The sequence below is a fragment of the Delphinapterus leucas genome, chromosome 1 (assembly GCF_059928025.1).
Source record: "Delphinapterus leucas isolate spDelLeu-1000000601 "Yukka" chromosome 1, BTC_Dleu_Yukka2, whole genome shotgun sequence".
Classification (NCBI taxonomy): Eukaryota; Metazoa; Chordata; class Mammalia; order Artiodactyla; family Monodontidae; genus Delphinapterus; species Delphinapterus leucas.
Genome location: NC_143129.1, coordinates 26879748 through 26995081, shown reverse-complemented (window position 1 = coordinate 26995081; position 115334 = coordinate 26879748). Strand labels below are relative to the sequence as shown.

General features: G+C 46.0%; 1 protein-coding gene across 5 annotated transcripts; it reads left to right on the top strand.

Annotated features, from left to right (window-relative positions):
- The first annotated feature begins 30978 nt into the window (after nt 1-30978).
- Nucleotides 30979-91343, top strand: TLR5 (toll like receptor 5). 5 transcript variants are annotated; one of them, XR_002645358.2, is made up of 6 exons: nt 31120-31570; nt 40928-41097; nt 79257-79334; nt 85049-85226; nt 85512-85734; nt 86517-91343. XR_002645358.2 is itself a non-coding variant. In XM_022579283.2 (4 exons), the coding sequence occupies exon 4, from the start codon at nt 52642-52644 to the stop codon at nt 55216-55218; it is 2577 nt and encodes an 858-aa protein (XP_022434991.2). In that variant the 5' UTR covers nt 30979-31073; nt 31423-31570; nt 40928-41097; nt 52638-52641; the 3' UTR covers nt 55219-64046. The 5 variants fall into 5 exon arrangements, 3 of the variants coding, with proteins under 3 accessions (XP_022434991.2, XP_022434993.2, XP_089763255.1); XR_002645357.2 differs by lacking the exon at nt 85512-85734 and having other exon boundaries at nt 31129-31570; XM_022579283.2 differs by lacking the exons at nt 79257-79334; nt 85049-85226; nt 85512-85734; nt 86517-91343 and adding exons at nt 30979-31073; nt 52638-64046 and having other exon boundaries at nt 31423-31570.
- The last annotated feature ends 23991 nt before the right edge of the window (nt 91344-115334 follow it).

Here is a 115334-nt window from a genome sequence, read left to right as displayed (position 1 = left end):
TCTAATATTTTATCTTCCTCTGTCTTTTCTCTGTCTCCTCCATTCTACTCGACCATCCACTGAGCTTTTCATTTTGATTATGGTGTTTTTCAGTTCCAACATTTCAACTTATTTCTCTATATTTTCTATTTCTTTGCTGAAATTTTCTATTTTTTCATTCATTTCAAGTGTGTTCCTAATCGTTCACTGAAGCATTTTTATTATTGCTGCTTAAAATCTTTGCCAGATAATTGTAACATCTCTATCATCTTGGTTTTGACACCTCTTGTCTTTTTTCATTCGTTTTGACATCTTCCTGGTTCTTGATATGACAAGTGATTTTTGATTGAAAGCTGGACATTTCTGTATTATGTTATGAAACTCTGAATCTTATTTAAACCTCCTGTTTTAACTTGCTTTCTGTACCACCAATCTGGAAAGGGAGATGAAAGGCACTGCCTTCTTACTGCCAGGTGGGGTAGAAGTCAAGGTTCTTCACTCAGCCCCCACTGACACCAGAGGGAAGGGCCCCTCATTATTGCTGGGTGAAGGTTAGAGTTCCAGATTTTCATGTGATTTCTACTAACACTTCAGTCAGGGGTCAGGGAGTCCTTGTAACCAGCTGTCAGAGGTGATCTCCTGGCTCTCTACTTGACTTTTTCTGACACCACTCTGGCAGGGGTGTTGGGGTAACTGATTATAGTCTCATGAGGGTAGAAGTCTATGCTCCCCACTAGGCTTTTGTTGGCAGGTTTTTTTTTTGTCTGAAGTGTTTGGAGTAAAATGGTTATTGTCTAAAAGTTTTGTGTTTTGCAAGTCTGCCTTTTTCCTCATTCCTTAGCTAGAGAGAGCAGGCTTTTCTTGTTTTTATTTGTTTCTTTGTTTTGTCTGCACCTGTTGCTGGCTTCTTCAGCTCCTGGTCTGGGATATGTGAGCCAAAAAGACTCCCAGGAATCCCACTACTGTGTCATTCTTTAGATCCCACAGTCCCTAACTCATCTACTTTTTTCTCTCTACATTTCAGAGTCTTCTCATGTTCATTTTATGTAAATTGTCCAGAGTTTCTAGTTGTTCTTAGCAGGAGGAAAAGGAAAAAGTATGTCTATTACATCTTCCCAGAAACAGAAGTAAACACACACACACGCACACACATGCCTACACACACAGACACACACTGCAGTCATTTTAATATTGTCTCTGAGACCATAATTTTCATTTATCCCCCACTTTATCCTCCTTTGCATTCTTCTATCCTTGTCTCATTCTTCTCTCCTTCTCCTGCTCTGTATTCTTCTTTTTTCTATGCTATCTTTCCTATCCCACCACCACCTTTCTTTTTTTCATTTTAAGACTGAGGAGGAGTTGATCAAATTTAGCAGAACCACTAGGCAACGATTTAAAACCCAACCATCTTTCTACCTTACTTCATTCATTTTCACCTCTCAGACACATGGGGCCAGGCTGGGCTTGCTGAGAACTGCATGAATCCACCTGCACCTTAGGGCCCACAGACATCCCATGGCCTCTCTAGGCATCCTCAGCTCATATTATCCTACAATTGTACCTTCCTAATGATCAATTTCTGTAACTAATTTTTCCTCTTATCTGCTGGTGTGTGGTACTTTATGCCTTCCACATTGCATCCTTTGATGTTCTGATTGACTTCTTATACTTCCTCCTCAACCGTGTGGATTCTCTGATTGTTGTAAAACCTTGATTGCAAAGTCTTGATGATAAAATCTCCAGCACAAGCTTAGCATCTTCCAGACTACCTGATTGACTGCACCCTTTTTCTGTCTTGCTTTAACCTATTCATTCATGCTCAAAGTGATGCTCTAAGTAACCTGATGTTTAAACACTCCACATCTAACGCTATCATGCCTGCTGGGTATATGAAGGGAAACCAAGTGGCTCATGGTCTTTATTTTTCTTTATTTTTCTAACAGTCTCAGGAAACAAATTCATGCAGGGCATAGATTCTGCATAAAAGAAGTAGTAGCTACTTTGCCCTAGCTAAAAGGTAAAGCCACATTGGTAGGCACTGTGCAAAAATAGAGGCAGGCTTTAAGCCATAATTTGCATGTTCTCCTTGCAGAGCTATTTACCTGAGGATGTTAAAGTTCTCTATGTGTGGAGAACTCTCAGCATTGTGTAAATGGACTCTGACTGAATCTGGGTAGCTCAGGCAGATTTCTGGGAGTGGGTAGCATGTGTTCTGGAATAGTTTTCCATAAGTCTGCAACAACTATCCCCTCATATGAAGGAAAAGCTGAACTTAACATGAAGCCTCTCTCTGTCAGAGAGTCCTAGATGAGATGGCGAAAACCTCAATCCCAGGGCTTTGGAGGAGATTCCCATCTCTAGAAGGGACTGTGGAGGACAATCTCATTCAAGGATTATCCTTAAGCTAACAAGACTCTGCCCCCAGTCAGAGTAGGAAAAAATATACGGCAAATATTTGAACAAACCAAAAAAGGCTGTGAGCAAGAAGATAAAAGCATCCAAAGAAAGAGGCTGGGCTCAATCTGAACCAAATTGATAGAAAGGTCCATGGCCAGGCATGTCTTTTCCATGCGGCTATGGTGGCCAGTGGGGCAGGAGCCACTGGTTTAGTTTGTGAGCTTAACTCACAGGATGCCATTTGTCAAGGTCACACTGAGAGCTCTTGGAGAAACCTACTCAGGCTGCAGACTTCTCTTAACTTCGTCCCATGTGGTCACACAGCTTAGTTACCAAGGATTTGAGGGAAAAAAGTGTGTTTGTATGGGTGAGAGTGTGTATATTTGGTAATGGTTGTCCTTGAGCCAGGTATGCTCAGACTACGCTGATCGACACTGAGCTGCTTCTGCTCAGAGACCTTATTATATATGTCTGTTTGCCTCGTGGTGAGTCTTGTATTATCAAACAGACCACAAGTCCCTGCAAACTGGACAGCCTCTCAGACTTCAATTTTTTCTAGTACCAGGGTCAATAAGTGCTATATAAACTTGAAAGGGCTTGAGAATTATTTGTAGTATGCATTAGTCTGCTTGTTCTGCTATAACAAAATACGAGAGACTAAGTAGCTTAAACATCAGACACTATTTCTCACAGTTCTGGAGGCTGGGAAGTCCAAGATCAAGGTGCTGGCCCATTCAGTTCTTGGTAAGGGCTCTCTTCTTAGCTTTCAGGTGGCCACCTTCTCATTGTGTCCTAACATGGTAGAGAAACAACAAACTCTCTCTCTTCCTTTTCTTATAGAGCCACTAACCGTATTATGAGGACCCCACCCTCATGACCTTACCTAATCCCAGTTATCTCCCAAAGGCCTTACTACCAGATTCCATCAAATTGGAGGTTAGGGCTTCAGCATGTGAATTTCAGGGACACAATGCAATCTATAGCATAGTAGTCCCTAGGGTCAGCCTCAGACCAGAGAGGCTCCTGGGAGTAAGAGGGGCCAGGGGAGAGGGACCATGAAGGCCTGAGATGCTTCAGCAAGGAAGCAGACTTTCAAGGAAGTGGAAATGTAAGAAACAGCCACTGAGTAAATCTGGGGAAGGAAATGCTTAACCTCACTGAGAGAAAGGGCACCCATCCCTCAAACAATATTCTGTACTCCAGGCCTTTGGGAAGTGGGCTCCCTGCCTCAGGGGTACAACTCAGGGAGCAGATTTGAGGCACATCTTCCCAACTTCCTGATGCAGGTCAGTGAGAGGCGACTGGGGTCTGTGGCAGGGGGATGTCCCTCTTTCTGGAAGACCTAGTTTAGTCATTTCTGGTATCCCTTCTTTGGGACCAGGTTGCCTAATCACCCCTCCACTCCTTGTCAGTGGGGTACAGGGTGTTAAATTTTAAAGATACCTTCACTGCAAAGTAGTTTATAGTGACCTTTGGGGATGAGGGTAGAGATGGACTGGCAGGGACAATGTGGGGGTCCACACAGACCTCCATGTAGGGGAGGAGGATCCTTTTAATTAGGTTAAAAGGGAGGGAGGGCTGAAATACAAATGGATTTCATGGGCTTCTCTCTCTCTCTCTCTCTCTCCCCCTCCCTCCTTGTGTGTGTGTATGTATCTTTCTCACACACAAGTACACACACACAGATGAGTGCACAACCCAGGGCTTTTTGACTCCTCTCACGGGCCACCTGTTTACCTGTGTTATCATTAACCTGCCTCTCTAGCTTATCACCCTCCTGCACCCTCTCTCCTCACTGATGCTTTAGCTTCTCCAGGGCCCTGCCTGCTCTTCATTTAATTTCACAACCTGTCACGGTGCTGTGATTTCAAGGCGGAGGGAGGACAGAGTTATTTATAAAGCCTCTCCCTTCTCTCCAGCCACTCGCCCTTTTCTCCGATCCCCTCCCCTGGCTTGCAGGTTCCCAGCGACCCCGCCAAGCACGTGAGACAGGGGGGCTGGAGAGTCTTTCCTGGTTCACTAAGCTGTCAGAGCCCCTGAGAATAATTTTATTTTCATCTAGATCAAAAACAAAGTCTTTATGAAAAATCCACCTGCCTGGGTGAGAGTCCACAGCAAGGCCTGGTTCTGGTGGTTGTGCTGGGTGGCGGCTCTGAGGAACTGCAATTCCGAGGGAGCAGCAAGGGTTGGCCTTTCCGTTCCTTGTCTGCAGGAGCCATTTTAAACGTGTGGTCATTTTGAAAATAGAACACTTTTGGGGGGGAATCTTGGTTGCGTTGTACATTCTGGCTTGGTCGGTGCCGGGCTCTATTAGTCTATGCTTCTCTTCCTTTATTCTTGGCCTTCCTTGACAGCATTCAGGATATCCTCAGAATTGAGCGCCAGCCTTCTCTCTTCCTTCCCATTTTCTTCTTCCTTAAATCCCCAAAACACAGTGGTTGACATCATTGGAGGTTTGGGGGTCAAGTTGTGTTCAAGTCCCAGCTCTGCTACTTGCTAGCTGTATGACCTTGGGCAAGCGACGTCACCCCGCCCACCTTTTGTAAAACAGGCAATGACAGTGGGGATCGAGGTACTGAACATATAAAGCTGAGCCGCAAGCCCTGAGTGTTAGAAGTTGCCATTATCATAATTTTGGAAAACCAGATTCTAAAGGCAGAGAGATGTCTGTATACACGAGAGCTCTCTGGAGCACTGTGGGACAACTCAGACCTGCAATGTGCACCGCAGGGATGTCTGCAGCCAACACGTCCCTAAATGTCCTGGGCCTGGCCTTTGGAGTCCAAGGGCTGCGCTGTGGGTTCAGGGTGGGCAGGGGGAGCAGGACTGATGAGCAGACAATCTGGGCTTTGAAATCTGTCTCGGGCAACTTCCTCCTCTCTCTGAGCTTCTGTTTCCTCACCCATAAGATGAGGATACTAATTTCCAGCTAAGAATATTTTGGAGAGGTTTACAGATCATGCATCTAAAATGTGTAGCCCCCAACTGGCTTGGAGTGGATGCTGAGTCTTTTAAAATTACCTATGTTTTCACACCCATGTGCTTACCTTGTAATAAGTATCACTTGCAGTGGTGGCCACATGTCTGTGGGAAGGCATTGAGGGAGAGTTGCAAAAACAAGGACAAGATCTCTTTCTCTCAAATAGCTCATGGCAGCTCCAAGATGCTTTCAAGTAGGTGATCTCACCGCCCAAAACCACTCCGAGGCAGGGCAGGGGTGGTCAGTCCCTCTGAGGAGTGGGCAAGGCGGGGGTCAAAGGTAATGAGATGTGCCTGAGGCCACATAACGTGAGAGGCAGAGCCACTCCTCATACCTGCTCTGCCACCGCACAAGCCCAGGCTCACTGTCATACCCCATACCCATGCTGCAGCCCATCCCTGGGGATCTGCAGAAATGCCACACCTTACAAGATGAATCCTAATTCCCATTGGCCCCTAGCCTGCCATCTTTCCTGCCACATCTCCTTCAAGTCCTCAGTGTCTGTGTTCCTGCCAGGCTTGTCCTCAAGGGTACCTTTCATCTGGGTAGGACGGAAGTGCCCTCTCGGCTTCCACACCTCTCTATCCTCCAGCCCTGCCCACGTTTCACTTCCCACTAAAGCTCTCCACACCCACAGGCCATAGCATTTAGCCTTCCTGTGAAAGCACGGCATTTCTTGTGCAATGAGCCCGGGGGAGTGGTGCCTGGTCATGTGTTGTCTGAGTCAGTTGCTGAATTGCTGCATTAAAATTCACACTCCCTCAGCACAATGCTTTTGAGATTTATCTCTCTGTCCTATGCATCAATAGCTTGTTCCTTTTTTTAACCACTGAGTACTCTTCCATGGTACCTACCACAGTTTTTTTTATCCATTTGCAATGAGTTTGCCAAACTGCAAAGTCTGAGGGAAGCATCCCCATAAGATGCCCTCAGGTCAGGCACCAGCCACAAGTTTGACGGTCCCTAGGGCTACCCTCACTTCAGATAAGCTGGCTACAAATTTGGGAGTCTCCATGACCACACACAGTTTCACTAATTTGCTAGAACAACTCACAGAACTCAAGGAAAGTGCCATATTAGAATTACATTTTTATTATAGTAAAGCGTTACAAATTAGAACCAATGAAATGTTCCACCACATAGGCCCAAATCTGGGAGGGTTTCCAACATGAGGTTTCCATGTCCTCAGGGATGTATCACACACACACACACACACACACACACACACATGTCCCGGCACCCACGTGTGGCAAACTGCAGAGTATTGCCGATTCAGTAAGGTCATCCATGCTTTGGTGTCCAGAGTTTTTTTGGAGCTTGATCACATATTGCCACACGGCTGACCTTTAGTCTCCAGCCCCTCCCAGAGGTCAGAACTGATATAGTGTGTTCCAAAGACCCATCCATCATAAATCACTTTGTTAGGTTGATGGGTGGCCAAGTCCCCAGACAGTCCTATGAAGCGGGATATTCCAGGGGCCTAAAAATCACCTCCCAGTAGCCGAAGACAAAAGCCAGATTATCTTTGGATAATTCTTCACTGCATATCATTCATCTGCTGATGGACATTTGAAGTGTTGTCAGTTTGGGGCTGTTAGGAATTAAACTAATGATACATGCAACAACACAACTGAATCTCAAAAATATTAGGCCAGGGACTTCCCCGGTGGTCCAGTGGTCAAGAATCTGCCTTCCAGTGCAGGGGATGCAGGTTCAATCCTTGGTCGGGGAACTAAGATCCCTACATGCCACGGGGCAATAAGCCTGCGCACCACAACTACTGAGCTCGCGCACCTCAACTAGAGAGCCTGCGTGCTGCAAACTACAGAGCCCACGTGCCCTGGAGCCCACGCGCCGCAACTAGAGAGAGAAAACCCACACACCACAACTAGAGAGAAGCCCGCGCACTGCAATGAAGATCCCACGTGCCGCAGTTAAGACCCGACGTGGCCCCCCCACCCAAAAATGATAATAAATAAATAAAAATTAAAAAAAATATTAGGCCAAGTGAAAGAAGCACGTACTTATGAGTTCATTTATATGAAACTATACAAAGGGCAAGTCTAATCTATGGTGATGGTAGGATAGGCTACAGCTACATAATCTGTGGGGCTCAGTGCATTTTATTGTGCGCACATTATACCTCAACAAAGTTGATATTAAAAAAAAAACACTCCCATTTTCTTTGCCCTTGCTATATGCCAGTCATTTCGATAAGCACTTTCTGATATTACCACTTTTATGGTCAGATAACACTGTAAGGTGGGATTATGAACCCTACTTTAAAGATGAAGAAAATGAGACTTGGAGCAGTAAAGTCACTTGCCCAGGGTCTCATCTGGTAAGTGACAGAATCTGAATTTGAACCCAGGCCTACCAGGCACCAAAAGCAGTGGCATGAATCACTGCCGACCAGCACCACTGTCCTCTGCTCAGCTCTTCCCTAGGCCGTGTTTGCCTTTTCATTTGTGTGTTTCTGGTCTTCCTGTCCTCTGTAAGTCCCCAAGAATGGAGATGGCACCGACAATGAAAGGAGGGGTACATTGTGGGGTACACTTGTGCATTCCTTTTCAGACTTTTGTATGTGCATATATCTTCAGACCCAGGTGTACAGTGTTCTGTTATTTTTATAAGATTGGGATCTTCTATACAAACTGGATCATGATTTTTTTTCATTTAATAGTGTTTAATGAGTTAGTATTTCCTCAACGTTTAGATAGTGTTCATGTTTGGTTCTTTCAGAGCAAGGAGAGAGAGAAAGTTTTAGTTTTCTGAGGTGTCAATGACATGCTGCTTACTATAGATGACGGTGCTGCAGACACAAGGCTTTCCTATTGCAATTTAGATGGTTGCATCCTCTACATGCAGACACTAAGGAAGGTCAATAACTTACAGAAAAAAATCCTTTCATCAAGAACATTCAGCTCTGTTTTCAGAGTAGTTATATTTTCTTAAGGACAACTCTAAAGGGTAAAATATGAAGTGTTTCACACTAATTTTATGTACAATACACATTAATTTCTTTCTTTCTTTCTTCCTTCCTTCTTCACTCCCTCCCTCCCTTTCTTTCTTTCTATCGTCATCATCATCAACTTAAATATCCCCAAGAGCATCTTTAAGGCTGCGCGTGTCCCAGGTTGTAGATGCGCCAGCACTAACCAAAATTAGTGTGAAATTTGTCAGAAAAAGACTCAGAATTTAAAAGTTCCTGGGAGGGAGCTTGGGGGAAGTGGTCTCGGGTAGCATCTGGGCTCTTTGAGAACACAAACGTCTCGAGCTCATGCGCCGACGTGACAAGGGAACGCAGTAGTGTTTCTGCCCTAAGCCGAGGTCCAAGTTGGTATTTTGCACCTTATAGTCCCACAGGCAGATGGGGGTCTCACCATGATGCCGTTGGCCTGAGAAAGATGGAAAAGCTGCTGCGACAAACAGATCAGAGTTGCATCAAATTTCACGGTTCTGTTTTCATTTTCCTTCAGGCCACAGTTTGCAATATTGTCTGTGTGACAATAAGCGGAATAAATGGGGGACTTCCAAATTCTCTCTGTGATCAGACTTTGGTGAGCAAGGATCTGAGTGTAACCCAGACCACAAGGGTAAACTGTACAAAGGGGTCCTTGCCACCCTCAGAGCCTGTGGGTGACGGGGCAGGTGGGAGCACAGAGCTGCCAGGCCACCTGTGTGTAGCAGGCACTGTGAGTGCTCAGTCTGGATTCCCTCTGGTTTCCTGACATAGGTGTGCCTGTGCTTCTAACAGCTCGCTCCTGTGACCCTTCCATCAGGACAGTTTCTGAGACATCACTTACCCTCAAGAGCTCTTCTGCACCATCTGGTTGAGATTTTGCCTCAAGGTGCTTGTCTTAGCTTGGGCTGACATAACAAAATAGCACAGACTGGGTGGCTCAAAGAACAATTATTCCTCCCAGCTCTGGAGGCTGGAAGTCCAGGATCAAGGTGTCAGCATAGTAGGTTTCTGGTGAGAACCTGCTTCTGGGCTTATAGATGGCCACTTTCTTGCTGTGCCCTCATATGATGGAGAGAGAGAGAAACAAACTCTCTGGTCCCTTCCTATAAGTGCACTAATACCATCATGACGGCCCCATCCTCATGACCTCATCTAATCCAAGTTACCTCCCAAAGGCCCCACCACCAAATACCATCACATTGGAGATTAGGACCTCGTCATATGAATTTTGAGGGAGGTTGGAAGACACAATTAATATATAGCAGTGCTCCTGCTGGGCATTTTCTCCTTTCTGGCCTTTCTTCCCCCACCACTTACTCATTTCTCCAGGGAACACTTTCTTTTTTTCTTTTTTTTTTAAAATATTTATTTATTTATTTTTGGCTGTGTCAGGTCTTAGTTGAGGCATGCAGTCTCTTGGTTGTGGCGCACAGGCTCTTCGTTGTGGCATTCAGGCTTCTCTCTAGTTGTGGCACACAGGCTCCAGAGTGTGTGGGTTCAGTAGTTGCAGCTCACAGGCTCTCTAGTTGTGGTGCATGGACTCCAGAGCACGTGGGCTCAGTAGTTGCGGCACGTGGGCTTAGTTGCCCCATGGCACGTGGGATCTTAGTTCCCCAACCAGGGATCAAACCTGCATCCCCTGCATTGGAAGGCAGATTCTTAACCACTGAACAACCAGGGAAGTCCCTCCAGGGAGCACTTTCTTAATAAATCACTTACACACAAGTCCTTGTCTCAGAGTCAGCTTCTGGAGAACCCGACTTAAGGCACTGTGGGTGTGAAAAGTGAACTAGAAAAGGTGCCTAAAGAGCTTCACAAGACTTAAACGGGTGGCCACAGGAGGATGGAGTGTGGTCAGGGGAGAGAAACAGCTCAGAGCAGCGTGTACTGGTTGGAAGGCAACTAGGATTGCACAAGAAGTTCTAGAGATGCATCATTTGTTCCCAAGAAGGGAATAAATTGAAATCTTTACCTCATGTCCCACCTCCCATCCACCTTATCACTCTAGTGCTTTTTAAATGGGTTGCTCCCCTTCCTCCAACTCCAGGGATGTGTGAGGGTGTGTTGGGAGTGCAAGAAACAATGGGATCAATAGGAGACATCTTCCTGGAGTATGAATTTACTTAAAACTTTCTGGGGTAAACAGTTAAGTACTTTAACCAATAAGTAATTTATACACTGACTTTTGTAATCAAGCAGATATGGAAGTGAATGTAAAATTTAAATGGATTTTTAAAATTAAAAATCCAACTTTTATGGACCAGATATCCAAGGGTAAAAGTTCTTTCTCCTTTCCTATCAAGGGGATTTCAGTACTTTTGAGTTATCTAATATTGGTACTCCCTTTCTTCTTTACTAACACAACTCCAATTTTGTTGGAGGATTCAATTTAAAAAAAGAACCCAAAAAACTTACATTTCCTTGAAGATAGGGTGGACAAGTGCCAGTTCTGACCAATGAGATGTAAGTAGAAATCACCAGGTGGGACTTTACAGAGGGCTCCCATCTTTCTAAAGGCAGGTAGATTCAGTGAGTGAGTCTCCTTTTGACCTTGACTTTTCTCCTTGTTACTGCCTGGAGATGACCACAGGGCAACCATGGAGAAAATGCCAAGAAGTGGCTGAGACTTTGACTCTGATTACCTTGAGCCTTTGAATCACACCCTGCCTACCTGTGAACTTCTTGTATCAAGAGAAAAATAAAACTCATAATTCATTAAACCAGTTTTTCAAGTTTTTATTACACTTGATTGCAGCTTGTTAATGATACAATATCCAATGCTGGGAAAGTTTTCACTATTTCTCCTTCCTTTATGAACCTCTACTTTCTACATTTCACCTTTTCCAAAATGGTCATTGTCAAATCTTGAGTCTTTTAGTCTCATCTGATCGTGCTCCCTAGGGACTCCCTGGATCAGGATGCTGGAAGATGGAGAAAAAGCTGAAGGCGTCCGATGCCTGGGCAGGAGAAGGAGCCCATCCAGATGGAGCTGAGGACAAAGACCTAGGGCCCCCTGCCCAGGAGCATGGGTGAAGCCCATATGACTTCCCTTGACCCATCTTCTTACCTCCTACAACTGCCCCTCTGAAGTCAGTAGAAGGTATGGGATGACATAAACCCAAGTTCTGTTCTTGCCCCCCTTTATAGCCATGGGTCCCCTAGTTTCTCATCCTTAATCACACCTACTTCACAGGGTCATTGGGCTGATGACACATAATAATGTACATACAGTGCCTGGTACAACATCCACTGCACTTACATCCCACCACCATCACCACATGTATGTATACAGCGTTATTCTGTACAATTTCCAACTTTTATTTAAGTGGTATCACACTCTGTGTCTCCGTTGGAAACTTTCCTGTTATTCATTCAACATTTTTTATGCATATTGATAAATGTAGCTGTGTGGCTCTCCGTTGTACAAATATACCGTGACCTGTTTCTTCATTTTGCCAATTGATGACCATCTAGGTGAGTCCCAACTTTTCATTTCTACCAGCTTTGCTGAATGGATACTCATGTTCATGTGGGTGAGAGTCTCTACCTAAAAGAAGAACTGCTGGGCCTTAGGGAATCAATATTTTCAAGTTTAGTAGTGCTCAATTTTTCTCTAAAAAAATTGCTTCCGTTTATTCTCTCATCAGCAGCACACAGAGGCCCTGCTGCTCTGCTTTCTTGAGAGCACTTGGTATTGTTATTTTGCTTTTGTTTTTGTTTTGTTTTTCATTTCTGCCAATTGATGGAGAGGCTTTGGGGCAGCCCAACCAATAAAACTACTCTTTCTTGCCCAAGCTCTTGGCCAACTGAGAAATAAGACAAAGGACCCAGCAGATGGAGAATCAAACAGCAATAAATTGCGGTCAGCACGAGAGCAGAAAAGAACTTGCTGAGCCTGGAACAGCCCACTCATGGCAGGATAGAATCTGCAGTGTAATTACGCTTACCCAGACTGCTGGATCATTCTAGGCCAGGTGAAGAGGGAAGGAGAAAGAAACAAAACTCCTTGCACTGAAGATCTTTTTTAGATAAGTTGCATTCAGGAGGAAAATGTGGGTCACAGCACCCCCCCCCAACCCGGTAACTCATTCCATCTCCATGGGGAGGGGAAAGGGTAGGACTAGAGGTGATGGATATATGGTGGGGGGAATCTTCCTTCTTAAAGGAAACATCAGGATTGGAGAAGAAGCCTTTTTTCTTCCAGCCAGTATAAAATGGCATCTCGTTTTTAGTTGTATTTCTTATTATGACTGAGGTTGAGCAAATTTTCATGAACTTATTGGCCATTGAAGCTTTCTCTCCTAGGAATTGCATCTTCCTATCCTTTGTGCATTTTCCATGGTGCTGTCTGTCTTTATCTTATAGGTTTGTAGGCATTTATTTATATATTTTGAATTCTAAACTTTGTCAGCCATGCACATTGCTAATATATTATCTCAGTCTTTGAGTTGTGTTTTCACTTACTTATAATGAAGTAGAAGTACATGAAAACTGAAGTTTTTTGTTTTAATGTGCTCAAATCCCTTATCAATTCCTCCTTTTAAGCTTTTTGGGTTTTGTATCTTGCTTAAGAAATCCCTTGCTTCCTTTTACTGGCTAGGAGTAGCAAGAGTTTCAGGATACATATGTGTTAAGCTGTTTTGGCCACATCTCAAGGATGTGAGGTGAAAGTGTGTAGTCCTAAGGGCCAACCTGATGAAGAGGAAAGGCATGGAGGGGAGGAAGAGAGTGAGCGGGAAGATTGTCAGCTTCCCCGCACTGAGCTAGTCCTGAACAGCACAATTTTCTAGATTTCCACCGGGCTCCAGTGCCCAGGGTAATGGAGCTCCTCTGGCCATAGCAACTAACATGCCAAGAAAGACTTCTGCCCCTGGGCAATGGGGAGCCTCCCAAGACAGAAAACTCAAGGTTCACGTGGAGCACAGTGAGGACCACCCGCAGGTCTGGACATGATGAAGGCATCTCTGAATCTTTGTTCAGGATGGATCTTTTCTTTTAAGCATAGAGCTTATCCCACCCACATTGGGGATTGTCTTCCCATGGTCTGCCTTGGAGAGGTCTGGGGAAGGGGGCAGCTGAGCATTGACAGGCCTTGTGTCCATCCAGGTAAGCAGAGGCCCCAGGGAACCTGAGTGGGCTAGTGAATCCAGAGCTGATGAGCTGGGATGGCTGCAAGAATGAGCCAGCTCCTGGAACGAGATGCAGTAAGGAACACAGAGCTGAGTTTACATCTGGAGGGCTATTTTCTCCAGATTGTCACCTCTGCTCACATACTTCCTGAGGTGCCTCTAGTGAAATATTTCCTCTCTCCTCTGCAGTTTCTGTGTCCTGAAGTCACCTGGCACCAGCACCTCCTGGGCTGTGTCACCACCTCTCCCTTTCCACGACCAGGTCAGCCTAACCAGTGGCCGAGCTGACTCAAAACTTCGGGCTCCAAGAGGTGTCCCTTGAGGGTCCTCTTCACCCAGCATGGACTAGCCATCCCTCACAGTTCTCCAGTGTTTTATAATCTCTCCTAACAGCCTCGTCCTCTGTCCTTAAACCATCACAGCTTAATAGTTTTTCTCTTCCCAGCTTCTCTCCCTCACCAAACCCTCTCTAATTTACATCACAGCCCAATGGTTTTTTGCTGCAGTTAGCAGATCGTTGGCATAATTACTTTTCAGGGAAACAGCAAGCTTACCTCTCATTTGCTCCCAGCTCCCACCTGCCTGTGGCCCATCTTCCCCAGAGTCCTGGTTCCTGTTCAGTGAACCCAACTGAACTGAGACACGCAGGGGATATTAATGTTCTGTGAATTATGGGGAGTTTCCCAAAGGTTATAGAGTTGAATGGGAATTTCCCTAACATGATGAAAAGGAATTCTGAACACATTTTACTGTAACAGAAACATATGTTTGTAGTGTGTTATCGTGTCTGTTACTTGCACTTAGCAGTGCCTGGCTGAGCTCTGCCTTCTCTTCCTAGTCCTCTTTCTCCTGTAATCTGTCATGGTAACCAGTAGGTGGCTGCAATTACGCACACAGGCACATGCGTGCACGTGTACACTCATATGCACGCACGCATGCATGCACACGTGCTCCAAGCTCTTCATTTTCATCTACAAAGTCGCCACAAGTAAATAAATGAGTGTTTGGATGGATGAGTGAATGACCAAATGAATGAATAAGTGAGTGAATGAATGAGGACAGAGGAGAGGGCTGTTGACAGAAGACACTCAGTAGCAGTGACTATTAGAGACTGGATTATTTTTATATACCCCAACTGTTCAGAACGTCGAGGAAACGGACCATGGAAGCCAGAAAAATATACCATTTCAGTGCAGCCGCAGACAGTGTATGAAATAACAAACAAAAAGGAAGAAAGTAAAAGAATGTGGGAAGCACAAAGGTGAAAAAGAGAAGACAGGATAAAGGAAGAGGGAAAGAAGTGAGTAGTTTATATAGCGATTTCCAGGACAGGATGTACATGAATAGGTAGTAATGTAGACTTAGATTCAAATATTTCCGAGTGCCCAGTACATTCCAGGCACTGAGCAAAAAACACGTCCGCACGTGAATTCATTGAATAGTCACACCAGCCCTGGGAGGAGGCACTGTTTTTTCACCTGACAGATAATGAAATCAGAGCTGTAAAAAACTGAGACTCTGGGGCTTCCCTGGTGGCGCAGTGGTTGAGAGTCCGTCTGCCGATGCAGGGGACACGGGTTCGTGCCCCGGTCCGGGAAGATCCCACATGCCGCGGAGCGGCTGGGCCCGTGAGCCATGGCCGCTGAGCCTGCGCGTCCGGAGCCTGTGCTCCGCAACGGGAGAGGCCACAACAGTGAGAGGCCCGCGTACCGCAAAAAAGAAAAAAGAAAAAGAAAAAAAAAACCTGAGACTCGCCTGGTCTCACAGCCCTGTGCCTGAGGAGGGTGGGTTTCAGTGCCTCCAGAGATGCCGGGGTGGGGGGCAGGGGCATAAAGAGAAGCTCCTAGTCCCCGCCCTCAGAGAGCTTCAGGCTAGTTCAGCAGACAAAGCTGACAGCCATGAAGCAAAAAGACAGAGTAGGGCTTCCCTGGTGGCGCAGTGGTTAAGAATCCACCTGCCAATGTAGGGAACATGGGTTCGAGCCCTGGCCCGGGAAGATCCTACGTGCCGTGGAGCAACTAAGCCCGCGAGCCACAACTACTGAGCCCGCGTGCCACAACTACTGAAGCCTGTGCGCCTGGAGCCCATGCTTCGCAACAAGAGAAGCCACCGCAGTGAGAAGTCCGTGCACCACAATGAAGAGTAGCCCCCGCTCGCCGCAACTAGAGAAAGCCCGTGCGCAGCAACGAAGACCCAACGCAGCCAAAAATAAATAAATTAAAAAAAAAAAAAAGACAGAGTAGACAGAAAAGAGAATCGGGGCTGAAAGAGTTGATTCAGACACAGCATGCTCCATGAATTCAGAGAGAGATGGACCCGTGAGGGGCTGACCCCTCAAGAAAACATTCTTGGAGGAGGTAAAGGGTACCTTAAGGGTTAGATGGTGGAGGAAAGCAGTCCCAGATGAGAGGTACCAACTAGATGAAGGCAAGGATGAGCCTGGTGTTCCAAATACAACAGAGATGTTATCCCACCTGGAATGGAAAGGGCCTGGGTGGAGTGGAAATAAATTGGGTAAGAAATAGAGCTGGACTCCGAAGGGTCGTGACAGTCCGACAGAGAGTTTCCATGGTCACCTGGATGTCAGCTACCAACATAACTTTCCCAACTTCCCATTGAAATTTTGAAGATGCGGCGTGAGTACTCACTAAAAATTAGGTCTAACAGTTAATCTATCCCCGGTTAGTAACTACAAAGTTTATAAAACTGGGTTGAGAAGCCTAATCGAAGGGAGATATGAGGCTGTCGGTCTCAACATAGAGAGAGGGCCCCTCATCTCTTCCCCCATTGCCTAACCTTGAGTCCAAAACACAAAATCTGTACAAACCAGGACACTGGGCAGTCAGACCACAGAGCAGCTCCTTTTAGAAGTAGGCAAAGAACTGTGTTCCTTCTCCCCCCAGCCCCTCATTAGCCCCTCTCTCTTTATGTATCTGTTTATAGACTTCTACTTCCAAAGCCAATGATGCAGGCAGTGAGAAGTGAGGGGGGAAAGGGGGACGCATGTCAAGAAGAGCCCCCGTAGCAGTGACCTCTGGAGACTGTACTTCCATTTTGCACTGTCCACAGGCAGGAGGGGCTGAGAGGAGGCATTTCCATCCAGTGAAGTGGAGGTGACGGCAGCCCCATAGACATAGGAATTGGGCTGAGAGCTCTGCCCCTTGACCTGTTGCCCAGAGATGAAGCCGGAAAGGAAATTTGACAGGAAGGTAAGTGAACAAGTAGATGCTACAATGAGCTATACATGCCTCTGTGGACATACACCGGGTCTGGGTGGGTCCCTGCTGCTTTGAGAAGTAAACCAAAACCCAAGACGGGACCTATGAAAATGTACCGTGGACCATGGGAAAGCATCTGTCATCCTGAAGACTTAGAGAATGCCCAGATCTCTGGAAGTGGTTTTCTGCAGACACCAAAAGGAAAATTGAGAAATAGTGCTTGGCATTCTCTAAAGAATAGGAAAAGATATGGTCTTCATAATGCAGAGCAAAGAGAAAACAATCTGAAATGAAAAGACGGCAGATATTATTATACAAAAAGGAAGATAAGAAAATATTACAGGGAAATTAAGCATGCGGTGGAGGAATTAAAATTCATATTTCTGCCAAATATCACCCCACATACCACTTGCTAATCTCAAAGGGGAAACACGTCTTTGCAATAGATTATTCTTACCTTAACAACGTGATCAAACTTAGAATCATGAATAATGGAACATCGGGCAATATATAGAGTATAGTGTCACTATGAATTTTCTTGCCAAAAATATTTAGGCAGAATCAAGCACACATTTAAACCAAGTTTCCACTTTATAACAAATACAGAGATAGAGAGACATGCTCAATACACCAAAAGGAAACAATGAGACAATCCAGAATATAGGAGAGTGTACAAGTTAGTATCAGGAAAAAGTGTGCTAAGGGGAGGGGGAACTGTTCTAAATTAAGAGGCTAAAGAGGTAAAGCAACAAAAAGCAATGTATTAATTTTGAATATGTACTGACTTGGAAAAAGGGCACTTGGAGGACAATTGAGGAAATCTGAGTATGGACTGGATATTAGATATGAGGGAATTATTGCTAAGTTTTAAAAATGTGATACAATATTGAGATTATAGAGGAGAATGTCCTTACTTTTTAAAAAAATTCAATTTATTGAAGTATAGTTGATTTATAAGCTTGTGTTAATTTCTGCTATACAGCAAAGTGATTCAGTTATACATACATATACATTCTTTTTCATATTCCTTTCCATTGTGCTTTATCACAGGAGATTGGATATAATAATTCCCTGTGCTATACAGTAAGACCTTGTTGTTTATCCATCCTATATATAATAGCTTGCCTCTGCTAACCCCATACTCCCAATCCTTCCCTCCTGCACGTCCCCCTTGACAACCACAAGTCTGTTCTCTATGTCTGTGAGTCTGTTTCTGTTTTGCAGATAAGTTCATTTGTGTCATATTTTAGATTCAACATATAAGTGATATCATGTGGTATTCGTCTTTCTAACTTACTTCACTTAGTATGATAATCTCTAGGTCCATCCATGTTGCTAGAATGTCCTTATTTTTAAAAAATATTTATTTATTTTATTTTTGGCTGCACCAGGTCTTAGTTGTGGCATGAGGACCCTTAGTTGCAGCATGCAGGCAGGATTTAGTTCCCCGAGCAGGGATCGAACCTGGGCCCCCTGCACTGGGAGCATGGAGTCTTACCCACTGGACCACCATGGAAGTCCCTAGAATGTCCTTATTTTTAAGAGTTCCATGCTGAAGTACTTAAAGGATACATGTTATAATAGCTGCAATTTATTTTCAGATGGGTCAGCATTTTAAATATGCATATATTACAAATAAACAAAATATTAACAATGAACCTATGTGATGATCATTATGTGTTATTCTTTCAACTTTTTTGTCTGATCGTTTTTCAAAATAAAAAGTTGACGGAAAGTTGCAATGTGTCAGTAGAGAGCAGAGCTCACTATGATCTGCTAAATCAGTCATGTGAAGACAACCTTGAGAAGCACATCCAGAAAGCAGAAGAAAAGACAAAGGCATGAAAACTATGAGAAAGAAGATAACAGGTGTGTAGACAGAGAGAGAGAGAGAGCACTTGAGGGGGTGTGAGTGAGAAAATAAGACAGAAATGAATCTTATTTTCCGAGCAGCAGAAATGAAAGAGAATGGGGATTCGACATAGGAATAATAAATATTCCTAAAAAGACATCAGAACAAATAGAAGACATAATCAAAGACATAATTTTAAAACATGTTACAGAATTGACAAGTTGCCTGAAAGTACAAAAGCATCGTCTGGATTCCAGGCACAATTAATTACTTGACCCATTTCTAGAAATCACTATCACCATCCAGAAAAGGGAAATATTTTTTTAACATCTTTATTGGAGTATAATTGCTTTACAATGGTGTGTTAGTTTCTGCTGTATAACAGAGTGAATCAGCTATGCATATACATATGTTCCCATATCTTCTCCCTCTGTGTCTCCCTCCTCCCACCCTCCCTATCCCACTCCTCTAGGTGGTCACAGAGCACGGAGCTGATCTCCCTGCGCTATGCAGCTGCTTGCCATAGCATTTGGTAATGTATATATGTCCATGCCACTCTCTAAGTCAGAAAGAGAAAAACAGAAAAGAGAAATTTTTTATTTGCATTATAAGCAAAGGAATGGATTTTATGTTATAGACTTCTCAACAATGCTAAATATTTTTTTAAGTTATATCCAGAGTGTTTTGAGTGAAGAAAGTAAGGATTCAAGAATTTTACTCCCATCCAAATTGTCTGTAATATATGGAAGCAGCAGAAAAATATTCTTATACAGAGGCATGGAAAACATAACTTTTATGAAAAAAAATTACATGAACATATGTTCCACTTGACCGAGAGCTAAATTTAGAACAAGACTGGTAAAATCACATATAAGAGTATTTGTGGGTCCTTTCTTACTGGATTTGAATCCCAATCTTAGTAATCCAATCCGATTATGTGTCTACCTAGAGCAAAGCTTGACCATTCAGAATCCCCTCATTTCCTATCCCTTCTGCTTCTGTATCTTTTCTAGCACCAGGAGGTGTGGTTTGAGCCATATGCCTCCCTCCATACTTGAGAAGGTATTTCCTGCCAGGCTTGACAGGCAACAAAACAGTAACTGTTGCTGTTCTGTTCCAGCAGTTATGAACAATAGTAAATAATTAACATGGTAGAAGGCTGTGCCAGGAGAATTACTAAATGAAGAATCTCTTTTTGTCTTCCATTTAAAATTTTTTTAATATGGCCACCTAATAATAAGGAACTTTAATAGTGATTTTTCTACATCTTGAGTGGTACAAAATTTTTGGTTTTATTCTTGATGTTTAAAAAGTAGTACACATTGTAAACCAATGATACTCCAATAAAGATGTTAAAAAAAAGTAGTACAACACAAAGAAGCAAATATTACGTCATTAACCTCTATTCATATCATCTTCTATCTAAGATATGTGAATGTTCTTATGTTAATTACTCTTTAGAGAAATATATGTAGTGTGATCTCTACTGGGTCGTTTATACATACACATACAAATCCATATATATAAAGAGAGCTTGGAAGAGCATGAATGAGAAAGCGAGACAAAAATGAATCCTATTTCCCAAACTGCAGAAATCCTCTCTAGGGAAATATTTGCTTATGTTAGAAGTTTACTTTAGTGAGCCTTAGGGTGGATGGTGATGTGTACATTCATATACACACATGCATGGGGGAGACGATGAGGAAGGATTTCTGTGTTAGACAAGCTGGGCAGGGAAGGACTCAGGGTCTCAAGGTTGGGCTGAGGCCTGAAGGGTGAGAAGGGGCTGGCCCTGGGGAAGGCATTCCAGGCAGGGGGTACTGCAGGGACAGAGGCTGGAAGAGGAACACAAAGGACAGCAGTGCGAGAGGCAGAGGGACAGCAGCTGAGCTTGAAGGAGGCACGGCCCGTCACACTGGGCCTTGCCGGCCATACAAAGGAGTTTTAATTGGACTCCAAGTGCAAGGAGAAGCCATTGGAAGGCTTTAAGTGATGGAATGCCCATGAATTATGTTTCAAAAAATCACTCTGACTGCTCATGGAGGGTGACTTGAAGGGGAGCAGGAGATATACAGCTGAGAGCAGTCAGGAGGTCAGGGCCACCGCTGGTGGGAGATGCTGGGCTTGACATGGTGGAGTCTGGCCATCACGACGCAGCTGGTGGTCTTTCAAGAATCAACCCACCTGTAATGTAAATTGATACAGCCACTATGGAGAACAGTACGGAGTTTCCTTAAAAAACTAAAAATAGAACTACCATATGACCCAGCAATCCCACTCCTGGGCATATACCCTGAGAAAACCATCATTCAAAAAGACACATGAACCCCAATGTTCACTGCAGCACTATTCACAATAGCCGGATCATGGAAGCAACCTAAGTGTCCATCAACAGATGAATGGATAAAGAAGATGTGGTACATATACACAATGGAATATTACTCAGCCATAAAAAGGAACAAAATTGGGTCATTTGTAGAGATGTGGATGGACCTAGAGACTGTCATACAGAGTGAAGTAACTCAGAAAGAGAAAAACAAATATTGTATATTAACCCATACATGTGGAATCTAGAAAAATGGTACAGATGAACCGGCTTGCAAGGTAGAAATAGAGACACAGGTGTAGAGAACAAACGTATGAACACCAAGGGGGGAAAGCAGGGGGTGGTAGTGGGATGAATTGGGAGATTGGGATTGACATATATACACTAATATGTATAAAATAGATAACTAACAAGCGCCTGCTACATAAAAAATAAAATAAAATTAAAAAAAAAAAAAAAGAATCAGGCCACCTGTTTTTCCCATTTGAGGCTTTTCCTGATCCTTCCCAGGTGGGCTCATGACCCCACATATCCCCTACAGATGTCTCTTGCTGCAACTGTAGCCATTGATTGACTAGCTGTGTGCATGTCCATCTCATTCTTGTAAATGGTCAGGCTCCTTCCCTCCTAACTGGTGCTCCCACAGCAGCTGGCATGTAGCAATAGGAACAACTAAAGTACTGAACACCTATAACCCTCCAGCCTTCTGCTAAGCGATGTACAGGACATGTATTATTTTAATCCTGACAATAGCCTGATAAGGAAGGTATTACTCTTTCCATTTTACAGATAAGAAACTGAGGTTTAGAGAGATTGAAAAATGCATCCGAGGTCATAGAGCTGGGAAATAGGGTAGCTGGGCTTTGAATGCTGGGTTAGGAGGCTCTCCAGCCCGTGTCACTATTGAGTAGAGGTTTAATAAATACGTGTCGAATGAATGAACAAAGAGATGAGGTCCTGGACTAGGGCCGTGCTCATGAGACTAGAGGTAAAGAACTGGTTGCAAGAGAAATCTCAAAAGGAAAATCTGGATGGATATTTGTGTCTATTAAGTGTGGGAGGAAGCAGTTATGCGAGACAGCCTCATCATGGCCCAGCTAGGTGACTGGAAGCACACAGGGACGGCCAGGTCATGGAAGTGGCCAGGAGTGGAGAGCTGAGCTATGAGAGATGGCATTTCTCATCTAACATGAGGAGCTGTGATAAGAAAGATCAGGGGTGACGCTGATGTGTCACAGAAACAAAGGGAGAAGGCAGCTTGGGGGAGATGGCTATCAACAAGATCAAACTGTTTCTTCAAGGTCAAATGGGTTAAAAACAAAACTTTTTACCACAGAGTGTTTTGTTTTTTTAAATTTATTTATTTGTTGGCTGCGTTGGGTCTTCATTGTTGCATGCAGGCTTTCTCTAGTTGTGGCGAGCGGGGGCTACTCTTTGTTGCGGTGCGTGGGTTTATCATCGTGGTGGCTTCTCTTGTTGCAGAGCACGGGCTCAGTAGTTGTGGCTCGCGGGCTCTAGAGCGCAGGCTCGGTGGTTGTGGCGCACGGGCTTAGTTGCTCCCCGGCACGTGGGATCTTCCCAGACCATTGGCTCGAACCCACGTCCCCAGAACTGGCAGGCGGATTCTTAACCACTCCACCACCAGGAAAGTCCCCACAAAATTTTTTTAAGGAAACAAAATTGCAATACCATCTAAGAATATTTTGCAACCGGATTATGGAGAATCAAGTTTGGGTGAAGTGAGGTCATGAAGTTCATTTCCACCAACACCCATCCCCCGCCCCAGATGCTCACCAGCCATGAGAGAGGAAGACAGGACACAACCCTGAATCTTCTGGTCACAGTGGGCAGATTTCCCCCCAGACCCAGATAATGGAAGACTCCTGAGTCTGATGGCAACTCATCCAAAAGGAGAGGCTCCCTCCAACCCACAGCGGGGACATAACACTCTGATTATACTTTTTCCTTTGCCCTGCAGGGAGTCACATTTCAACCATATGACTGCTCCTTGGGAGTTGGTAGGAGCGCGTGATGTAGGGTCTCACCAGGCCCTCCTCGAGATTCTCAGAGACATGTTCTTTGATAGAGATGCAGCAAGGAGGTCACAGATAATAAAGATGGAGAGAAAGAAAATAATTCATGCTCTTGGCAAAAACAGAAGAGGATGGCAAGGAGGGGAATATCTCCCTTTCTTACGATTGGTGTTGCCAGGCAGCAGAATGAAACATGGCTAGAAGTGCCTGCACCCCTGCCAACACACACCTCCCTCTGACCCACCACCTTTTGCCGACCAACTGGGAAATCTTCAGAAGGCACAACCCAGCAAAGCCATCTTAGCAGCCCTGCAGCTATGCTTGAACCTGTGATCTCAGACATGCAAGTGTGGATCCCAGGAGGGCGAGCTGCTCACTCTAATTGCATTCACTAACTAACAGCGCAAAAGGCATTCCACCTTGACTGGGACTGGGAGGAGGAAGGGGTAGGGAGAGTAGAAACAGGAGGATCCAGGAAGAAGTAGCCAGATTCTACCTAGAATCAAAGGGAGCGGGATTGCTTATAGTCTAAAGGAGAGAGGTGTACTTGCATAAGCATTCTGAAAATAAAAAACTTTGTTTTGGCAAAAGGAGGAAAGAGGTGAAGAAAGGGGGGAAAAGGAGGGGAAGAAGGAAGCAATTAAAATCCAGTGAGGGACATTTCCAAAAGAACAGAAAGCTAAAACCCAGCACTAGACCAGATGGATAATGTCAACTCACATTAGCAGAGCGTGACAAGCAGCTCTTTCCTTTCCTAACCTAGAGCATTGGCCATATTGGACTCTTATGAAGTTCAGTTATAAAACCGAGATTACACAGCCTTTGTCGTATTCCTGAGCCCTCCAACTGTTTCAGGCCCTCAAATAATTGGCCGTCCTGAAGAGCTATTAAATGCCCTCGCCAAGGGGCTTTTAGAAACATTTTACAGCTCAGATCTCTGAGACCATCGGTAGACGGGGCCATCCCAGCTGCCCTCTCCGTGAGCTCCTTTTCAGCGGCACATGGGCAACTGGCCCTAGAGAGGGGACAACCACGGTCACCCATAAGGGCCTTTCCAGGGCTTGCATGGTGGTGAAATGGTGGTGGCCCCATAGAACTCCAGAGCCCAAAGCTGCCACAGAAAGTCAGCTTTGTACATTCCCAAAGCCTGGCTCCCGACAAGCATAATGAAGCAAGCATGGGTTTTCACCATTCATTGCTTCACCCCTTTGGCCAGCATTTATTGAGCACTCACCATGTGTCATAACCAGATCAAGGAGCCAGGGACATAAAGGTGAAGATAAGGAAACTCTACAAAGAGACCCGCTTTCTTGAAGCTCACAGCCTGGCAGAGTGATGGACAGGAGTAAATTGCCTTCAAGGGGAGAACGGTGGCACCGATAACAGGGATGGCATACGATGGCAGCACATGGTAGAAGGAATGATCTATTCCAGCCAAATTTGTCAGGTGAGGGAGAGTTTGTTGAATTCAAGCAAAGGGACCACAGGGGCATGGGAGTCATGGCATCATCCTATTTTAAAGACCTGCACAGACTTCTCTCCATGACCAGCTTTATGCTGAGGTCCTCAATGATCTGCTGGGTTTGTTTTCTATTGTCGCATAACCCAGGGGCCTAAAATAACACACATGTATTATCTCACAGTTTCTGTGGGTCAGAAGTCCAAGCATGGTGTAGTCCAGTCTCATGGGTCACTAGTCCAGTGATGTAGCTGGATTCTTTACTCAGGATCTAACAAGGCTGAAATTAAGGCATTAACTGGGCTATGTTCTTTTCTGGAGCTTGGGGTTGTGGCTATAGGATGGAAACCCCTGTTTTCTTGCTGACTGGTGGCCAGCGACCACTCTCAGCTACTAGAGGCTGCCCTCAGGCCCTAAACATATGGTCCCCTCCATAAGGTTGTTCACAACAGGCTGTTTGCTTCTTCAAGGCCAACAGGTGACTCTCTCAACAGTCTGCTAAGATGGAGGCTTACATAACCTAATCAAAGACGGAAACACCCCATCATAGTCACGGGTCTCACCCACACTCAAGGGGAGAGGAGTACATAGGGTGGGTGCACCAGGGTGTGGACACCTTGGAGACCATCTCAGAATTCTGCCACACACATTCCCAATTTGTCACATCCAATGGGAAGACGTATTTTTGGTATTTGATTTCTAGAACAGTTGACCATTTCCGCCTGCTTGAAATTCATACAACAACCTCCTTGGTTCCTCTCTTTCTCGATTTTCCTCCTATTTTTCTTTCCACTTTCTTTGTTTCTTCCTTTATCTCTTCTACAGTTGTTCAACGTGAAAGATAACACACGTACATAAAAGTGGATAAAGCATAGCAGCACAATGAAATGAACCATCATAAAGCAAACCCTCTGTGACCAGCACCCAGGTCAAGAAACGGAACACTGTCCCCACCCTAGAAGAACACTGGGGCTCCTTCCCAGTGGTGCTTCCTCCCTATGGTCACCTTGACTTCCACCATCATCATTTTCTTGATCTTTTAAGATAATTTATCACCTATTTATGTATATCTAAACAGGATAGTTTAGCTTTGCCTGTTTTGAATTTTACATAAATGGAATAACATTTTTCTTTTCTCTTAGGTCTTGATTCTTTCACTCAACATGTGTTTTTATGTTTTGTCCATATTGGTGGATATAGTTATAGTTTACTTGTTTTCAATGCTGTTTAATGTTCCATTGTATGACCATAATTGTTCTGCAGTTTGTTTATCCATTCTACTTTTGATGGATGTTTGGGTGATTTTCCAGTTTGGTGATTGCGTTAGTTATCTATTTCTGTATAACAGATCAGCCCCAAAACTTAGTGTTTTAAAACAACAACATGTATTATGTCACAGTGTCTGGAAGCCAGGACATTAGACATGGCCTAACTGGCTCTGGTCTCTCACAAGCCTGCAGTCAAGAGGCTGACCGGGGCTCTGGCCTCATCTTAAGGCTCGACTGGGGGTGGATTCACTTCTAAATTCACTCAAGTGGTGGTTGGCAAGAGTTATTTCTCACAGGCTGTTGGACTAATGGTTTCAGATCCTCACTGGCTGTTGGCAAGAGGCCTCCCTCAATTCCTTGCCATGTGGACTTCTTTATAGGGCAGCTGGCAACATGGTAGCAACATGGTGGAGGGCCAAGGAGAAGGTATAATCAAGGTAGAAATCACATTATTTTATAACCTAGTCTCAAAACTGGCTTCCCATCTCCTTTGCCATATTCTCTTTGTTAGAAGCAAGTTACTAGATACAGCCCACACTCAAGAGGAGGGGATTACAAAAAGGCGAGAATGCCAGGAGGCAGGAATCATTGGGAGCAATTATAGAAACTGTCTACTGCAGGGATATTACAACAATGATGCCTTAAACATTTTCATGTATATATTCTGCTATGGAGAATACCAGGTTACATACTTTGTAGGCATGGAATTTCTGGGTCTTAGTGCATGTGGATCTTCAACTTTCCAAGTTAATACCAAACTTTTCCCAAATGCTTGTACCAATTCTCATTCCCACTAGCAATGTTTGAGAATTTTTGTTGTTTCATATCATCACCAACACCTGTTATTACCGGACTTTTTATTTGGGGTCCATATGATGTATGTGTAATATGTGACATATTATAGCTTCCATTTGCATTTAGCATACTACTAATGCGACTTGGCACATTTTCATTTGTTGATTTACTGGTTATCTTGGGTTTCCTCTTTCGTGAGGTATCTGCCCGTATCTTTCGTCCATTTTTCTTTTGTCTTTCCTGACTGATTTGTATGACTTCTTTATATGACCCGAATACTCGTTCTTTGGCAATTACATGTGTTGCAAACATCTCCTCCCGTTTTATTTCTGTTTTTTTCACGCACTCTGTTAATAATGTCTTTTGATGAACAGAGGTCTTATTTTAATGTAGTTAAATTTATCAATCTTTTCTTTAATGAACTTATTCTCCTTCTTGGGCCTTGACTTTGCCTATCTTCTAGACGGTTTTTCACCTATGTACTTCAACTGTTACCTCTATCTTGATGCCTCCCAACTCTGTCTCCATATAAAAGTTTCTCCTGTTCTTCGGATATAAGACTTCAACTGCCTGCTAGATGCTCCACCTACAGATCCCATAGACAACCCAACACCGATTTACCCCAAACTGAACTCAACCTGTCCCTCCAAGTCCACCTTCTACCATACTACCACCCCAAACCTGTATTTCCTAGCTCTGTGACTGGTACAACTGTAACCAATCACAAAGTCAGGATCCTGTGAAATTATGCTGACATCACTTTCTTTTGCAGGGACCATGTTTTGCTGATTCCATAATCTAAACCTTGTTCTAATCTGTCTTCTCTACATCTCCAGGGCCAGAATGTCAGTTCTATAAGAACAGGGACCTTGTCTAGCTTGTTCATTACCATGTTATCAGTATAGGATAACGGTTAAGAGCATAGATTCTGAAGCCCAACTACCTGAGTTCAGATCCTGGTTCTGTCATTTACTAGCTGTGTAAGCAAGTGTTAATTACACAACTTCTTCTCCTTCAGTTTCCCCATTTGTAAAATGGGGATGATAATTGTCCTGATTCATAGGGCTGTGGTGAGGATGAAATCAGTTAATGCCTGTATATTGCTCAGAACAGGGTAGGGCACCTAGTAAGCACCCAGTAAACACTGGCTATTAATATCCTATCCTACCACCAGCATGGTGCTTGGTTCATAAATGCATAAAAAATTTATCGGTTGACATGAATGAATGCCACTGCTCTAATGTATGCTCTTATTATCTCTGCTTGGACAATAGCAGTAGCCTCCTAGCTGGGTTTATTGCCGATAGACCCGCCCCCCTCCACATCCCTTACCCCATCCATTGTACACACTGATGTCAGGGTTATAAGTTTAGTAGACAAATATGAAGGTGTGGTGTCACTCCATTGCTTAACACCATCCAATGGATCCCCAGTCCCCACAGGCAGCAAGAGAAAAATCCAAACTCCTTAGCAGAGCCTACGTGATGGACTCCTGTGATCTGGCCTCCACCCCCTCACTCCATTTACACCAAACCAGTGACAGTTCCCCGAGGGAGCCACCTCCCTTCTCCCCTCAGTTCCTCTTCAAGCGGTTCCCCCGGCCTGGAACGCCCTCTCTCTGCTCCGTCCGCGCGTGACAAAATTGCCATTATCTTTTCAGTTGCGGCAATGAGCTCAGCTCCTGGATGCAGGGGCTTCCAGGCAGAGTTAGGTACACATGTTACTGTAGCATTTATCAAATTATATTGTAACCATTTGTTTACATGTCCACCCTCTCCACTGGGCAGTGAGCTCCTTGATGCTGAGAGCCAGATCTTATTCAGATTTGTATTCCTGGCCAGAAGCATAGGGTCTATAGTAGAAGCTTAATATATGGTTGTTGAATGGACAGTTAGTTTTAAGAAGTACCTAATCAACCTTGGAATTTGTATTTCCCTGAATCTTGTTTTGGTTATTACCTTTTTAATAGAAATAGTCACTAATGCCTATGTTTGCAAGTTTATTGAGTTCTAATTTTGTCCTTTAAAATGAAGAGTGCTAATATCATTCATTCTTTCATTCATTCTTTTACCAACAAATATTTATTGGGAGACATTTCTCAGATACTGGATTCAAAGTGATACAGATCAGACTCGGCTCTTCCCATCATGAGGCTTACTGTCTATTAAGTATTAAGGGGAGACTGACCTTGAACCAGTAAACAAAATAAACACAATGTACAAGATTACAGATTGAGGTGAGAGTTGTGAAGAAAAAGAACAGGATTCTAGGAGAAAGAATTACAGGAGGAGCATCATTTACATAGAGGGGATAAGGAACTTCTTGAAGAGGTGCCATTTGAGGGAATTCCCTGGGCGTTCAGTGGTTAGGACTCGGTGCTTTCACTGCCGGGCTGGGCTCAATCCCTGTTCAGGGAGCTAGGATACCACAAACTGCGCAGCCTGGCCAAAAAGAAAAAAGAGGTGCCATTTTGAGGGGAGACTGAAGGATGGGTGGGAGCGAGCCATACAGAGTCGTGGGGAAGGGTTATCCCAGGCAGAAGGAGCAGTGTAAGGACCCTAAGCGAGTGACAGGCAGCTGGTGAGGCTGGAGCCTGAGAGGTGAGGGTTAGGGAGACAAGTCTGGAGAAGTTGCCAGGGCCTTGGTCTGCAATCTGGTTGTTCATCTCAGTGAATAGGGAAGTAACTGAAAGTTTAAACAGGGGAGTGATTCGAACCTCTAAGCGGGCTTTGCCTGTGAGCACCTTGTGGTACCCTGAGAGTGTGAGCCATTCTGGATTTTAATGCACGAAAAGCAAGCAACAGGCTTCGGCCCTAAACAGCAGAAGCTTTGATCACCAGCGCATTCCCTGCCACACTGGAGAAAGATGATGGAAGCTCACTTCAAGGGCCACAGGTGAGAGCAGCCTAAGCTGTCCTGGCGAATCAGGCGTAAGTTGTCATCTCTCTCAATGACCTCAGGATCTAAGAGTCATTCCAGGCCTGACATGAGTCCCTGCAGCCAGGTGAATGGAAATGGTATCCAAGCCAGGTGCCTGGCCTGGGGAGAGGGCTTTGGTGGTCCCTGGGGAGACCTTCCAGACTGGGATGTTCCTTCCTCCCCTACCTGTTCCCAGCACTCTTGCTACTGCGGGTTGCAAGGCCCCTGCTGGCCTTTCAGTTCCAGCAGGACAAAGCAGGGTAAACGTGCCATGAACCAAGATCTCCCACGCGGTGCCCCTGATACCACAAGTCAAAAAAGGGAAGCCTGGGCCTGCCGCAGCAAGGCGCTGTTTCCGGTCAGTTTTTGGCCGCTGGGGCTCCCAGATCTCAGCACTCCCTGGGTGCCCTTGCAGACCACCCCCCTCCACTCCTGGCAGCCAGAGTGTGAGCACCCCTCCATCTCCGCAGCCCCCCGACAGTGGGGTTAGGGTTGAGCGGGAAGGCGGCTCTACCCCTCTGCACGCGGCCCTTCAGACCTACTTGAGGCAATTTGTCGCTCACACTTCAGGCTGCCAGCCAAGGACGGAAGCCGGAAAGACTCTGTGATGAAATCCTTGCGCTGTAATTAAGTCCCACGTTTTACACGGATCTTTCCCGCCCTGCCCATCCTATCACCCAGTTCCACCGGCCAGCGGGTGGGAGAGTCAGCCGTCCTGTGATTACACCCGAGCTCCCACTGTTAGCGGGGTTGAGGGTCTCACCCACCCGAGCAGTCTGTGCGCCCGCCCTCACGCTCCCCCCACCTCAGTCCTACTCAGGACAGTGCCGTATCCGTCCCCGAACTGAAATGGGTTTCACCCCAGCGAGCCGCTCCGCCACTTTCTGACGGTCACCTCTCTTTAACCCTCTGGTTGCACAGGCCTCTGGGGAGCCGGTTTTTTACTTTTGACAGGGCCCTTTACCTGCAAACTCTAGCAGTGGAGGAGTTGGGAAATAAAGAAAAGAGAAGGCAGGACAGAAAGGTTCTGTCTTCTCCTGGGTTCTCCAGACAAACCCGGGGCTTCCTTCCTCAAATCGCGCCAGCTCCCAGCTGGCCCTCGCTGGCTGGAATGTATCAGAATGCTCCACTTTTAGCTTGCGGTTTGGCGTAGTGTTAGGAGCACTGCGCTGGGAGTCAAGAGAGCATGGGGTCGAGTTCCTCTTTCGCCAGCTTCTGGCTGTGCCTTTGGACCACTACTCCAGGTCCTCGGGCCTGGGCTTCCTCCTCCGTACAATGGAAAGAGGAAGGGAACGGAATGCTGGCCTGGATGATCTCGAGGGACATTTCGGGAGTCTACAAAGGTTGCAGCTCGGTCCCCCTGTCCCGGACCCGGACGCCCGCAGCCCTTATAGGCGGCCCCTCCCCCTGGGATCCAGGGCGCCCCACGCACCCAGCACCAGCGTCCCTCCCTCCCGACTCCCAAATCCATGGGTCCCTTATGTTATTCCTCGTCAAACGGACACTTGCGACGGTCCCCGCAGCCGCAGGGTCTCCGGGGTGCATCCGAGGAGCCTCAGGGCTGGAGTAGGAGGTCCCACTTGCCGGAGAGAACGCAGAGGTTACCAGGCCTGCGGGGCGGGGCTGGGACGAGGGCGGGGCCTGTCCAGGGGCGGGGCCGGCGGCGTCTTCTGGAGGCCTGCCTGGGGCGCCGCTTCTGCGACTGGGAGGAACGGGAAGCGGCGCGCGGCGCCGGGAGACTTCGCCGGAGGTGAGCGCTCTGCCGCGCAGGAGTGGAGGGGCGGGGCGGGGACCCGGAGTCCCCAGGGGGGGCGGGGACCGGGCCACTGGTGGCCATCGGGCGCCTGTTCCCCTCCAGGGGAGTCCTGGGCTGTTTCCAGCTCTCCTCCGGCGCCCCGAGCGCCCATTCCCTGGACCCATTCCCAGCACCGCGCTCTTCGCTCCTCGGGGCCCCGGGGGGCGGGGGCAGAGGGGGAGCACGTAGATACCTTGCCGGCGGGGCTCGGGAAAGCTTGGCTGTGAATAAGTCACTTGCATCTCCACCGTGGGACAGCGCTATCAGACTTTCTCATCTTCACTTCCGTTTCCACCCCGGGAAGGGGCAGGTGGCTTCACTGTCCTCCCTGGAAAAGGGAGACAGCCACCCTCAGCAGAGCCAAGGAAACCCCAGACAGTTACTGAGCCGCTCAACAAAAGGCCTTGAACCTCCGTCTCTCCGCCCTCATGACACCAGGTAGAGACTCCAAGGTAAATATTGTTGACTTTTCTGTTTAAAACAAAAAATCTGCCTATGAAAATAAGAGCATAGTGGCCATGCTCCTGGAAAACCACAGTTGGAACATTTTTTAGGGGGTAAGGAAGGGGGTTGGTTGATTGTCTTGGGGGTGAGGGGTGCTATCCCAGGAAGTCTGCTGAGGCCATGTTGGGTGGGAACTGGTGGCGGAGGCTTTCCCTTGCAGTGGATTAGCTAGGTAGTCACTTAGTGTCTGGAACACCTATCCAGCACTGGGACCCACAAACAAGCAACTAACCCCAGTGTCCTTCAGATAGGCAGTCTTGTGGAGCAGTGACCCAATCAATACCATGCCCTGTTTGGCTGTCAGGTGCATCTGGGATGTGTCCTCTTGCTGGGTGCCTGGAAGAGGGCGATCGTGATCACACACTGATGCTGGAGAGCTGCCCTGGGCAGCAGCCAGGCCTCTGCCAAATGTCTGTTGTTCGATCACTTTTCCCTGCATTTACTCAGCCAGGCTGAGCACTGACAAATCTGTCCAAATCTCCTGGACCCTCTGACTCACTTCAGCCTTGTTCTTGTGGACAGAAGACAGTGGCCAGCAACTTCCTGTTGTGCCGGGCACAGCCAGTCTGAAAGGGAACCCTGGGACAGGGCCCTGGAAGAAGGTCTGTGGGGCTCTGAGTTGCCGGATTGTGGAGACATTCCAGGGGGCTCCCAGAGGAGGGGCCCAGGCCAAAGCTAACTGCCCAGCGTATTTTAACAATCCCTATGCCCACACCATGCATATCAACCCGACCGGTACTTCCATCCTAAATGACATCTCAGGATCATCCCCTTGGGTATTATAGCTCTGAGCAGAGCAAGAGGCCTTTAGATTCTGTTGTCTGAATGTGGAGCCATCCCTGCCAGCTTTTTGGGTTTCTTTCTGGGGAGGCAAGACTTCTGAGGAAGTTGTGTCCCAGAGCCTCCTTTGTTGATTTCTCTGGATCCGGAAGTTTGGCGTTGCTGAGTGTTGAAATCAAAATAGGCCTGTTGTCTATTCATGCTCATAGACTCAGAGAGCAAGAAAACACTGGAATGTACAGTTCCTGAATCCACATGTGTTTGCTTCCCTTTTTGTTTCGTGGAGAAGAATACAGAAAGCAGATTCAAATCTTCAGTCAGGTCTCAAGCTTCAGGAATTCCCAGCACTGGTTTTGCAGCGCCCTCCCCCGTTTGGGGGCCACGACCCACAGTGTGCTCAGCTTTATGGGACCAACTCAGGTTTGAGGCATTGTTCCTGCCCTTCAGAAGCTTCCAGGTTCAGGGGAGGAGAGAAAACCAGCACCTGCGTAACAATTAGAGAGCAAGTAAGTGAAATTAGGTGGCGTCTTCTGCTGGTTCAAAGAAGACGGCCCATGTGGGCTGGAAAAGGCAGCGAGGGCTTCGGGAGCTACTTGGTCTTCAGCTGCATTTGTTATAGAAACAACAGTCAGGCACCAGGCAAGGCAGAGGGCAGAAAGCCCAAGGATAATATGAGGCTCAGACGAAGCAAAGGCGCTCGCTGCCCCTCCCCCATGCAGTCCAAATTCCCTGCCTTCCTTCCCAGCCCCGCCTCCTGCCACTGTCAGTCCACCCCTGGCCCATGATACCACAGTGACTGCCCATGGCGCTCTGACTAGGCCTCTTCTGCATGCCTCTCTCTCCCTACACTTGCTCTCCTGTGCCCAGAATTCTCTCTGTTGGGGAATCCTCTGAGTTTGTTTTTTTTTTGTTCTTGTTTTTTGGGGTTTTTTTGGCCATGTGGCATGTGGGATCTTAGCTCCCCGACCAGGGATCAAACCCGTGTCCTCTGCATTAGAAGCGCGGAGTCTTAACCACTGGGCCACCAGGGAAGTCCCGGGAATCCTCTGTTTTTTAGAAAGCACCTCAAATAGCACCTTCTCCAGGGAAGACTTCCGTGGCTGGCCCCTCCCCCAGCCTTCAGGCAGAGTTGGGGGCGTTCCTCCTTTGCCCTCCGCTGCTCCTTGCCTGCACCTTGCCTGCACCTCTACTGAAGCGCGTGCACCCTGTACTGCCCAGTTGGGTTGAGGGGTCTTTGCCCCGCCTACAGAGGCGGGGCTGTGTCTCACTCACCTCGCGGTCCGCTGAGCCAGCGTTGGTGTCTGGCACATAGCAGGCAGCATTTGGTAAATGATTCTTGACCGAAATTCAGCCAGATTTGGGCACTGTGAAGCACCTCACCTACTTGTGGGTTAAGCACCATTATTGGGAATTTAAAGATTGGATAAGTTTGGTGGAGGAATTCGCGTTTAATGTGGTAGCAGTACTCAAAGCACTTAGCAGGGGCCTCAGAACAGACTTCGAGGTCCTTCTCGATCCAGCCCCAGGGTAACTTCTCCAGCCTCACCTCCCGCCAGCTCCCACCTTGAACCCACAGCGGACTCCCGTGCCTGGGCTCCCCCTCTCCCTTGACGGTGTTGTTTGACAGCCTCTGCCGGGAACGCCCACTGCTGTCCCAAGCTTACGCTTCCCCATGCACAGGACTCAGTGATCAGTGTCTATATCCCCTGGGAGTAGAGGTCCCTCGGGCTGGGTTTGCACGTCCTCCTTTGTGCCCTGCTACCCTGCCAGCACACCCTCTCACAGCGTCACTCCCTCTTGTGGCTGCACCCCACCCCACCCCAGTCCTGACTATTAGCGCCCTGATCTCTGGGACTGGGTTTATCCTTGATGGAGCCCTATCAGCTTACAGCCTTCCTGGGAGAGAGTGCCCAATAAACGTACATTGGATGGAAGTCTGAACCTGGGTGATGAAAATGTAAAAGAAAAGATAACACGAGGGTCATCTGAAAGGAAAACAAGTAAGATTTGGTGATGAGTAATATAGAGTAAAGGAGAAGGTTGGCTCATAACCTGTGAGGCAGGGGGAAATTGATTCACACGAGAGTTGGGTCCCTGGCCCAGGGAGAGGTCCATTCACATCCTTCTGAGCGCCGTGCAAAAATATTTCTGTTTTCTGGAGGATTTTCAAAGACCAAAATATTGTTAAGTCACTTTGGGGCATTATTGCATCTGAAGTTATTGCAGGACACCCAAGTGGGGATGTCCTTTAATCAGCACTTTGAATACAGTTCAGGTCAGGGTTAGGGGGAGATGGTGGGAGTGTAGTGGGGATTGCCCAGCATGTGAAAGCAAATGTGATCACTGCCAGAAGAAGCTAAGCTGAGAACAAGGTCTAGGGGGAAAACCTACATTCTAGGGGCAGGGTGTGGGAGAGAGGAACTGGTGGAAAAGAGAATGGCAGAAAGAGAGAAGAAAATCAAGGAAGCCAAGGGAGGAGATAGTTCAAGAAGAGATGGGTGGCCAAAGCTGTGTGTGCCAAAAAGAAGAACAGAGAGATTCAGGCAAGAATAGATGAGGAGGCCAACTTTGAGAGGGGTGCTCGCACAAGAAAGCCAGGTCTCATGGGGTCAGAAGATGCTAGGTTATTGGGCAGTAGGATCATTGGGTGGAGTCTTCAGACCTCGAGTCTGAGGAATTTGACCACAGAAGGATAGATTTTCTCTCAGCAGGGCAGGAGGAGTGGTCATGGCAAGAGAAGATAGTTTTGTTTGTTTTGTAAGAGATACAACCACAGTTGAATGCAGGAGGGAAGGAGCCCATTTATGGTAAGGAAAATGGATAAATTCCCCTCTTCACATTGATTGTATTTCGTTGAACCTTCCTCCCCTCCCTTCCCCTCAGTTGTCCCAGAGAACTCTCGTTTGGGGTAATCTCCAAAGTCATGGTATTGTGGCACCCAACAAGAGGATATTGCAACCTGGAAACAGCTGGTTCTCACCTCCCTGGCATGCGGTAAACTCGTCTCAAGTGCCCCAAACATGACTTTGCTTCATAACGGTGGGGGCCGGATGTTTTCTCCTTGACTGTGCACAAATGCATGACACCAGCAATAACAGCAAATGCAAAAACAGCATTTACGCTGAGCCAGACACTGTTCTGAGTCCCTGTGAGGTGGGTGTTGTTATTATTCTCATTTTTCCAATGACAAAAATGAGGCCCAGGGAGCCCACCCAATGACACAGCAGTGAATGGAGAGCCAGGGTTCCAACTGGATGTGTCTGGCTTCAGGGTCCATGTGCTTAAACCGCCATACTAATTCAAGATGAGCAGCTCACGCTTTGCTCTAGATGAATGTTTATGGCCCCAACACTACTGCAGGATTCTTAGTCCTTGCGCTGCTGACAGCATGACTTATCCAAGGTCACCAAACCAGTTACTAATCTATCTATCTGTCTATTCATTGTAGGTTAGACTAGCTTTAATAATCAATAAATGATTTACGGGCTTCCCTGGTGGCACAGTGGTTGAGAGTCCACCTGCCAATGCAGGGGACACGGGTTCGTGCCCCGGTCCGGGAGGACCCCGCATGCCGTGGAGCAGCTGGGCCCGTGAGCCATGGCCACTGAGCCCGCGCGTCCGGAGCCTGTGCTCCGCAACGGGAGAGGCCACAACAGTGAGAGGCCCGCGTACTGCAAAAAAACAAAAACAAAACAAAAAAAATAAATGATTTACTAGTCAATAAATAATTTAATAGTCAACAAATAACCTACCACGTGCAAGACACTGCAAGGGACCCAGAAATACGAGCTACATGTATCATCTCATTTAATCCTCATAACCACTCCATTTTGTAGACAGGACAACTGAGCCAGCATTTGAACTTGGCCCTAATGAAGGCAAGATTGAAAACCACTTTCAGCCCTGAGTTTCTGTGTTCTGAGGTTCCGCCTCATCATGGTCCGAGACTTAACTGGTTCTAGAAAGCCCCAAGGCTAACTTTACTTTCTTTCTCAACACACAAAAGGATTGCAAGTATGAATCAATAAGACGCTGAGGTGTGTAAGAAATACTGCCTCTCCTTTTATTTTCTAGAGATCAACTTAATATCCATTTGCACCCTTTGTCTCACCAGGCTGGCAAGAATAGAAACTACCCCAGGGCGGTGTCATAATTTCTGGATCTTATGCAGTGCCGAGACCTCAGGGCAGGGCTGAGGGTGATCCCGCACCAGTCTGGTCCACTCAGGTTACCACTGAGCACGCTCCTGACCCTGCCTCCCTGGCAGTGTCTGCTGCTTCTAGACCACACGGCCAAACTCTGGGGACTTGCCGACGTCCTGTCCTCCTGGGACCCCCAGACCTCTCTTCCTTTCCTGTTTCTTCCAAACCTCACTGTTTTTGCCACCAGCTTCACTCCTCTCGCGACCTCCTGGGAGAGCCTCTGTGTCCTGGACATAAGTCCCTTTTGGGAAATGAAAGCCTGCAAACTGGAATCAGTCCTGTTACATACCTGGCCTGGGGAGACTTCAGGAGACTTCTAGAGGGTGGAGGTGGGCAGCGGAAGGTGGAAATACAAAGAGGGGGAAAAGTTTTCTACTCTCAAAAGATTATCTAGCCGAAGAAGCAGTTCCCTCTGAGGGTAAATTCCTAGGCGGGAAAAAGTTGCTACTCGAGGCTAGGATATATGTGGATCCATTATATTTATCCATTTTATTGGTACATCAATACCATTATTTTCCATAGATATTTTCAAGAATATCTATAACAGATTTGCAAATCTGATGAAAGTGGGGGACGGGTTGTGATTGTGTCCTGGTCTGTGATTGCTGTCACGATACTCAGCAAGTTTCATTAGATAACTTTAGGGTTTATAGGCTGTGAAAATGCCTCCAGTTCAAACCTGCCATCATACACGTACAGAAACAGGACAAGGGAAGTTAAACTTGTCAAGGATGCCCAGGTGATGGCCGAAGGAGGGCTAGAACCCAGGTTTCCCCTCTCCCAGCCCAGAGCTTTTGCCATATCTCATGCATCTTGGAAGGGACCACCCACAGCGCCAAGGAGCCAAGTTTCTTGCTGACCCCTTCCCCATTCAGAATGGAGCACAGCCACCCCGGGCAGCCTGCCCAGGGCAAATTCCACATTCCACACACGTCCCTGGGGGCCCTGGACGCTGGGCATGTAGCAGGAATGTGTGTTTCCAGCAGGGGCGTGTTTCCCAGCCCTGTCTGCCCTGCTTACAGTCCCTGGGGCACTGCCAGTGAAATCATCTTTCCTCCTCTGCACCAGGCAGGCCTGGAGATGCAGGACCCCCTCCTCCTGGCCTGACTCCCTCCCTCTCCCTTCCCTCACCTCTCACCAGGGGGTGTCTCCCTCTGCCGCGAGCGGACTTGATTTTACCAGCCTAGGGAGGTTTCTCTTTTTTTTTTTTTTAACATCTTTATTGGGGTATAGTTGCAATGGTGTGTTAGTTTCTGCTTTATAACAAAGTGAATCAGTTATATGTATATATACATATGCTCCCATATCTCTTCCCTCTTGCATCTTCCTCCCTCCCACCCTCCCTATCCCACCCCTCCAGGCGGTCGTAAAGCACCGAGCTAATGTCCCTGTGCTATGCGGCTGCTTCCCACTAGCTATCTACCTTAAGCTCAGTTGGGAGGTTTCTCTTGATGCTCTTGTTAACCCAGCACAGACTGCAGATCCCTCCCAGGACAGTTCTCAAGTGTTTTGTAATCTCTCTTCACATGTCCGTTTTCCGTGTCTAACGGATCATAGTTTAATAAGGTTTCTCTTGCCCATGCCTCCCCCCAGCTGCTTCCAATTTACATCACAATCCAAATGATTTTTGCCACTCTTAGCGGATTGTTTTGTGTCATTACTTTCAGGGGATGCAATATCAGACTTCCCAGCTCTCCGTCTGCTCGGGCTTCTGACCTCGCAGCTGCCCATCTTTCCTGGCAATTTACTTTACCCCTGAACACGCGGGGTTTAGCTGAGTTGCATTCGGGGGGGCTGTCAGAGTCTCAGATGTTAATTTTCTAATTGAGGATATTGGTGCTGCCTGAAGCAGAAGACGGAGATGTTCAGTTCCTTGGTGAGCTATCTTTTCCCAAGGATTTTTAGATGCGTCACGCTAGTCGTTAGTTTTTAATAACCGTTCGGATGGAATTATTTCTTTCAATCAGATGCTTTAAAACTGTGTGCTAAAGAGTTTGTAATGAGCAGACAGAAGAGAAGCCATTTTTGTACCTGAACCATTTGGGTTTTCAACATCTTTCCTTCAGACTGTCACGCCTCTGTTTGATGGTGCTGTTTTTGTTTTGGTTTGGGGGGACTGCCACCTGAAGATATTAAAGACAATAGGGGAAACTTTTACATAATTTCCCATGAGTGCAGAAAAAAGAAACACCAAATCTCCCCAGCGTACTGAGAAATAATTCCGTTTCCTTCTCTCACTGTTCCCCTTCAGTGGTTTCCAAAAGGAATACATTTCTGGTGAGGTGCAGTTGGATAAATGATGTCTGTCTACTTAAGCAAGCAAGAAATATTAGAGGATTACACATCAATAACTGGGCTCTTCATTCGGTAACTGGAGGGTCCTCAAAAGCCTCTGTGGATGCTTCCCCAGGGTAGTAGAAACTATTATTGTTGCGATCGTATAGGTGATTAAGCTGGCGCTCAGAGAGGTTAAGCACTTCCTCAAGGTCACACATCTATTAAATTGTGGGGCTATGATTTGAATCCAGCTACAAACTTAGTTGTCATTTTGACCTTTCCTAAAAATCAAAATTGTGTACACTGCCCAACAGATTCAGAGCCTCAAAGGGATTGGGGGAGGGGGTGGGTAATTCCTTCTAAGGTGCATGCCAAGGAAGAAAAGACATCACAGTCCTGTTTTGAAATTTGGTCGTGATCTCCTCTCCCTGTGCCAGCCTGCCAGGAGCACTTGCGTGCTCTCTAAACGTAAGCAAGCAATAGGAACTTCTCAGCGGGGCTCAGTCCAGAGCCCCTGGTGGCTTCCACACCCCTCAGCCCAGACTTTCCGGAGGCCCTCGGAGGGCTCTTGCCTTGGTCTTCGCCCTTTGTGCGCCCCCTGCTGGTCTCCAGGAGAGGCGCCTGTCCTGGAGCCTGAGAAGTGGTACCCAAGCCTCTCTTTTTCCTTAGCTCCAAGTAAAACGATGTGACCTGCCCAGCTCCCCTGCTTCAGAAGCCTCAAATAACCCTCCTCGAGCACCATCCAATGCTTCAGTCTTCAGGACTAAGAAGAATTGGGGGCGAATGTATGGCCCCCTTCTCAAAAGTGATCATGCAACATCCTGGTCATACTTTATTCCTGGGAGATGAGGCAACCTGAGTAGTGAGCAGTGAGGCCCATAACAGCTCCCTTAAGTCCCTACCTCACAAATCATGATCACTGAGCCAGCAGCATCAGTATTACCTGGAGGCTTGTTAGAAATGCAGAATCTTTGGTCTTTCCCAGACCCGCTGAGTCAGAATCTGCATTTCAGCAAGATCTCTGGGTGATTCATATGCAAATCATCCTTGGAGGCTCTGTATCTATTCTGCAGTGTCCACAATTTTGATTTTTTTTTTCTTTTGAAGATCAAAATGAAAACTAAGTTCACGGCTGGATTCAAATCCTAGCTCCACAACGTGATGGATATGTGACAGGCACATACTTACCCTCTGAGCCACAGTTCAATAAGATGGTGAAAAGCACTATATGTCATCCTTTTTTTTTTTTTTTTTTGCGGTACGTGGGCCTCTCACTGTTGTGGCCTCTCCCGTCGTGGAGCACAGGCTCCGGACGCGCAGGCTCAGCGGCCACAGCTCACGGGCCCAGCCGCTCCGCGGCATGTGGGATCTTCCCGGACCTGGGCACGAACCCGTGTCCCCCGCATCGGCAGGCGGACTCTCAACCACTGCGCCACCAGGGAAGCCCCCACTATATGTCATTCTTAACTTTCAGGGCTCATCTCATCCTAAATCTGAGACCCAATAATTATCCAGTGTCTCCTAGCTCAACCATAGTTTACTTAATCATACTGCTTAGAAATGGCAAACTCTGATGGCAAACCTAGCTTTTTCCCTAGAAACCCACAAGCTCTCTGCTCCTTGTGGAGAAGACAGTGGATTGTCTTCATCCTGTGTGTGGGTCCCCAGTAACTAAATGACCACAGAAACGTCATGAAAGGGACATCTGGTTCCAAGGGAGGTGCTTCCTCACCACCACTGTGACAATAAAGATGGAGTGGATTATGGAGTTCCCTCCCTGGAGGGACAAGGAAGAAAGCCCCCGTGACTAATTGGCCCAGAGGCTGGGCATGAGATTTCTCCAGGTCTCTTCAGCTCTGATGTTCCATATGCCTCGATTTACAAAAGGGTAAATCCTTGATCTTTTTCAATTAAAGTTCCACTTAATCAGAGACACACCTAAAGTTTTAAATACCCCTAAAGAGAAAATCACTGTGTGGCATAGAAAAACATCTATGTAATATTTTCTGTTTCTCCCTCCTAATTAGCTTTCCTGTTCTCCCTTAGGAAAACAAAAGCCCTTTCTCTCGATTCACCAGGAAAACACTGACGACCATCCTCCCATCATCGCTGCGAGGAGGTCCCCATTGTCTCAGAAACGGAAGCCTTTAAACAATCAGGGACCCAGTGCTTCTAGAATAAGAACATACTAGAAGCCCCTTCTGTTAGGACTGGAGGTAAGTACTCCTGATGAAAATCACTCTCCTTCAAAATGTTAATGGGGAACATATCACCGGGCACTTCAGTTGTGCTGTGTGCCTCAGGGGTACCGCACGAGCAAAACTGGGTCCTTGCCCTCAGGAGATGGACAATCTGGAGGAGACAAGATGTGATGAAAATGCCACCATGAAAATGTACACAGAACAAGGGAGGGAGATAAAGTGCCTGTAGGAATATGAGAACCGTGTCACGAAAGAGTTGGCTTCTGGGGTAGCCTGTGAGGGATGAATTGGGGTTGGGTAAGCAGACGAGATGGGAACAATCATTCCAGCCCAGGATCAGCATAAGCAGAGAAATTGGGATCCAGTCTCACTCTGGGAGAAGGTGAGTTATCCCTGGAGCCCAGGCAAGACTAGATAAGCCAGAAGGTAGATTGGATGGAGTTTCCCCTCTGTCCAATGGGAGGGTTCAGGCGCTAAGGGACCTCTCTAATCAGCCATTCCAGGAATAGATTATAGTCCACAGTGGAGTTTTATGCCCTGAAGAGTTGGGCCATTGCGGGCAGGGGGAGCTAGTGAAGGTTTCTGGTCAGAGCCATGCTCTACAACCCCCTCATTTAGCTGAGCGAGAGATGCAGGTGTCGGAGTCAGGCTGGCTGTGGGCGGTCAGCTGGAGGGGTGGGCACTGCAGCAGCCCAGACAGGAGGCAGGGGCTGTGGGGCTGAACGGCACAGACAATTGGAAGTGAGGGGAATCGATGCTGGTGGTGGTGTCCTGAGATGAGCTTCACAGAATTAACCACCATCTGCATTGATGTACCTGAGGCTTCTTCCAGTGGGGGATTAAGGAAGCTGGTCTGACTTCACCCACGTTGTTAGAGTTTCATATGTACCGAAGATGGAGATAAGGGTCCACAACCAGAGATGAATATGGTGCAGTGTTTGATCAGAAAGGCTATAGCCCCAAATGCTCTGAATGTGGAGGAAATGCTACAGAGGCCCAAGAGGATATTTCAAGGTATGTCCAGATGAGGAAGAAGCAAGAAGGGGCAAGCTCCCTCTCAGAAGCTGATGGGATCATAAGCACAGATAAGCACCCCCAGGTAGGAGGGGAGAGAGCGGGCGAGCTGCGGCTGCTCTGAAGAGCTCCAGGCTTTCCCCGCCCCCCGCTGAAGAGCAGCCCATCCGAGGGATACAGAGCGCAGATAAGCCCTCAGCACCCTGGCAGCTGGCCCTGCGGGCCGTGAAGAGGGAGGAGGACCCAGAGGCAGGATGTGGCAATTTCATTCATTCAACAGGTATTTACAAAATAACTACAAACCAGGGAGCTTGACGGCAGCTGTGGACCAATTCCTAGAAGAGATCTGGCCCAGGGTCTGCAGCTCTGAGGAAAGGTGGCGGGAACCCCGGCAGGTCAGCATAGGTTCTGGAACAGCAAGTCATATCAGACTCAGCTCATTTCCATCCTGACAGGGCCACCAGCTTCCAGCAGCCCTGGGAACTCAGCAAGGCATTTGACTGAGTTTCTTGTTGTATCCCCTTCCACCCCGACACAGGAAAGGGAAGTTTCTCGCTGGGCTAGACTTACTAGACAAGCTTTGTATCGAAGCATCATGCACACGGAGAGATACAAACAAACCCTAACGAGACCCCCGGGCACCAGCAAATCAGTAAACCGTTCTCCTGAGGTCGCACCAGTGCAGGGAGACGCAGTGCGCTAATTGCCTGCTTCCTCGTTGGAGAGCCGTCGTCAGGTCGGGCTTTGCCCTGCTGTGTGAATCTGCGATGCTCAGGGAAGCCGCTGATGACTGTCTCCCCTCGGGCGTGTGATGGGTCTGAGGAGAAGGGTGGGTGGAGAGCACGCTTTCTTTTTTTTTTTTTTTGGCATGAACGGACTGCCACGTCTGGCCATGGAGCGCTTTTGCACCCAGGTGTGCACGAAGAAGCCGCCCTCTCTGGTCGGACCAGCCTGAGCTGCCTCAGTCTCACCACACACTCTTGACCCCAGAGCTCACCTCCCAGTGGCTCCGCAGGGCACTGCCCCCAGGACAGGCCATAAGCCCTCCTGTGGGCCTTGCTGGCAGACACAGAGAGTCAACTGGATGGCTGCGGCATGTGTCACGTAAAGAACCAGACCTTCCTTCTCTCCTAGAAGTAGGAAGCAAGGTCAACATCTTCTGAGAGGGCCAAGGCCAGGCGGGATGGGTGAGGGAAAGCCGGTGAAGGTTTGGAATCACTCCTTAGGGGTAGGAGAGAGGGTGACAGCACGACTGGATTCTGCATATTAGTGTAGGCACCAAGGTGGTTTTTCCTGACAGAGCTAAAGCCACCAGGTGTAGGCACGCAGAGGGCAGGTGGCTGGTATAGACAGATGGGATAGCAGAGCAGGGAGACATCCGAGCTGGAGGTGTTGAAAGAGGGTTTGAAGAGAAGGTCTGTGGAGTCTAGAACCATGGGAGGCGTAAAGAAGCGGATGCATTTAAAGGTCACGGAAGGTTCAAGGGGAGTTACGAGGCCATCAGAGAGTCAGTGTAGTGGAAGGAAGGGCCCAAGAGACCCGGAAGGAGGAAGGTCGTGCTGAGAGAGTGGGAGAGAACTCAGCATTTCGAAGGGACCATCCTGGGGTAGGGTGGGCCTTCCCGCGGAGCTGAAAGGGGCGAGGGGCTGAGAGGCTCACCTTCCTCTGGGAGCCAGGGCTCATACCCTTTGTGACCCAGGGGAAGTGACCACAGATCAGCAGATGACGACCAAGAGGTGGGCTCCAGCCGTACCCCTGTACTGACCCACTTGTGCAGCCACACCAGAGACGCTAGGCTTAGAGGGTGGACAGAGCTGTGTGGTCTTAAGTAAGTTACTTAACTGCTCTGGGCCTTAGTTTTCTCATGTGTATAAATGGGGAAACAATGATACCTCCCAAAGACTGGGAGGATGAGGGAAGGGAGGAAGCTCAGAGCTCTGTGGGGACGAGCATGTAGGCGAAGATGCCCACTCTGTGGTATTGTAGTTATCAGGATATGTTTCTTTCCTCCCTCCAGAATTGAACCCAGTGGTTCTCAGATGCGAGTGTGCATCAGAATCACCCAGAGCGCTTGAGAAAACAGCCTGCCAGGCCCCAGCACCAGAGCTTCTCTTTCAGGAGGACTGGGGTGGGGCCCCAAGTGGTGCTGATCCTGCTTGTCTGGGGACATCACTTGGGGCATCCCTGCTCTAGAGTCTTTCTAGAAACCTTGAGACCCTTGCAGGCAGGGACTCCCCAGCGTCCAGCAGTGACCAGTACAGAGTGGGAGGCTCGGCCTGGGAAGAGTTACTCTAGGACAAGCACAAGTTCTCAGTACAGCAGATGGTCACCACGAAAAGAGGTGGTGTTGAATGAAAAAGAGGACGCCCAGAAGAGCCTCAAAGTCATGGTGGTTTGGGGAGGAAGCTGGACTTGTATCTGGGGAGCAAACGATTAGGTTCGAGGCACTGCAGTCACCCATGGGTTTTATTGGAACTGTTGTCAGAGGCGGAACGCTGGGCTGGAAGGACCATGGCCCCGGCGACATTGCAGCCTTCAAGAGTGCTTGTTTGCTGGCTTGTCCCTATGGGATGCTGTATTCTGCATCTGGAGAACATGTTTGCCCTGGGAGGGTCACCGTGTCCACTGGCCTTGAGCCTTTTTCCGAGGCTGACCTTGAACGTATTCACATGTGGACTCAGTCCAGGATTTTTTTTTTTTTACCATCTTTATTGGAGTATAATTGCTTTACAATGGTGTGTTAGTTTCTGCTTTATAACAAAGTGAATCAGCTATACATATACATATATCCCCATATCTCCTCCCTCTTGTGTCTCCCTCCCACCCTCCCTATCCCACCCCTCTAGGTGGTCACAAAGCACCGAGCTGATCTCCCTATGCTATGCAGCTGCTTCCCACTAGCTATCTCTTTTACATTTGGTAGTGTATATGTGTCCATGCCACTCTCTCACTTCATCCCAGCTTACCCTTCCCCCTCCCCTTGTCCTCAAGTCCATTCTCTACGTCTGCATCTTTATTCCTGTCCTGCCCCTAGGTTCATCAGAACCACTTTTCTTTTTTTAGATTCCATATATATGTGTTAGCATACAGTATTTATTTTTCTCTTTTTGACTTACTTCCCTTTGTATGACAGTCTCTAGGTCCACCCACCTCACTACAAATAACTCAGTTTCGTTCCTTTTTATGGCTAATATTCCGTTGTATATATGTGCCACATCTTCTTTATCCATTCTCTGTCGATGGACACTTAGGTTGCTTCCATGTCCTGGCTATTGTAAATAGTGCTACAGTGAACATTGTGGTACATGACTCTTTTTGAATTATGGTTTTCTCAGGGTATATGCCCAGTAGTGGGATTGCTGGGTCATACGGTAGTTCTATTTTTAGATTTTAAGGAACCTCCATACTGTTCTCCATAGTGGCTGTATCAATTTACATTCCCACCAACAGTGCAAGAGGGTTCCCTTTTCTTCACACCCTCTCCAGCATTTATTGTTTGTAGATATTTTTGTGATGGCTATTCTGACCGGTGTGAGGTGACACCTCATTGTAGTTTTGATTTGCATTTCTCTAATGATTAATGATGTTGAGCATTCTTTCATGTGTCTGCTGGCAGTCTGCATATCTTCTTTGGAGAAATGTCTACTTAGGTCTTCTGCCCATTTTTGGATTGGGTTGATAGTTTTTTGATATTGAGCTGCATGAGCTGCTTGTAAATTTTGGAGATTAATCCTTTGTCAGTTGCTTCATTTGCAAATATTTTCTCCCATTCTGAGGGTTATCTTTTAGTCTTGTTTATGGTTTCCTCTGCTGTGCAAAAGTTTTTTAAGTTTGATTAGGTCCCATTTGTTTATTTTTGTTTTTATTTCCATTTCTCTAGGAGGTGGGTCAAAAAGGATCTTGCTGTGTATCTGCCTATGTTTTCCTCTAAGAGTTTTATAGTGTCTGGCCTTACGGTTCGCTCTTTAATCCATTTTGAGTTTATTTTTGTATATGGTGTTAGGGAGTGTTCTAATTTCATTCTTTTACATGTAGCTGTCTGGTTTTCCCAGCACCACTTATTGAAGAGGCTGTCTTTTCTCCATTGTGTATTCTTGTCTCCTTTATCAAAAATAAGGTGTCAGTCCAGGATTTTTTTTTTTTTTTTTTTTTTTTTTGTGGTACGCGGGCCTCTCACTGCTGTGGCCTCTCCCGTTGTGGAGCACAGGCTCCGGACGCGCAGGCTCAGCGGCCATGGCTCACGGGCCCAGCCGCTCCGCGGCATGTGGGATCTTCCCGGACCGGGTCATGAACCCGTGTCCCCTGCATTGGCAGGTGGACTCTCAACCACTGTGCCAGCAGGGAAGCCCAGTCCAGGATTTTTATTACTATGTGAACCTTGGAGAAACCCTCTCCATTTGGAAATGAATGAACTGTTTTGCTCAGACAGCGGTCCTCCATGCCCAGCCCTCCGACCGCCTGCCAGATGTGAGCCACCACCTGCCAGGAGAAACATTCTCTCTCCAGCCTTGCGGCCAAGCTCAGAATCCCGGATCCTGTCAAAGAGCCCATTATGAGTATTATTTGTTAAGGATCAAGCATTTAACTTAGCCCAGGAGCAAGCCCTGGCCCCAGCCAGCGGGATTTGCAGGCTAACTGTGTTGTCCAGGGAGCAGAGGTGCCCCTGCGTGCAGGCTTCCGCATTGCCCGTGGAGACCCAACGTGAGGCCCGCGGCTCTGCTGAGCAGGCAACTACTAAGTCAAGAAAGGGAACCCACTCTACTGACGGCTGGGGTTAAAGCTAAATGAATTCCACTCAAAGGAGAGGCTGCCGACCCTTCTCCCTCTGGTCTCATTATCTTAATTAACAGCGCTTGGCAGGAGTATTGAGGCCCGCATTGACTGTGCTCTTCCTGTCACCCCTCAGAGCCCTCGACACAAGTTAGCCTCAATAATCAAAACCCAGCTCTCCACAGCCCTCTGAATTTCCTACCAGCCCTCTTCCTCTAAGAGAATCACGGGGCTTCTGAGTTGGAGGGAATCCTTTAGACCGGCGTCTCTCAAAGCATGGCCTGAGGACCACTCGCTTCAAAGTACCTGGGCCAGGGCTTCCCTGGTGGCGCAGTGGTTGAGAGTCCGCCTGCCGATGCAGGGGACACGGGTTCGTGCCCCGGTCCGGGAAGATCCCACATGCCGCGGAGAGGCTGGACCCGTGAGCCATGGCCACTGAGCCTGCGCATCCGGAGCCTGTGCTCCGCAACGGGAGAGGCTACAACAGTGAGAGGCCCGCGTACCGCAAAAAAAAAAAAAAAAAAAAAAAAGTACCTGGGCCATAAAATGCACTTCCCCGGCTCCACCTGACCTACCGAACTGAATTTCCAGGAGTTAGGCTCAGGTAGCAGCGGTGTTGGTTTTTTCTCTTTAATTTTATTTTCTGATTGTGGTAAAATATACAGGGCATAAAATTCACCATTTTAACCATTTTAAGTTTAGTGAGCATTAAGGACATTCACATTGCTGTGTTACCCTCACGATCAGCCATCTCCAGAAAGTTCTCATCATCCCAAATAGAAATTCTGAACCTACAGGACCGTAGCTCTCCCTCCTTCCTCCTCCAGCCCGTGGCAACCTCTATTCCACTTTCTGTCTCTCCGAATGTGGCTACTCTAAGGACCTCATCTCTGGAATCACACAGTACATGTGCTTTTGTGACTGACTCATTTCACTTAGCATAACGTCTTTAAGGTTCACATATGATGAAGCATGTGCCAGGATTTCCTTCCTTTTTAAGACTTTATAGTATTCCGTCGTATGTGTACCACATTTTATCTCATTCGTCATCTGTCAGTGGGCATTGGGATCGTTTTTACCTGTTGGCTATTGTGAATAATGCTGCTATGAACGTGGTGTGCAAATATCTGTTTGAGTTCCTGCTTTCAATTCTTTGGGGTATATATATGCCCAGAAGTGGAATTGCAGGGTCCTGTGGTAGTTCTATGTCTGATTTGTGGAGTCAGCAGTTTTTTTAATTTATTTTGCGGTACGTGGGCCTCTCACTTCTGCGGCCTCAGACCCCAGAACAACCTCACCTCTCAGATGGGACCCAGGTACCTGTATTGTTTTTAAAGTCCCCCAGTGATTCCAATGTGTGGCCAAGTTAGAGAACCATTGGTTTATACCAGTGATTCTAAAATGTGGGTGTGTACAAAATTTGCATACTTGTTAAGAGTACAGACCCCTGAGGCCCACCCCTAGGAGTCTCATTTAACTGGTCTATTGGAAGCCTGGGCTTCAGCGGGCTCGAGGCTCCCCAGTGGTTAATGTGTCGCCAGGATTGAGAACTTCCTCCTCCCGTTCAGTCTCTTGTTGTAACAGGAACCAGCTGAAGCTGCTGGAGGTGACACTAACCACTCAAGTCTCTGAGACCTTTGGGACCTGAGTCCGCACTGGTCCCCAGAGATGATTCCCAAGCCAGTCCCATGGGTTCTCCAAACTCTATCACACAGGCACAGAGGGTAGACTCATATATAGAACCTCCTTTTTTTCTACTCTTAATTGGAACTGTTAGCCTTGAATGAGAGTTCAGTCAGTTCTGCTATAATGCTTGTTCTGAAATAATGAATCTGTTCCAACACGATTGACATATTAAGGAACAATATTGATATATTAGGGAACAACATTAACATATTAGTGAACATGAAATTTGCATATGCTTCTGTGCCATATCTTAAGTTTAAATGAAGAAAACTGTACCCAGCTGAACCGACCTACATATGAGGAAGGAAAAGACCTCAAAAATCTGCCAGTGACCTCCTTGCTCCACCTGTGATTTGAGCCAACACCAATCCCCAACTGGTGTACAACTTCCCCTGATACCTAATAACCCCCTCCGTCCAGCACCTCACAGTAGCTCCCGAGGCAGCAACCCTCAGGTCTTTTACAAGGTAAAGGAATATTTATTGTAGTGTGTATGTATTTCTTAACCACCTAACACGTATAAGATGGTGCTACCATTTTTATGAGGTTTTCTGGTGCCGCTGAAGAAGGTTTTGAGTGCTATACGTCGTCTTCTTTTTTCCCAGAAGCCCTGTGTGATTCTAAGTAGCTGAGTGATTTTTAGGAAGGAATGCCTATGTCGCCTGATGGCAGAACTAACAGTGTAAGTACCTGTCGCTACTCACCATCATTTCAGTAATGGTTTAGGAGCGCGCTGTCGGGTTCCTCTACCTGCTGCCTCAGAGAACTCACTCCAGCCACCACTAGATGGCGCCCTCCTCCGCAGGGTCAGAAGCTGCGGTCAGCGACCTGCATTCAGGGGTTTGGGGTTTTAGGTCATTTCATCTCTCTTGGGTTCCCAAAGTCCATAGCTGCTGCCCACCTGGTCTGTCTCACTGCCTACACTTCACTCTGGCTCACTCATCTTTCTGAGGTCTGGTCGGGTCTGAAACAACTTCATCGCCTGGTTCTCATCTTTGAATTAGATTTGCCCTATATCAGTGCTCATTCATATTTATTTCAACGTGTTTTAGCTCCTGGCTCTCATTCCAGGACACCCCTGCGTGGGTGGTCCCTCCTCCCAGCTTCTGTCTTCATGAATAACCCCTCCACACTCCTGTCAGCTCAGCTCACCTGGCCCCTCTGCTCGCCTGTCCTGGCACCTGACCCAAAGAAGTCTGCTTCAGAGATGAAGATGTAGCTGTTTCACACCTTGCTGTATTTCATAAGAAAATAGGTCTGCACGATATCTTTGTAATATGACATAAGCCCAAATAATTTTCTTTAAAATCTGTTTGTTCAGCTGGCCTTATCTACCTTACGATTTAATTTTATTTTTATTTTATTTTATTTTTTATTTTGCGGTACACGGGCCTCTCACTGCTGTGGCCTCTCCCGTTGCGGACGCGCAGGCTCAGCGGCCATGGCTCACGGGCCCAGGCGCTCCGCGGCATGTGGGGTCTTCCTGGACCGGGGCACGAACCCGTGTCCCCTGCATCGGCAGGCAGACTCTCAACCACTGCGCCACCAGGGAAGCCCTAATTTTAGCTTCCCTATTATGGACTTGAAAATTCAGTATCTTGAATATGTATTGTTTGGGGCTTTCTTTCACCTGATATTACTACAAATTCAGGGTCAAGCCACCCAGTACAGTGTAGGCATTTGGAGGCCAGCCCTGAGTGGTCTGTAAAAAGACAGAATTGAAACTAGACGTCTTAACTCTGTTATTCTGAGCTGGTGCTCTCACTTCCATGTCTCTGCAGGGATTTTCCTGTCAGGTTACATAAGATGAGAATTCATTCTGATGTTTGGATAAAACAACAGCTGCAAAACTGTCAGCAGCTTGGGGGCCAAGCTAGTTCTTTCCTGAAAATATGAGTTCAATATCAGAACACATTTATCTTGCAGTCACTTAAAATCCTCATTTGTGAAATCAGAGTCTCTAGTCTCTCTTCTTCTAGAACAGAGGTTGGCAAAGTACAGTATTTGGACTGCAAAGCCTAAAATATTTACCATCTGGCCCTTTACAGAAAAAGTTTCCCAAGCCCCGTTCTAGAACATAAAACGTGGTGGTTGTTATATGTAGACTAAGGGTTCTCATCATGAGGTTGAAAGGGGTAGCCTTCAGGAGGTCAGTAAACCCTCTGAAATTGGGTGCAAGTTTTGGTTTATGATGCAAATGTGCATTTTTGGAGAGCAAAAGGGCAGGCTTGGTCTATTGTGTTTACCACTGTATCTCCTCTTCCTAAAACAGTGCCAGATACATAGATGCTCAGCAGATATCAATCGAATAAGTTATTGAGGAGGGGGATGCTGAAGAGACAGGCAAGAGCTGGATGAAGGAAGTCTTTGCAGGGTTTTATTCCCAGAGCAGTGGGAGGAGAAGGGAGGGTTCTGTGCAGAGAGGCGTGGTATCACCTGGGTTATGTTTCTAAAAGAACACCCTGGCTGCTGTTTGGAAAATGGAGAGTCAGCCCAGACATAAGAGAGACCAGTAAGAAGTCTCAAGTCTAGCCCCATCAAGAGATGGCGGCTTGAACCGAGTAGTCTTGGAAGGTGAAACTGACAGGACTTGCTGAAGTGTGGGTGACGTTTCAGAGAACAGAGATGACCCTGCTGTTGTTACCCTGAGCCTCTGGGTGGAAATGGTGGAGAAATTAAGAGCCGTGATAAACATTCTCAGCGAGTTTTTTCTAATGATTATTAAATGCCTGGTTGTTGGTTTATTTTTAATAGTAGGTTATATTTAATTTCTACCAACAGGAAATTGTTTAATTTCAAATATGAAATGGCAATAGTTGTATCCCACCTGGCAGTATACATCAGTATACCACGCTGCCCTACTCTTAATGTGTAAATGCCTGCTTTTGATATTTTGGGTCAACTCAGAAGTCAAAGTCTACTTCTGATTTGCTGTAAATTGTGTGTCGCAGCCTCAAAGGTGCTATGGAAACCCCACCACAAATTACCCCAACACAGCGAAACGTCTTCAGAGCCGGCAAGTGGTCCAGGGTTGGTGCCCTCTCTAGCACCATGACTGCTTCACGCTGTCTACCCTGATATTGAAACTGTGCCAGTGATGGTTTTATAAACCAGGGCCCTCTTCCTATTTCTGTCTTTTCTTTCCCCCTCATTCTCCTGCCCTCTGAGCCATGTAGGTCTTTCCTTACCCGGCAACAGAGGCCTTCAGATATTACACATAGAGCAAGTTGAATACTTCGCAGGCACCAAGGTGGAGGTGCCGTGCAGATGGGTAGAGGCGAAGCTCTCTGAGGGGTGGGCCCTCGTGCACTTTCTCTGTACCCCTCACAGCTCCCAGCACAGCACTGGGAGCATAACCAGATACACTCATTCAGTGCTGTTTGCTGCTGTGTGTGTGAAGCAAATGCTCAACTCAGACAGTGAATTCACCTATTGGGCTTAGGCAAGGGGACTGTTTTTTGTTCAGTTGTACACTCATGGGGTCACACAAGTGCCAGGCCTGCAGGAGGTGCTTAATACATTTTTGTTCAACTGTTGAAATCTGACTCTTTGTGGAAAACGACGTACCCAGTTTTTATATTATGAGACGCACTGTGTAGGGAGTAAGGATGGATGAATGGAGATGACCTAGTATCCTTGACAGGTTAGAGGGGGAAGGAAATCAGTGGATTTATTTTCCACTCTTCAGCTGAGCCTGCCTTGGGCTAGGAATGGGGTCCCTGGCTGAGGTGAAGTTAAAATGTATCTCCTCCTGCTGTTTTCTCCAACTTCCATCGGCAAATCTTGAATGAATGAAGGCACAGACTTAGGAATGAATGCAGAGTTATCATAAAGGTTAAATGAAATATTTCGAAAGTACTTAGAACTGTGCTTGCTATGTAGAAAAATGCAACATAAATGATAGAGAGTGAGAAAAGCTCTGTCTACACCAGACAGTATCTGCCAACAGCTACAGCCTTGGATCCAGAGAAACAAGGGGTCTAAGAAACAACCACATCACAGAGGAATCCCCCAAGCCCTAAGCACCCGTGCGCAATGCCTTGAGCTTAGATTCCTGTGTTTTCACTCTCCCTTCTTCTCCATAGGATCATGGGAGACCACCTTGACCTTCTCTTAAGAATGGTGCTCGTGGCCAGTCCCGCGCTTGGAATTTCTTCCTGCTTCTTCGATGGTTGGAGAGCCTTATATCGTTCCTGCAACCTCACCCAAGTCCCTCAGGTCCCCAACACCACCAAGAGTCTCCTGCTCAGCTTCAACTACATCAGGACAGTCACAACCGCATCCTTCCCCTTCCTGGAGCAGCTGCAGCTGCTGGAGCTCGGGACTCAGTTTACCCCCTTGACCATTGACAAAGAAGCCTTCCAAAATCTGCCCAATCTCAGAATCTTGGACCTGGGCAAAAGTCAGATAGACTTCTTGCACCCAGATGCTTTTCAGGAACTGCCCCATCTCTCCGAACTTCGACTGTTTTACTGTGGTCTTTCCAGTGCTGTATTAAAAGATGGTTATTTCAGAAATTTGGGGTCTTTGACTCGCTTGGACCTATCCAAAAATCAGATTCAGAGTCTTTACCTTCATCGTTCATTCCGGGAATTGAATTCCTTGAAGTCCATCGATCTTTCCCTCAACCAAATAACCATTGTTTGTGAGCAAGACCTCAAACCTCTCCAAGGAAAAACACTCTCCTTTTTAAGCCTTGCTGATAACAACCTGTACAGCAGGGTCTCAATGGACTGGGGCAAGTGTCTGAACCCATTCAGAAACATGGTCCTGGAAACCCTAGATGTTTCTGGCAATGGCTGGGCAGTGGACATCACAAGGAACTTCAGCAATGCCATCAATGGAAGCCAGATTTTCTCTTTGGTTCTTACCTATCACGTGATGGGTTCTGGGTTTGGCTTCACTAACATCAAAGACCCTGACCAGCACACCTTTGTCGGCCTGGCCGGAAGCTCAGTGATACAGCTGGACCTTTCACATGGGTTTATCTTCTCCCTGAACTTCCAACTCTTCGAGACGCTCAAGGAGTTGAAGGTTCTGAATCTCGCCTACAACAAGATAAACAATATTGCACACAAAGCATTTTATGGACTTGACAACCTCCAAGTTCTCAATATATCACATAACCTTCTGGGGGAATTGTATAATTCTAATTTCTATGGACTACCTAAGGTAACCTATATTGATCTGCAAAAGAATCACATCGGGATCATTCAGGACAAAACATTCAGATTCCTGAAAAAATTAAACACCTTGGATCTCCGGGATAATGCTCTTAAAACTATTGATTTTCTTCCAAGCATACCTAATATCTTCTTGAGTGGCAATAAACTGGCTACTTTGCCAAACATCGCACTTACAGCTAACTTCATCACCTTATCAGAGAATAGGCTGGAAAATCTGGATAATCTCTACTTCCTTCTCCAGGTACCCCATCTCCAGATTCTCATTTTAAATCAAAATCGCTTTTCCTTTTGTAACCAAGACCATGCCCCTTCAGAGAACCTCAGCTTAGAAGAGCTTTTCCTTGAAGAAAATATGTTGCAGCTTGCCTGGGAAGTCGGGTTCTGCTGGGATGTTTTTAAAGGGCTTTCCCATCTCCGAGTCCTATATTTGAATAAAAACTACCTGAATTTCCTTCCACCAGGAGTATTTCGTCATCTGACTGCACTGAGGGGACTCAGCCTCAAGGACAACAGGCTGACCGTTCTTTTTCCTGGTGACTTACCTGCTAATTTAGAGGTCCTGGATATATCCAGAAACCAGCTCCTCTCTCCTGATCCTGATTTATTTGCATCGCTGAGTGCCGTGGACATAACTCATAACAAGTTCATCTGTGAGTGTGAACTTAGCACTTTTATCAGTTGGCTCAATCAAACCAACGTCACAATATTTGGCTCTCTGGCAGACATATACTGCATGTACCCGAGCTCCATGGCTGGGGCTTCCCTCTATTCTCTTTCCACGGAAGATTGTGATGAAGAGGAAGTTTTAGAGTCCCTAAAGTTTTCCCTTTTCACCTTCTTCACTGTCACTTTGACTCTGTTCCTCGTGGCCATCCTCATCGTTACGAAGTTTCGGGGGTTTTGTTTCATCTGTTATAAGAAAACCCAGAGACTGGTGTTCAAGGACCCCATTAAGGGAAGAGAATCAGACACGTACAAATACGATGCCTATTTGTGCTTCAGTAGCAAAGACTTTGAATGGGTGCAGAATGCTTTGCTCAAACACCTGGATGCCCAGTACAGCGACCGAAACAGATTTAACCTGTGCTTTGAAGAGAGAGACTTTTTGCCTGGGGAAAACCACATCGCCAACATCCAGGATGCCCTGTGGAGCAGCAGAAAGGTTGTCTGTCTCGTGAGCAGACACTTCCTTAGAGACGGGTGGTGCCTCGAAGCCTTCAGTTATGCCCAGAGCAGGTGCTTAGCTGACCTCAGTGGTGCCCTCATCATGGTGGTGGTGGGGTCCCTGTCCCAGTACCAGCTGATGAAACATCGCTCCATCCGAGGATTCGTCCAGAAACAGCAGTACTTGAGGTGGCCTGAGGATCTCCAGGATGTTGGCTGGTTTCTCAACAAACTCTCTCAGCTCATTCTAAATAAAGAAAAGGAAAGGAAGAAAGACAATGACATTCAGTTGCAAAGTGTAACCACCATTTCTTAGTCAAAGGAGCACTTTTCCACTTATCTCAAGCCACAAGCAACTCTTCACTTTTTATTTCCACTAAGTTACCATTTGGGGTCCTTTATGAAGTTGTTGTTTTTCTACGATGAGAACCACATAAATCTCTTGATTTTCATAGCAACACGACGTTGTCTCACTGATCTCCAAATGCAAAGTAATAGATCTAGAAAATTGCAACTGCCCGCAACGGTTCCCACTCTCCATCGATTTCCTTTCAGACCCGGTAACACTGTTCTCTCCTGTTGCATCGACTACGGGATATATCCTAGTCGTGGGAAGGGCAGCTTGGGAGAAGTTACAGATGGCCGACACCCTTTCTCCAGTGTTCAGTTCCAGAAGGGGCTGCTCGGTGATTCTGAGGGCTCTGTACATGGCAGAACAACATTAAGTAGAAAACAGAGAGAAAGAGGTGTGCTTCCTACCATGTCCATGGGAACAATGCCACTGCTCAGCGTAGGTCACTCTCAGTCTCAAGGATAAGAGGTGGCTCCAAAGAAGCTGGGTTGAGAATAACTAGATCTCTTAGGGCCATATTGCTCCTCTTCTTCTCACCTTTTGGGTCTAACCCTAGTGGGCCGTGAATATTCTTTTTGGCTTGCAACCTTTCTTTTGGGCTGGCTTTCAAGAACCTCCGTGACTTAGCAACAACCTATTTCAGCTTTATTTCCCCCTACATCTCATTTATCAACCACTCAGTCTGTTGCAGAAAGAACTTGTACTTGGACCAAGAACCTGGTTTGAGTTCGGATTCTGCTGCTCATGAGCTGTGTGACCTCGAGCACGTTACACACCCTCGCTGGGCCTGTTTTCTTATCTGTAGGCGTGATTGCCTCTACCTCACAGAAGGTGCCATGAAAGCTAAATTGACCAGGGATGTCAGGGCATCTCCGATCTTATCCCTTCTTTTTCTTTTCTTTTTTTTTCACATCTTTATTGGAGTATAATTGCTTTACAACGTTGTGTTAGTTTCTACTGTATAACAAAGTGAATCAGCTATATGCATACGTATATCCCCAAATCCCCTCCCTCTTGCTCCTCCCTCCCACCCTCTGTATCCCACCTCTCTACGTGGTCGCAAAGCACCGAGCTGATATCTCTGTGCTATGCAGCTGCTTCCCACTAGCTATCTATTTTACATTTGGTAGTGTATATATGCCCATGTTACTCTCTCACTTTGTCCCAGCTTCCCCTTCCCCTTCCCAGGGCCTCAAGTCGATTCTCTACGTCTGTGTCTTTATTTCTGTCCTGCCCCTAGGCTCATCAGAACCATTTTTTTTTTTTTTAGATTCCATATAGATGTGTTAACATACAGTATTTGTTTTTCTCTTTCTCACTTACTTCACTCTGTATGACAGACTCTAGGTCCATCTACCTCATTACAAATAACTCAATTTCCTTTCTTTTTATGGCTGAGTAATATTCCATTGTATATATGTGCCACATCTTCTTTATCCATTCATCCGATGATGGACACTTAGGTTGCTTCCATGTCCTGGCTATTGTAAATAGAGCTGCAATGAACATAATTTTTGAATTATGGTTTTCTCAGGGTGTATGCCCAGTAGTGGGATTGCTGGGTCATATAGTAGTTCTATTTTTAGTTTTTTTACGGTACCTCCATACTGTTCTACATAGTGGCTGTATCAATTTACATTCCCACCAACAGTGCAAGAGAGTTCCCTTTTCTCTACACCCTCTCTAGCATTTATTGTTTGTAGATTTTTTGATGAGGCCATTCTGACTGGTGTGAGGTGATACTTCATTGTAGTTTTGATTTGCATTTCTCTAATGATTAGTGACGTTGAGCATCCTTTCATGTGTTTCTTGGCAATCCGTATATCTTCTTTGGAGAAATGTCTATTTAGGTCTTCTGCCCATTTTTGGATTGGGTTGTTTGTTTTTTTGATATTGAACTGCATGAGCTGCTTGTATATTTTGGAGATTAATCCTTTGTCAGTTGCTTCGTTTGCAAATATTTTCTCCCATTCTGAGGGTTGTCTTTTTGTCTTGTTTATGGTTTCCTTTGCTGTGCAAAAGTTTTGAAGTTTCATTAGGTCCCACTTGTTTATTTTTGTTCTTATTTCCATTTCTCTAGGAGGTGGGTCAAAAAGGATCTTGCTGTGATTTATGTCATAGAGTGTTCTGCCTATGTTTTCCTCTAAGAGTTTGATAGTGTCTGGCCTTACGGTTAGGTCTTTAATCCATTTTGAGTTTATTTTTGTGTATGGTGTTAGGGAGTGTTCTAATTTCATTCTTTTACATGTAGCTGTCCAGTTTTCCCAGCACCACTTATTGAAGAGGCTGTCTTTTCTCCATTGTATATTCTTGCCTCTTTTATCAAAAATAAGTTGACCATATGTGTGTGGGTTTATCTCTGGGCTTTCTATCCTGCTCCATTGATCTATATTTCTGTTTTTCTGCCAGTACCATACTGTCTTGATTACTATAGCTTTGTAGTATAGTCTGAAGTCCGGGAGCCTGATTCCTCCAGCTCTGTTTTTCTTTCTCAAGATTGCTTTGGCTATTCGGGGCCTTTTGTGTTTCCATACAAATTGTGAAAGTATTTGTTCTAGTTCTGTGAGAAGTGCCAGTGGTAGTTTGATAGGGATTGCACTGAATCTGTAGATTGCTTTGGGTAGTAGAGTCATTTTCACAATGTTGATTCTTCCAATCCAAGAACACGGTATATCTCTCCATCTGTATCATCTTTAATTTGTTTCATCAGTGTCTTATAGTTTTCTACATACAGGTCTTTTGTCTCCTTAGGTAGGTTTATTCCTAGGTATTTTATTCTTTTTGTTGCAATGGTAAATGGGAGTGTTTCCTTAATTTCACTTTCAGAATTTTCATCATTAGTGTATAGGAATGCAAGAGATTTCTGTGCATTAATTTTGTATCCTGCTACTTTACTAAATTCATTGATTAGCTCTAGTAGTTTTCTGGTGGCATTTTTAGGATTCTCTGTATAGTATCATGTCATCTGCAAACAGTGACAGCTTCTTTTCCAATTTGGATTCCTTTTATTTCTTTTTCTTCTCTGATGGCTGTGGCTAAAACTTCCAAAACAATGTTGAATAATAGTGGTGAGAGTGAGCAACCTTGTCTTGTTCCTGATCTTAGTGGAAATGGTTTCAGTTTTTCACCATTGAGGACGATGTTGGCTGTGGGTTTGTCATATATGGCCTTTATTATGTTGAGGTAAGTTCCCTCTATGCCTACTTTCTGGAGGGTTTTTATCATAAATGGGCGTTGAATTTTGTCAAAAGCTTTTTCTGCATCTATTGAGATGATCATATGGTTTTTATCTTTAATTTGTTAATATGGTGTATCACATTGATTGATTTGCATATATTGAAGAATCCTTGCATTCCTGGCATAAACCCCACTTGATCATGGTGTATGATCCTTTTAATGTGCTGTTGGATTCTGTTTGCTAGCATTTTGTTGAGGATTTTTGCATCTATGTTCATAAGTGATATTGGCCTGTAGTTTTCTTTCTTTGTGACATCTTTGTCTGGTTTTGGTATCAGGGTGATGGTGGCCTCGTAGAATGAGTTTAGGAGTGTTCCTCCCTCTGCTATGTTTTGGAAGAGTTTGAGAAGGATAGGTGTTAGCTCTTCTCTAAATATTTGATAGAATTCTCCTGTGAAGCCATCTGGTCCTGGGCTTTTGTTTGTTAGAAGGTTTTTAATCACAGTTTCAATTTCAGTGCTTGTGTTTGGTCTGTTTATATTTTCTATTTCTTCCTGGTTCAATCTCGGAAGGTTGTACTTTTCTAAGAATTTGTCCAATTCTTCCAGGTTGTCCATTTTATTGGCATATAGTTACTTGTAGTAATCTCTCATGATCCTTTGTATTTCTGCAGTGTCAATTGTTACTTCTCCTTTTTCATTTCTAATTTTATTAATTTGAGTCTTCTCCCTTTTTTGAGTGATGAGTCTGGCTAATGGTTTATCAGTTTTGTTTATCTTCTCAAAGAACCAACTTTTACTTTTATTGATCTTTGCTATCGTTTCCTTCATTTCTTTTTCATTTATTTCTGATTTGATCTTTATGATTTCTTTCCTTGTGCTAACTTTGGGTATTTTTTGTTCTTCTTTCTCTAATTGCTTTAGGTGTAAGGTTAGGTTGTTTATTTGAGATGTTTCTTGTTTCTTAAGGTAGGCTTGGATTGCTATAAACTTCCCTCTTAGAACTGCTTTTGCTGCATCCCATAGGTTTTGGATCATCATGTTTTCGTTGTCATTTGTCTCTAGGTATTTTTTGATTTCCTCTTTGATTTCTTCAGTGATCTCTTGGTTATTAAGTAGTGTATTGTTTAGCCTCCATGTGTTTGTATTTTTTACAGATTTTTCCCTGTAATTGATATCTAGTCTCATAGCGTTGTGGTCAGAAAAGATACTTGATGTGATTTCAATTTTCTTAAATTTACCAAGGCTTGATTTGTGACCCAAGATATGATCTATCCTGGAGAATGTTCCATGAGCACTTGAGAAGAAAGTGTATTCTGTTGTTTGGGGATGGAATGTCCTGTAAATATCAATTAAGTCCATCTTGTTTAATGTATCATTTAAAGGTTATGTTTCCTTATTTATTTTCATTTTGGATGATCTGTCCATTGGTGAAAGTGGAGTGTTAAAGTCCCCTACTATGATTGTGTTACTTTGATTTCTGCTTTTATGGCTGTTAGCATTTGCCTTATGTACTGAGGTACTCCTATGTTGGGTGTATAAATGTTTACAATTGTTATATCTTCTTCTTGGATTGATCCCTTGATCATTATGTAGTGTCCTTCTTTGTCTCTTGTACTAGTCTTTATTTTAATGTCTATTTTGTCTGGGATGAGAATTGCTACTCCAGCTTTCTTTTGATTTCCATTTGCGTGGAATATCTTTTTCCATCCCCTCACTTTCAGTCTGTATGTGTCCCTAGGTCTGAAGTGGGTCTCTTGTAGACAGCATATATACGGGTCTTGTTTTTGTATTCATTCAGCCAGCCTATGTCTTTTGGTTGGAGCATTTAATCCATTTACATTTAAGGTAATTATCGATATGTATATTCCTATTACCATTTTCTTAATTGTTTTGGGTTTGTTATTGTAGGTCTTTTCCTTCTCTTGTGTTTCCTGCTGAGAGAAGTTCCTTTAGCATTTGTTATAAAGCTGGTTTGGTGGTGCTGAATTCTCTTAGCTTTTGCTTGTCTGTAAAGGTTTTAATTTTTCTATCGAATCTGAATGAGATCCTTGCTGGGTAGAATAATCTTGGTTGTAGGTTTTTCCTTTTCATCACTTTAAATATGTCCTGCCACTCCCTTCTGGCTTGCAGAGTTTTTGCTGAAAGATCATCTGTTAACCTTATGGGGATTCCCTTGTATGTTATTTGTTATTTTTCCCTTGCTGCTTTTAATATTTTTTCTTTGTGTTTGATTTTTGATAGTTTGATTAACATGTGTCTGACATGTCTCTCTTTGAGTTTATCCTATATGGTACTCTCTGTGCTTCCTGGACTTGATTAACTATTTCCTTTCCCGTATTAGGAAAGTTTTCAACTCTAATCTCTTCAAATATTTTCTCAGTCCCTCTCTTTTTCTCTTCTTCTTCTGGGACCCCTATAATTTGAATATTGGTGCATTTAACATTGTCCCAGAGGTGTCTGAGACTGTCCTCAATTCTTTTCATTCTTCTTTCTTTTATCTGCTCCCTGGCAATTATTTCCACCATTCTATCTTCCAGCTCACTTATCCATTCTTCTGCTTCAGTTATTCTGCTATTGATTCCTTCTAGAGTATTTTTAATTTCAATAATTGTGTTGTTCATCACTGTTTGCTTGCTTCCTAGTTTTTCTAGATCCTTGTTAAATCTTTCTTGTATTTTCTCCTTTCTGTTTCCGAGATTTTGGATCATCTTTACTATCATTACTCTGAATTATTTTTCAGGTAGGTTGCCTATTTCGTCTTCATTTATTTGGTCTTGTAGGTTTTTACCTTGCTCCTTCATCTATAACATATTTTTTTGTTGTTTCATTTTATTTACTTAGTTGTTTGTTTGTTTTTATGGGTGGTGCTATATTCCTGTCTTACTGGTTGTTTGACCCGAGATGTCCAGCACTGGAGTTTGCAGGCAGTTGGATAGAGCTGGGTCTTGGTGCTGAGATGAGGACCTCCGGGCAGCCTCACTCCAATTGATATTCCTTGGGGTCTGAGGTTCTCTGTTAGTCCAGCGGTTTGGACTTGGAGCTCCCACCACGGGAGCTGGTGCCTGACCTCTGACCTGGGATCCAAGATCCCGCAAGCTTCATGGCACAGTTTAAAAAAAAAAGAAAGAAAGAAAGGTAGAAGCAGTACAATATCAAAGAATAAAAAACAAAATAAAATTAGAAAGACAAAAAATATATTAGGAAAAATAAAACTATAATTGAAACAAGGTAAAATAAAACCACAACAGAAAAAGGAAAAAATAAAGGGGGGGGGGCGGCGGGGGAACAAGCCAAAAGGAGAGAACAATAACAAAGTAAAAAGAATAAAATAAAATGGAAAAATAAAAGATTTATTGGGAAAAATAAAAATATAAAAGAATCAACAGCAATGAATCAACAAGCTAAAACAGAACCCCAATCTAAAAGAGGAAAAAACACAAACAAAAAAAAACCTTGGCTATGGGGGCAGAGCTTAGGCAGGGTGGAACTTAGGCAGGGGCAGGGTTTAGAGTGGGGCGAGACCTAGGCGGGTGGGGAGGCATGATGCTTGAGTGTGGGGTGGGGTCTAGGCTCAAGACCTATACAGCCAGAAAAGGCCTTGGGGGTGGGACCTAGGTGGGGCAACCTTCAAGCATGGGGCAGGGCCTCTGCTTAGGACCTGCCCGGGCCGGGAGAGGCAGTGTGTGGAAAGGAGGGCCTCTGGAGTGTGGAGTTTCGGAGTTTGGATGTAGGGCCCTGGGTGAGGGTGTGTGGGTGGGGTTTAGGCCCAGCGCGTTGGAGGGGGTCTCAGAGGGGTCTCCAAATGTAGAGGTGGGGCCCTGGGTTGGAGTGTAAGGGTGGGGCTTGGGCCCTCCCTCGGAGGAGGGAGGCTCCGAGAGCAGAGGATTGGCCCTGGAACCCAACAGGCTCCCCGGTGTCCAAGTGGACAGCACTGCCACTTTCCCTTCTGTTCCTGCATGCCTCCCACACGGTCTCCCCATGGGTCTCCCCCATCACCACTGGACCCCTAACCGTGGGTGAGTCCTCTGGGTGTAGGGACATCTTCCCTCCCCCAGCCATTCTGGTTCTGGAGGTCTGGCCTTTACTTTTGCTCCCCCTTCCCTGCCTCCCACTCCCTCAGGACCCGCGTGGCTGGAGGGGGCCTCGGTGGGCAGAGGATCAGGCCCAGAATCTCAGCAGGTTCCTGGGGGTCCAAGTGGTCAGGGGAAACCTCCCTTTTGCTCCTCTGCCCTCCCAATGGTCCCCCAATTTCCCCCTTCGGGTGTGGAATCCCTTCCCCTCCCCCAGCCGCCCCTCAGGGTCACCCGTCCTGTCTGGCCTCCACTACTTCTCTCTCCCTTCACTCCCCCCACACCCCACATCCTACCCGGTCACTGGGGGTTCCTCCCGTCCCCTTAGGTGTCCATGGTCCCCCACCGGTGCCTGATAGGTGCCCTAGTTGTGCGGAGACGTGAATTCCACGTCCTCCTAGTCCGCCATCTTGACTCCGCTCCCTGTACATTTCCGATCTTTTCCTTAGTCACCCTAATGGCCATGAGAGGGAACCCACACCCAGCGGGCTTCTGGAGGCAGTCGTGATTTCTTAGAAGTTGTATTTTTTATCTTAAAAGAAACCTATATATGTTTTGTATTTTTTCATGTTTATTTTAATATAGAAATGTATTTCTGTAAAAGAATTAAGAAAATTTAAACCAAGGAAGGTGTGCCAAAGTTACCCCCGGCTTCCCAAACAGCTTCCTCCAAATCCAATCCAGCTTGGGACTCAGTATTTCACATGTCACTCACTTCCCTCGCTGTGCCCGCCCCCCATCCTAACTCCAGCACACACACGCACACACACACACACACGCACACACACACTCTACCTGTTGTCATCCCAACTTCTTGGGGCCCCTCTGATCCATAAGACTGAGCCTGTCCTGCGGCCATTGTTCTTTATTCTTTGAACAATGCTTGCACCCATTAGCCTTGTTCTTATGCACACACACACACACCCACTCTGTCCTTTCCTTCTGGAATGTTCTCCCATCACTGCAGTCCATGCTACATGCTCTTCAAAATCCAGCCCGCCAAGCCTCCTTGGATGCCTCCAACCCAAATCCTGTCTCCGTTTTGTGCAAACTTTTGGCACTGTATCCATTCTTTTAAAACAAGCTCTTACTACTTCCTGCTTCCTCTGAGAGTTGTGGGCCTGTCTGGCCACCCACCCCTCTGGACTATAAGCTCCGTGAGAAAAGGTCCTTTCTTCCGTGTCCCACCCTCACTGGCCATAACAGATCACATATGGTTTCCAGACCACGTGAGACTTTCCCATCTACACTTGTCCATGCTGCTTCCTCCCCCTGGGATTCCTTTTTTCCATACCCACCCCCCACCCCATGTCTGCCTGGTGAATTTCCTAGCACCACTGCTCATTCCTTGTGACCTCACAGATTTCTGCCACTGATATATAATGTTGTGTTGTACCAAAGTGTGTATGGGTATGCAGAGTCTACCTAGACTGTGACCCCTGATGGCAGGGACCTCATCTTGTCACCTTTGTATCCTGAGCCCAGTATGCTGCCTGGGCAATAGCATATGCTTAATAAATGCCTGGTGAATGGATGAAGCACATTGCAAAGTCTCCCTGGTGTCAAAGCTGCTACTATTAGATGCTCCTGGGACATGCAGGGCAGGGGCCAGGAGAGCTGGACATCCACATGGGTGCTGAAGGGGTAGGAGATCACAGACTCTAAGAAACCTACTGACCTTTGTTTCAAATGATGGGGCATGGGTAGAGCTCCTCGACTAGCAGCCAGGAGTTGGGTAGGATGGAGGGATGGAGAGATGGAGGGATAGGAAAGGAAAACAGTGAAGAAGTTCCTCAGGAACCTCATACTAAGAAATTCAGTAAAACAAAAACCAACAGCAAAGTATTGCTGCCAGTAACAGTTACAGTCACAAACTCAGAAGAGGGCAGCAAGGCCACTTTGTCTCAGTGTGATCTTTCCTGCCCGACCTGCTCAAAAGCCGCGGTTCTCCCCAAGCTGCAGGAGCATGGGCAGTGCAGACACTGATGAAATCTCCCCATCAGAACCTCCTGTAAGGACAGGACCCCGGAGGAAGGAGCTGGGGGGCTCGGAGGCAGGTAGCTCTACATCCAGCATCACCCTTGCTTTGGGTGACCTTCACTTGGACTCTTTTCTCCAAACCAAACCTAGGACGTGTGAAATGACATGTGCACGTGTATTTATAGGAACAGTAAGTTGCAACACAGGTAACTCTTGACTTCTGAAAGGAGTCTATCCCACAGCCTTTTCTAATCCTCTTACTTAAACACAAATGAAACACATTGGAAAAGCACCTTTGGACATTTCCATACAGAGCTGATGCAGGACCTGTTCACATAATACATCCCAGCCACCAGAGAATTCAACACGCCACTCTAATTTATTCTAAAACGCCTCTTTTCTGGCAAAGACCCAAAACTTTCTTAGATTCTTTACATTCATCTTCTCTTCCATCACCAGGCTCAGCAGTTGGAATTCTTTTTGAGGCTATTTTTCCAAGTCTCACTGTTGGCATGTATGGCAACAGAAAAGACTAGCAGTGCCTCCTTGAGATGTAGGTACTGGTCGGGGGGGGGGGGGGTCCCAGCAATTCAGAGTCAGGCCTCAGTAAATTGATCAATTCCGTACAGCATTGTCCTTCGGGGGTCACTCCTAAATAGAAGGAAGTATTCGGTGTAAGAATGGTGAGAGCTTGCTGTCTTTGGAATTGAGACTATCCTGTCAATTTTACAATATTGATTGGGGCTGCGGAAGACTTCAAAGAGATTCTCACTCATCATCTCAAATATAACTCACTCTGAAATTGTCTTGCGGGCCCCATGAATCTGCGGTGAATACCATTCAGATAGCTTACTATAATGTAAAGTAAATGTGGCTGAGAGCTTGAAATTATGAAATAACTATATTGCGAGGATAGAAGGATGTGGAGTACAAGTGTAGGATAGATAAATGCTCACCTACCACAATATAAAATCAATATAAAGTGTCTAGAATGTTAAATCAAGAAATTGCACTCAGAGTGTGAATGTGGAAATATGAAAATGTCAGAGGAAAGAACTAGACAAATTCATGGTGATTGCCTGAGGGAGTTTTGCCCAATTCTTCCATAGGGGACATCTAGAAAATCTGGAGAAACTGTGTTTTAAATCTACTTAAAGGCATTGGAGAACTATAAGGCAGTAAACAGAGTGAAGATACAGGAGAAAGATGTGGATCGATTGAAATCAAGAGACTAATTAATTAATTAATGTGATTAAGACCCTATTCACCAAAAAGGACCATCCATCAATGAGCAAATAGGCAAATGAGAGTATGGAAGGATACATGTATCTGAAAAGGATTCTCATAGCCAAGATGTGAAAACCCTCCTACAGATCAATAAGAAAAAGACAACACAAAAGAAAAGTGAACAAGAGACTTAAGAATTTCACAGAAGTATATCCAATGTCCAAAAGCAGATGAAAAGATATTCAATCTCCTTTAGTCATCAGGGAAGTGCAAATTAAAACCACACTGCCATACCACCCCCCAGAATGGCTAAAGTCAAGATGACTGACAGTATCAAGTACTGGCAAGGATGTGGAGCGCTTGAAACTCTCATATATTATTGGTGAGAATGTAAATTGGTGTACTTTAAAAAACAGTCCATTGATATCTACCAAAGTTGGGTGCACATGTGTCCTATGATGCAGCAGTTCTACTCATAGATAGAAATCCATGCACATATGCAACGGAAGACAAAAATGTTATGGCAGCATTCTGTGCAGTAGCCCACAGTGGAAACAACCCACATATCCACCAGCCATAAAATGCATAAGTAAATTGTGGTCACTGAAAACGCCACAGAAATGGCAATTAACCAATTAAAGCTACATGCAGCAACATGAGTGAATCTCACAAAATGTTAAGTCAAAGAAGTGAGACATAACTATGTCAGATGCTGAGTGGTTCCATTTTTTAGAAATTTCAAGGAGGCGAAGCTCATGAATGATGATAGGGAGGGTAATGGTTACCTTTGGGGAGAAGGGAGGGGAGTGTTGGGGGGAGGGTATCCCCAAAGCTGGTTATGTTCCGTTTCTTGACTTGGGTGATGATATGGGTGTGTCCACTTTGTGACAATACATTTTATCTGTAGCAACGGATTTGTTCACTTTTCTGTATGGTATTATTCTTCAATTTAAAAAAACAAAACAAAACCCTAAGTACCTTATCTTCATTATAGCTGGCCTCTGGTCTAAGTGTGTTTCCTTGTTCAGCCTCAACCAAAGGAAAAACACAGGTGATTGTGCTGGGTTGGGGGCGGAGCTTAGGGAGATCAAAGGGGGTTGGGGTGAGACACGGGGCTGCTAACCTCTCATTATGAGTCTTTGGTATTATTTAATGTTCAACTCTGTGCAGACATTTCATTAATAATACTTTGATGTATACAGAATACACAGTCAACTTATACATGTATAAAATGGAGATGATAACTTCTGCCTTTGGCAGAAGACAGAGAAAATAGAATTAGCCAGAATTTAAAAATTAAAACACCATCAAAGAAAAACAACATTCTTTCAACAGGTGAATATACATGATATTCACATGTACAGGTGAATATGTATCATATGTACATTACATACACATCACAATATATATAAGGTCTTGTTCAATTTTATTTTTCTTAAGATTAAAGAAACTTTTCATCTATTTTGCTTAGCATTCAAATATTTTATTTCTCCATGGCCACAATAACTTCCATTTAGACAGGCCTGTTAAGAAATTAAACATTTATATTTTCCAGACAATTCCACAGAAGGAACTCGCTAAGGCTCTGTGGCCCTCTCGGGCCCCATGGGTCTAGGCAAGTATGACAAGGCGGCTTTATTCCTGAAACTTGGGGACCTGCTCCAACAGGCCGCAAATTATGTTTCTTTTCCCAGCACAGACCCTGCACTTCTGCGGGCCCGTGTTTTCCTGTCTCCTCCCCAGGAAGGTCACCTCACTCAGACGTGATAAAAATCAATGACATCGTGTCTCTTCGGGGACCCAGCCCCTTCAGGAAGCAGGTGCTTTGGTGGACTGGAAACGGGCAGTTTTCTGCTGCGTCGACCTGGGTTTTCCGCTCAAGCAGCCCTCCGGGCCTAACACTTGAGGCCGCTTTCATGGTTTTTCCAATGACCTTGGCCATTTATGGGCTCCCAGCTCTTTCCCCAGCTGCAGCTCTGTTGTGGAGCCAGCGTCTTCCAGGCCTGCATGAGCCTGGCAGGATTTGCAGTGTTTCTGCGCGCTGGTCCATGTGAAAACAAGAGAGCCTTTTTTGCAGAGGGGGCCAGGACTCACCACTGCTTCTAGGGAAGACTTTCAGGGTTAGTGTCCAACAAAGGAGGGAAAGCTGGTGTGGGCATCCCTGGCTGGAGAAGACGCCGCCTCTAGGCTTCCTCAGCCTGCAGCCCTCAGATGAGCTTGGGGCAGGAGTTCCCACCTACTGTCGTCCCACTCCCCACCCAGAGACAACCACAGGAAGCCCTCAGCTTGGAATCCAAAGACTGAGTTACTGTCCTAGCTGTGCGTCGTTTCACTGCTTGGAGCTTCAGGGTTTGGTTTGTTGTTGTGTTTTTTTCCCCAGGATTAAACGGTACATAGAAACAAGTAGCACAGTTCTAGCACAAAATAAATGCACGTTAACACTCTGTGGGTGACAGAGACAAGGCTACATTGTGTAAGTTGACCATCCAGGTGTCCTTCGTTCCTTGGATCTGCCTTCCACTCCTCTAGTCTGGAAGCTCTATTGTTTGTCCTTGGAGTGAAATTGACCTCTTTGGAGGTCTAGGCAACTGCTCTGGAAATCTGAGAAGGAAATTCACTGGGCTGGTTTTTTTTTTTTAACATACAATAAAATGGACAGATCGTAGGTGTATACTTCAATGCATTTTTTTATTTTTAATAATATTTGGTTATCCACTCAGTTATTTTTTTATTGGAGTATAGTTGATTTACAATGTCATGTTAGTTTCAGGTGTACAGCAAAGTGATTCAGTTATACATATATATACATATATATCTATTCTTTTTCAGATTCTTTTCCATTATAGGTTATTACAAGATATCAGATATAGTCCCCTGTGCTATACAGTAGGTCCCTGTGGTTTATTCAATATATTTTAATAATTGTCTATACCCATGTCATTACTACCTCAGTCAAGATGTAGAGTATTTACATCACTCTGGAAAGTGCCTGCTTACTTTTTTTTTTTTTTGCCAGTACCCATTCCTGCCCCAACTCAGATAACCAGGCATGATGTCCATCAACATAGATTAATTTCACCTGTTCCTGAACTTCTGGTAAAGGGAATTGGTAGTCAATCTCTTGCTCCCTTGATGTCTCAGCATCCCATTTCATCCCCTGTCACTTGAGAATCACTCTTGCTTGAATAGGGAAGCCCTTGGCCCAGGTGCTGTAGGTGACCAGCGAGGAGGTCTGGAAGGCTGATAGGGTTCTTGGGCCTGTGGAACTGGGCTTCAGGCGGGCAGAGCCCTGTTGTACCACACTCGCCTTGTGGTAGGTCAGGACCCAAGTCTGGCTCCAGGATGTAGGGTGTCTGCAGGGTCTGCCCATCTCCTGAGTCCTCCCGCCACCTTCCTCTGCCCATAACTTTGGGGGAGACAGAAGGAGAAGACACTGTCTCCATCACTGCCATCCTTCATCCAGCCCTTTGTCAGAACTGTTGCAAAATGCTTGGGCTGGTTGAGTTTCTGCAACAGAGAGAGGTGGTCAAACCTCTCACTCGTGGACTCAGATTGACCTGGTTTTGAATCCCAATTGTCTCACCAATTAGATTTGTGATTTTGGGCGAGTCAATGAACTCTTCTGAGTTGAGGTTCCCTCATTTGTATTATAAGGCTAATAACAGAGTTTCATCAGTCTTACTTGCAATAATCCAAGTACTTGGCATCTACTACAAGTGCAACAATCTCTAGTGATGATCACTAGGTCTCTAGCTTCATCCCCATCTGAGATGCCTATTGACATTCACCCGTCGGCAGTGTCTGCTACTGGGAAGAGCTGTGCCCTCTTCCTGGGAATGGAGCTGAGTTGGCTCCCTTGGGATGGTCCAGGGGGCAGCCCTTAGGCCCACAGAGGACAGCAACAAACCAATCAGCCAAGTGTGCTCACTCATCTGCTCTGTAATACATATTTTAAAATTTATTTATTTAATTTATATATTTTTGGCCACGTTGGGTCTTCATTGCTGCATGCGGGCTTTCTCTAGTTGCAGCGAGCAGGGGCTACTCTTCGTTGCAGTGCACAGGCTTCTCATTGCAGTGGCTTCTCTTGTTGCAGAGCACAGGCTCTAGGTGCATGGGCTTCAGTAGTTGCAGCACGCGGGCTCAGTAGTTGCGGCTTGCGGACTGTAGAGTGCAGGCTCAGTAGTTGTGGCGTACGGGCTTAGTTTCTCCGCGGCATGTGGGATCTTCCTGGACCAGGGATAGAACCCGTGTGGACTCCTAACCACTGCACCACCAGGGAAGCCCTGCTCTGTAATTTTTTAATGTGTTTATTTATATATTTTTTTATTTTTTATTTTTTGCTGTATGCGGGCCTCTCACTGTTGTGGCCTCTCCCGCTGCGGAGCACAGGCTCCGGACGCGCAGGCTCAGCGGCCATGGCTCACGGGCCCAGCCGCTCTGCGGCATGTGGGATCTTCCCAGACCAGGGCACGAACCTGCGTCCCCTGCATCGGCAGGCGGACTCTCAACCACTGCGCCACCAGGGCAGCCCTTAAATGTGTTTATCTTTGCATTAAGGGAGTTGATGCCATTTTTTTAATCTTGAAATTTTCTGCATATGTAATGATTCACCCCTGCATATATTGTGTCTTTAGCTAAAAACAATGCCCTTTCAATGGTGTTATCAGCCCTGCTCTCAGACTCCAGGGAAGCCTCGTGGCAGGTCAATGTTTACAATTAGAATGTACGTATCTGCCTCTTTACACAGTTACCCCTTGTGTGAATTCTAGGATTTCAGGTCTGGTGAAGGAAAAAGGCATGACCACGAGGTGGCAGTGACACACAACAAGCTTTATTTGGATGGTACTTGGACAGGTTACCTGGAAGGGAGAGTCCCTCAGAGCAGGAGAGCTTCCAGGGACAGAGGCTCAGGGCCACCACCCAGAAGGTGGGAGGTCAAGGGCACTCCCAGGGGAGAGGGGGATCAAGAGGGGATCACATGTCTACATGAGGTCACTCAGCAACGTAGTGCGGAGTCTCTAGGTCAGAGAGCTCCAAAGGGCAGTCACGGTTTAGGGTCTTTTATAGACCTGGGGTTTGTCTTTATCTATGGACAGCAGATGCTGGGTGCTATTTCATGACTTATGGGTTATGCAAAGCAGGTAGGTCCTAAATGGGTAAAAAACCTACTTATTTGGGCTATATCTAAACTCACTGCAGCATGTATATATATATATATATATATATATTTCTGAATCACTTTACTGTACAGAAGAAATTAACACATTGTAAATCAACTATACTTGAATAAAATAAGTTTTTCAAAAAGCCATTTGATGTGTAAAAAATTGACTTGAGTGCAGATAGGCATGAAGAAATCAACAACATAGGGGCCAATACACAAGGGCCACTCTTTAACTCATTTATACAACATACCCCTAAAGAAAATAGTAGACGGAACGCTTGACCTATTTGCCTGGCCTCCTTAAGTTGTTTCATAGTCTCTACCACCATGACATTTAATGTGGACGAGCCCTAGTGGCTGCCCAGTAAAGTTAAAAGCTATTGCCCAAATCCTGAGCTCTCAGGAAAACACAGTAATAGAAAAAGCAGCAATAGAATCTAAGCATCCCCAGACCCCTAGGGATAGGATTGCCATCACCAGGGTCACCGTCTACACAAGAAGCTCTTAGCCTCCTCCCAAGGGTCAGAACAGACCCAAAGTTTCACCATGACATTTAATGTGGACGAGCCCTAGTGGCTGCCCAGTAAAGTTAAAAACTATTGCCCAAATCCTGAGCTCTCAGGAAAACACAGTAATAGAAAAAGCAGCAATAGAATCTAAGCATCCCCAGACCCCTAGGGATAGGATTGCCATCACCAGGGTCACCGTCTACACAAGAAGCTCTTAGGCTCCTCCCAAGGGTCAGAACAGACCCAAAGTTTCAGGGCGTCAACAATACATGAGTCATAACCTCAGCTGACAAAGGACTTGCTTCGTTGGCAGATTTGTCATTATTTCCGTGAAGCAGATGACAATGTATTTGGCCAACAGACATCTTGTTCAATGGATCTCCAAGTTGGTTATAAAAACAAAAGTGAAATAATGCATCATATCTAAGATGTCACTGATTATAAGATACTCCTCTATTTGATGTATCACTAAGACAATTTTTAAAACTTCCATTTAAATAATGGCAATTGAGTGTGTTATGCATCCTGATTGCTCAGTGTTAAGTATGAAAAAAATGTGTTTTGGAATCGATGAGATGCAGTATTACAAAGTATTCCCTTGTGGATGAGCCCACACACATCCTCCCATTCAGCACCACCCGTGGTGACAGAGGTCTTTTAAAAAATTATTATTTTTTATTTCTTTAACTTTCATTGAAATATAGTTGAGTTACAGTGTTGTGTTAGTTTCAGGTGTACAGCAAAGTGATTCAGTTTTATATATATATATATAAAGAAACTGCCATGACCCACTCCCAGCCCAGAGTTCAGACTTTGTCTTGAGAACAAAGTCGTGTCACTGAAGGGTTTTAAACAAGAAGGGACATGACTAGACTAGCATTTTGAAGAAATAGTCCTGCTGCAGTAAGGAAAAGGGGTGGAAGGACACAACCTGAGGACATAGGATTTTAGTTCATAGACTTTTTAAAAATTTAAATTAAAAAAAAAATTTGTAGGAACTCAGGAATGAGGGCAGAGGAAATGAGGTCCCAGCAAGTGGGACCCCAGAACTTTGACCTGAGCTGGAGGTCGGCGGCTGCTCTGGGATTGTGGAGTGAAGCAAGAGGGACAGCCACACAGGCTGGGTTGTCTAAGAGACCGTCCACGTGAAGGGCCCAACAGAAACCACTTTGGGCCTCAGTTTTCCCATCTGTAAAATTGGGATAATTCTAGTTCTGAGCTCACAGTACACTTGTACACAGTACAAGTGTACTGTGAGCACCTGGTACACAGTAGGCACTCGTTACGTGTTCACTGTTATTATTTCAACACCAAGGGGCTACCGCTGGGGTCAGTGAGAAGCAGGCAGGTTGAGGCTCGTGGATTGGAGGTTGAGCTGAGGCTCTCTCGGTTAGTGCTGGGCCCCCTTCTCTGAAGGCACAAAGGAGCCATTAAGCGGATGGGATTTGCCCTGATGGGAGGGATTTGAACTTGACCAAAGCAGAAGAGGAGTCAAGATGACCCCCAGGATTCTGGAGCCATTCTCTGATCACAGAGTGAAGAGTGGGCTGTGGATAAGATAACTTAGAATCAGAGGACCTGATACTGGAGGGATCCAGGGTGTTTCTGGAGCTTAAGGAAGAGACCTAAGGTGCAGATACAACTTTGGGCATCATCAGTACCTAAGGAGAAGTTGAAGCAAAGAGTGGAAGAGTGTGGACAGTGAGCGACCCCAGGGTCAAGGACAGGGCCGTGGATAACGCTGATATTTAAGGGGCAAGTAGAAGAGATGCTGGGAGAGAGGACTAAGGAGTAGGTGGGAGTAGACCAGGGAAGAGCAGTAGCATGGAAGCCAGGGGGCTGGTTCTAAAAGTGGAGACACATCAGGCAACTGTGTGGTGGACGGATGGATGTGTAGGTAGGTGGATGGAAGGATGAATGGATGCATGGATGTGTAGGTAGGTGGATGGATGTATGGATGCATGGATGAGTGGATGTGTAGGTAGGTGGTAGATGGATGAAAGGATGAATGGATGGATGAATGGATGTGTAAGTGGGTGGATGGATGGATGAATAGGTGATTGGGTGGCTGGCTGGCTGGCTAGGTAGTTCAGTGGATGTGTAGGTAGGTGGGTGTATGGACAGATGGATGAGTGGATGGGCAGATGGATGGTTGGATGGTCATTGTCAAATGCTACATGAAAATCCCATAATAAAATAAACAAACAACAAGGACCTACTGTATAGCACAGGGAACTATAGTCAATATCTTATAATAACTTATAATGGAAACAAGCTGAAAAAGAATATATAAAAAGTTCATATATATATATATATATGAGAATCACTTTGCTGTACACCTAAAAGACTGTAAATCAACTATACTTCAATTTTTAAAAAATCCCATAAGAGGAGGCCTGGCTGTGGCTATGTAGATGTCACTGATGAACTCAGAGCAGTGTCAGGAAACCACACAGCAGTTGTTTGGGGAATGACTAGCGGGTGAGAGAGTGTCGATCGCTCTAGCAAGCAACTTGGCTGTGAAGGGCCAAAAATATGTAGGGTGTTTTGGAGGGAGATGTGGCAAAGAGAAGGTTTCTGTTCAGTTTTAAGATGGAAGAGCCTTGAGGGTGTTGACATGCTCATGGAAAGAAGACCCAGTAGAGGAGGGAGCGCTGAGGACCCAGGAGAAATAGGAGGCCCGTGGTTGGAGGTGGGGAAGAAAATGGGCAGGGGGGAGGTAGGTGGAGGGGAGGGAGAGGGAGGGGGGCCTGGGGGGGGAGTAAATTGGGGGAGAGGGGAAGGACCAGGCAAACTAATAAACCTCTATGCAAATGTCCATGGCTGTACTTACAGATAAGGCCATAAGGATACTTTTGAACTTGGAAGAAACAGAAATCAGATACAAATAGGATAAAACTCACAGTCTTCACAGAGCTGACTCCTTCCCTGTGTCAGTAAAAAGCATTTAAGCCGTTTTGCATTTAGGCTTCTAACCCATCTGTTTTAGCACACAGCAAATTTATTCATGGCTGAACTGACTCCTTGATTTATGTATTTTTAAGAAACGTCCTTCATCAGTATTTTCAAAGACTATCATGTGCGCCTGTGTGTATAATTTCATCTTGTTGAAAGTTTCAGCTGAGAAAATGAAGCCATGCAAATTCGTAATGGAAAGAAGTGCTCACTTCTCATAATAATCTGGATGTGGATGGGAACCGGCCATGGATCTGTTACCTGTTTTATATGTGTTTGTCAGACAGCAGCAAAATTGACATTACAGCCAACACTGAGGAATTCTTTTACCCCTCCTCCGCAGCTCCCTCTTCGTTAATTGCAGCTAACTTTCATGGAAATTTTTTTCCTTGAAGTGTTCCACAATCTGATTCAGTCCTGGAGTGAAGCTTTTGGGGGAGAAAGTGAGCTAAAATTTCTTCAACTGTTTTTGACAGATGGGATGTTGGAAAATACACACGCACACACACACACACACACACACACACACATTCTTCTTTAAAATAGAGGGAAGAAAAAGCACTGACCTATTTTTACCCTCAGGTACCTCACTAACAGTGGGGCATTAGTAAACTCCAAGCTTGGCAAGGCTGGGGATGACATCTTTGAAGAGGCAAACCCAGCTGGCTCAAAGGAAAAAGGCCACAGACATCACAAAATTTTAAATCCTGCATCTGAGCCTACAGAGGAAACATTTCCTACCCAGAATTTCAGCAAACCTCATTACGGGAGCCCCACTAAAAAGCTTCAGGGACGTTGCCAACTGCCATTTCTTTTCATTAAGAACAAGCCTGAAAAAAAGATGAAAGAGAAAAAAGCAAAGCAACATTTATCACCCAGCACCATGGGAAAGTGACAAACTCCGAAGCCTGTCTTCAAAGACCTAAGCTCCGGCACACACCTTAGCTGACTCTGGAGACAATGGCAAGAGTTTTTCTGGATCGATGTGGATATTTGAAACCTGCATTTGAAGGCACAAACAGTAAACCCCAGGCACTGGGAGGCTGACTATTGAGCTCATGAAAAGAGTAAGGAGGCCAGTAGATTTGATTCCCCCAAAGTGTGCCTAAAAATTCAAACACAGTGGATCGCCTATTAAAAAATGGCTCGGCTACATCCAAGGACAAACTGTGAGGACAGCACACTAACAAGGAAAAGTCAGACTTCACCGGGTCAGTCTGTAAGGGATGTCCTAGTCCTACCCAACCTGGGGCTGGAGGAGCTTCCTCTCTCCCCTTATGTGTAGGGTTGGAATGAGCTACACCCCGAGGAAAGGAAAGGCCAGGAAGCACATGGAACGTGGGGTTTGGGATCAGAGGACCGAGGTTCAAAGCCCAGCTCTAATAATGACTTGGACTCTCCAAGACTCAGGTTTTTTTTTTGCAGGGCTGTTGTGAGGCCCGGTACATAGTACGTGTTCAATAAACAGCTGAATGTAGGAGTAACAGGAGCAGAAGCCCCAGAGCTACACGTTCTGCCTCTGCTATTTACTTCTTGCTCTTCAGGGAGCCCCAGGTTCTTTGAGCCTCAGTGTTCTCATCTGTGAAATGGAAATGACAATGATGATGACGCCTGCTTTCTCTAAAATATACTCCTTGGCTCCCATACGTTTCCCGATGGTTCCTGGGGCAGATCCCTCTCCCAGAGTTAGAGATCAACGAATAAGTCCACAAAAGAATTTGTAAGCAGAAAAGTACTATCAAAATGTTAGTTTATTTTTATTATTGCTCCACGGTACATGAAAACAATGTGTAAAACACACTGCGTGGGTATTCATACCTTCCCAATGATGGCAATGTGCTGAGAGCAGTCTCCCTCTCCCAGCAAGCCCATAGCAGGGCTCTCTGCCTCCTGGTTTGAATAGGGGCAGCCCAGAGCCCTCAGCAGTGCCGAGTCTCCCAAGCAGCAGAGGCGGCAATCACTGTCACTGGCCCGTGATTGACCTACTGGCAGCACCGCTGACCGGCAACCAGGGGCTCTCAAGACTTGATTTGCAGGGACTTCCCTGGTGGTCCAGTGGCTATGACTCTGCATGGGGACCATGCAGGGGGTCAGGGTTCGATCACTGGTCAGGAAACTAGATCCCTCATGCCGCAACTAAGAGTTCGCATGCCACAACTAAATATCCCGCACGTCACAACTAAATATCCCGCACCCCGCAACTAAAGATCCCACATGCCACAACTAAGACCCGGCGAGGCCAGATAAAAAAATAAAATATATTAAAAAAAAAAAAAGACTGGGCTTCCCTGGTGGCGCAGTGGTTGAGAGTCCGCCTGCCGATGCAGGGGACACGGATTCGTGCCCTGGTCCGGGAAGATCCCACATGCCGCAGAGTGGCTGGGCCCGTGAGCCATGGCCGCTGAGCCTGCGCGTCCAGAGCCTGTGCTCCACAACGGGAGAGGCCACAACAGTGAGAGGCCCGCGTACGGCAAAAAAAAAAAAAAAAAAGACTTGGGGGCTTCCCTGGAGGCGCAGTGGTTGAGAATCTGCCTGCTAATGCAGGGAACACGGGTTCAAGACCTGGTTTGGGAGGATCCCACATGCCGTGGAGCAACTAGGCCCGTGAGCCACAACTACTGAGCCTGCATGTCTGGAGCCTGTGCTCCGCAACAAGAGAGGCCGCGATAGTGAGAGGCCCGCGCACCGCGATGAAGAGTGGCCCCTGCTCGCCACAACTAGAGAAAGCCCTCGCACAGAAACGAAGATGCAACACAGCAAAAATTAATTAATTAATTAATAAATTCCTACCCCCAACATCTTCTTAAAAAAAAAAAAGACTTGATTTGCTGGAACAGCATCAAAGAGGGCCCCCCCACCCTTCCCCCACCACCCTTCCTGCCCTCGTGCTATCCTCTGGCTCCAGCTGTCCTTGCACACCCCTCCGCTCACAACGCGGCCCTGCTCCAGCTCCAGATTTGTACCTGCCGAGAGTCTAGACAGCCCATATGTCCTCCCACGCGGCCCGAAGCAAAGCCTGTGTCAGCGGGTCTGGCGGCCTTGAACCCGTTGTTCTCCTGACTGTTCCAATCCATCTCGAACACGTTGTCCCTGAAACCATTATCATTCCTTTCAAACAGAATTTATTAAGTGGGAAGGGATTCTGGGAGACTATCAGGCAAATTCCATCGCTTTGGCGCCTGAAGCAAACGGCCCCTCCGAGCCTGGTTTAGATCTGCCTGGGGTGCCAAACGCTTCTCTGGCTCCTTTGCCTGAGGGCGGGCCTGAGATCAAAGGGAGCGGCAGCCACAGACCCTCGTAAACACAGGGCTCTTCTAGTAACTTCCAAACCCTGCCAACATTGGTGAGAAGGGAGAAATCTGAAGAAGACCTCGGGGGAAGCTGCTCCCAAACTGTGAGGATCACTCTTCCCAACATTCTAGGCACTGGGCCTGCATCTGGGGAGCTGGGGGTGTGCATGCACCCGGCGCTGCATTAATGCTGGTATAAAGGGGCATGAGGTGGGTCGGCCTTCCAGAGGTCTACAGTTTATAGAAGCATGCTTTGAGCACCTGCTGTGTGCAGGGCATATATTAAGCACCCTGGGGTGGGGTGAGGGAGAAACAGAACTGACTCATGTTTGCATCTGGACATGTGCACAAGAACCAGCCAGGAAGTAAGGCTAACAGCTAGTGGCATGGTCGTGGTGGAAACGGTGTGGATGATCCGTTTACTGTAATGTGGGTGTTTTGGCTGCAACAAAGGCAGCTCAGCTGTGCAGGGAAGAGGGCCGTGAACTGGTCTGAGAATAGGATCTAGATTTATTGGGGCTCTCCCTGGGTTGCTCAGCAGTGCTTGCCCTTGCCCTTGAGCCAATCTGGGTGTCCTCACACTGCATCCCCAACACAAATGGAACTCCAATCTAGGGATAAATAAGGTAACACTTGCTAAAGTTTTCCAAAGGAGATGGAAGAGAAGTTTATCTCACACTCAAAGAGTAAAACCTTCCCCCAAACTGTTTCTTTCCACAGGGCTCTGATCTTTGTCAGGGTTTCTGTTGCTACTGGAGCTGCCTCATCCATCCTTTACATCCCCCCAAATCTCCTCCTCCCTGCTCTCCGAGCTTCCAAGCCATCTTCCAGCTCAGAATTTCCATTCAGAAATCCATTCCCTTCAGCTTTCAGATGCTTTAGCACGAGGAAGAGCCCAGTGACTGTCTGACCAGAACTACATACTGTTACGGGCTGAACTGTGTCCCCTGCAAAATTCGTATGTTGAGGTCCTCAAGCCCAATTCCTCAGAATGTGACCTTATTTGGAGAGAGGGTCTTTAGAAAGGCAATCAGGTTAAAACAAGGTCATTAGGGTGGGTCCTAATCCAATATGACTGGTGTCCTTATAAAAAGGGGAAATTTGGAGACAGGCAGGAATATGGGAAGAATGCCATGTGGAGAGACACAGGGAGAATACGGCATCTGCAAGCCAAGGAGAGAGGCCTGCAACAGATGCTCCCTCCCAGCCCTCAGAAGGAACCAACTCTGCTGACACCTCAATCCTGGCCTTCCAGCCTCCAGGACACTGAGATGATACATTCCTGTTGTTTAAGCCCCTCCCCACCCACGCCGCCTGCCATACTTTGTTACAGCAACCCTGGCGAATTAATCCACCTCTCCAGGAGCCCCTGGCTGAGTGGGGCTTCAGCTCATCCTGCTGCAGAGGAGAGGAGTAAAGCAGGCATCCCAGCAAGGGGACCCAGCAAAAGCCAATGCCTGGGGACAGAGCATCCAGGGAGGCCAGTGGCCTGGCTCTGGGGGAGGGTTGGTGATGACGAGCATCAGAGAACAAGGCGGCCAGGCCAGGCCAAAGGAGAAGGGGGCTGGGCTGTGGAACTCAGATGTGAAATTTATTGCAATATTCATTCCTTCTTTGTTCCACAGAGGTTGCATGCAGCTGCGTCCAGGTTCTCCAGAGCCGCAGCTCTCTAGAACCCAGGGTTCACTCTGGATATCTTCACGGTAAGTGTGCTGCCTCTGTGCCGCCCCCCAGGGTCACTCTGTCCACCTCGTGCCCGCAGCTCCCGTTCTGAGACATTCAGCTCCGTGCTTACCTTGGCCTTATTCTCTGGTCAGCCTCCCTCCCTTCAGATCGTCATAGGTCCTCTCTGTTCTGTTCCGTGTGTCCCCTGAGGCCCTCTGCTGGGGTCCGACGGCCCGCTCCGCACGGCGGGTGGACCATACGCTGCAGGACGGGGAACGGGAGGGCCTCGGGGCTGGGAGTCAGGAGACAGCCTTTCTGAACTTCAGTTTCCTCATCTATAAAATGGCCTGGCGGACTCCACTGTCTCCCCAGTTTGAATCTCCTAAGGGTCTTTAAGTAATTGTTACCTCTTAATAGAACAGGTATTCTGACAAAAAGTGGGGCAGGAAGGGTGGGGAATGGGGTCTTCTGGTCGCTCTGGGATTCCCCAGCAAGGCAATCCCACAGAAGCCAGGGCTTTCAGGGAAAGTTTTTTTCTGTCTACTGATGGAAGCAGGAAGCAAATGCCCAGGGTCTCCCAAGAGACTGGGGAGTCTCCTCTGGGGTCAGTGCCAGAGAGGAGCCCCTGGCCACCCACCGCGGAGCGTCCCTCTGGCTCATCCTCCGGTGGCCATTCTCCTCATAGCCCCCAGGTGGCGCTGCAGGACCATAGCCCTGAGCCATCCTCAGCCCAAGGTTCCCCCAGAGCCCCTCCTTGGAGAGAAGAAGGCAAGAGGCTAAAGCTTAAACTCGAGGCCTGGCCTTCTTCTAACGCTCCAATGCCTTCTAGAGCCTTTCAAGCAGTTGACTCAAAGGCATCTAGCCTGTCCCTGCCACGTGACGTCAGAAGTGGCAAAGTGCTGAGAGCCCGGCTGCTGGAATCCACACAGGCCAGCACCCAAGGGTCTGAGCCCACCGTCCTGCCATCTGTCCCCCTCCAGAAACCAGACCCACGCGACATCCACAGACACTCGCTTCAGGGAGGAAAACCTCTGTGAGTCTCAAGGTCACAAAAAACAGACAAAAACGAAACACCAGTCTTCACAGATGGAGCCTTCTGGCTGGGAAATCAGCTCACCTCCTCCACCTACATTCCTCCTGGAACTCCTCCACACTCAAGGGGGGACCCGCACTACACCGCACACACACACCACATAAACACATACACACATACACATACCATGTAAACACATACCCCACATGTACACACTATGCACACACATGCCATTCACCAAGTACACACGATACACACACCACATACCACACACAGAACACACACCCCACACACACACATGCACACACTCATCACATACACTACACACAGCAGCTTTGAAGAGTGATCCCAGAATTGGCCCCTGTGTGACATTCATGCTGATTTCGAAACAACTGAGTGATCATCCTTCCACGTGAAATGCCAGCTCATGAGAAGAGCTGGCCAACCCCCTTGTTGCATTCACCTGCAGAACTTGCAGTGGGCGGCACAAGTGCAGGCAGAGAAGGACCTGGGAATATTCTAGAAAATCTGATCCATACACGTTTCCTCGGACCTTTGATATTTTTGTCAAGAGTTCTAGGCTATTGAAAGGAAAGAACCATCAATGAGGTAATGCAAAGGAGGGGATTAAAGCTGATAGACCCCAAATCACATCTTTTACATTTTAGGTAACCTCTTCAGCCCTAACCCTTGGCTACTAATGAGGGAGAATTTTCTTCCCTTTTCTTGCAGAAGAAGGGCCTGTGTGACCCAGGAACAGTGTTCCTTTCCTCCCAGAGCTCAAGGGCAGGTCACCGCTTGGCATTAAGCCAAGAGCAGAGGCCAGGGAGACCATTGGAACCCCTAAGGCCAGAGACCTCAGAGGGTCGGCCAGGCCAGCGCTGTGTGAGGGTCAGGGTCAGGCCACCTTCCCTCCAGGCCCATCCACTGCTCACAACAGTCAAGGTGGTGTGTGAGCCAGAGAGAAAACGCACCTGCGGAGGCCCTCATCCCCCAGGACTGGGCTCCCTACGGATCTTGGAGGCCTAAGGACAGTGCTCAGGGCCAGGACAGTGGTCAATACAGACGTGAGAAGCAAAAGGCACCGGGCACCTCGTAGGGAACGCAGCTACGAGTCCCCTCCAGCTCCATCTCAGCCCAAAGGCCAAGCAGAGAGAGGGACCAAGGCTCTGCACAAACTCGTTCCTTGAAGCCCAAGTTCCATCCAGGCATCTTGAAGTAGAAACACTCAAAGCCACTTAGACCCACCTAACAAGTTGGTCATTAACTTGATGCCTGGGAAGGTAGGGTTCAACCTGCCAGCCCCTGTTTCTCAACAGTGACAGGGTGTTGTCCCCCAAAATGAGAATTGCCAGGACTTGCAAGGTGACAACTGTCGCCCAGTAGGTTCCAGACAGTTCGCGTGAAGGGTGATTAAAGGTGTGAGGAATCTTGAGAGTTGAGCCTCCTTTACGGATTTGTTCTAGTCCTTCCGGCAGGGGTGATCCAGCTTCTGCTTGAATACTTCTAGGAACAGGAGGCTCCCCCTGTTCTAAATCAGCCTGCTCTGTTGTTGAGAGTTCATTCTTCGTTCTTCTATTGATGCAAAATCTGCTTTCCAGAAGTTTGACCCACTGGTCCAAATTCCACCTCTGAAGCTCCACAGAAGGGTCTTCTCTTCCCACGAGGCAGGGTGACCCGGAACTTGGTCACTGATCACTGTCTGCAAGGGGGGCGGGGGCGGAGGGACTGTGTGAAGGAGCGAGAGGGGCCACGGCTGCTGGACCAAGGCCACTGGCCACACTCCTTCCTGGGAATCACCCAGAGCCAGCGGCTGGGGTGGAGGGTAGACCTTTACGGATCTCAGATTCTGGGGGTTGAAAGGATCCCAAAGCTGGCAGCCTCAGAGGAGAGGTTCATGGCTCTTGGGGCTGAACCCTCCCATGTGGAAGGGCAGCGGCATTGATGTTTCTGAGACCTGGTGACCCTCATGCCATGTGTAGACAGTCTCCAAAGAGGGCTTCCGGCAGCCGCCTCCCTACCCGTCTACACGTGCTGTCCACTGTAAAGAGGTGGAGGCTTGCTCCCTGCCCCCTGCCCCTGGGCTGGTTCTGTAGCTTGCCTTGACCAACAGAAGGCAGCAGAAGTGACCACGCTAGTTCTAGGCCCAAACTTTAGAAGGCCTGCCGGTTTCCACTGTCTCTCTGGGGAACCCCAGCCACCCTGCAGTAAAGCAGCTCTGACGAGTCTACTCAGTGATGAGGCCCCCGTGGGGCAGAAGCTTCTGCTCCCCTGTCTCTGGCACACCTGCAGTCATGTCCACGTACTAGTTCAGCCCAGCCCTGTAGCCCTTGTCCTCTGCTCAGGCCTCTGCCCTCCTCTGTGGCAGCTCTGTAACCCTTCTGCCTGCAGCATGCTGGGCCCATGCCCGTCGGAGGCATCCCTCCTTCCCTCCTGGGGCCCCCCTCCCTGGCTTCACATGGCCCAGGCCCTGATGGAGAGACAGTGCTGGCAGCCAGGGCAGGGAGATGTCCAGACAAGGTGATGGATTTGATGGATGGAGGCCCAGGTTTCCTGAAGGCCTCCTAAATATTGATACTGTTCCCTCTCTGTCCCTCACAGCTTCACTGCAGAATCGGCATTTGGGGGGCTGCCAGAGGGAGAAACGAGCATGGGAGGGTGGGAGGGAGAGTCTGAAGGGTGCGTGGCTCTGCGCATTCCATCTCCTCCATGGAGCAGTTACAGACATTACCTCATCTCTCTGAGACCGGTCTCCGGATCTCCAGGATTAGAGGGGAAAGTGACTCTCCTTTCCTCCCTCCCTGCCCTTCTCACAGCACCTACCCCCATGCGGACCCAGGGAGGCTGGGAAGGCCTGTAAGGGCAGAGTGGGTGGCCCGAGGGTGCTCCTGGGAAAGAGAAGAATCTGCCCGGACCCCTTCCCCTCAGCCCCAGAGAAAGGGTCCCCATGAGCCAGAGCTAGACCCTGCCTCTTGGGGATGTGAGGTGATCCTCTGGGCTGGGCTGGCTGCCCGGCATCACCTCGGGCCCCAAGATTTGGTGGCCCCACTTCTCTTTGTCCCTGCACCCTGGCCTTTGTGTCCAGCTTAGCTGTGTGTCTGCGTGGTCCTCTCCACACTGAGTCTATGGCCTTCTCAGGACAAGGGCTCCTATATCCATTTCGGTCTCTCAGAGACCCTTCTGCAGGCGATGTCTTTCATATAATAGTTGCTCAGTAAGTGAGAAGTTAAATGAAATGAAATAACTTAGAGTTTTGTGGAGTGGAGATAATGGGGAAGGACCTTGACCTTCCCTGGAACCCAGAAGATGGACTTCAGGCCAGATGTCTTGTCCACACCCAGCCCCACTGTCCATGACTATAACCAGCAGACACTGCATGAGGCACAGGTGCCCATGGAAGGTCACAGGGGTGCCAGGACACTTGTCCCCACCCACCCTCTGGTTGTGCCGTATGCCTGGGGTCAGGCTGCCCACCACTGCTCCCTGTGGATGTGGAATGGAAGGGAGAGATTTCTGGAACAGAGGCCATCTCTTGGGCCGCAATGGTGTCCACTCACTTCGCCTACTGTGGCTTCCCTTCCTTTCACGGGGGCTATTATTGGCACTTCCCACTCATCTGCAAGGCCTAAAAGGAATCTTTGGAAACCACATGAAGGGGAGGAGGGACGAGAGGAGCTCCGCAGGCCAACTGCTTCTGGAAGTCACTGATCTCCAAACAGGAAGGCTGGTCTTTCCTGTTTAGACATCATGTCTGGCAAGAGGAAGTCAAGACCGAAGTAACAATAATAATTACATAAACCCCCGATATGTTAACATCACTCGTGGATGAAAATGGCTCTGTTTGGGTAGGACCAGCCAAGCCCTGTGGGGCACAGCTCTGCCGTGGGCTGCTGTGGTCAGAGCTGTGAGCTGTGGTGTTTGGAAGACTTGACCAGGAAGGGGATCCCTTAGGGACACCCCTGGATGCCCAAGGGACCCTTTAGGACCGAGGAGGGGTAGTGAAGGGGTGTGGGCTTCCTCTCAGCCCAGGTTCAAATCCCAGCCCAGACCGTGCCAGCTGGTGAACATGCCTGGTTGCTCAGCTTCTCTGGACTCTGAACTGGAGAAAATACCCAATTTCTCTGTGTGCATGGCCCGTATTGCCCATACCCTTGAATGTTTATGAGCCGCCTTGAGCCAACTGGAAGAAATGCATAGGCTAACGGTGCAAGCTTTATTTAATCTTGAGAGGAGAATGGTTGGATCAAAAAGGGGCAAAGGGACTTGGTTTCCTGTGGGAGAAGCCATCTCCCATGGAGCCATATGTCATAGGCCTGATCCAGCTCTCCTTGGGAGCTGATTGGCTTCACCCAGTGAAACCCTCATCCCCTTAGTGGGTACTAATAAGCTAGGCTCTGCCCGGTGCAGTGACTGTCCACACGCAGTCCCACCATGTGTGCTCAATGCAATTCAACCCCAGACGCATTTGTTGACAGCTGACCCCATGCGTCTGCACGCAGAAAGGGAACCAGGAAAAAAATGGCAATGGTTCCTCGGAATCCAGCACCACCTGGGAGAACCATCTCTTGGCTATTCCTTAGCTACTGAGAGTGGACTTTTCAATAGCATTTAAATGAATGGAGTCCTAGAGGGAATTCTGATTAAATACTTGAAGACACTTTCTGAGCGTGAGGATTGCGCGTGGAGATTTTGTTTCTTTCATTGCTTTGTTTATTTTAGGATGTTTCAGCTCCGGCCATGTTTAGGGGAAGAACTAACAAAGAAGGAAACTGAGGCACCTTAGGAAGAAGCGTGTGCCCCCTGCTCCCACAAGCGATTTGCCAAATCCAAGAGCACATCTGGAGAGCTGGGTGATGCCCCATTGATTCAAGTTAACGTCGTCTCCCGTCTGATCACAGTAAGCAAGTTGGTTCTGCAGGGCTGTCTGGATTTTTTAATCTGATGCTTGTTTTTATTTAACTGTGTCTGATGTCTTCGTGAGAGACCACAAAGACATCAAAAATAGTATTCCCTAAACCTAAAAGATTGTGAGCAAAAAAATATGCATTAAAGGCTAATTGTTGAGCTATAGATTTTCAACACACTGCTGATGAACTCAGAACCTTTTAACGACAGTTGAATAAATAAGCCGTGGCCTTTAGAACAGAGGCAGTAACCAAGGCACATGCTTCTTATTTGCCAGCTGCCAGTGGACACGAAGCAACCGCACCCCGCCCGTGTCCCCAGATACGCTGCCCCTGAGCCAAAGACGTGTCACCCGGGCCATGTACAGCCTATGACCGCTTTGTCATCTGCTGTCTTCCCAAGACCACGAAAAGCAAACTATGTCTTTCTAAAGAAAGAAGTGACCACCAAGATGGGGTGCACAGAGCTCGCCGCTCCTGTGGCTGAGGTCACCGCTCCAGGTGGGTCGTGGCCACCCCTGGTCACTCAGGCTCCTCTCCACCTGCCTCCACCCACATACCCTCCCAGACCCGGCAGACCGACAGCTTCTTTCCACACACCGGGGACCCTCTGAAGCCAGGAAGTTTGCTGTCCGTCGGCTTCTATTTTGGGAGCTTGGACTTGGCCCTGGAATTTTACAAGCCTAGGAGGAATTGGCGGGGCCTTGGCATTTTCCTTTGTCCCTGCCTCCCCTCCCCACAATGCCCTGTCCTGTGCATCCTCAGGGTGACAGATGCCCGATATCCCATACGGTCCCAGGCAGATGTGGGAAAGCCAGCTCCCCACGCTGGCCTGCAGTTGTGGAGGGGGCTAGCTGGGAGAAGCAGGGGCCAAAGCCTGGTGGGGAGGACCTGGGCCGCCTTCGACTTTGCAGAAGGCCCCCAATGTGGGGAAAGTCTAAAACTTTGTGATTTTCAGCAGCAAAACTCTATTGTCCAGAGGCGAGCACCACGTCCGTTTCTGAGCTTTTGATACTGAGCAAGGAGGATTGTGAATGAGCCCCTTAGCGGATGCCCTTGTTTTGGGGAATTATAACCCCAACCCTAACAATCTTATCCTCAGCTTAGAGTCCCTTCTGTAATTTTCCCTCCTCTATTCCAGAGACCCCCAAAAGCTTGCCACTTGGCCAGTTGCTCATAGTTAAAAAAAAAAAAACCAAAAAACTCTCCTGTATAGCCTTTATGTTCCTAAATGGAAACATAACAACCCAGTCTGCACGTCTTGTCTTTGTTCATTTCTCCAGTGTTGGTCCCAAGAACAATGAATAGGAGCCCAGCATACACTGGTGTGACAAGAGGACTCACCGAAGTCATCCTCCCAGAGTGAGGGACAAATCAGCACAGAGGTGCAGCCTGCTTCTCCTTTTAGAGCCAAATAAAGACAATTTGGATTCCTTTTAGAACAATTCTTTGCCTCTGCTTGCGTGGGCCCAGAAACATTGAGGCTCAGTTTCAGAGCGCCCAGCTACTTGCTAAAGAAAATCTGTTAACGATCAGGAAAGATCGTCCTTGAAATTGTCATTTGCCAGACAGGAAGCTCCAGTCGCAAACTGCTGTGAAAAATTGACTTCTGGCGAATGAAGTCTGGGTAGCCCCGGTTGGCAAGCCAAGAAGTCCTGGTTTCTGATCTTTTGGGCACCACACAATTTGGTTTTTGGAGATTATCCCTCAGTGCAGGTAGACCAGTGAATTGTCTGTACCCTGCACACTGCCTGGCTCTCACTGAGTATCTGCTGGTTCAGTGTTTGTCACTTGGTACTGAGGGACACCCTCCCCCTCAGCCACAGCACCTCATTTCAGACCAAGGACACTGGTGTTATAAATAGGATTGGGATAACCAGTCTTCTGTAACTTAACCACCAACTCCTCACAATTTTACTGTCTTTCTTGGGGCTACACGTAGGACCACTTAAGAGACTTGCCAACGCACACATCTGGTCACAGTCTGTCCAGACTGATTTTTTGTGACATCTTGAGACCTCTCACCACCAGTCACCTTACAGGTTCCCATGCTAAGAATGCCCCCTTCCCCTTTTCCTACCCAGCCTCCGCCCATCCTTCACCCACCTTCTCAACACAACCGTTCCTTATCACTCTCAGACCACCGTGATCCTTCCCTTCTTAGCTGTTCAAATCTGAATTACCCTTTTGGGACTTATTCATTGATTTAACAAATATTTATTGAGCACCTACTATGTGCTAGAGATGAAGGATAAATCAAATGGCCCTACCTTCTTGGGGACCTGCCAAGCTGAAAGACTATATCTTCTAATTGTCACTTAGCTTTCCAAGCAGCCTAGCTATAGAGACAGAACTCAGCAAACCCTTAAATGGTTAAGGATTTCATTCTGGTCTATAGATCAGCCTCTGTGACTTTGGTTAGCTTGACTCAAGAGACAGAGCCATCCTTGGTGTGCTGACAGCAAAGTTTCTGGACATATGGGGCTGAGAGCCAGACAGAGGGATTATAGAATTCATGAAGAGGAAGCCCCTGTGGGCTTGCCTGAGTTCATCCCGTCTTGTCACTTTGTACCTCCACAAACTGAGCACAGTCATCTCATGACTGTTTGGAAATACAGAGCACACACAGATCACCATGGGGCCTCCTCATTAATGTGCACAGACAGACCCCAGAGCATTCACGCTCTGATGGACTGGACCTGCTTGGGTATCGTCTGGCTTCTGCCCTGCAGGGCCTCCATAGGTGTCTGTTCCTGAGCAAAGAGCTGATAAATGCCTGATTTAGAGCTTAAAAAACCCAGAAGGTTAATTAAAAGGAGAGCGTGCTTTCAATGACTTGAAAACTGTGAGTACAAGGCAATTAAGTTAATCAATCACACTGTTTTTGTGCTCAAAAGTGTTTTTAATTCAATTACTTCTAATTCTCTGTCTATTAACTCAATAGAAGGAGAGTTTTACAATAATTAACTTGTTCTAAAAAATAAAATTTCGGCCACAGCCTGAGCCGAAACAAGCTAAATTCGAGGGAGGATGTACAGAGAGTCTCTGTGTTGGCCTAGCTTAAAGCTGGTTCCCTCCACTCAATGTGCTAAAATTCAGTGATGCTCATATGGTGATAACGGTGTCGTAATTTTCTATGTGTTCCTGCAAGTCTGTTCATTAATTGACTGATGTTGATTTTAGCCAATGCTTGGATCTTAGCCATAATCTCTAGGAGTAAATGATTTTTTTAAATCATCATTTATGGAAATTCTATTTTTTATACAAAATCTTCAGTGCTTCCTCTAACATTGAGTATTGTCCCCTTCTCCACCACCTTGGAATTCCGTCTCCCTCACTTAGTCCAGGTCAGACTCATGTCTACATCACAGATTCTCCTCCAGTACAAAGTATTGAATAGATGATGCCAGAAGAGGGGGCAGGGCTAGATCTTAGCGCCATTCGGCCACTTGTAGGCACCGCTTATTTTCTTTCTCTTTTTCTCTTATTTTTTAAATTTATTTTTTAATTGAAGTATAGTTGATTTACAATGTTGTGTGTTAATTTCGGCTGTACAGCAAATTGACTCAGTTATACACATATATACATTCTTTTTCATATTCTTTTCCATTACGGTTTGTCCCAGGATATTGAATATAGCTCCCTGTGCTATATAGTAGGACCTTGTTGTTTATCCATCCTGTAAGTAATAGTTTGCATCTACTAATCCCTCCCCTACCCTCCCTCCCCCTTGGCAACCACAAGTCTGCTTTCTATGTCTGTGATTCTGTGATTCTGTTTCATAGATAGGTTCATTTGTGTCATATTTTAGATTCCACATCTAAGTGATATCATATGGTGTTTGTCTTTCTCTTTCTGACTTACTTAACTTAGTATCATAATCTCTAGGTCCATCCATGTTGCTGCAAATGGCATTATTTCCTCCTTTTTTATGGCTGAGTAGTATTCCATTGTATACATGTACCATATCTTCTTTATCCATTCATCTGTTGACAGACATCCTGGGCATATATCCGGACAAAGCTATAATTCAAAAAGATACACACACCCTTACATTCATAGCAGCATTAGTCACGATAGCCAACACATGGAAACAACCTAAATGTCCGTTGACTGCTTATTTCCTTAATGATATGTTTTATAGCAGCAGGACTGAGCAACCTATGTTTGTATGACTAGGGCAAGGCTGAGGGACTCTTCCATCCACACCCTGTCCCCAATTTCATAGGCCTCCAAGGAGATAGCAAGGAAACCCAGAAGATTCATCCCACCCCCCAAGAGCACAGCGGCATGTCCCAGGAGCGGCCGTTCCTATCTGAACTCCCATCCCAGATGAGCAGGGTCTGCTGCTCCTGCCTGAACTGAGGTTCGCGTGAGGCAGAGCTGACCTTTAGTGGTGCCTCGTGGAGCTAAGGGTGAAGGGCTCGAGAACCAGCTACAGTTCAAGTTTCAGTTTCAAGAGCTCAAGCCAAGGGGTGAAAACAGATCCAGAGTAAAAGTCTAAATTCTACAAGGCAGCTCTGGAGACGAGCTGAAGGCAGTGTGAGGAGAGCGAGTGGGAACAGGGGACCCCCCCAGGAGCTCTGGGGTACATCACAGGGAGAGGAGCAGAATGGGCCATGCAGCCCCGTCCTACTGTTTTGTTTGTTCGTTTGTTTGTTTGTTTGTTTGCGGTACGCGGGCCTCTCACTGTTGTGGCCTCTCCCGCCGCAGAGCACAGGCTCTGGATGCGCAGGCTCAGTGGCCATGGCTCACGGGCCCAGCTGCTCCACGGCATGTGGGATCTTCCCGGACCGGGGCACGAACCCGTGTCCCCTGCATCGGCAGGTGGACTCTCAACCACTGTGCCACCAGGGAAGCCCAAGCCAGAGCTTTATTCTACATCTACAGCTGCCCAGATGTGCACCTTTGTGCACAGCTGCCCTGCTCTCTGGAAAGCCAACATGATTCTCTCCCTCCTGTTCACATTCAAATTGTAGATGCGTGTGTTTCTTCTCCAACACGATTCAGCCTCTCAACAGCAGAGAACATGTTTTATTCATCTCCGTATCAACCTCTCAATATTAACATTTGTCGTGAGTTAATAATTACATTAATAATAAGAAAAAGATGAACAACTCCCCGAGTGCCAGGCACTTGGCTAGGTGTTTATGTTAAGGCTCACATTGACTTCTCAGAACAATCCTGGGCCATAAGAATCAACAAGTCCATTTCAAAGATGAGAAGACTGAGGGTCAAAGAGGTTAAGCAAGGTAACCAACTCCCCCATCTGGTAAGTGGCAGACCCTGAATACGTTTCACACTGAAAGCAGGGCTGACTCCACAAAGGAACCTTGCATCCAACTCTGGGCAAAATGATGAGAACCAGACTATCCGGGGAGGTGTGACGGGAAGTTAAAGGACTATGAGTGTTTCAGGGAGAGTCAGAGGAAGTAAGAATACAGATATTCCCCTGCTCTGAGAAATATCCAGATACAGCATTTGTCAGCAAGACGACAAGCCTCATCTTGTCTCTAGACCCCGCCAGAACTCCCTGCTGTGGCTCCCTCAACATCCTCTTGGAAGCCAGGAAATTGCCCTTTAGCTTCATAGAAGAAGCCTACATACCTGGGAAGCAGGAGGGGTAGAGATGCTCCAGGCCGCACACTGCAGTCGGCCCCAGCCTTGTGAAAGGGGGTCAGCCATCTCTGCTGAGCAGCTGAGGAGCTCAGAAAGAGGGGCCCTTTATTCCTCGGGAACCCCTTGTGAAAATAAGAAGAGAATGGCTCACGTGCAAGGTAAACCTCCAGCTTGCTTTAATTCTACACGGAAACCCAGCCAGACTCTGGGCACGTGGGCCAGGCCCAGGGATAGACACTCTTACAGCTTGTGACAGGGCTCTAGGGTTGCCTTTCCAGTATTTCACACACACTGCACAACAGCCCTACAAGTTCAGATCACGCATGGAATTGTATCCTCATGTTACAGATGAGGGAAATCAGACTGAGACCCTCCCAAGGTCACACAGCTGGTATCTGGACACAAGTCCAAGTCCACCAGTTACCCCAGCACTCTGCTGGGACAAAGCAAGGAAGGGTGGGACTCGGTGTTGGAATTAGAAAGGTCCTCTGAGGCCGTCTAATCCACCCCCACCCGTGCAGGAGACTCCTGGGCTTTGGGCCGAGAGGCATCGCCCAGCTCCCCTTGTTCAAGGGCGCTAGGCTTGTAGAGTCAGCGTCCAGCAGGACAACCCACACCATTTTGGATGGCACCCAATGTCACAACGTTCATCCTCATTTATTCGTTTGGAACAGGGCTCCACTTGAGGCTCAGCTGACTGAGTCGCTCAGAGCTCAGGCTGGACTGCAAAGCTCTGGGAGAGCGAGAGGACAGGCCATGCAGCATTCTGGCAACTAGGCCACATCGATACCCACGCTAGTCTTGTGCTGAGGGCAGCCTCACTGGTTTGCTTCCAAATCCAGAATCTCCACTGCACGGCCTCTTTGAGGCAGTGGGCAGTGAGGAGCAGGCCTGCTCCTACTATAGATGGAAAAGATCTGCTGCATGTATAAAAGGATTGTACGAATACCCGGAAGACAGGAAGTGCTCCAAGAAATAACAAGAGAAAGCCAATCCAGTGGCATAAAAACAAAGGATGTGAATAGGCAAGTCACGGAAGAGGCAATAAAAATGGCTAAATAATACACAAAATTATGCACAACACAAAACAAATTAAATCTCACAATTAGATGCTATTACTTATTAGTTGGCAAAAATTAATATGTTGGCGAGGATGTGGGAAAACGGGCACTGTCTGCGAGAATGCACGCTCATACAGACCTCCTGAAGTACATTTTAGCTGGATTTATTAAAATTTAAAATATGTGTTGGCTTAGACCTGCACTACCCAATATATAATAGTCACCAGCTATGCGTGCTTGTTTAAGTTGAAATGTTAATTAATTAAAGTTAAACACAATGACAATTTCACCTCCTCAGCTGCAGTAGCTCCGTGTCAAGTGCTCAAAAGTTAGATGTTGGCAAGTATCTACCATCTTGGATAGTGTGGAATAGAACAGTTTCATCAGTGCAGAAAGTTCTATTGGCCAGCACTACCTTAGATGCAGAAATTTCACTTGAAGATGTGAAACCTTTAAGAAATAATAACACATGAACCCACATGCACAAGGGTGTTTGCTGAAACATTGTTTGCAACAAGAGAAACTAGAAAAACTGGAAACCAGGACTACTAAAAAGGGAATGGTTAAATCATACTATCCTTAAAAGAAATCTCTAGAGCAGCTCTCGTAACTCAGAAACTCTGGCCAGTGATCTCCCTTTAGAAGCCATCTCACTTCTGTGTATAAGAGAAGACATGGGTTCTCTGCGTCCATCTCCTCACAGAGCTGTGCGAGCAGACGTGAGTTAAGGGCGTATGCTTTAACGTGGATGATAATTTTAATCACATCCTGCAAAACGTTGTTAGGTTCAGGTGACATTTTTCGGCTAGCCAGCATTTCTCTATGCACGACCCAGTGTGTAGACTCACATTCAGAAGCGACCTCTTAGACCCGAGTAATGAAACCAGAAAACCGTCCAGTCATGGTAGCCGCTCAGTCCGTGCATATACTGACACAAAATGACCAATTCAGTTTTCCTGATATGTAATCATTCAAAGACTTGAATAGTTCTGCAGCTGTGGTGTTGGTTGCCAACAAAAGTGCACATAACATATCCGCATGCATATCCTCCTGAAGAATATATCGCACAAAAACAAGCACTGTTGCCTTTTCAACATCGGTAGACTTGTCAACCTGGATTGCGTACCACAGTGACTCATTAATCCTCTCTAACAATTGTGCCTCAGTATTCTCTGCTATTTCATCAAGTCGTCTAGTTATGGTGCTAGCCAAAAGAGGAACATGTGCCACCTTTTGAACTGCAGCCTCTCTTAAAAGTTCACAACAGAAGTCCCTAGCAGCAGGCAGGATCAACTCTTCACCCATAGTAAAGGGCTTCTTAGCTTTAGCAATGCGGTTAGCTACTAAGAATGATGCTCTCAGTGCAGACATATTTGATGAAGTGGTGGCCTTCAGTAATTGCTTCTGTTCTTCGTGTTCACATTTTTTTCTTTTGAAAAAACTCCAAAAGCTTGTGTTTTAATGCAGGGTGATTGGTCTGCATGTGGCAAAGCAGTTTTGAAGCTTTCATGGCTTTGTTGGATAGCCAGTCGCCACATATTATACAAAGCGGGCTTGGAGAATGTGAATCACCTGTTGCAATGAACGTGCAATTTAAGTAGGACTCTTGGTATTTTCTTTTAAATGCAGCTTTCTTTTGGTGGGCAGTCGTAGAATCTTCTGCTGTCTCATCATTGGGTCTTTCCCCCTTTGCAAAGAAGCTCTCCCGTGACGTTTGTTTTTCACTCATTTTGTCTAGGGTTAGCTTATGGGCTTACCAAAACTGTGACTGAGACAAGTGTGCAGTGCAGGAAAGAGGTGCGGACAGAAGTGGTAAATCAAATAATGGGCGGGCCACGCACAGACTAAAATAAGTGTCAGATTCTGACTTTAAGCCTGCCACCAGATGCAGCTGTACAGTTGAAGTACATCAACTCACTTCCCACTATAAAGCCTGCCACCAGATGCAGCTTAATTGTCACTTGCCACTCACTGATAGGGTTTTGATATCAGTCTGCAATCAACTGATTTATTATGGTCTCTGTGCAGTCAAACCTCTCTGCTAATGATGATCTGTATTTGCAGCCGCTCCCCAGCACTGGCATCACCGCCTCAGCTCCACCTCGGATCATCAGGCATTAGATTCTCATAAGGAGCGTGCAACCTAGATCCCTCACATGCACAGTTCACAGCAGGGTTCGTGCTCCTATCAGAATCTAACGCCGCCACTGATCTGACAGGAGGCGGAGCTCAGGCGGTAATGCGAGCGATGGGGAGCGCCTGTAAATACAGATGAAGCTTGGGTCGCTTGCCTGCCACTCACCTCCTGCTGTTTGGCCCGGTTCCTAACAGGCCACAGACCGGTACTGGTCCATGGCCTGGGGGTTGGGGACCCCTGCCTTAAACAGTAGAAATTTATTTTCTCACAGTTCTGGAGGCCAGAAGTCAAGATCAAGGTGTCAGCAGGGTTGATTTCTTCTGAGACCTCCTTGGCTTGTAGATGGCTGTCTTCTCCTCTGTCTTCACGTGGTCTTCCCTTTGTACATATCTGTGTCCTTACCTCATTTTCTTATAAGGACACCAGTCATATTGGAATAGGGTCCACCCTAATGGCCTCATTTTAATTTAATCATCTCTTTAAATGCCCTATCTCCAAACACAGTCACGTTCTGAGGAACTGGGGGTTAGGAATTCAACCGTGAGCTTGGGGGAAGTGTACACAACTCAGACCACAAAACTGGTATTGCCTGGGAAACACCAGTTGCTCATTCAGTCAATCATTTGTTCACTCGAGAAATATTTACGGAGCATCATCTGTGTGGCAGGCACTGTATTTAGCACTGAGGATACAAAGACGAATGAAACACAGGCTTGCACCTCAAGAAACTTGTAATCAGGAGACGAGTGCACAACTAACTCAATAAAACACAGATCTGCCTTCTTGAGCCCAGCCACCAGCTGTCTGCTGACCTTTTTTCCAAGCCACCAACCACCGTGGAGCCTCCTAGGCTCAGCTCTGCTTCCCTGCTGGGACACCTGACACTTGAACTCTCTCTCGCTAATGCAAACTCCTTGCCTGAACAAGGACCAGAAATCATCATCCATTCGTTCAAGACTCATCTATTAAGCACTTATGATAAGCCCTGTTCTGGACGCTCAGAGTTGTAAACAAGCAGACATGTCCCTGATCTCAAGGCGTTTATATTCTAAAATGGGGCAACATACAGTGATCAACAAAACAAATAAGTATAATCTCTGTGTTGAAAATAAAGTCATGCAAGGGGATACAGAGTGATTAGAAGGGTTATTTTAAATGAAGTGGTCACCAATCTGATGAGGTGAATTTTGAGCAGAGAGACCTGAGGACCTGGGAGAGTGAGTCCTTCTGGTGAGTGTCTGCAAAGAGCATCGAATTGGGCAGATAAAACAGCAAGTGCTGGGCTTCCCTGGTAGCGCAGTGGTTGAGAGTCTGCCTGCCGATGCAGGGGACACGGGTTCGTGCCCCAGTCCGGGAAGATCCCACGTGCCGCGGAGCGGCTAGGCCCGTGAGCCATGGCCGCTGAGCCTGCACGTCCGGACCCTGTGCTTCGCAACGGGAGAGGCCACAACAGTGAGAGGCCCGTGTACCACAAACAAACAAACAAACAAACAAAAACAACAACAAGTGCTCAAGGTGAGAGCATGGACTATTTGGGGGAGAGCAAAGAGGCCAGCCTGGCTATCACTGTGTGGGAAGATGTGATCTGGCACAGAACAGAGGAGGCACTCTCCTGCAGGACCTGGTGGGCTCTGGTCAGAAATTGTGCTCTGCTTACTCTGTGGGTGATGAGAGATCATCACAGGATTTTTTAAAATTAATTAATTTATTTTTCGCTGTGTTGGGTCTTCGTTCCTGTGCACGGGCTTTCTCTAGTTGTGGCAAGCAGGGGCTACTCTTCGTTGCTGCACATGGGCTTCTCATTGCGGTAGCTTCTCTTGTTGCAGATCACGTGCTCTAGGCACGTGGGCTTCAGTAGTTGTGGTGTGGCTCACGGCCTCTAGAGCGCTGGCTCACTAGTTGTGGCTCACAGCCTTAGTTGCTCCATGGCATGTGGGATCTTCCCAGACCAGGGCTCAAACCCATGTCTCCTGCATTGGCAGGTGGATTCTTAACCACTGCGCCACCAGGGAAGTCCCCATCACAGGATTTTGAGTGTGATTGCTCACACTGGCTGTTTGGAGGGGAAATGACAGCAAATGTTGGGCAGCTCTATAAGAATCCAGGGAGAGAAGATGGTGTCCTAGCACTGGAGGTGGTGAGAAGTGATTAGATCAAAGGTAGAGCCAGAAGACAGGACAAATGATTCAGACTTGCCCCCAATTTATTCTAGAAATGGACAGAAGACATAAAAACAGGGTCAGTCTCTCTCCGTTCAGCTTGCTAGTCCAAAATCAGCATCACGAATGGGGCCAATGGTGATGCTTTAGAAAGACACCAATGATGTGATGTCTGATTTTTATTAAATATCATGAGCAAATGATTAAATCACACAGAAACAAAGGTACGGGCACCATCACAGTGCAAGTGAATTTACTCTGAGTTCAGCCAAGGACCAACCCTTTTTCGGATCTGACAGTCAAAATTACTGTGAAGGACCCAGAACAAGGACTGATGTGCCCATCTTACAAATGGGGTCAGAGGGGGTAGAGCCGTGTCTATATTCTTCCTGGTGCCACTGGAGAGAGTGCTGTGTTTTGAGAGTCTCTGAAATGGTGACTGTCACAGAACACAAAACCACTTCAACTCACAATTTCTGATCACAAAACTGAATGGTTAGGCCTGAGGACAAGCACCAGCCCAGCCCAGTTCTACCCATATATGGTCTCTGGACAGTCTGGCCCAGGGGACCGAGCAGTGGGTCAGTAGGCAGCATAGATTCTGGTCCTAGTTCTGCTTTGATTTAATGCTGTGACCCAGTTTCTCCATTTATACAGTGGTAACAGTATCTCCCTTTTCCTTCCTTGCTGGGAGACGAAGCCCCTAGCTATAGCCAAGACACTAATGTGGTGTTTGGCAAGACTTCACAGTGCTGATTGGATTGCTGTCTCAGTGCAGGAAAGACAGGATTGTGTAGGGTCAAATGCAATTACTTTACCTTGCACCAGAGAAGTGCTTTTGTCATCAGAGCACTTTCTACCATTATTATAAAGAGAAAGACAAGGATACCCAATGTCACCACTTCCATTTAACACTATACCATAAGGCAAAAGAAAGAAAAATATAGCAGTTGTTCTGAAAAGAAGTAAAACTGTCTCTATTAGCAGATGACGTGATTGTGTATGTTGAAAGTCCAAAACAGTACACAAACCATTAGAATTAATAAATGGATTTAACAATGTCACTGGATAGAAGGTCAATATAAAAAATTAATTGTATTTCTATATACTAGCAAAAAGAATTGGAAAAGGAAAATTTTTATGGAGGTATAGTTGATTTATAATATTATATAGTTTCAGGTGTACAAAAATACTGATTCAAAAATTTATAGGTCATACTCCATTTAAAGTTATTATAAAATATTGGCTATATTCCCTGTGTTGTACAATACATCCTTGTAGATTATTTATTTTATACATAAGGGTTTGTAACTTTTAATCCTTTATCCCTATCTTGTTCTTCCCTCCGATAACTACTAGTTTTTCCTCTATATCTGTGAGTCTTTTTCTGTTTTGTTATATTCATTCACTTATTTTTTTTAGATTCCACATATAAGTGATATCATGCAGTATTTGTCTTTCTTTATCTGACTTATTCCACTTAGCATAATGCCCTCCAAGTCCATCCATGTTGCTGCAAGTGGCAAGATTTCATTCTTCTTTTATGACTAAGTACTATTCCACTGTATGTATATACCACATCTTCTTTATCCATTCATCTGTTGATGGACCCTTAGGTTACTTGCATATCTTGGCAATTGTAAATAATGCTGCTATGAACATTGGGGAGCATGTGTCTTTTCAAATTAGTCTTTTTGTTTTCTTCGGGTATACACCCAGTAGTGGAATTACTAAATCATATGGTAGTGCTATTTTTAGTTTTTTGAGGAAACTCCATACTGTTTTTCACAGTGGCTGCACCAATTTCCATTCCCATCAACAGTGTATGAGGGTTCCCTTTTCTCCACATCCTCACCAACCTTTGTTACTTGTGGCCTTTTTGATGATAGCCATTTTGACAGGTGTGAGGTGATATCTCATTGTAGCTTTGATTGGCATTTCTCTGAAGATTTAGTGATGTGGAGCATCTTTTCATGTGCCTGTTGGCTATCTGCATGTTGAATGAGCTGTTTATATATTTTGGATATTAACCCCTTATCAGTCATTTCATTTGCAAAGATTTTCTCCCATTCAGTGTGTTGTCTCTCCATTTTGTCAATGTTTTCCATTGCTGTGCCAAAACTTTTCAGTTTAATTAGGTTTTATTTGCTTATTTTTGAGTTTGTTTCCTTTGCCTTAGGAGACAGACCCAAAAAAACATTGGTACAATTTGTGTCAGTGTTCTACCTATGTTTTCTTCTGGGGGTTTTATGGTTTTTGGTCTTACATTTAGATCTTTAATCCATTTTGAGTTTACTTTTGTATATGGTGTGAGAAAATGTTCTAATTTCATGCTTTTACATGCATATGTCCAGTTTCCCGGCATACTTATTGAAGAGACTGCCTTTTCCCCACTATATATTTTTGTCTCCTTTGTTGTAGATTACTTGACCATAAGTGCATGGGTTTATTTCCAGGATTTCTATCCTATTTCATTTATCTATATGTCTGTTTTTGTGCCAGTGCCATACTGCTTTGATTACTGTAGCTCTGTAGTATAGTCTGAAGTCAGGGAGTGTGATACCTTCAGCTCTTTCTCAAAATTGTTTTGGCTCTCCAGGGCCTTTTGTGTTTCCATGCAAATTTTTAAATTATTTGTTCTACTTCTGTGAAAAATGCCATTGGTAGTTTGATAGGGATTGCACTGAATCAGTAAATTGCCTTAGGTAGTATGGTCATTTAAAAATATTACTGTTTCCATGGGCTTCCCTGGTGGTACAGTGGTTGAGAGTCTGCCTGCCAATGCAGGGGACACGGGTTCGTGCCCCAGCCCAGGAAGATTCCACATGCCGCGGAGTGGCTAGGCCCGTGAGCCATGGCCACTGAGCCTGCGCATCCAGAGCCTGTGCTCTGCAACAGGCGAAGCCATGACAGTGAGAGGCCCGTGTACCACAAAAATAAATAAATAAAAATATTACTGTTTCCAATCTATAAGCACAGTATATCTTTCCATTTTTTAGTGTCATCTTTAATTTCTTTCATCAGTGTCTTATAGTTTTCTGAGTACAGGTCTTTTACCTCCTTAGTTAGATTTATTCCTAGGTATTTTATTCTTTTTGATGTGATGGTAAATGAGATTGTTTCCTTAATTTTTCTTTCTGATAGTTCATTGTTAGTGTATAGAAATGCAACAGATTTCTGTATATTAATTTCATATCCTGCAGCTTTACCAAAAACATTGATGAGCTCTAGTAGATTTTTGATCATGTCTTTAGGATTTTCTATGTAGAGTATCATGTCATCTGCAAATAGCAACAGTTTTACTTCTTCCTTTCCAATTTGGATTCCTTTTATTTCTTTTTCTTGTTTGATTGCTGTGGCTAGAACTTCCAATACTATGCCGAATAAAAGTCGTGAGAGTGGGCATCCTTGTCTTCTTCCTGATCTTAGAGGAAACACTTTCAGCTTTTCATAGTTGAGTACGATGTTAGCTGTGGGCTTATCATATATGGCCTTTATAATGTTGAGGTATGTTCCCTCTATACCCATTTTGTGGAGAGTTTTTATCAGAAGTGGACGTCAAAAGCTTTTTCTGCATCTATTGGGATGATCATATGATATTTTCCTTCAATTTGTTAATGTGGTGTATTACATTGATTTGCAAATATTGAACAAGCCTTGCATCCCTGGGATAAATCCCACTTGATCAAGATGTATGACCCTTTTAATGTATTGTTGAATTTGGTTTGCTAATATTTTGTTGAGGATTTTTGCTTCAGTGATTTTGGCCTGTAATTTTCTTTTTGTGTGTGATATCTTTGTCTGGTTTTGGTATTAGGGTGATTCTGGCCTCATAGAATAAGTTTGGAAACATTCCCTCTTCTGCAATTTTTAAAAAATAGTTTGAAAAGAATAGGTGTTAACTCTTCTCTAAATATTTGGTAGAATTCACCTGTGAAGCCATCTGGTCCTGGACTTTTGTTTTTTGAGAGTTTACTACTGATTCAATTTCATTACTAGTAATTGGTCTGTTCATATTTTCTATTTCTTCCTGGTTCAGTCTTGGAAGATTGTACATTTCTAGGAATTTGTCCATTTCTTCCAGGTTGTCCATTTTATTGGCGTATCATTGTTCATAGTAATCTCTTATGACCCTTTTGTATTTTGGGGATGTTAGTTGTAAGTTCTCCTTTTTCATTTCTGATTTTATTGATTTGGGCCCTCTTTCTTTTTTTCTCAATGAGTCTGGCTAAAAGTTTATCTGTTTTGTTTGCCTTTTCAAAGAACCAACTCTTAGTTTCATTGATCTTTCTATTATTAGTTTAAGCCTGAGGTAAGCTTAAACTTTGCTATAAATTTCCTTCTTAGAACTGCTTTTGCTGTGTCCCATAGATTTTGCATTTTCATTTATCTCCATGTATTTTTTTATTTCTTCAGTGACCTGTTGGTTGTTTAGTAGCATATTGTTTAGCCTCTGCATGTTTGTGTTTTTTGCAATTTTTTCTTGCAGCTGATTTCTAGCCGCACAGTGTCATGGTCAGAAAAGATGCTTGATATAATTTCAATTTTCTTAAATTTACTGAGGCTTGTTTTGTGGCCTAGCATGTGGTCTATCTTGCAGAATGTTCCATGTGCACTTGAAAACAATGTGTATTTTGTAGCTTTTGGATGAAATGTTCTATATATATTTATTAAATTCATTTTGTCTAATGTGTCATTTAAGGCCAGTGTTTCCTTATTGGTTTTCTATCTTGATGATCTGTCCATTGATATAAGTGGGATGTTAAAGTTCCCTACTATTATTGCGTTACTGTCAATTTCTCCCTTTATGTATGTTAACATTTGCTTTATGTATTTAGGTGCTCCTATGTTGGCTGCATATATATTTACAATTGTTATATCTTCTTCTTGAATTGATTCCTTGATCATTATGTAATGTTCTTCTTTGTCTCTTGTTACAGTCTTTGTTTTAATCAATATTTTTAACTGAAGCTTAGTTGATTTACAATGTTGTGTTAATTTTGCTGTTCAGCAAAGTGATTCAGTTTTATATATATATATATTTGCTGTACAGCAAAGTGATTCAGTTATATATATGTATATATTCTTTTGCTGTACAGCAAAATTAGCATGACATAGTAAATATATATATTTTTTCTTATATATACATATATTCTTTTATTATATCTTTTCAATTATGGTTTATCATAAGATATTGAATATAGTTCTCTGTGTTATTCAGTAGGACCTTGTTGTTTATCCAACAATCTTTGTTTTAAAGTCTATTTTGTCTGATATAAGTATTGCTACCCTGGCTTTCTTTTGATTCCCATTTGCATGGAATATCTTCTTCTACCCCCTCACTTTCAGTCCGTGTGTGTCTTTAGATCTGAAATCTCTTGTAGGCAGCATATGTATGGGTCTTGCTTTTATATCTATTCAGCCCCTCTATGTCTTTTTATTGGAACATTTTTAAAATGTTATTTACATTAATATCAAAAACACATCAGCTATCTAGGAATAAGCCTCACAAAAGATGTGCAAGATTCTTATACTAAAAATCTGCAAAATATTGTAGAAAGAAATTGAAGATCTAAATAAATAAAGATGTATACCATGTCTGTGAATTGAAAGACTCAATATTTTAAAGATGCTAATGCTCCCTAACTAGATCTATAGAGCCAATGTAATCACAATCAAAATCCCAGCAAGTTTTTTTTAAGAACATGGAGAAACTGATTTAAAAATTTATATACAAGCTCAAAGGATCTAGATTAATCATGAATGTTCAGGACTTCCCTCATGGTCCAGTGGTTAAGACTCCATGTTTCCAATGCGGGGGTGGGGTGGGGGGCGGGGGCGGGTTCGATCCCTGGTTAGAGAACAAAGATCCCACGTGCCGTGCAGTGCAGCCAAAAAAAAAATGTTCAGGAGAAGAAGAACAAAGTTGGTAAGCACATTTCAAAGTGCAGTAATTAATTTCAAAGCTGCAGTAATTAAAAGAGTGTGGTGAAAGGATAGACATATAGACCAATGGAACAGGATGCAGAGTTCAAATATATATATATATATATATATATATATATATATATATATATAGTCACTTGGTTTCTGACTGCTATTCAATAGGAAAAAAGAAGGGTCTTTTCTTCTTTTTTAAAAAATAAATTTATGTATCTATTTTTGACTGTGTTGGGTCTTTGTTGCTGTGCATGGGCTTTCTCTAACTGCGGCGAGCGGGGGCTACTCTTTGTTGTGGTGTGTGGGCTTCTCATTGTGGTGTCTTCTTTTGTTGCGGAGCATGGGCTCTAGGCGTGTGGGCTTCAGTAGTTGTGGCACACAGGCTCTAGAGTACAGGCTCAGTAGTTGTGGTGCATGGGCTTAGTTGCTCCGCATCATGTGGGATATTCCTGGGCTAGGGATCGAGCCCATGTCCCCTGCATTGACAGGAGGATTCTTAACCACTGTGCCACCAGGGAAGTCCCAAGAAGGGTCTTTTCAATAAATAGTGCCAGAACAATTAGATTTTTACAAGAAAAAAAACATTAATCTCGGGCATCCCTGGTGGCGCAGTGGTTGAGAGTCCGCCTGCCGATGCAGGGGACACGGGTTCGTGCCCCGATCTGGGAAGATCCCACGTGCCGCAGAGCGGCTGGGCCCGTGAGCCATGGCCGCTGAGCCTGCGCGTCCGGAGCCTGTGCTCCGCAACGGGAGAGGCCACAACAGTGAGAGGCCCGTGTACAGGAAAAAAAAAAAAACATGAATCTCGACCTCCACCTCACACTATATATAAAAATTAATTCAAGATTAATCATAGACCTAACGTCAAAAAATGATAAAACTTCTAGAATAAAATATGAATGAATATTTCCACGACCTTGAAGCAAAGATTTCTTAAATTAGATGCAAAAAATTAACCACAAAAGAAAGTTTGATAAAATGGAATTCAGTGAAATTAAGAGCTTCTGCTCATCAAAAGACACCATCAGAGCATGAAAAGACAAACCACAGACCAGAAGATTACAAGAATACATCTTTTTTAAATGCCTACCACCTAGATTAGCATTTCCCAAACAGTGTTTTAAGGCACACTAACGTTGCATTGGATGTTAATAAGTATATTGTATATACGGGATTCCATGTTCAAATATGTGAAAACTTGTGTTAAGCAAAAATAACCCCAAAAGAAGTACTTATTGCAAGACTTCTCAGAGCTTTTTTACATTAAAGTTTTGGGGAAATATATCTTATCTCTAGTGTGTGTGTAACACAGTTGTTTTGCAAAACAGTTTCAGAGTTGCTGACTTGGGATAATGCGATTAAGAGTATAACTCGGGCTTCCCTGGTGGCGCAAGTGGTTGAGAGTCCGCCTGCCGATGCAGGGGACATGGGTTCGTGCCCAGGTCTGGGAAGATCCCACATGCTGCGGAGCGGCTGGGCCCGTGAGCCATGGCCGCTGAGCCTGTGCGTCCGGAGCCTGTGCTCCGCAATGGGAGAGGCCACAACAGTGAGAGGCCCGCATACCACAAAAAAAAAAAAAAAAAAGAGTATAACTCGATTCCAGGAACGCAAGGGAGTCATGATTTTGATAGTGTGTCAGTTGGGTCATTCTGAGAAGCAGACTCCAAGATGGAGTTAGAAGTGCAAGAGGTTTATTGGGGGTGATGTGTGTGAAAGATAAAGGGAGGAAGGAGCAACAGTAAGCCTTCCCATTGTGAGGGCTGTGATAGGCAGAGGAGAGGGGGAGGAAAAAGGATGGGGTAGGAAAAGCCCCTGACTGTTGTGCAGCTCCAAGAAGGTCTTGGCCAGTCCAAAGGGGAGCTCTGATGAAAAAGTGCCTTTAGGAGAGTCCCAAGTTGGACAGAAAGAGCCATTCCCCGGGGCCCCTGCCTTGCTCTGTCATTGGCTGGGAGCTGCCCGGGAAGAGTGTGGCATTAGCTCAAACATTACAGCTGGAGGCTCACAGCTGACTGCACAACTCAGAGCTGATTGGCAAGTTCTTTTTTAGAGGGAGATCCAAGTGGCATATTTCCATGGTTCTCACAGGAAGCCTACAAGGTCTTTAGGAAAGATGAACTTTCCTACTACTAAATTCTAAGAAGAAAGTGACATGAGCCTTTTAGAAGGGACAGTGAAAATATAACAGATACAGGAGGAGACACTGGAGCAAGGCATTATTTGGTGGTTTCCCATAGAAGTTTTCAGCTTTCAAATCCATCTTGCCAAGAACCATATTAAATTGAGTGAAGGATTGCCTTGCTATCAGCTAGGGTATATCCTGTAAATGCAATCCTTGACATCAATTTGGAAAATCCTTCCCACAGATCCTTTAGCACTTTCAAGCACTCCTGAAAATACAAAGCCTTACAAAGAGGACTTAAAGGACAGGGTTACTGACCACATAGGGTCTGGGGCCAACAGTGGCTTCCTGACATCACAGCTAGGGGTTAATAAGTCCATGGGAGCCTCATGGGTTCTCCAGCCCCTCCAGAGTCTCCACTACGTATTCACACATGACCACTCGCTGTTTCCAGCTTCTGAAAGAAAACATCTGGAGTCCAGCCCTCCCACCCATGGGTTCCATCCTCCATCTAATGAAATCTTTCTCTTTGTCCAGGAATATTGTCTCCTTTCCACCTTCTCTTATGTCCCCAAACCATTGTTCCTCCCAATAACAGCTATATTACATGTGGACTGAGTCTTGGGTACATGAGATTATGATGCCTAATGTAACTGATAAAAAAGAATCCTATTAAAAATGCATTAAATAAAAAGAATGATACAAAAATAGGGAAACAAATGAATACTTGACAAATAAATAGAGCATTTGGAATGGTAACTGGGTATGCTGAATGGAACTTAATTACAGAGGTAAGAGTGTGAAATTTTTAGGAAAATGTATTTGTTTACATGTGGAAGTAATGAACCATGAATCAAAGAACATCTGATTTCGTTTCAACACCAGATTTCCTAATGTATCCCCCAAATAATATGGTTTGCTTATTAGATTTCAAGAATTAATCCCTCAAGAGGGAGGGGATATGGGGATATATGTATACGTATAATTGATTCACTTTGTTGTACAGCAGAAACTAACACACCATTGTAAAGCAATTATACTTCAATAAAGATATTTTTTTAAAAAAAGAATTAATCTAAGTTGTGCTTCCAAATGCAGATTTTGGAAAAACTGAATAATAAGGAAAACGCAATAAACTGCAAGAGTTCCTTTGCTGGCAACAGGAAAACATATCCACAGCTGAAAGGCTCCAAGTAAAGTCCCCAATGGTTCCACCACGCACAAATACTCTTCGGTGTTCTCATGTGGATGTCTTTCCCTTGGGGTCCACCCATACACGCATCCAAGCACTCTGGGACCCCCCTCTCCCAGGGGACTTCCTCTTTTATGTGGAAATGTTCCCAGGCGATATGATTTCCTGTCTGTGGACAGGTGGTCATCTTTTGCATACGCAGGACACCAGCTGACCATCCAAGATGATGCCACCTCCCCTGAAGTGTTAGTCTGGGGTCCAGAGGAGTCGTTTCCTCTTGGGGTAGGTAGGGTGCTGAGCAGGGGCGACTGGGAAGGGGCATGAGGAACCCTTTTGGGAGCTGGCAGTGTTGAATGTCTTGATCTGGGTAGTGATTATATCTGTACAATGTCACTGGGCTGTACACTTAAGATTCATGCACTCAAGGTATGTGACTATCTCAAAAAAAAAAAGTCAGAAAAGAAAAAAGAAAGAGAATGGGAGGAGATGAATGGGAGATGGCAAGGAAAGACTCTCTTGTGAAAAGTTTTGCTATAACAGGAAGCAAAGAAATGGGTCAGTGGCTGGAGGCAGGTGTAGACAGGGATACAGGAAAGTTGCTTGAAATGGAAGATAATATGGCATGTGGTTATGCAGTTGTAAGGATCTAGGAGGAAGGGGATGCTAATGATGAAGAATAGAACGTGCTCAGTTGCTGAGCAGGGAATCTAGTACAGATATGCTCCACTCCGAGGGTTTGGCCTAGGAAGCCCACCAAACCCCCGCCCCCGCCTGGAACATCCCCACCCCACCAGGTCATCTCTGTAGACTCTGCCCCCCATTCCTGCAGCTCTGGGAGAATGCCATGCTGTCTTCCCTGCTTTTCCTGGGGTTGAAGGTCAGGAGCCTGACATAGACAGTATCTACTCTTATCAGCCCCTCCCTTACCCTAGGATAGAGGCCAAAGGTGAATGTCTCCTGAAAGGCCCACCAGGGAAGCAGATTCCATCACTCAGGGCCTCTGAGGTTGTTTGGCATAAAAACAGCAGAAAACTGGTATTAAATCCTTGTTTGAGGTATGACCTTGGGCAACTCACTTCCCTCTCAGTTTCCCTCCCTGTAAGGTCAGCAGGTTTCCAAGGTCCTTTCAGTTCTCACATTCTGACTTGGTGAGGCTAGAAAAAGATGTGTTTGGTGCCATAGAGGAGACAGCCTGAGTCAGCCAGCTAGTGCTAGTTCCTTTGCCTCTCTGGGTTTCTTTTCTGTGTGGGGTGTGCCACACAAGGAAGGCCAGCCCGTGCTTCTCAGAGGTCACCCCAAGGCTTCCCAGGTGCAGAATCAGAGCCCACCATCTACCAAGCATAATAACTAGTTGATAGATTAAAAGCAGGGGACTCCCGAGTGTTTGGAACAAGGCAGGACACTGGCTGAATGCTGACTAAGGTGTCGGGGGCCTAAGCTGTGGAGAGAGCAGACACAGGGCAGAGTGGAGGCCCAGAGAAGGCCGGCCTGCGCTCAGGTAAACACACTGGGAGCCAGTGTGCCCAGGCCTGCCAGGTGGGGAAGAAAAGTGAGGAGGAACTAAATGGGGACCTTATTGGGTGTTGGGCTTAGAGACTGTTTTGTTTGGGATCTAGTCATCCATTACTCCTACACGTCAGTGTTCCCAAAAAGAGAACTCAGGAAAAATATTTCAATTTGAGGCGATGGAATAAACCTCCTCTTGGTTTCCAAGGCCCAGCTGAGCTCTCCTCCCTCTCGGGCTCCACGTCACCCACCTACCCTCTCTCTCTCTCTCTCTCTCTCTCTCTCTCTCTCTCTCTCTCTCTCTCTCTCTCTCTCTCTCTCCTGCAATGCCCAGAGAGTGAAGACAGGACCCATTCTTCTGGGAGAGAGAGGAGTTGGAGTGGGAAGATAAGCAGTGATTGCGGCTGAGAAAGGCAGATAAACCTCTGTTTGATTTGGTTGCATTTGCTCAGCCCAGGTCCCTGCCCAGACCCTCAAATATAGGACTGCCAGACTCGTGGAAGGAAAAGGACAAACAGTAGAAATGCATATAAGAGATGGGCCGCCCCGGGCTGTGCGGAGAGCCCTCCTCCCTAGAGGCCCAGAGGACACCAAGCACAGAGCTTCGCTGGGGTGTCCCCGACCGTACGGCGGCTAACGAGCCAAGCAGTGGGAGGTAGAGGCTGAAGTGGATGAGTTTTATGAGCGACCTGGGTCCCCAACCAGGGCCTCTGTCCTGTCCCCGGTGGAAACCCTCTGCAGGGGGCATCAGCCACTGCCCACGTCACAGCCACTTTCTCTTTTGCCAAATGAGGCCTAGTGTCCCTGCCACCTTAGACAAAGAGTGCTTCCTGCCCTGATACTTATGCTGTAGAAGACCCTCCCCTGGGCTTCCTCGGGCTGCAGTCCTCCCCGCGGGGCAGAGTCAGTATGACCAGTGGGATGGCCCTGCCCAGAGCGCATGCCCTGCCTTTGGAATTTAGATCATGTTTGGTGAACCCAGGACCCCTGCATTGCCAACCCACATGGTCCAGAGCTGCTTCTAAGACTTGCACAGGACTCTTCCCCGGCTTATCTCTCCCAAGAGATGGCTAAAAAGCAGTTATTTGTGGGAGATGGAAACAAGGTAAGACCCTGGGCTGGAGCGGGTAGGCGCATGTGTGCCAGCAAGGCCTCCACAACCTCAACAGAAAGAGGTTGGGAAGGGAAGGGGGTGAGCTTGGCCAGCTCTCTGAGCAGCACGCCCTTCTGGCACAGACACCAAAGAATTCAAAATTCAAAGTTCTGGCCATCCAATTGTTACGAAGGTATATTTGTCAAGTTTGGAGACTAGAACACATTATAGTTTATGGTTTGTTGGATTCTTATAACTTTAAGATATTTAGACCTATGGTATGTGGGCCTCAGTGTATGGGACTCTTGCCCTGGGTCTTGCAAATGTAAGAGTAAATCTGCCTAAAGATGAGTAAAAGAAGGTTCGTCCCTAGAGTCAGTTACACCCCTTTGTGTGTTGCCTCCTCTCTGTGAGGTGTCAGATTAAGACAAAGGAGATTATTCAGGTATGAGTCTGTGTGCCCAGAGAGACGTGAATCTGATCATGTCACGGTGTGCGCACAAACCTCAGTGCCCCGCGATTCCAGACGAAATTCCTTGGAGTGGCATTCAGGCCCCTCTGTGTCTGCCTTGCCTGCTCAGACTCACCCGTCAGCTTGCCCCACATACACCCTAACTCTCCCAACCCCCGCCTCCAACGTCCTATGCCCTCCTCCCTCCACCATCCCTGCTTCTCTGCCAGGCCACTTTTTCTTTGACCTTCCTGACTCAGCTGAAATGTCACCTCCTCCAGAATGCCTTCCTGGGTTGGGTGCCCTCTGGTTCCTACAGCACTTCTCGCCCAGTCCCCCAGCAGTTTCTCAGTCTTTCTCTCTCCCAAGACAGGGGCACCTGAAGAAGCCGTGTCGTTATTCCTTCCTACCGGGGCTGAGCACACAGAGCAGGCATCCAACGCCCACTTGTAAGTGAAAGAACACATACCTGAACAAAGGTCTGGGGAGCAGACGCACAGAGGGACTGGAAGTTGAGGGAGTTCAGTGCTAGATTCAACCTGTGACAAAGCTAGAGGAGAGTTTTATCTTCCTAGGTGTGATTTGCGCATCTTTCAAACGGCCATTACAGTGTGAAAGCGTCTAACATCACAGAGTATGGGCTGTTGCTCTTCTCCCCACCTTGATAAGCACTTGGCCATCTCCCTTTCACCCCAAACTGGACACTTGGAACTGTGTGGTAAAAACCAGAAGACATCAAACCAACATTTTGAAAGCTCCACAGAATGGTCCCAAACGACAAGGATCTGTGTGTGGAAAGAATAGACTCTGACACACCACCCCGACCCCCCACCATGGGCAACATCCTTCATCCCACAGCATTCAAGAATCAGGAGTCCCCAGGGAACAAATGTCGCTCCAATGCACAGGAAGCTGCCTCACCAAGAGGTAAGGCTCTGGCATGTTCTTGGGGGTCCATCTGAGGGAACTTATAATCAGAAGCACCAAAAAGATCTCCATTGATTGATGTGAGCCAGCTAACCTGGAAGGCACCATCAAGCCTCCAAGCCGAGGAGCATAGAAAGACCCCAGGGTATTTGGAATGCATAGGGCTGGTCCCTGCTTGCTTCTCCCAACATGTCCAACCAAATCACAGTCACTCTGAGGATACTCACTTCCTTGTGGCTTCCAAACAGACGCTAGTATGGGGAGTGGCATGATCTGTTAGGCTGAACTTGAGACAGTGCCATCATATGGTCAGAGAGTAACTGCAGTCACCAGAGGGCATGTCCCAAACTGGCTGCCATGTGGCCAGTCCCAGAATCCCTTCTTCCACAGGGGAAAGACCCCAAATATTCAAGCTCAGTTGTGGAACTGTATGAAACAGGTGGGAATGCAGAAAAATGGGAGAAAGCAATGCCAAAGAGTTCCAGGAAGAGCCCGGAGTCACAGGACTCCTCTGATGATAGACTGGCTCATGGGCTCCCAATGGCCTTGACAAGCCCATCTTAGACTGCACAAGGTCAAGGACACTCAAACCCAACTTGCCTTCCACTCTTCTTCACTCATGGTCACACTTGCATGGTAGTCTGATGACTCGCCCAGCCTTCTCAGTCCCCTCCTTGTTTCCTCTCACAGGCATTTCCCCTAATAAAATATATACATGGTTAATCCCATCTTGCCATCTGCTTCTCAGAGGACCCAGACTAACACTCTGACCTTGGGTGAGTCACTAAGCATCTCAAGACCCATATCTCTCATTTGTTTTGTTAAAAGAGGGTATACTTGTGACTCTCATACTGACATAAAATGAACAAAAAGAACACATGCCAGACATTTAATTTAATTCACTAACTGGTGAGGGAACCAATATGATGTTACTGGTTCAATATACATAGGCAGATAAAGGATGCCGAAATGAATTTACAAATAGATCCAAAACAAGTCAATAATCAGTTGTGTCCTACTGTACACAACTAATTTGTCTTTCTGTGGACAAAAAAAAAAATCATTTGCATATTAGCAGTTTTCTACAATTTACAGAACTGTAAAAGGTGCATTAGACAGGCCACTCAGTAATCATTTGTTTACCCATTTCAGTCTTTCATATTTTTTCCCGACAGGAAAGAACAGATTGGATAAGATGATCTCTGGAGTTCTCTGTAGCTCATGTGACTGTGCCCCAGAGGCTCACTTGTCCTATCTGAAATCTGATCCTTTTGCACTCTACATGAGCCTTCCACCCTGGGGAGAATCAACCAGTAGTCTTTCTGTGAGCATGGCCCCCTGATTAGGAATTGGCACTCTGTGGGTTCTGGGTTAAATGTTAATTGGTAATTAAAGATAAACTATATGGAGAGCAGTCATCTTTTAAAATTGAAAGGAACCTTACTGGTTGTAAAAGCGCTGATCAGTGTTCTATGTTCCAAACAATAGAAATGGCCTCCACTTAAGTAGAGGAGGGCCAGTAGCTTACAGAATCGTGGAAAACCTGGAACACATGTCTGACCAGGAAATGGGAGGGAAGGGGAGATCCAGCCCAAAGGTAGTACAGCAGCCAGTAGGACCAAAGTAATCATCCCTGCATGCTTGCTTTAACACTGCTGGCACCAGCTACTGAGCCTTTAGACTCTCTGCAGCCACCATTAAAAAGGAGTCTCTAACTGATCCAGAAACTTTATTTACTTCTTCAAAATTCAGAAACAGCAGCAGGAGCATATGATTGGTTGTGCTTAAGAGACACCTCCATGGTCAGCCTTTTCCTAGTTTCTGGTGGTTTACCAGCAATCTTTGGCATTTCTTGGCTTATAGATGCATCACCCCAATCCTCTGTCTTCCCATGGTTCTCCTTGTGTCTCCCTCTTCACATGACCATCTTCTTAATAGGACACCAGTCATGTTGGAGTAGGGCTCACCTTCTCCAGTATGACTTCATCTCAACATAACTAATTGTTACAATACATCTGTAATGACTCTGTTTCTAAATAAGGTCATATTCTGAGGGATTGGAGTTAGGACTTCAGCTTTTCTTCTTTGAGGGGAAAAAATTCATCCCGTAATACCACCACCAAGATTTTCCTGTTGTGTGTTTTTCAATCTTTTCCACCCATGTCCCATTTTGACAAACATTAAAAGCTTGTCCTTTCCTGTATTTATTTATTTATTTATTTATTTGAGAAACTTTAAACTATTCAGTGGCAAACTCAAAAGCAAGTTGAAGTCTTATCCTAGATCACTTTTGCAAACTACAAACATCCCTACCTCCTTCATGTACACACACTCTTCTCCTGGTTAGAAACAACCTCTTAATTATAAAACCAAAGCCCAGTAAACAAGTCACAGAACCAGGACCTGACCCATAACTTCTGACGCTTATTAACCACTGTCTTCTCACTACATCACACAGCCTATGGCAGAACCACTGCCACACTAAAATCTCTTAGAGACAGAAAGTGAGAAAGAGCTGTAAGACTGACTCATCGATGGGCTTAGTTCTTCCTCAAGCAGAAGTGTCTTCTGCCTGTCACTTCCCTGCATCAGTGGGAAGACAGACCTAGGGAGGCAGTGAAGGCCTCAGGGACTCAAGAGAGGCACTTAGCATGCACTGATGCACAAGCAGTGACTTTCTCCACGGACTGTCAAACCCACTTGAACATCAAAGGCTGAACAGGAATAACCAGGCTCACAGCCAAAGTAGCTGAAAGGAATGTATCTCCCACAGCCCCTGGGCCCCATCCCTCCACCCCTACAGGCAGCAACTTCCAGCTGAGGCAGGAGGCATCTCAGTTATCCTGGGACTGAAGGGCAAGTTTGGATGCAGTTGACCTTGCAGCCTGGGACCTTCCCCACATCAAGGAATCTTCTCCTTCCAGCCCCCACTTAATAGCCTCTAAAGTGCAACTGCCTCTAGAGTTGGAGTAGGCTTCCAAATCACTTTCTCTTAGGAGCACAAAGTGGACAGGGTTGCAGTTAGGAGACCAGGTGTTTAGTCTTTCATCTGCTGCCAAGCAAGCTGGCCCTGAACTAGTCCCTTCATCTTTCACATGCATCTTCTCATCTGTTAAAGGCCTTACCTATGACATCTTTAGAGACCATATCTATTAAATACTTTGAAAAGTAGAAAATGAAAATAATGTATCTTTACTGTTGCTACCGTTACTGCATTTAGCACAAGAATAAAAAAGGACGTGAGTTAGACTAAGGGTCTCCCCCAAAGAATTTCACTACAGTGTATCTCAATGTAAATTTATCTTTATTTATCTTGCTTGTGATTCATTATTTCCTGAATCTAAGTATTCATATCTTTCATCAATTTGGGAAAATTCTCAGAAAAAAAAAAATCTCTTTGAATATTGCCTCTCTCCCGATCTCTATTGTCTCTTTCAAGAACTTCAATTATATGTATGTTAGATCATCTCATAACCTCCTCCATGTCATTAATTTCTTTTTCATATTTTCCATCTCCTTTCTTCCTTGCAGCATGTTTTTTTTAAATAAATTTATTTATCTTATTTATTTTTATTTTTGGCTGTGTTGGGTCTTCGTTGCTGTGCACGGGCTTTCTCTGGTTGCAACGAGAGAGGGCTACTCTTCATTGCGGTGCACAGGCTTCTCATTGCAGTGGCTTCTCTTATTGCAGAGCATGGGCTCTAGGCATGCGGGCTTCAGTAGTTGTGGCACACAGGCTCTAGAGTGCAGGCTCAGTAGTTGTGGCGCACAGGCTTAGTTGCTCCGTGGCATGTGGGATCCTCCCGGGCCAGGGCTCAAACCTGTGTCCCCTGCATTGGCAGGCGGATTCTTAACCAATGTGCCACCAGGGAAGCCCTTTGCACCAAGTTTTGAGTAATTTATTCAGATATATCTTCCAGGTAACTAATTGTTTCTTCTATTTATAAATAATTAATTTTTTTGGTTGTGTTTCTAAATTCCCCTGGCTATCTTATTTTTATTTCTAGAAGTTTTTTTTTTCTCAATTGACCTGATTTTTTTCAATATAGTAACTTTGTTCTTTTCTCATATTTTCAATTTTACTTTTAAGTTCCTATAATAATTTTAAGCATATATCTTTTATAGCCTGCACTTGATCACTCTAATATCTGCTTTTCTTGGGGATTTGATGCTTCTGTTTGTTGTTTTCGCTATAGCTTGTTTTGTAGTTTGAAAATTTTGAGCTCATATTTTTAGGCTTTCTCCAGTGGACTGTTGGCCTGAGGTTGAGAGCCTCATCCTTCAGAAGGGATATGTGTTTGTTTCTATCAGGCATCCCAAGAGCATTACCGACCACTAATCATTTTTAGTTTTAGTTCTTAGAGATTACCAGGCCACATCTTCCTGTTTCTCTCATTTCTTAATGAGTGAAGTCTTTGTTTATTTCACTTTTTAACTTTAACTATGTGTGTTTTTGTACGTGTTCATTGATTTGATTCTTACAGCATCAAATAACTGGAAATAACCTAACTATCCACTGTTGGAGACAATTAACAATTTACTTAATTTAGTTAAGTAAATTGTGGTATATCAATTTGGTGGAGTGTTATTAAGTTGCTGAAAAAGTGACATGGATCTATATATGCTGAAGTAGAACACTCTAAAAAGTTACGTGAAAAAAAAAAGATGCAGAAGAGACTTATAGTTTGCTGACATTTACATTTCAAAATTATATTATATTACAATGCTATATATTATATTATATAAATGTTCCATATATGTGTATGTATATATATTGTCTATGCATGAAAAATTTCTAGAAGAATGCTTTTGTTACTGGTAGTTAACTGGGTAATGAGACTGAATAGGTGTGGGACATCTGCACTGACTTTTTTTTTAATGAGAATATATATTTTTTAACCTAGGGATTTTTGTTCATTTGTTCTTGTTTGTTTGTTTGTTTAAAGATGAAAGGATGAGAGGAGAAATGTCAAAAGAGAAAATAGACCCATTTCACAGCTATATCATGTGGTTGCTTCAGTCCCACATTCAAAGCCAGCAATGAAGTATAGGAACTGGTACCAAAGGAACAATCGTAACGCATCTCAACAGAACACCTGTTACCGGTACCCTCACCCCAGCCCTGCCCCACCTCAGCATCTTTACCAATAGTTTTATTACTTCTCCAGGAATAGGAACAGGTATACTCCCTCTCAGGGGGGAGGGGAAGCTGGGTCCACCAGGGCAAGCCCTAAATCCTTAGGGAGCCACCCAGGCACATACTCTGTGCTTCTCTGCAGCTCCACCTACACAAATATCTCACTTGGCGCTTTAAGAACTTCTTGGAGCAGGAGTTCTTGTGTCAGTCAGCTCATGTCCCACATCTTTGAGGGCAGAGCAAGTCCTATTTCCAGTGTAGCCTTAAGTACCCTTCCACTCAAAGCTGGACATCAGAGAGCTCTCAACATACTCTAAATTCTTGCGTAGATGCCAGGCATAATGCCTGCCTTCAGGACAAAATTAACCCCCTGACCTTCTCAAGCTTGATCAGATGCCAGTAAGGACTCATGTCAAAACCATCAGTAATAAACCACAGCCTCTGGGCACGTGGCAGGAAGCAGACAGATGAACCCTCTACACGCCATCCTCTTCCTCAGGCTTCACCACAGGCCATATGTTCCCTCCTCCAGGAGAAGACAAAAGAGTGTGAGGGCGACACAAACCTCAGCCCTCACCCTGCTTCATTAAGAACAACTTCTTAGGAAAACAGCTGAAGAAATTAAAAATCTCTTGTTATTTCCACTAGGAGATATTACTGTCCAGGTTTTAGTGGCATTTGGACCTTCTCAAGGTAGAAGCTCAGGAGTCACCTTTGATGTCTTTGTGTCTTACCTCCCACAACCAATTCATGTGCAATC

Excerpts from the sequence above, each read along its gene's own strand:
- TLR5 (XM_022579283.2), top strand. The coding sequence starts at position 52,642 with ATGGGAGACCACCTTGACCTTCTCTTAAGAATGGTGCTCGTGGCCAGT.